The sequence below is a fragment of the Varanus komodoensis genome, unplaced genomic scaffold (genome assembly GCF_004798865.1).
Source record: "Varanus komodoensis strain SLA01 unplaced genomic scaffold, ASM479886v1 scaffold57, whole genome shotgun sequence".
Taxonomy (NCBI): domain Eukaryota; kingdom Metazoa; phylum Chordata; class Lepidosauria; order Squamata; family Varanidae; genus Varanus; species Varanus komodoensis.
In genome coordinates this window covers 1,050,007-1,187,222 of record NW_025336182.1, presented here as the reverse complement: position 1 = coordinate 1,187,222, position 137,216 = coordinate 1,050,007, and the positions used below count along the sequence as shown (strand labels likewise).

Here is a 137,216-nt window from a genome sequence, read left to right as displayed (position 1 = left end):
AGGGGCCCGGCCGGGCTGCCTGGCTGTTGCCCTGAGCCTTTCGGAGGCGAGATGGGCTCGGGAGGGGGCTCGGCTGCCCTCCTGCACCCAGCACTGGGTCCCAGCAGCGGCGTGCAATCACTGGGCGACCAGGAAGGAGATAAACAGGGTGGAAAGTCTGACTGGGCCTCTCTGTGGCCATGAGGTGCAGGGGACTTTCAGTTTGCAAAATGGGCCCTTCTTTCCCCGGCTCCCCTGCTGTTCAGGACGGGGCCGGCATGCAAGGCAGGACCCCACTGTGGCAAGCGAGTCCACGCGTGCGCCGTGGTCCGTGTTCCACAGCCTCTGCGTCAGCAGCACTCCGTGCGTCTCATCTGAAGCTGCCTGCCAGGAGAGGGAGCTGGATCTGGGCCATGAGCAGCGGCCAGGGAAGAAGATGGACTGCAAGCATATAATCAGCAGCAGGCTGCTGGACGCTCCCACTGCTGGGGTTTCCTCTCCGCAGGATGTGGAGAACCAGAGGGAAACCCGAAGGCTTAATTTTGCCTGCTGCCTCCACGCTTTTGCCCTCGAGGCATCCCGTCCAGCGGGACACACTGCTGGGCTCCCAGCCCTGGGATGGCCTCCAGGCCCGGGGAGGAAGCAGCCGAGGGGCGCCAGACCCAGACCAGCACAGAGGCTCGGAAGGAGGGCCGGGCCCACTCCCCCCGGCGCCACGTGCGCCGCCGAGCGGAGCGGACGTGGCTCGCAGGCCTGCAGCAACAAGGCCCGCTGCCCACGCCTCCCCGCTCCCGAAGCAGCCGCAGCCGAGGAGCAAGGCCTCCGCTGCACGGCAGGAGCTGGGCAGGGGGATGCGAGGGCAGGGCAGGCAGGCCAGGAGCTGCCAGTGGCGCTAAGAGGGAGGCAGGGAGGCAGCGGGCGGAACGGGCTTGCCGGAGCTCGGGCGCTGGGAGAAAGCAGCCGCCCAGGGGTGGCCCCGGCCGAACAGCGGCTCCCAGGAGGGGCCCCGCACGGCAGGCCGGGGGGGCCCCTCCCTCCCCACCACAGGCCACGAGCCAGCCTGGCAGCGGCCTTGGGCCAACGCCGCCAACGGCCCGGTGCCCTGCGCAGCGCCGGGGCAGGAGGGGGGCCCCCCCGGCATGCCGCTCGGCATCTGCCCCCTCACCTGCCCCGGCGGAGAGTCAGCCTTGAGCTCAGGCGGGCCGGTGACGCGGGGGAGGCCGGGAGCAGGTCTTGTAGGAGCTTCCAAACACGGAAAGAAGCCGAAGGGAAGTCCGGGGGAAAGGGCGGGCCGGAAGAGCACTGCGACAACTTGCAGATGAAAAGCCACACTGAATGAATCCCTATCACTGTTTCCAAACAGCTTACATTACAGGGATTTTAAATGATGTGCACAGTTGAAGAATTAATCCAGAGTTAACTCTAGTGTAATCGTCGCACACCATGAAATCGTCTTTGGCTTATGGCCGCCCTGTGGAAGTCTTCTCCCTGGCAGCCCTTTCAAGGCCGTGCCTTCCTTGATGGAGTCCACCCATCTCCTCGCCGCTCGCCCTTTTCTTCTCCTGCCTTTGGCTTCCCCCAGCACGACTGCCTTCTCCAGAGAGGCCGGCCTTCTCATTAAGTGGCCAGAGTAGGGCAGCCTCAGTGGTGTCCTCTTGGCTTTCAAAGTTCTGTCTTGATTTAATCCAGAGCCCTCTTGTTTGTCTCCCTGTCAGTCCAGGGCATTCGCAAAACTCTCCTCCAGCACCACGATTCAAAGGCATTAATTTTCTTCTCATCAGCTTTCTTCTCTGTTCAGCTTTTGCGCCCACGCACTGGGATCAGAAATATGAGTGCAGATGCTCTTGGCCTTGGTCTCCAGTGAAGCATTCTCTTTTCTACTTCCTTCCTTGCTGCCCTTCCAAGTCCCCTTTGCATTTCTGGGCTGCAACCTCCCTTTGAAGGGATGACTCTGCCAAGGCATGCAAGATCCTTGGAAACATAGAAACTGAGCGAATCCGAAGGGGGCTCTCGGGCCATCTAGTCTGACCCCTGGCATCAGTTGGCTCCACTCATGACATGCCCACCATGTGCAAGTCCAGCCGATCCTTGAACACCCGCACCAATGGGGCCTCAACCACCTCCCGTGGGAGCCCATTCCACACCCTCGGGGTCCTGACTGTGCGGAAGTGCTTCCTGGCAACCAAATGGAGCCTTGGTTCCTTGAGCTTCGCCAAGAAAGCCCCAACTAATTAAATGCGGTTAGGTGAAGTCTTGACCTGATGCTGAAAAGATAGCAAAGCAGGCACTGGGTGGGCCTCAGAGGGTAACTCATTCTAGAACTTGGCTCCTCTTGCTGCCAGTAACTTGGGGGGGGGGCACCTGGGGACGGCCGCAGAGGCCGGCTGTAGCAGAGGGATTCCAGCAGGTATCCTGGCACCAGGCAGGGTAGGGTTTCGTAGGTTAAAACAAGCTCCCTGAATTGAGCTTGGAAGCATGCAAGCAGCCAGTGCGAGCGAGCCGGCATTGTGGTTGTGGGATCCGGCCGTCTGATCCCTTTCTTAATCTGGCTGCTGCATTTTGTACAAGCTGCAGCCTCGGAATAGTCTTCAAGGGCAGCCCCATGTGGACTGCATCGCAGTGGCGCGGTTTAGAGATGACCAGAGCATGGATCACTGACAGCAGGCTGTCTCTGTCCAGATAGGCAGGAGGCCCTCGGAGCCACTGACGCCACCTGCGCCTCAAGTGACAGAGGGGCCAGGGAGCACCCCGAGCTTCGAACCCCCTCCTCCACAGGGAGCGCAACCCCATCCGGAGCAGGTTGGACTCCCCCTGGACCTTCGGGCCCTGCCACAGCGCATGCGCGGCCGCACCCGAGAGCCGTGTCTCGGGTCTCGCATGCTGCTAGTCCGCCACGAGCAGCCAGCTTGCGCTCCGGACTCCTGTGCTCTCCCTGGAGTCTCAGCTGCTTCCCAGTTTCTAAACCTCCGGAACAGCTGAGGCTGGAGGCATCCCACACCAGCCGCCGCTGCCACAGGAACACGGCACAAGCCAGCCCAGTGTCCTGGTATCCGGTCTATATTTATAATGTAAACAAGAAACCTGTGTTTACAAAACAGGAGGTTAGCGATGAGGGTTGTTGACCCGACCAAAATTTCAGCCCGACATCCAAACACAACATTATCTCTAACTGGGAGCAGATGCCAGCAGCTGTGGAGACAGCCCCCCCCCGCCCCCGCGTGGTGCCGCAGCAGCACTGCTTTGGGACTTCTTGGAGCAACCCACGGCTGACCGTGGCTTTTTGGCGAGGAAGCATCTGCCACTGAAGCCCAGCCTCTTGCAGCGGACAGGGGAGCGCACGTCCATTGCCCGGCTTCAGCCGAGATGGCCTTGTGTCGCTGCGCCACGTCCACCTCTGCCCACACGGGCAAAGCGCGTCCAGAACCCGTGCCGTGCGACTGCACTCCGGGGCGCCGCAGGAGACCGAGGACATGCCTGCCTGCCCAGACGCAGCTGGTGCGCGGCTGCCACACAGCGGGGCTGCCATGGGACGACCTGCTCCCGGGGCACTTACTCGGAGCCCTCCTCCCGGCGGCCCTTCCTCTCAGCGTTTTAGTACCAACGTCTTCCTAGCAGCTGGGACTGGTTCACCCACAACAGGAGATTCTGGCTGCTACTGGGATCAGCCGAATTCCCCTTGACCGCCCCCGGCAGGGTGACCCGACCCCGTGCTCCTAACCCTTTGGCTGGCTCCGCACCAGGGGCCCAGGCAGTCGCTCTCTCTGCCACAGAGCAATCCCAAGACTCCACGGAAGAAAAGTGCATCGGGTCAAAAGAACTTCCACCGTTGCAGAACCCTGCGATGTGGTGTCCCGAGGAGCATTCCGTGTCCTGCTTTCCAAAATCTGATGCCGAAGACTGAGCCGAAGCCCTTCTGCACACGCAGGACGTAGGCTCCCAGTGAGCGCTGGGCCCCCCACAGGTCCCGAAAGGGAGGTCAGTGCTTGCACCTGCTGTTACAGGCCCTCCGCTGAAGATGGGGTGGCTCACATGCCATCGCAGGCAGCTGCTGGGCTGGGGCCCCCACGGATTGGGGCGAGCGGCAGTACCCTCGGGCGCCTCTCCCAGAGTCGCTCCACAGATATCCTGGGGACGCCGTGGGGGCACTGACGTCTCCCCCTTCCCACCACCACGTCCGAGCAGGAGCGGTCCTTGCGAGCCACATCACGGGCCGCCACCGCTCTGCCGCAACCAAGCCGTGCCTCCGCGCCCAGCGCGCCACCCAGCGCCAACACTGCTTGGCCAAGCCATGCTCACCTCCCTGCCTGGCCTTGCAGCACCTGCCCGGGGAGGGGATGAGCTGCTCCTCCCATCCACACCCAGGAAAAGGCCCCTTCGTGCCCGGCACCGCGGCTGCCGGGCTACCACGGCACGGGCCTTGCGGGAAGGGGAGAGCCGAGCCTCATCCTGCTCCGCTTCGCTGAAGGAGCCCGCACAGCCCGGGAGGGCGCCTGAGGGTGGGAGGGCGCCGGGGGGGGCGGCCGTCACTGGCACTCCCTACGAACTGCCTGGCCAGAAAGGCAAGCTTTTCGCCTCTCCTGCCAAGCGGCTCCTGCCAAGGTGGTTTTGGCCACCTTGGGCTTGTCATGTCATCTGGGTTCAGGCAGCACACGGAATGGCTTGCAGATGACTCTGCTTGGATTAAAGAACTGCAAGACTAGAACTGTAACCATGTTATTTTAATACAAACCAAATGGCTTGGCAGGACTATTTTCGAAGCCTCAAAGTATTCCAGAAGGACACCAGGAGGTTTGGCTGTGCTCTTTCCTCTAGAACTGTCTCTGCTCGTTTTAAACATCAAGAGCGAGGCATTTTGTCCAACAAAAACCGAACCAAGGGGGCTTTGCCCCAGTCCTCTACAGGCACCTCGGTTTTTAACAGGCAGATGGAGTGTCCTGTGGCGACCCCGTCGCCGATTTGCCTGTGGCGGAGCTCCAGATGTGTCTTCTACCATCATACCCCCCATGAGGACGGAGCTTTTTCTCCTGCCTTACGCGACAAGTCACTCCTAGGACAGACGCTCTGAACAGATGACGATCCAGGGAGCCAGCGACCAGCACGAGAGAGGAGGAACCTTAAGATGCAGAAGCAGCTGCACTGGGGATAACCAAAGAATTGCGAGGGGGGAACTTGTGCTTCCTGAGGAGGATTAACAAGCATCGTGGCCAAAGAGCCAGAACTGGGGCCCTGTAAAAAAGGCACGCTGGCTTGCACAGTCCAACATTCCCAGACCCACAGAAAACAGGCTCGAAAGATGTCCAGCAGCAGAAGCGCCGGGGGCACTGCTTGGAAGGGTCGTACGCTAGGGGAATTTGTCCTGCCACCAAGTTCAGCTCAGCAAATTCCTCAGGGAAGCCTATGGGGGAGAGCCAGTGTCAGTGGCCTGTTTCTGATGCCGACCATCTTCCCCGCGTGAGAAGTACGCAGGCTCAGTGAAGCTCATCAAACATATTCACAACCTTCTGACCTTCTTCAGCAATTTCCTGGAAGGAAGAGAGGAAGTAAGATTGGTCTGACTGGGTTTATGAGGTTTAATTCTTTGCTCTTTCGGGTGTCCACCCCATGGGATAGCTTACGGTAACTGTAACCACTTAAAACACCAAAAACAATCAAACATAGAACATAGAAAACAAAAAGTGAATGCAGACGTGTTGGCTAGAACATTTCCAAAATCCATCTCTAATACTTTTATCAGCATTGCTCTGATAAAGTTACCTCCCCGCCACAAAAAAAATCACCATCTGAAAGTCATTTCCATATCCAGAACCCACCTTTAAGCTCCGCTTCAGAAAACTAATTATAAGGGAACAAATTCAGCCAGGCCCAACCCTTGCAGGGAAACAGGGAGAAAATGTATATAATTTTCAAACATGGCATTGAAGGTCCTCTCAGAGGCAGATCTTTTCCACAGGACAGTCTCAAAAAAAGTTCAATAATTGCTCAGAGAACTGTAGTTTCCTAGGTTTCTTGGAAGAAAATGAGAGAGGAAAAGGCACAAGCGGTTTCAGAATCTGTCGACAGTATCTTGATCTTGCCAACCGTGGCTCAGGCCCGCACTGGGAGCTGAGAGCAGCTTGGCTGCCCTGGCACCAGCAGCCTGACGCCAGGGGCGTCTCTTGTTTCTGCTGGTCCTCTCAGCAGCTGTCAATGCCAGGCTTGCTGCACCAGAGGAAGGGGAACCTTCCATCAACTCTGCTGAGAAACCCACCCTATCTGACTTTCCTTTAAGCTGTTTACATTTAAGTCTGCCTGATCAGCAAAACATTTAAGAACCGGAACCTTCCATTTCTAGGAGTAAAAAATTAAGGAAGCCCATTTTTATTTCACGTCACAGTGCACCCACTTCTCACTGAGCTGAACCCTAAAGCCACACGGACCCCACGCCGACGTCCTGTCTTTTGCAAACCTTGTGGGGGGCCTTCCAGGCCTAGCGAAGCTTTCCTTTTGTGCATGGGTGGGGTGGGTCTGTCTGGATGCCTAGTGCAACAACTCCCTCCATCCCTGGTCGGATGGCAACTGGGACTAGACTAATGGATAACTGACAGGGGGCTGGGGGAAACTGGGGGGCAGGCTTCCCCCACTCACGTTCACTCTGTACAAGCTGCCAGCCAGTCGTCAGGCTCCGTTCAAAGGCTGCTACCTGGAAGCCCCCCCAAGGAGTGGGGCTGGGATGCTTGTAGGAACGCCAGCTCCTCTGAACAGCCCCCTTCATTCTTCCGAGAGCTTGTTTCACGCCTTGCCGCCTTGGGAGGTATACTTGGCAGAGCAGCAGGGAAGAGATCTGGTCACACCATCCAAGCTCTCTGAGAAGCGCCCTCTCCCTGCCTGAGGGGGACTGCAACTCCGCTTCATTTCACCAAGTTCCTCCTTACTGCCTGATTACACTTCACATTTGAAAGTTCTAGGGGTGTTTTTCATTGTCGCTGCACTATTATAGCTACAGGCAGTCTGAGCCCAGAAGGTGGGATGGACGTGTCTATAAATACATAGGTAATGATACTTAACAAACCCCACCTTCGAGAAATGAAAGGTTCACCAGGCTCAGTCTCATGACCTTCCCCCTCCTTTCCACATCCTTTTTTGTGCCAAGCAGAAACTGCAGTCTGGTGAGCAGAAAGAAACGGCTGTGGGGGCGGGTTGCTTGCCCTCCCTGCAGGCTGCTGCTGTGGCAAGTCCCTGCAGACCCTCTTCCGAGGCTGCGCTCACCTGCCAGGCCTCCTTGCGCTTTTGGATCTCCTCCTGCAAGCTTTCCATTTTCTTTCGACCAGCCAACACCGCCTGGGCCAGCTGGGCATTCCCCTCTTCTTTCTCTTTTAGAGCCCTCTGCAGGAGCTTGCGCTGCTTCAGAAAGTATGGCACAACCCCACTGCGGACATCTTCCTCTGGGACTCCCCTGGGGCGCCTGCAATCGGCAAGAGGGCGCAGGTCAGGAGCGGCGGCAGAGGGGGCTCAGGCAGCGTTGCCTCAGCACGTTCTCTCGTGCTGGGAAGATGCACGTCCCCGTGCATGCAAGCGCCGCGGGAGCCCCGGTGCACAGCACGCCTCGCGGGAGGCCTGGCTGACCAGTGGCACCCCACACCGTGCGACTCTTGGCTCTGCATGGAGGGACCACGGCCCAGTCCCCGCCCTGGTGCGCACCGCACGGCCGGCACTGGTGGGGAGCACCTTCCTCCCGACAGGCTGGCAGGCTTCGGAGAAGCGCTGCGTGCCCCTGGCAGAGGCGCTGCGGGGCCGGCCGGGTCGATCCAGACAGGCAGGCCCCACACCGAGCCATTCCGTACCATGCAGGCGTCTCCCGGCCTTTTGCTCCGCCCACAAGCCTGTCCAGCGATTCAAACAACACTGTGAGATTCCCTTCTTCCTTCAGCTCTTGGATCTCCTCCTGTACGAACAGAAAAACCCATCAGTATGTGGGGAAGCATTTCCCCCTCCAACTCCAACTCCCAGGGCCTTTCGTTCCAAGAGTCTGTAAAAGCCAAGAGGCTGCAGTACTGTGGGGGTGGGTGGACTTTATGGCCCCCAGTTAAGAAGGCATAACTTTGGGGGGACTCAAGCGTGCCAACTCCTCAACCTTCTGACTTTTGCTTTGGCAGATCCGTTGCCTCCAGTACCTCCTCTGGCCCAAGCGTTTGCTCAGTCCTTGCCAGACTCCAGATTTTCTCACTTTTCAATCTGCAAACTGGGAAGTCGGCCAAGATAGCCATGTCATTTCACTGCCCAGTCAATAGAGAGAGGACCAGCAAGTTTGCGGTTAGCATCCTCCATAGTCCTGACACATATTATATTCTTAAAACAAGAGAAAATAGCTGCAGTAAGTAGAACAGGGGAGTCACACTGGAAGAGAGGTGTGGTTTGTTCCAAACAAAGTTAACAGCAGAAGCTAGTTCCGAACAGATTTGTAGATCTTGGTCTGCCACCCGACATTCTGATATAAGTTTCTAGCATTTATACTCCACCCTTAAATAAAATTCTCAGAGCAGCATACAAAATTTAAAAACACAACAGAAAAAATATGCAGAAATGTACTAAAAACCGGATTCCAAATACTGTTACGGTCTCACATCTCAACTGCCCTCACACTGACTGACTGGATAAATGTGCCTTCCAATCACGGAAAGGGGCTTGAATGTCTCAACATCCCTGGACCAACCAACCAGATGGGGCACGATCTGGATGGACCTCTAAGCAGTGCCACTCAGGACCAGTGGAAGACATAAGTGGGGTGGCGGCAATCAGAAGTGGCGACCGCTGCTGGGCTACCAAATTTAATTGATATTTAAGCGGGAAATTGCCAAGGAAGTCCAGCACAGTGAGATTAGGAAGCCTCTCTAAAATGATGAAAATGGCACAAAGGGAATTGAAAGAGGGATCAAGAGTGTTAAATCTGCTTGCAGAAAACAATAAAACAATAAGAAAGAAGTCAGAAAGAAAGCACCAAGTCCAAGAGGTCACCAGCAAGGCACTGAGGAAGCCTCAATGAAAAAGTCTTCCTTCAGAAAATGGAAACCTTGGCCAAATAAGAACAAAAGGAACACCAACCTGCTCAAAGGAAATGCAAGCAGACAATCAAAAAGCAAACAAGAATAAATTGAGGAGCCAGTGTGCGGCAGTGTTTCCAGTGCTGGGACTCGGGAAATCCAGGTTCCAATTTGCACTCAGCGGTGAATCTCACTGGTGGCTCCGGGCCCATCACACTCCGTCTAGCCTGCCTCAGAGGTTTGCTGGGAGGATAAAATGAAGCGGGGGGACTATATGTCACACGGAGATGGGTAGAGACCTGTTCTCCCTGCAGAGGAAGGCAGGACGCACTTCAACGGAGCAAAGCTCAGGGAGCCAAGGTTCCATTTGGATGCCAGAAAGCACTTCCTGACAGTCAGGACCCCGAGGGGGTGGAATGGGCTTCCCCGGGAGGTCATTGAGGCCCCATCGGTGCGGGTGTTCAAGGACAGGCTGGACGTCCACATGGTGGGCATGTCGTGAGTGGAGCCGTCTGGTGCCAGAGGTCAGACTAGATGGCCCGGGAGGCCACTTCTGACTGTTTCTATACAACTTGTCTTGGGTTCTTCACAAGAGGAAAAAGGTGGAATGTAATATAACACCAAAGCCAATAATAAAGAATTCTTTAAACATTTCAGAAGCAACAAACTATCCAAGGATTGTTGAGTGCCACTGCAGCTAAAAAGGCATTAAAGGAGAAAAAGGCATTCAGGGAGAAGCTGAATAAATTCACCTTTAAGCGAAAGGGCCACCAAAGTGGGAGAATCATAATGTAAGTGTAAAGTGATTCACAATGGGACTAAAACTCCCAGTTGCATATATATTGTAAGCCTCTCACAGAACCTTCGGTTTATGGGGCAGCATAGAAATGGAATTACATATTGTAAGCCGTCCTGAGATTTTGAATGGAATGGAATATTGTTAGCCGTCCTGAGATTTTGAATAATAGGACGGCATACCAAAGCTTTTAATAAATAAATAAAATAATAAATGAATATGGTGAGGGGAAGTGAGCCATTGGTGACTGGTGTACTAGGGGGCAGCTCAAATGCTGGCTGATACAAAAACGGCAAAGTCCATGTTGGGCATCACTAGCAGAGGAATCAAAATAAATTCAAAAAGCAAAATGTTTCTAGTACACCAGTCTTTGCTCCTGATTAGAAACTAAGATTTAGGAGAAAAAGTTATTCCATTTAGTTCAAGTAATGGATCACAAGCTTCTGAATTGCATGACAGCTTACAAAACGGTAGCGAAAGGTACTGCAACTGCGCAATTAAAACCGAGGGCACTTGACTGCATTTAATGCACAAACCAATGCCCAATGTTGCCAAGACCCATAAATGCCAGATCTCATGGCCTTATAATAAAGCCTATGTCCTCTCACTTCCTGGCAAATGGGGAAGAAATGGAGGTAGTGAGAGATTTTATTTTCTTGGGCTCCAAGATCACCGCAGACGGTGACTGCAGCCAAGAAATTAAAATTCCTTGAGAGGAAAGCTACGGCAAATCTAGACAGCATACTAAAAAGCAGAGACATCACCCTGCCAACAAAAGTGCGTATAGTCAAGGCTATGGTTTTCCCAGTTGCGATGTATGGCTGTGAAAGCTGGACCATAAGGAAGGCTGAGCGCCAAAGGATTGAGGCCTTTGAATTGTGGTGCTAGCGGCGACTCCTGCGAATCCCTTGGACCGCAAGGCGATCAAAGCGGTCAGTCCTAGAGAAGATCAACCCTGACTGCTCTTTAGAAGGCCAGATACTGAAGATGAAACTCAAATACTTTGGCCACCTAATGAGAAGGAAGGACTCCCTGGAGAAGACCCTTAGCTGGGAACAATAGATGGCAAAAGAAGAAGGGGATGGCAGAGGATGAGGTGGCAGGATGGAGTCACTGAGGCAGTTGGTGTGAGCTTGGGTGGACTCCGGGAGATGGTGGAGGACAGGAAGGCCTGGAGGAATGTTGTCCATGGGGTCGCGATGGGTTGGACGCGACTTCGCAACTAATAACAACAACAATGTGCAGAATAAGTAGCAATAGCATCTAATGGTAGTATGATTGTGAACAGATAACCTTAAAAAATGCTGGGTTTTGTAGCTGAAACTGCATTAGCGCAACACAGTTCAACTAATCCTTGACACTGACAAGCCTTTACTGGAAAGTTGCTACTATAATTAGCATACTGAGGCCTCTTAGATTTTCTTCAAGTGATTATACATGTGTGCACACTTATTTTGTACTATACAAAAATACAATTTTTGTATTGTAAACATTTTATTTTATTTTTAATATCTGATCAGGATGATTGAACTTGGTGTCCTGTACTGAGCAGGAGGTTGGACCCAATGGCCTTCTGGCCCCTTCCAACTCTACTATTCTATGATTCTGTTTTAATATGGAGCATATTTAATGTGCCGTTGCTAACTGTCCAGAGAGCTTCAGCTGTCAGGTGGTACAGAAAATGTATGAATGCCAATATCATATTGCTCTGAAACAACTCTGTAGTGCAACCACACTAGTAATACTGTCTATAGTTAGGTTCCCACATCAAAAAAATAATATTGTAGAGTTGGGCTAAAAATGATCAAAGGGCTGGAGCTGGTTTTGATTGCAATATTGGGGGCTCTTTATCTGAGAGAAATGATGAGGAAGGGGAAATGTTAGAGAAGTGTAAAATTGTGCATGGAGAAAAGCAGAAAGGAAAACACTGTTCACCTTGCCTAAGTATATTGGAATTCCAAGGAGGTCACTCCAGCGAACTCGAGCGGTGGAAGATTCAGGCCAGATCAAATGAAATGCTTCACCTTATAGCGCATACTTAAATCTATGGACTCAATTTCCACAATATGTAATGGTGGCCATCCATTTGGATAGCTTGAAAAGGGGTTCAAGGAAAGTCACAGAGGATTTAAGTTACCAATGGTTACTCGTCATGATCGCCATATCCTGCTTCTGGAAGCAGAGGCAGTGTGCCCAGCTGCTGGGGAAGATAGGCAGGAGGTGCTGCCACACGCACCGCCCGCATGTTTCCCTTGGGCAGAGCAGAATTCTAGAGGGACTCGTGGTCTGACCCAGCAGCACTCTTCCGATGCTTGCGTGTGTCCTTTTTCGGAAGTAATGTTTAAACGTGATCCATCATCTTGTTAGATCTCTCCAAAATCAGCATATAAGGCTTCTTGTGCGCTCATCATAACTCATTCAAGGAAGCTTGTGGGGGCTTTTGACATCTCTGGCGTTTCCCAACCATGTTCACAAGCAGAGTGAGGCAAGTCTGGTTTATCCCAGATAACTCTTACTCACTCAGGAAGCCCAGCATAATTTGGTAATTCTGCACTGTGTCACAGCACCACCTTGTGTTGTGCAACAGAAAGGAGAGAAGCAACCCCCTCCCCAGCAAACAGCCCTGGCAAAGCACCAGGCTAAATGCCTCATACAGAGAAACTTTAGGGAATTATATTTATAATTATATGTGTGTGTGTGTTAATATCAGATGTCCTACCATGGGCTCCCACTTTGGAGTATAAATTCGACAGGGAATATACTGCAGGGAGGACTAACTGCGAATCTGAAAAAACCAACTGCCCTTCCTCATTTCTTGAAAGGACGATTTGCCGGTTGCACTGACAAATACGAGGAATGTTCTTGGGTGTTGTCCCCTGGGCTCTTACCTGAACTGAGCTTTGCAGATGGGACACAAACTGATCGTAAACACACTTTGTGAGTTCAGGCTGTGCTTTGTAGAGCCGTTTGTAGCACTTCACGAATTGTTGGTACCTTGGGTTATAGGAAGAATGATCGTTTCGAGTACACTTTAAAAATGCCATACAGCAATCTGGGAAGTCCCTCCCAACGGCAGCCGTCGCCAGAGCAGGGGCCCACCTGAAGCCCCCCGCGCCCCCAAGTCTGTGATGCTATTATGGAGGGGAGGGAGGGGGGAGGGCGCGGACCGTAGAGGGGGCCCGTGCTGGATCCCGACGGGGGCCCAGCAAGCTCCTGCAACCGGCCTCCAGAGAAAAGCGGGAAGGTGCCGTGCAGAGCTTCCCTGGCCCCGCAGGAGGCGAGGCGAGGCGGGCTGAGCCCTTGGCCGAGCGCCGGCCGCCACGCTGCACCGGCGGGCACTGCAGAGCCAGGCGCGACGCTCGGCCGCGGGGAAAGGAAACGGACGGCGCCCTCCGGGATGCACATCGCCCCTCCCCGGCCCGTTGGACGGCCTGCAGCTGCCACCCCTCCGCGGGCTGGGGACGATGGGCCCGCAGCCACAGCCCCGCCCGCCAGCGGAGCCTCAGGTCTCGCGAGACTTCCCCGCCCCGCGCGACGCTCCCCCCCGGCCGCGCTCACCCGCCGCTCTCCAGCGTCTGCAAGAAGGTGTCCACGATGTAGTCCAAGATCTGCTCGCGGCCGAGGGTGCCTTGCGGGGCCGGGCAGGGAGGGGCCGCGGCGGCTGCGGGGCGGCTCTCCTCGGCGGCGCCCGTGCCCGGCGCTCCGCCCGCCGCCGCCGCCGCCATCTCGGCCCGCCAAACTGCGGCGGATCCACAGCTCCGCCCGCCTGCGTCCGCGCGCCGCTCCGGATTGGTGGCCTTTCCACCAATTCTGGCCGCGCGAACGCAAGGGCGGGCGTTATGCCAGGGGCCTCCTTCCATTGGCCATCTGTCCCCGTGTGGCGTCCAATGGGCAGCGCTTCTGAAGCAAAAGTCCTGGCCGCGCGCGCGCCCTTGTGCCCGGCTGCGTTCGACTCTCGAGGCGCGGCGCGGGCCGCTTGCACGGAGGCGCGTGCGGGATCACCGCTTTGTGCCTTCCGCTCTCGTCCGGAGTCATTTCGCATCGTTGCTGCTCACTGCAAGTAATGTGAAAGCACGTGCGCATCTTAAATTACCGATGAGTGAAAACCTATTTTCCCTCCTTCCTCGGATTCGAATCCAGCTTTTCTTATAATACGTTCCGCAAACAGATCGAACAAGGAAAAGTGCGCCCACCCGTGTCTGATGCCTTTGCCTGTGGGGGACCCCTCGCTCTCTCCACAGGCTTTGCCCTCGCTGTGGCGCCTGTGGCCCGCGATCTCTTTCGGGACCACCCGTGGCTTCTCGTGATCCACACAGCCAGAGGCTTTGCTGCAGTCCGCAAAGCAGAGACCGCTCTTCTTCCGAAACGCTTCGGTGTCTGCGCGTCCAGCCTGCCTTGCCTGGGGTTCTGAGTGCCCCTTCCTCTCCAGAATCCAGCTTGGATGCCCGGCGTCTCCTGCTCCAGGCAGGGGGAACCTCTTTGCTGCAGCACCGTGAGCGTCGCTTTGCTCGCGCAGGAAGTTAGTGCAATGGCTGCTGCTCTCTTTTGCCTCTCCTTTCCCGGGACCGGAAAGGATACGGCTTGTTTCCACTCTGCGGGCCCGTTTTGTTTCTATATTTGTTGGCGACCTCGCGAGGGGATCTGGGTGGATTCAGTCTGCAGGAACGAGTGCCCTCCAGAATGGCCCGGCCGGCGCAGCTGCTCGGCTCTTGTAAATGCATGGCTGAGCTCCCTTTCTGGAGTCCTTCCATCTCCGATTTGGCCTTTCCTTCTCGTGCTTCGCAGGGCTCTCAGTGCGAGGAGGACTCGGAAGTGGGTTGCCACTGATCTCCCTGCCCCGAGGGCCACAGAGTGCTTGAGCGTCCCTTCAGTTGTCGTTCTGCAAAGGATCCTCTCCCCCGCCCCCATTAGAGAGATCCATTCTCTTCTGCGGGTGTGCCCGTTCCCCCTGAAGAGGGGGTGCATCCAGCCCGGCGGGGCCCCCGCTTTGCCCGTTCCACACTGGGGTCCCTGCAAGGACCCTGGCCCGGGGAGGGAGCCTGGCCTCCTGGCAGCATGGCCCTCGCCTTCTCTCACGCTCCCAGAGCCCCTCGCCACCTTCAGGTTGAGTGTCCAAGAGCGGGAAGTAGCCATGCTTCGTTAAACTATGTATTGCCAAAACCCCATAGCTGCTTCTTTTTTGGATGTTATGCACAGATCAGTTTTACAATCACTCTTGTATTTTCTTGTTCTATGGAAGTTAACAAATGGAAAGGAGAAGTGGATTCTCCAGACCCTTTTGACATTGCAAGCGCAAGGCCTATAGGCACAAACTTCAAGTTGATACTCAAATCTTTGGTCCACTGTTGTTGAAGCTTATGTGTAATTGCTAGAAGGTTGTTGGCATTTCACACAAATCTATGCATATATATTTAGAAAATGGCAAAATTGGAAGAACTGTGGCTGCTCCGTGTCCAGGCTCTTGGCAGGTGCCATGCTGGGGACTTCCCTTCAGTCTCATGTGCTTTGGACTAACATGGGAGCCTCTGAGCAGTTATGAGCAACCCTATTCCAGAACTCCCTGTGTTGGACATTCCTACAAATGGCAGATTAGTTTGTTTCTTCACCACATCCCTCTCTGGATTTCTCAAGCAGAGCAAGATATAGCACACCTTAAGGCCTGCGATGTGCCTTCCCTTGCACCCCGCTGGCATGCCTTCATGGCAAAACAACCACAACTCAGTTTACACCAACATGGCAGAAAAGGGCATGCAGGAGTGAAATGTCATGCACAAATGCAGGGCAAAGTAGAGCAGGGCTTGGCATTGTGTGGTGTGGAGCCAGTGTGGTGTGGCGGTTAAGAGCGTGGGACCGGGGGTGCGGGGTTCTGGGTTTTGGTTGCTGTTCAGCCATGAAGCTTAGGGGGTAAACTTGGGTCGGCCACAGATGCTCAATCCACAGGTTTGTTGTGAGGATACAAAATGGAGCTGTGTAGGCCACCTTGGGTTTTTCACAATAGGAAGTAAGGTGGGATATAAATACAGTGTAATAATAATAGTGCTAAAACTAGTGGATTGTCTTCCCTGGAACCGCAGTATTCACAACACGCAGAGCGCAGGAGACCCAGCGCATGGGCTCTAAAGACTTACTCAGCCTAACGGTGTGCAAGGGTGTCCCCTTGAGGGTGGGGATCGGTCAGCTTCCCTGAGCAGGGCTCCTTGCAGCAGCCGAGTCCAAATGCTTCCAGCATTCATGGGGTGCTTGCCCAGAATCAGCGCTATGCAAGTAGTGTCCCCTCTCTCTCCCGGCAGCAGGGGGTGGCGGGGGAGACAGCTGGGTGCCAGAAGTGGCGTGTGGCATGCCTGTCCACGGCGCCCCTCTGCCACATCCTGCAGCTCCGGATGGGGAAGGTTGCTGATTGCACAGCTGGTGGACTGTGAGCATTCCTGGACTTCCCCTTGGCTTGGCTTGGCTTGGCTCATGTCGCTTTGCAGAAACTGGGCAGCCCTCTGAGTGGGATGGTGTGACGTGGTGTCCTGCAACAGCAGGGGGTGAATCCAATGGCCTTCATGGCCCCTTCCAGCTCTGCTATTCTATGATCAGGCTCAGCGCAAGAGGAAGTCCGTGGATGCTAGAGACGGATTCCGAAAGGGTTCCTCCCAACCCTCACTTGGCCTCCCCGTTGCCTTGTTCAGACACACCCCCTGCACTCTGCCTCCAAGCCAAGAGGCAGCGGAGGGTTTCAGCGAGCCGTTCACCCTTCAGGCCATTTGCCCTGCCAGCAGCTCTCTGCCAAAGCCCCCAACCGTCCTCATGAACACAGCCCCATCCTCTTTTGTACAGTATCAGCACAGTAAGAACCACCAGGTAAAGGGTCAAATAAATAATAAAAATTTAATTACACTTCAGAGACATCTTACAGTGCAAAATTGAACCTATTTTTCATGTACACAAATACATCCATACTCTGCATTGAAACAGCAGCAGGCACCAGTATCAGAGACCCCTGGGAATCCACTTCCCTTTTGACAAGATGCCGGCAGGCACATCCTCAGACCAGGGAGCTGCTGAAGCCCCCATTGGCCCTGCTTGCTCTGCACCCCCGGCTCAAAGTGAGGTGTGTGTTGATGGGAGATCAGTTCCCTGGCGTTCCTTACAGATTCTCTTTGCACTAAAGATTAGAAACAGCAATTAAGTCAGAATACCAATGCCACTTTTAAAAAGTGGATAAAGAATGGAACGAGATCTCAGCCCACTATGTAAAAATTACCAGACTTGGTTATTTGTACTTGGCATAGCATGCACATGGACAGACTTCGCCAGAACGAACACGTTACCGGTCATAAGCTGTGCTTTAACCAGCAGGAGGGACCAGCACTGTAGGTACCAGCCATCGAGAAGAGGGCTACAGTATTTTCGTACGAATCTGTGGCACATCCGATGAACTGAAGTCAGTGGTGTAACACTGGAAAACCATCGCAGCCGCTTTGGAGGAAGGGATTAATCCATCCGACCCCCACAGGGATGAGTTGCTTCACTGAAGAAACTGACCGGAGCCCACCTGCACCCAGGTACGCCCAGCAGGTCATCAGCTGCATTTGGAGCAAGAGCAGTTGCTCACCAAGACCACCCCAGTGCGTAACACAGCAAAGAATGTGTGGAGCCTGCCAACGGGGAACGTCAGTTCAGCCAAGAGCCTTTGCTTTTGATCAGGAAATACTTTTGAACACTCCATTACAAAAGCAAAAAACCAAGGAAACAATTTGGCAAAACCCAACCAAATTCTGTTATTTGCGACATATAAAATAATTGTGTGGTATGAGAATTTTGGGGTCACAGATGGGAGAGATTCCTCTGCTCTACAAAAAACCCAAACTCCCCACAACCCCCATCAGGCCTTCGTAACACGTGTGCCCATGCTGCTGAAAATGCCCCGAGCCGAGACTCTTGCCTGGCCTGCGCCACCGAACCCAAGTTCCTCCACGCAGCACCCAGCGCCCTGGGGAGGCAGCCAGGCCGGCAAGCTGGCACGGTGCAGAGCAGCCGTGCGCCCCTGCCCCGATCCACCCCAGAGCCAAGCCACCCCGCCTGATCTCCAGAGGCATGAACGCCAGTAATGCTCAGCCTGCATTGGAATGATGGGAACTGCAGTCCACACAAGGGAGTCCACCAGGCTGGGGACGGTTCAAGGCTGATCTGGGGCAGGTGAAGAGTTGGTGCAGTGTATGCCATCTCTCCCAGCTCTTTCTCCACAAGCAATACGGGAAAAGGTGGGGCCTGCTGCTCAGTTCAGCTCACTCCTACCGGGTGCCTTCTAGCTGCTCTGGACTCCAACACCGATCACCTCAGTCAGCATGGCCAATGGCAAAGAATGCAGAGGACTGCAGCCCCAAACCTCTGGAGGGCACCAGCTTGGGGAAGGCTGGCCTGGTGCTACCCCACCCTTTCAGTGAGGGGCAAGACCTCTGAATGGGCTTAGGGGAGACTCGTCTGCATCCGCCACTTCCTGTGGCCACCTCACACTAAATACGTGTCGTCCCATAGTACATACTCCTCCACTGAACCTTCTTGGAGAACAACATTCAAACATCGCAAGGCCTACAGCCTCTCTTGGTTTCTGATTATGGCACTTGAGTAAACGCTGATCCAAGTTTTTAAAAAGCATTCTGCTTGCTGCAGAGAAGAGATCCAAAGTGCAAAGAGTATCACCTGCCCAGTGCTGCTTTCAGCCCCTTTCCCCTTACGACTGGAGGGACTGAACTGGTTTCCACGATAATGCGGCCTCCTGTCCGCGCTCACAGCCGTCCAGTCTTCCATGGCTACCAGAGCACTGTGGACAACAAGGAACCCAGAATGAAGCTGCGCTGGCGAGCGGGGAAGCTGGTGCGGGAAGATGCCCCTCGCACGGCCACGGGTCCTGCCGCACCCACGCTCTGCTCTCACCGTCCCAACAGCTGAAGCGGGAGCCCAAACAGATTTCACCCGCAGGAGCACACAACTCTAAGAGGCTGCCGTCCCGGCTGGCCGCTCTGCCGTGCCGAAGGCCGCAGGTGCACACGCACCTGACCACCTGCTCCCACCAGCGCAGGAAGTAGTGCTCCTGCCCACCGACATCGTTGTCTTTCCGGTTAACAAAACAGTCACTCAGTGAATGAGACACTCATACAAAGATCAAATTAGGTATTATACAAAACATTTCAGCAAAACTGAACCCTGCCTTCCCAAGGAGATGCAAGAGGAGAATCGCCAGGTGTCTTTGTGCTTAGAAGGAAAACGAACTGGCAGGAGGAAGCAATTTTAGGGTTCTAATTTTTACACACTCCAATTTGCAAAGGCCACAGAATAAGGGGTGCCATCCTCCCTAGAGTGGATTTTAGGGCTCCCCCCAGAAGACAGAAATACACACAACACAACAATTGTGCACCACAACTGCTGCAGGCTAGAAAGGAAATTCTTTTAAAATCGCTTTTGACATATCAGAAATGGGGCAAGGGACTGGCAAGCCGGCTTCCAAGGATGAGCCAAAAGAAAACATGTATTTACACGTCTTGTCAAGGCGTCAGAGCAGCGTCTCTTAAAACAATTCCTGGCATCTGGCATGTGTGCCCCCTTTCAAATCTTCAGCTGTCAGAAGTTTCAGAGTTGGGCAGATGCATGTTTATGAACTGCTTTTTAACAAAGTGTCGGGCACTGCTGCAGTTGGCAACCTCCAACTGAGGGTCTTGCACAAAGTTACTCCCGCACTGTGGGGATTTGGCAAACTGAAAGGGAGAATCAAAATCAGTTTTGGGATTGAGGTTTGGGGAGTGGGGCCAGGCTTCCCTCACAGATGAACAGCTCGAGGGGTTTTTACAGTAGGTGCTTCTTTTGCAGAGAGTGGCAATCGATCCCCGAGGGGAGCAATGCTGGGGCCAAGAAATGCTTGCACACGGCCACCTGCACCCAATTCTCCACTAGCAGCGCTGCTTCAGAAAGTGCTTCTGCCCCCACGCTTGCTTTTTGGTGAATTTTCAACCATTGCGATGGTCCAAGAGACTCGAGAGACGTCCGTTTCTCCACTCCCCCTTTTGCTACCAGTGCCGCGAGTCCACCAGCTCTGGGCGGAGGCTTAGTTTCTTCAGCGTCTCGTACCCCACCACAATGACGATGGTAGAAGGGGTGGCCGAGATGATGCGGGCCGAGAGGCCCTTCATGAGACCCCCTGGGCCTTCCTCTGCTATCAGCTGCTTGAAAGTGAGAATAATGGAACTCTTGCCTTCCACCTGCGGGGCAAAAAGAACAGGCACTCGTGTGGGTTAACGTGGCAGGGCAAGAGTGCAAGGACAGGGAACCGGGGACAGTCTTGGATCCATACACGCTGCCTCAGAGGGTCAAACGCTCTGCTAAAGAAGCAACAGCTTCCAAGATCCAAATGCTGCACAAAGCACCGTTTAGGGTTCATTTCCTTCCCTCTCCGACAACATTTCTGTTGCATCTATGTACTGCTGAAGGTAGAGACTGCCTTTCTTGAGCAGCCAAGGCAAGCAGTACAAGCAGTAAAGGGTTATAATGTACTAACGTGTATTAACTATACACGAGCTTGTTCACGTCTTATACAAATATATCATCCCCACTGTTCGAGAAAATCCCTTAAAAATGGCCTTGTATGTGGTCTGCAACACCAGCGTGTGATTTCCAAATCAAGCTCTCCTCCTGCTCGGAGCGGAGGCCTCAGCAAGGTGGTGAATGCCAGGGGTGGCTCAGTGCCACGCCGGGCCCTGAGCCACCTGGCCAGGATGGGAGCAGCGGATTCAGGCAGGGGTCTTCCCGGCCCTGCCAGGCAGCAAACCTGGGACCTCTGGCAGCCAAAGTGGGGGCCGCAGCCCCTCCAGTGGGGCAGGAGGCCCCGCTGTCCCTGCCCAGCCCAGAGCTCCCCTCCCTCAGCACAGTGCAGCGCAACCTGGCCTTTCCCAGAGCTAGCAGTTCTTGGGAATAAAAGGAGAACATTTTCCCAGTTCTTTCGGCTGCCACGTTGTCATCACTGACCAGCACCAGCTCCAGGGAGCACGTGCCAGAGCGGTGCCAGCCACCCGTCCATTTTCAGGCACGAGGTGAGGTGAAGTCCTCTGCTGCTTGGAACCAGGCCGCGCCAAGGACCCTCTTCCCCTGTACGGGCAGCCCAGGTCTGGAAATGCTTTGCAGGGGCCCTTCTCTGTGCCGCCACTACCTGGCAGGGCATGAAGCGGGCCCTTCTCCACCGCTGCTCCCAGGCTCAGGACCACCCCCACAAGGGAGGCCGGGCCAGCTCCATTCTGCACATCTGTGTTCCGATACGTCTGGGGCCTTTAAAGGAATGTACTGTGGAGGAACTCAGTGGTGGGAGTCACTGAAGCAGTTGGTGAGAGCTTGAGTGGACGCCGGGGGACAGTGGAAGACCGGAAGGCCTGGAGGAATGCTGTCCATGGGGCCGCGATGGGTCGGACACGACTGACTTCGCGACTAACAACCACTGTGGAGGCAGGCTTCCGCCGGAGGGCCCCACTGGATCAGGCCAGGGCCCATCCAGTCCTGCGTTCTGTCTGCACAGGGGCCAGCCGACCGCCCATGGGATCCCTCAAGCAGGAGCGGAGCGCAGGTGCGCCTCCGGTCCAAAATCCCCAGCGATGGGGGCTCCTGGACGTGCCGCACGTCTCCATGAGGACTGGCAGCCATGGGAAGAAGGCCTTCCTCTGATGTGTCCTCAACCTCCCAACCGTCGGTTTCATGGGGTGCCCCACTGGGGGGGGGGGAAACCATTTCCTTCCATGGCTACCCCACTCCTCCCTCTGGTGAGGGACCCACGGCAGCTTGTGCAGGCCTCCTCCATTGCAATTAACCCTCAGCACAAGCACCCTGTGAAGACGGGTGGGCTGGGAGTGGCTGGCCCCGAATCATCCACGGGGCTTCATGGCCGAGGGAGGACTGGCACCCCCCTCGCCCAGACCCCCAGTTCCACGCTCTCCCCCTGAACTGCATGGCTTCACTGTGGCTCTCAAGCCCGCCCTTTTGAACTCACATGGATACGGTGCTGGAGGGCAGCCCTTTGCTTTGCTGTGCTGCTCGCCAGACTCTCGGCCAAAAATAATTCCTCAGCCACGGAAAGGCTTAAGGCCAAAAGCAAGGGGGCAGGGAGCCTGGGGGGCAGCGAGAGGTTCTGTGGGCATCCTGGAGTCCTTGGGCCTCAGTCCTAGGGAGGCACGATGAGTTCCCCCACAAAAGTGCCCCACACTTCTCTTCCCGAAGCCCACCGAACCTTCCAAGGCCGCTTTGCGCTCCGAATCTCGCAGGTCCCCAGTCCAGCCTCGACCGCCACACCAGGTCTCCCGATGGCCTCATGGGCACTGACTGAGCACACCCACAGCCTCACCCGCCCAACGTCTTCCTCGCCATTTCCCCCACGCTACGCAGAACGTCGCACACCAGCCACGCCTCCCCTCGCCTCCCTTCTAAGTCAAACGATCTTAACGGCTGTTGCCTTTCCTCATAGGGAGCATCACTCCACGCCACTGAGCATTTCACCGCCCTTTTTGTATTCTTTCTGATTCTACAATATCCCTTTTTAGGCCTGGTGACCAGAACTGTGTGCTGGACTCTAAGCATGGTCGCCCTGGGGACTGCATCAGGGCAGCTCGTACGACGGGCGAGAGTTGCTGAGCTGCCTGGAAACGGTGTTCGCAGTGCCGTCCGATCCAACAGGTGGTGAAACCCCCATACCTGCCGCTTCAGTCACCGCAGTTTCACTTCACAGTGCTGGACTGCGGTCCAGAAACAGCACATTCGGCTCTCCACATTCAAGGGGCTTAGGGGCACAGGACCCCCGTGAAAATGGAAAAACTGACTATCACCAGGGCCCAACCCAACCATAACTCCATGGGGATGAGGGGCACAGGTTCCCCCCACAGAACTGCAAAAAGCACGAGTAGCTCTAGCCCACCCCCACACACCTCAGCTCTTACACTGTTGACCTTACATGCACAGGATGGCTTCTCCCTGTGTGTGTGTGTGTGTGTGTTGCGAGAAACACGAGACAAGGAGAGACAAGAGGGGTGCGTGGGGATGGCTGGTACTGGAACAAAGAGCGTGGGGTCCCTAAGCAGGCGGCGGAGCCCACAGTTCTCCAGTTCTCCCCCTCGGGGGTTTCCGAGGCTGCAGTTTGCCGAACACCTGACAGCTGAGCCAGGCATTGCTGGCTGGCTGTCACGAGAAGTCCCTTAAATAACCACGGCACCATCTCAGCCAGCTTCCAGGCACACAGCAGGCAGCCATCCCAGCAAGCCCCCCAGGAGGAAGCCCCCGAGGGAGCTTTCCAACGAGCCCAACACCTTTCTCGCAACTCTGCGCAGCACGGCAGTGCTTGCTACTATCCTGCGGACACGGGAGCCCCACTGTCCATTTCAGCGGAAGATTAGCAAAGAGGTCAAAAGGGGAACGTTATCTAAAATAACCGCTCTGCGCGGCCGCCCTTGCCTCCTCCCCGCCGGCGGGGGGGGGGGGGGGGCGGGCGTGGTGCCTGCCCAGGTATCTGGTCCAGCACTGACCATGCCTGGAGGGCAGCGGGGGGTCGCTTTGGTTTACCGAGCCTCTCTTTCCCTCATGGGGCTTCCAGTCCTCTCGAGGCCGGGTCTAGAGTGCCTCCACTTGGTGTTGGGCGACCGAGACAGATTGGGGGTTCTGCTGGTGTACCGTGCACCCTTCTGCCCAACAGACTCCCTGCCTGAGCTGACGGAGATCATCTCGGACCTGGTGTAGAAGACTCCCAGGATGCTGGTCCTGGGGGACTTCAATCTCCACGCCGAGACGGTTCCGACCAGGGCGCTTCAGGACTTCACGGCCTCCATGACGGCCATGGGGCTGTCTCAACATGTCACTGGCCCGACCCATGAACGTGGACACACTCTGGACCTGGTTTTCTCGACGGGGCAGGAAGAATCTGATCTGAGGGTGAGGGGATCTGAGGGTGAGGAACTTGTGTCTGACACCCCTGTCATGGTCAGATCACTTCCTCGTGAGGCTTGAGCTTGAGAGCAGCCTTTCCCTCTGTGAGGGTGCAGACCCGATTGTGCTGGTCTGCCCCTGGAGCCGGATGGATTCCTGAAGGCCCTGGGGGATTTCCCGGTTGATAAGGCTGGTGCTCCTGTCGGTGCCTTGGTCAAACTGTGGAATGGGGAGATGACCAGGGATATTGACACGATTGCTCCTAAGCGTCCTCTCCCGCCTCGCAGAGCCAGTTCATTCCCTTGGTATACACCTGAACTACGGGCGATGAAGCGGGTTGGGAGACGTCTAGAGTGTAGGTGGAGGAAATCACGGTATGAATCTGACCGAACACACTTGGGAGCTCACTCTCGAGCCTATGCTGTGGCGGTGAGGGAAGCAAAGAAGAAATTCTTCTCCGCTTCCATTGCCTCCTCACAATGCCGTCCGGCGGAGCTCTTTCGGGCGGTACGGAGATGGTTCACCCGGGCCCCAAGAAAGATCCTGTGCCACCCTCGACGGCCCACTGTGACGACTTTGCCAAGCATTTTAAGGAGAAAATCGCTCAGATTTGTCATGAGCTGGACTCCACTAGTGACTCAGAACCTTCTGGGAAGGTGCCAATGCCGCTGTCTGGTCCAAAATTGATGGATGAATTTCAGTTGTTGCGGCCTGCTGATGTGGACAAGGTGCTTGGACAAGTACGTCCCACCACCTGTCTATTGGACCCTTGCCCTTCTTGGCTACTTAACAACGCCAAGCATGGGATAGGGACCTGGATCCTGGAGGTGGTCAACGCCTCTCTGAGGGATGGCCGGGTACCTGCCCCTTTAAAGGAGGCGGTAGTCCGACCAGTCCTAAAGAAAACATGCCTGGATCCAGAGATGGCCACCAATTATAGACCGGTGGTCAACATCCCATATTTGGGCAAGGTGTTGGAGCGGGTGGTGGCGGGACAACTCCAAGCTCTCTTGGATGAAACTGATTATCTGGACCCGTTTCAGTCCAGCTTCAGACCCGGGTACGGTACTGAATCTGCCTTGGTCGCCCTGTACGATGACCTGTGCAGGGAGAAGGACGGGGGAGTGCGTCCCTGTTGGTGCTCCTGGACCTCTCAGCGGCTTTCGATACCATTGACCATGGTATTCTTCTGGATAGGCTAGCGGGATTGGGAGTCGGAGGCACTGCTTTGCAGTGGTTCCGCTCCTATCTCAATGGCCGATTCCAGAAGGTAGTGCTGGGGGACTATGGTTCTGCACCATGGCAGTTATGCCATGGAGTTCCGCAGGGGTCCATTTTGTCCCCTTTGCTATTTAACATCTACATGAAACCGCTGGGAGAGGTCATCAGGAGGTGTGGGCTGCGGAATCATCAGTACGCTGATGATACCCAGCTCTACCTTTCATTCTCAACTAATCCAGGTGAGGCAGTGGCTGTGCTGAACCGGTGCCTGGCCGAGGTAATGGGCTGGATGAGGGCCAATAAACTGAAGCTCAATCCAGACAAGACAGAGGTCCTGTAGGTAGGTGGTTCGGGCTTCTGGGCAGGGGACCTGGACCTTGTCCTGAATGGGGTTGCACTCCCTCTTAGGGACAGGGTTCGCAGCGTGGGAGTGCTCCTCGACTCAGAGCTGTCGCTAGAAGCTCAGGTGACAGTGGTGGCGAGGAGCGCTTTCTTTCAGCTTCGGCTGATCCATCAGCTGCGCCCCTACCTGGAGTACGACTGCCTGGTGACAGTGACACACGCGTTGGTAACTTCCCGATTAGACTTCTGTAACACACTCTACGTGGGGCTGCCCTTGAAGACGGTCCGGATACTTCAATTGGTGCAGAACAGAGCTGCCAGGTTGCTGACGGGGACGGGGCGTTGTGCTCATATAACCCCAGTCCTCCATCAGCTTCACTGGCTCACCACTGAAGTCCCGGCCCAATTCATGGTGCTGGTTATTACCTATAAAGCCCTTAACGGCTTGGGACCTGGTTATCTAAAGGAGTGCCTGTGCCCATATTTGCCCTCCCGCCCCTTGAGATCGGTGGCAGAGGCCCTTCTCCGGGGACCCTCCGTGAAGGATATTAGGAGGGTGAGTACCCGGAGGAGGGCCTTCTCTGTGGTGGCGCCCCACCTATGGAATGTGCTCCCCAGAGAGGTCTGCCTGGCGCCGTTATTTGTTTTTCGGTGCCAGGCCAAGACCTTTTTATTTAAACATTATTTTAATTGTTGATTGTATTTATTGATTTTATATCTGTGCTGAGATGTCTCCGGATTTTTAAGGTAATTGTATAATTGTTTATTCGTTTTGTAAGCCGCCCCAAGGCTTTTTGCGAATGGGGCGGTATAGAAATTTTCTAAATAAATAAATGAGGAAACTCATAAGAAGGAGACAAAAGGCTGAAATCCCCCAAAGCCACAATAAGAAAGGCAGCACCAAGCCCAAGCGATTCCCAAGAGGTCAAGGAAGACCTTCAAGAGAAGGAGGCTTCCTTCAGAAAGTGGGAGCCTTGCCTCCATGAGGCAAACCTTTCAGGTCTTCAGCTCTGTCTCCACTTGTGTACAGAGCAACTTCCCTCCCATGTGCCTTCCCCCTGTGGCAATGGCCGCATCCCACTGGCTCTCCTCCTCTCTCCAGCAGTGGAGGGAAAGCCACGAGGAGTTCTGAGCCGGGAAAGGACCGCGTGGTGGGCAGAGAGGGGACACGAGCCAGGGGATCTGCCCCGGCACCTGCCGTGTCGGACGGTCACACGCAGGGCCCTTTCACTGCGCGCAACGCAGCACAGGCAAGGGGACTGTGGGCTGCTGCCGGGCGCACTGCAAATGGCTCTCGCCGGAAAGGGAGACACGGGCAGGTCAGGGAGGCTCTTACCTGCACGCGCGCCCGAATGACATCCATGGGATTAGTGAGGGTGGACGCAGTTGCGGCAGCCATTGGCCCAGATATCGCCTGCAGGAGGAGGTGCGGGCAGTCCTTGGGAGTCAGGCTGGAGAGCTGTTCTGAAAGCAAGAGGGAGAGGCCGGGGATGGGGACGGGGAGGCACGGCTGCAGCCGCTGGGGGCATGGAGCCAGGCCCTGCTGGAGGGGCATGCTGAGCAAGCACGGCCAGGAGGCGGTGCCTGCAGAAGCCCCTGGGGCCACCAGAGCACCACCCTCTGGGAACCAGCAGCAAAAGGACTGTCCCTTTGCGGCCGCGGAAGGGGGGCCACCTGCAGCAGGGCTTCGGCTGCACCTGGGCGCCTGAAGGCTTCCCGTCCGGCCCGCCAGCCTCAGGACTGCCCAGTCCCAGCACAAAAGTCCTTTCTTCGGCTGAGAAGAGGTCAGGCCCCTTCCCTGCTCGGCACTGTGAGGGGCAACTTTTGTTAGTGCTGTGCAGGCTGCCCCCCCCGCCCCCCGCCAGCCCGATCAGGCCAAGGGGGCAGGGAAAGCTGCGCGTGTCACGGAGTAGGTGTGCAGGGGAGGGGTGCAGAATGCGTGGGATTGCCGGGGAACCACGCATCTCCCCTGGAAGCTTCCCTGGGGGCGACCTGCCCTTGGAGCGAAGCGGTTCCCCAGAGGCTGAGAGCGGACAGTGGCCAGGGAAGGCTGAGCCAGGAAGCCCAGTGCTCGCTGCAGCGTCTCCTACCTGCGTAGAAGTGGTAGAAGGGCCACCAGGCGGCGCTGTTGGGAATGTAAGTGAGCAGGGAGGCCACGTAGCCCCGGTAGAAGCCTCGCAGCCCGTCGGCCTTGAAGATCTGCGCGATGATGTCTCGGGTCTGGCCGAAGACGGGGAAGCGCTTGTCCTTGTGCGCCTGCACCTGGAAGCGGCCCATGCTGCCGCCTGTCCGCTGCATCATCAGGTGCTGGGAGACCACGTCGATGGGCACCGTGATGCTCTGGGCCACGAGCGAGGCAGAGCCTCCCGCCACGACCGACTTGACCGTGTTGCTGCTGCTGTAGCGGGAGACGTACTTGCGGGTGAGCTCGTACGTGGTCACGTAGCACTGGCCCGAGATCAAGGTGAACGTGTTGACCAAGAAGCCGCGGTAGAGCCCGGCCGCCCCCTCTGCCCGCAGGATCTTGACAAAGGCGTCAAAAGTCCCGTTGTAGTGACTCTTCCCCTTCTGGACCTGCAGCCGCGTCCGGATGAGCGTGAAGGGGTACACGCTGACCCGGATCATCATGGTCATGCAGATGCCGAAGACGTAGAACTTCTTCTTGTCCAGGTGCTCCCACTCGATGATCTGGATGTTGCGCTTGTCCTCCATGGCTGAGGCTCCTGGGAAAAGACACGCAAAGGGCTTGCTCCTCTGCCAGACCATAGCTCCATCGGCCAGGTCCAGCACAGGCACTAGCGAGGAATGCTGGGAGTCATGAGCCAAAGCACCTGGAAGAACAAACACTGCGCACCCTGATATAGGGTTACCCCCCAGCAAGAAAGAAACTGCCAACGCAGTGAGATGACAGGATCACTGATAAAGCAAAGCGCAGCTTGCACTTTTGGAAGATGTACCACATGTTCTAGCCAGTGCTCTCTCAGAACTGAAGCAGGAATTCCTCCAAAATGGCATCTACCCCCATGCCATGAGCTTGGATAAAAGATACTACTGTTTTCTAAGAAATCTGCCACTTAATTAAGAGCACATCTTTAATCAACTAGGCCTCCTTTAGCCCTCCCTCAACAGCAATCAGGAGTTACGCCCAGAGACAGGGTTTGGACGCCACTCCTTGTCCTGGCCCTTGACTAGCAGAAACAGGAATTATGCCAGATAACCATGTACATCGCATGCGGATGCTCTTCTTCAAGCAGAGCCGGCCTGCACGGTTTGTCCAGTACGTCGTCACGCAAGCCATCTCAAACACATTCTAACCAAATCGGCTTTCTGCCTGGTGTTTTCCCCACACAACGGGACGTTTCGATCTCCTCTAAAGGAAGCTTGGCACAATATCCGGATCCCCCCACCTATGCTCAGCCCAGGAGCGCTATGGCTGCAGGTCCAGGGCGGGAGGAGAGCTGTGGCCCTGGGCCTCGTGATTCCAGCCCCACAGCATGACCACTACCGCAGCAGTAGCTGCCCGACACCTGGAAATGAAAGAAAGCACCGGAGAGCAGGAGGGAGGCACGTCCAGGCACGGCAAGGGGACCGGTGACCTGGGGAGCTGGCTGCACATCAGCTGGCAGCCGCCTGAGACAGGTGCTTTGCCCGGCAGCCCTGCGCTGGGCAGAGTTGGATGGGATGGCTGTGTAGGCCCCTCCCAACTCTGCTGTTCTAGGATTCTATGACATATGCAGCATTGTCCAAAACTTCTAAACCACAATTTGGAAGATCAGAACATGATTTGTGAACTCAGCCGATGACAGCACAGCTATGCCGATCCACTTGAACTAGCGTTCCCGTTAGAAAAAGACGGAGCGGGAGCACAAATTCGGGAGCCACACCATCAAGCAGGACACAGACACTGAGCGCGACATCGTATCTGCCATGCCACAACGCTCTCATGTTGTTGCAGCATTTGTTGCACCGTAAATATTCCAAAAAAAGAGGACTAGGGGCTGCTCTAAACAAAATGGCTCTCAGGCGGTTTCAGCACCACCAACAGTGCTGGCTGCACAGGACTGAATTGAGGGCAGCAGCATCGTCTGATGGCTCCACTCCCACCTGGGTGGCTGGTTCCAGAGAGGGCATTAGGTGGCCAGCGTCATGCCGCATGCTCTACAAAACATTCCCCTGGCCGCCGGGTCTCCTGCAGTACGTGGTCTGGTACGAGGTGCGAAATGAGCCATCTTCAAGCAGTCCCATCTTGGATGAAGCATTTGAGCACAGGCTAAATCATACCTTTCAATGAGAAGGATGTGGCGGCGACAAAGCAATCCTTTCCCCATTCATGTTGAGTCCTTAGTTCCTACTTTTCAGACTTCAGCACTTCCATTTCTGCAAAATAAAGAGATCAGACTATATTGCGTAGGAAGCAGTGCGAGTGAGGCGAGAAGCGAGGAGGGAGGGGAGCATGGTCACCAGCACCACCCCCAGAGTTCCAGCCCCTCTTCATCGAACCCACACCGCCTTCTCACCGACTGGCAAGAACAGAGGGGGTTCCCCTGCCCAGTCTGCCGCTTGCCCTTCCTACTGGGGCAGGGAGATGAAACCGCCTGACCAGCACGCGAGCACTTCAGCCGAAGCTTCGCCCAAGAGCGCTTCGGCGTGCCTCAGCTTTCCTCAGCCTGCGAAAGCCCAGCTACCCTGAAGTGAGGCCTCCGAGTTCCCCTCAACCTGACAAGGACACAGCCAGATTGCTTCCCTCCATCAGGAGGTGACAAAGGGTTAAAGGGGACTGGGCCAATTCAGCTTGCTCCTCCCCATGTGAAAAATGCAAGGAGGGAGTTCAGTCACTCTGACTGTCCCTAGCCAGGGGCTTCTGGACAGAGGGAATCCAGTTTCTGGGCCAAAGCAGTGGCTGCAAAAGCTCCAGCCAGTGCTGCAGCTAGGGAACCTGGTGGTGCTGGGAGATGGCTGGGCCTGCAGGGAATCCAGGGGTGGGGAACGCAATCAGGCCTCTGGACCCGAAACTGTTCCCCTTAGCAGACACAGAACCAAAGCCCTCGTATTATTTAGATTTGGGTTTACAACCCTGAGAGCGGGCAACTTGATCTGAAGTGACACGTGAGCCTTTCAGGTTCCACGAAAGCAATTCCACAGTGCAGTATTTCTAGGAGCATGTCAGCTATTCTATGCCATCCGTAACCCACAGGATCCTATCCACGGCTTAAAACACACAGAGCCACGGAGTGAAGTAGGCTTTCCAGAAAAAGTAGACCTTTTAATTTTTTTGTGGAATTATGTCCCTCCCAGGCCTTTTCATTTACTGTTTGCTCACAAGCAGCTAAACTATATATTATTCAGGACAGGTGGTTAATCTACATCATACCTTGTTTCACACGAGCTTTGGAGAAAGGCCCAAGTATGCCAGATGGGACATCCAAAAAGCTGGTTAAAAGCCTGGAAGCCAACGCTTGAGGGAGCGAAAGGGAAAACCAAAGATTTGGGAAAGATGTCTATTACCATCCCCTGTGGCATTCTGTGGCATGCGCACAGGCAGCGTGGGCCAATCCTGCATGCTCACCCAGGTGGCACATTTTGCTGGCACATTTTGACCCCATGGTCAGCTGAGAGGGGTTCAGCAAAAACAGCAAGAGAGTCCCCTCCCTCAGGTGTACAACTTAAAGAAGGGACAGAAACAGAAAGGCAGATAATACAGAGAAGGGCAACAAAAAGGACCGGGAGGCTGGAGCAGTTCTCCTGTGAGGAGTGGCTACAAAAACTGGGACTGGTCAGCTTAGAATTTTTTTTTGGACGGGGAGACATGATAGAGGTGTTTAAAATAACACACAGTATGGACATTTTCCTCCCTCTCCCATAACACTGGTGGGAGGTTCTTGACAGATAAAAGGAAGCATCTTTTCACACACCGTGCGGTTCAACTGTGGAAGTCACTGCCATGGGAAGTGGTGATGGTCCCCATGAAAAAGGGACTGGGCGGACTCGTGAGCAAGGGGGCAGCCAGTGGCTATTAGCCTGGCCGGCCGTGTGCTCCCTCCTTCAGCTGAGGTGGCGTCCCTGCACACAGCGCTTGCCCAGCGGCTTGGGCAGGCAGAGGTCTTGCACCTGTCCTGCTGGAGGGATTCTGCGGCAGCTGGTTTGCTACCACATGCACGGAGAGCTGGACTAGGTGGACCTTTGGGCCTTTCTTATGACAGCAAGAGGGAAAAAACAAAGGCACCCATTTTTACAGTTCAGGGAGACAAGGAACTGAATGGAGCAGTATCTAAATACTGCTTCTGGTGAATACCAGGTGTGAATGAAATTGAAATGCTCACTATTTTTACTAGATCACCTGTGCACAGCAACATCCAAAGTATCTCCTCCCACACCTTCCTTCCCACCCTATTCTCTCCACAGGTCAGGCTTTTCAGTGATGGCACAAACACAGGAGAACTCACTCTCTGGCCAAGTCCTTACTACAGAATGCTTTCAACCACTGAGGAAGATTTTGGAAGGGAGGGACCTTAATTGCAGAAGATCTTTGCTGGATGAGATCAAAGATAATCTTCAGTGACTGGAAGACCCTGAACTTGGAGGCGTTGGATCATCCAGTGCAAGGCAGGGGGCTAGAGGAGGTTCAGGATGATGCCCATCCTGGCCTCTGCAATCTTCTCCACCCCCGGCCTTTCCTCCTCCTCAGAGGTTGCTGCTCCACTCTTGAAGGACAGCCAGTGCAGCTTGCTCCACGCCAGCAGCAAGGGGCAGATCTCCAAGTCCCCCTTCTGAGGTCAGAGCACTGTCTCTGACCTCCAAAGGGGTATCTGAACACTCCTATGGCACTGGGACATTTGTCCCAGGACCCACAGGTGCCCTGTCCAGGCAGTGTCCATTCTGTAGCAGCAAATTCCATAGGTTAAATATAGGCTCCGTGAAGCACTTTTTTCTGTCTTTCTTGAATGTATGGCCCATCAATTCCCAAGTGTGACCCATTTTAAACCTATGAGAGAAATGGTAATCTCTAGCTGCTTTCGCCGTACTTTGCTGGTTTGTCCAGCTATCTGCATTTATTCTGTTTAGACAAAGTTCCATTTAAATAGTAAGTTTGCAGGCTTTTGGCTGTTTTCTTTTTTCATATGTTTGTATTAAAATCAGAATAAGAAATGCAATCTAATGTTTTCAAAGAGGCATGTTTCCTTTCTACATTTTTGTGGAGGGCAAGATTATAACAAGCCGCAACTCTCTCTGGACGTGCTTCTTTGGTCAATGAAGCAGGGGCTTTGTGCTCCGGAGGAGAGAAAAAGACAAAAACAGGAACTTGGGACATGCCCAGCACCAGGCAGTCTGGAGGCTGAACAGGGTCTGTTACACTCAGCACAGCTCTCAAGAGGGACAACAACTGGCTAAACAAACAAGCTGGAGAGACAGCAGGCACTTCTAATTTTAATTCCAAACTCATTTCTGCAGAGGCAAAAGGAATTTGCAATAGCTAAGTTATTTAACATTTTAAAAGTTTTTGCAGAATTTTGTAACACAAAACAGGGTCCTGGGGCTTCCTAGCTGGAACCATTCAGCTTACATACACTTAATCTCCCAGTTCACAGCAAAAAACAAAGCTATCTGTGGCAAACCAATGGACTGAAAAGGTAATTATATAGGAGATGGAGAAAAGCCTACTACTCCATTTCTTTCCCTGGGAAAAACCATTAATTATAATTCCATACAACCAAGAAGTTTGCTACAAGTTACACATCCAAATGCCACAAGGCAGAAGGACAAAGGAGGCAAGAATTTTACAGAACTTTGCCAGATGCCAAAGAGCTGTGGCCGCCGTGCATTTCTGCACACAGCAGTGTGGAAGCTGCATCTATGCTCTTGCATCTAATCCATGCACACTCACATGCAGTACAGTTCAACAGAAAGCCAGGAGGGGGAACAGGAATTATGTCATCTTGGCAGGTACTACCTAGGATCAGGGCAGCTGGCACAAAATTCTCTATCACTCTCTATCCTGCATATTTCTGACTGCATTTATAGTCAAAGCTATTCCACAGGGGCAGTCTGAACGAGAAAATGAGCAAGTGTGCCTCATGGCCAAACAAAGATTTGAACCAAGCATCCAAAACTATTTAAAAGCAGCCCAGGAACTGCTTCTCTCAGATTCACCCTAGTCCAAGCCCGGGCATCTAGAAACTCACCAATGCCTTGGAACAGCAGCCTGTGATCTGCCTGCTGGGCTTATATATATATATGCATGTAGTATACTAACCTGTGGCAGGCGGCAAAAACAGAAGGTGGACTTGACCTGAAGGTGGCCCCTAACCCCAACCCCAACCCCCTGATGGCTTGGCTGGTCAGGTGTTCTGTGGGCCTGTTCAAGTTTTAAAGTGACCTGACCTTGGGCACCATCCTATGTATGTCTAGACAGAACAAAACTCCCTTGACTTCCAGCATTCCCCAGGCAGCGGGGAATGCTGGGAGTTTTAGAAGTTCTGTTTTGCTCAAATACGCGCAGGATTGCTGCCTTCTCCTCTCTGTTCCCACCCACTAGTTTTCTCCCCCATCCACATGCGAAGCCCAGAGGTGTCTCCCTGCAGCAGGCAAGTGGCATGGGAGTCGCTGCAAACACGAGTGCGAGCTCAAGCAAGGCTGGGGAAGGTTTGCAGGGAACCCGCCCCCGTGCATCCCACCAAACCAGGCGCCCCTCCCCGGACGCACGCAGCCCTCCCGCGTGAAATGCAGGGAACCCTCGCCGTCAAGTTGCCCCTTTCGCCCCGATTCGGACTGCTAGAAAGGGCTGGACCTCCATCTGGCACCGGGAGGCAGGGGAGTGAAATGGGGAAGCCGCCGGCGCCAACACGCACGTGGGGAGCACAGGGACGGCGGGCTGAGGGCTTGGCTCGCAGGCGCTGCTTGCGGTCAGTAAGAACCCGAAGAAGTCCGCAACCCGCCAAGGCGGAGAAGCGCGGCACCGCCCGGCTCGGGGGCTTTCCGCCCCCTCGGACGACCTCCTTCCAGCGCGCGGTGGCCCGCGCAGAGCACCCGTCCGGGGCCCCGGGGCCTCCGCGCCGGGGGCTGCCCTTCCGCTCCGCGAGCCCTCTAATCCCGCAGCCCCTGCCTGCTCCGCCCCAGCCTCCCTCCCTCAGGCGGGCACCTCTGCGCGGCGGCCGGGCGCCTCTCGCTCCCTCGAGGCCCCGCGGCGCCGTTCTCGCCGCGGCCTCCGGGACTCCGACCCGGTGGGCAGGCAGCCGGCGGGCGGGCGGGCGGGCCGGGCCGGGCCGAACCTTCGGCCACCTTCGCTCCCCTCGCGGCGCTCGAGCGAAGGGGCAGCGGCACCTCCGGGCCGTGCGGCTGAGCCAATCACCGGGCGACCCTCGAGCCCCGCGCGGCCGCCTCCATCTCACCTCTTGGCAACCCGAGAGCCCGCGGCAGCTTCTCCTTGCGCTACTGCGCTTGCGTTGCTGCCAGGGTCAAAGATGGAAGACGACAGGGAAGACGCGAACGCGACGCAGAGGGCACGGAAGGCCATAGAGAACTTGCGGAAATAGAGGAGCACTTCCGGTAACGAGAGCGGCACAGACGCCAATCAGAAAGTGCCCGGGGAGGATGGGAATAACTCTAGTCTTGCTCAGGGTAGACCTAGGCAGGATCCCTACTTCCGAGCTCCTTTGGCCTTCACTGCCGGCGTTGGCGCTGCGGGCGCAGGAGGAGCCGCGGCCCGGGACGCGGAGAGGCCGCCCGGGAAGCGTGCGAAGGCGCGGGCTGCGCTTCTAGGCCTGTGCAAAGGGCAACACACCTAAAGGAGCGCCTCCTTCCATACATGCCTGCCCGCGCCCTGAGCTCTAGGTCGGAGGCCCTTCCGCAGGAGCCCTCTCTGAGAATCCGGAGAGTGGCTAGCCGAAGAAGGGCCTTCTCTGCAGTGGCACCTCAGTTATGGAATATGCTCCCCGGAGGGGTGCAGCAGGCCAACACCTTTTTATTTGCCTGGTATTTTAAGTGTTGATACTATTTTAAAGATGTGTGTCAATTCAGACAATACTGTCCTTTTATTGTATCACCATCCTGGGACTTAAGGTGAAGGACGGCGTAGAAAAGCTTTCTAATAAATAATAATACAGTGGTACCTTGGCTCACGAACTTAAACCGTTCCAGGACTCTGGTTGTGACCCAAATTGGTCGTGAGCCAAGTCTAATTTCACAAGGCGATCAAACCGGTCAGTCCTGGAGGAGACCAACCCTGACTGCTCTTTAGAAGGCCAGATCCTGAAGATGAAACTCAAATACTTTGGCCACCTAATGAGAAGGAAGGACTTCCTGGAGAAGAGCCTAATGCTGGGAACAATAGATGGCAAAAGAAGAAGGGGATGGCAGAGGATGAGGTGGCAGGATGGAGTCACTGAAGCAGTTGGTGTGAGCTTAAGTGGACTCTGGGGGATGGTGGAGGACAGGAAGGCCTGGAGGAATGTTGTCCATGGGGTCGTGATGAGTCGGACACGACTTCGCGACTGACAACAACTGCTTTTCCTACTCTTTTATTGACTATGAAGGCTACTCCATTTCTTCTGAGGGATTCTTGCCCACAGTAGTATACCTGATGGTCATCTGAATTAAATTCACCCATTCCTGTCCATTTTAGTTCATTGATTCCTAAGATGTCAATGTTCAGTCCTGTCATCTCTTGTTTAACCACGTCCAGCTTGCCTTGATTCGTGGATCTTACATCCCAGGTTCCTATGGAGTATAGATCTTTGCAGCACTGGACTCTCCTTTCACCACCAGATACATCTGCAACTGAGTGTCCTTTCGGCTTTGACCCAGTCTCTTCATTCTTTCTGGCGCTACTAGTACTAGCCCTCTGCTCTTCCCCAGTAGCATATTGGACACCTTCCGACCTGAGGGGCTCATCTTCTGGCGTCATATCTTTTTGCCTTTTGGTACTGTCCATGGGGTTTTCACGGCAAAGATACTGGAGTGGGTTGCCATTTCCTTTTCCGGTGGATCACGTTTTGTCAGAGCTCTCTGCTGGGCCCTGCACAGCATAACTCATAGCTTCCTTGAGCTACACAAACTCCTTCGCCAGGACAAGGCAGTGATCTTCCTAGGATTAAGCTCTGCTAAGTACTCTGCATGTTTCAGCCTGCAGCTGTTTATTTATGCATGCATTTTTGTATTTTATTTATTTTTAATGTCTGTAGTTTTTTCACTCCAGGAATGCCAAGAGAAAGCATGATGGAAAATTACAGCCAATGGTGGCTTTCAGATAGACACCAAAGTTTTAGAATGTGTGACTCTACACTCTGTGGGATGTGACCTCAACATGACTTTTTGCCCACAGGAAAGATGGCTGCAGCGACGCTGCCAGAAGATTGGGTCAGCTCTGGTTCTTAAAGAGGGAATGCTTGCAAGGGGGACCCGAGGGTCACCTAGCCCAACCTTCTCAGTGCCAACCTTTCCCTAAAGTAAGATTTCTCTCCCTCCACTGCATGGAAAGCTGGAAAACAAGCACTTTCCTGTTTGGTCAAATGAAAAGTTTTGTAATTTGACAAGAAGAATGAGCAACCTGAAAATGAGTTTTCAAGTCTTGGCATGAAACTTCATGGAGTAAAACAGATGTGAAAGAAACAGGCAAAGTGCATCTCTTCTCCACCACCCTTCAAAAGGTGCTGGGGAAAACCCCACATGCGAGGTTCTCCCCAACACTCCCCCCACAGGTACCTGCAAAATTTCAGAGGTGGAGCCTCAGATCAACAGGTGGTACTTGGTGGGACATGCTTGCTGGGAATGATGGAGCTGGCAGTCCAACTCATCTGGAGGCTGTGGAAGGCTGGCTTGATACCACATTGACTTGTAAAGGAATCCAGAATCACACTGGGGGGGGGGGGGCTGCCCTTTGTGGATCCAAACTGTTCCCTGGGGGAAAGGGCGTGCCCATGAAACCCAGTCCCACTGAGGCAGCGGCCTTGGGTGCCGATCCAACATTCCTTGCATTGAGGGACTTTCATCCCTACACAGCTGGTCAAGAAAAGAGCAGGATTGTTACATTTCACCTGTGCTTGTGCATGGCTCAGTTTTCGTCCGGACACAGAAATGGCTAAAACCAGTGCATGATTTTTCACACAACGACACTTTTCTTAATAAATCAGTCCACACATGCTCTTCTTTCCAGCAGTGTATCTGCACGTTCAAAATATAGAGACAGGTAAAGGGATTGCGCGTCCTAAAGAGCCATGGGCCTGAGCTGCAGCGCCAGGAGGATCGGCACAGGAGGCCTGAGCCGGAGGCCAGTCAATACGGGGGCCCCGCCGAGCAAGAACCCCACCCTTTGGCCCTAGCCCATCACCAGAGATCTCGCTTGTCCTTCCCAGAGATCCAGAGGGGAAGGCAGCTAAAACTCTGAAAATGACAGTCAAACCCTCAGAATCCTGCTGAGGATCTTCCTGGGTATGAAGCTGCAGGTGCAAAACAAAAATGCACCACAGTGTAACTGCCTTGTGGGGAAACAGGCAGAAATGGCCTCTGACGGTTGATCCTCCTGTCCAAGATGCAATAATACAGGAATTATTCACCATTTCTGGCACCGTGTGCATCACACTTTTTAATAAAAATAGTATGTATAAACACAATGAAGATTTACATCTTTTTTAAAAGGTTACAAACAACACAACGAGCAACAAAAGGCCGAAGCCACCGTGTGTGTGTGTCTGACTGCAGCACGGGGTCGGAGGCGTCCGGAGGTTTGCTCGGGAGAAAAGCTTCTCGGCTTTGCACTCGGTTGGAGAACAGGGTTCACTGCTCATGGTGTGCGCGCTTTCACGTTTTCCTCTCAAGAGCTCAAAATAGGCAGCAAGGCCTCATTCAGACTATTTTCAGCTCACTTGAAAATTGGCCTGTAATATGTCAGCTTTCGAGCTCTTCGGCTTTGCTGCCAGTGGCAGCGTCAAAATATCCCTCCACTTGCTGCAGCTAACAGGGGCTCCTGTTTGAGGAGGAAATTGTCACTTCCTATTTTTAAACCCCCATATCTGCACCTTTGAAATCTGCGTGCATCATTACAGTTAGGGGGCCGGCCCGCCCGCCCACCCACCCGCCCGCCGAGGCATGCTGCTTACCGCCTTGCCTACGGGGTTGCGGGGAGGCAGAAGCCTGTGGAGGGCAGGGAGTGGCAGGGCTGCCCTTCTTTTGGCCAGGGGTCTTCCCGTATCCCTTCCCTTCCCTCCCACGTACAGCCAGAAGCCTAGGAAATGGTGAGGTCACTCCCCAGTTGATTTGAAACACAATGCTTCGTTTTCTCAACTCAGCAGGTAAATTCTGAAGCCATAAATGAATGAGTCAATTAATTAGCCTTTGCAGCTGGGCATCACTAGGATTCCCCCCCCCCCCAAGCACACACACATGCACACAGACAGACATGCCTTTGAGAGAGACGCTGACCTTGCACCACAGTCACAAACATCACGCGTGCAAGACATCCACACACGGCGTGCACAGGGGACGTGGACGGCTGCGCATTACTCGCGATCAGCAGCGGGTCTTTGCAACTCGGGTCCGTTTCACACCTATTTAAGCGCAAGGCTACAATATTTTAAGAAGACACCCAGAAGGGTGACAAAAGGGCAAGACAAACACTTGTCGGCAGAAAAACGCACCACGCGGATACAAGCGTCCTTGAGCGGGCGCTGGCGCTGCTCCGCGAGGCGCTCGAGTGGCCCTGCCCCCCACCCGCCGCGGGGTCTGCGCAGGCCAGAGCGCACCACCGAGTTCAAAGCGGCCGGGTCCGGGCGTGTCTTCTGGGCCCGGAATGCCTGCAATTCAGATACTGCCTCCTTTGCACCACGACAGAATGACATGGATCCACGAGCGACGGACGCCGCACGCAGGCGGGCCTGCACGGCTGCAGCGCACGAGGCTGGGGCAAAACTGGGTTCCAGGGGGCCCCCCACCCCAGAGCAGGGCTGGGGGCACGGCAGCTTTGAAGGCGGAAGCGGCTGCCGCTCTGTTCGCTAGAGGTCAGCAGCAACACAAGTCGAAAGAGGAAGAACTGTCATGACACACGCTTCCGCGGAAGGGCAGCGGCTCCGCTGCAAGAGCCACCCCTCCCCGACTTTGAGGAGGCGGCAGGGGAGGCTCCTGGCCGACCGAATGGCACCTTCAGCCCAGTGCTGGCGGCAGTTCAGTCCATTGGTACAGAGCGAGAAAGTCGGCAGCCCCATCGCGGAGAAGCCTCCGTGCTGAGCAGCCAGGAGGAAGGCCCCTTCGCCACAGGGGGTGGGGTGGGGTGGGGTGAGGATACGGACAGGCCCCGGCAGGGTGGTCCTGAGAGCGCCGGACGGTGGTTGTGGCTATGTGGAGGGCTCCGTCTGGTGCCCTCCGGCAGCATGCCCCATGTGGCGCCAGATGGCCACACCGGGAAGATGCCAGTGGAAACTACTCGGCGGGCAGGGAAGCCAGTTTGCCCTGGCACTCCGGAACAGCCCCCTGCGCAGGCGCCTGGAGCAAGGCAGGGACAGGCATGCGGTGCGGAGCAAGTTCCCCCGCAAATGTCAGCCTCCGTTCAGGGACGAAAGGAAGGCTTCTAATCCCGGGTTCCGCAGCCTGGTGCCCTCCAAGGGCAGCGTCCAGGCTGGAGGAGGTCGCGTGGCGGCGAAGGCGGTGTGCGCAGGCGTGGGCCGGCCCCCGCGAGCCCCTCCCAGGCCGGAGGGATGCAGAGCAGAGGTGGGCTGTGAGGGGCACTTCAGCCCTTGCATAGTTTCTCTCCACCCCCGAGAAACCACCACACATTACGTGAACAGCAAACCTAAGAAATCTTGCCCGTGAAGCCGGAGTCCGTTTTCCTGGGCACAGAACCGCAGCGGCTCAGAGAGCAGCACAGGGACCTGCTGGGAGGGACCCTTCTGTGAAGAAGCCCTGCCGTGGGGGCTGGCGGGGGTGGGGGAGGCGCTGCCTGGGGAGGTGCAGGCGCTCGCCGCAGGATTCGGGAGGGCCTCTGGTGCCTCACGCCCAGCCCTTCTTCAGGCTGGCAGGGTGAGACACCAGACCGTGCTCCCAGCGGGGCCTCCTGCTCCGTGCCCGGTCACCCCAGGGCGGCCTGAGCAGCAGCGCTGGCCTGCTGCCCCCTTGCCTCCCGGGCCAGCCTGCCCCGCCGCCATCCTCGCTGCCCCAAATGGCCCGGCCCCGCTCCGCTCTGGTCTCCGGAAAGGGAGGCCCAAGCGGCGGCAGGCATCGCCTGGCAGGTGCCCGCAGCAGGAGGGTGGGAAGGCGAGCAGGACCTAGGAAAGCAGCCGGGCCCTTCCCTGCCCACCGTGTGCCCTGCCCAAGCCCCCAAGGCAGGCGGCTGTGGGCCGGGTTCAGCCTGCCCGTCTCCTCCACAGACATCTGCAGGGGGATGGGGGCGCCGCCACGGGCCTGCTGGGCTCTGTGCCCACCCGTGAAGGCAGTGATGAGGTGGGAGCAGAGCCACAGCAGGTGCGCACAGTCAGGATCCTTCCCTTCCGCTTATGTACAGACAAGACGCGCAGACGAACCCTGGCATCGCAGGCAGCTCTGTTTCCCGGCAGCGTCTGGGGCCGAGCCACGGCAGGGCTAGCCCAGCCTCTGGCCGGGCTGCCTCTCCAGGCATCGCTCCAGCCCAGTCCGCCTTGACCGCCTTCACAGCCGCAGCCCCCCGGAGTCACTGCCGTTCGCCAGGCCAGAGTTCAAGCGGTTGTTCTCGGCATCCGTGTCCTGGAAATCCGCATCCAGTTGGACACAGCAGGTTTTGGAGCTGCCGGCCGCCTCCGGGCAAGGACCCCGACCCCGGAAGGCGTCGCCCTGGGGCGCGCCCAGGCCACTGCTGAGGAGCGCCTTCTCCTGCCCGGAGGCTTTGCTGGCTTCGGGGGTGCTGCACCCCTGGACTTTGCTCCTCGCCTTCAGCTTGTCGTGGTAGGAGAAGAAAGCCACCGCCGCGGCCACCGCCAGGGTCACCGAGAGCAGCACCGTCACGCTGACGAACTGGACCCAGTAGGTGTGCCGCTGGCCCATCGGTGAGGCCTCCACGCCGCCGGGCGAGCGGAGCTGGAAGTGCGCCACGCGGTGCCGCCAGCCGTTCTCGCTGGCCCAGCACTCGTACGTGCCCAGCGTGTCCTTCTGCACCACGACGAGCAGGGCCTGGCCATCCTCCCGCACGGCGGCGTCCCTCCCCATCTTCTCGGGGGGGTTCCACGAGTAGCTGGCCAGGGCCGAGGCCCGGGGGCAGGGCAGCCTCACGATGGAGTTGAGCGGCGCGCTGAGAACTGCAACGAGCGAGAGCGTTGCGGGGGTGAGATGGCCCCAGGCACCAGCCGAGGCCCCCGGAGCCCCCTGGGACGGGCTTGTCCCGCTGCCCCGGGCCGGGACGCTCGCACGCATCAGACACGGCGGCAGGACTGGGGCCGCTCAGCAGGCAGGCCACTGCCTCGACTCCCTTTCGGCCCCTCTGGCACAGCTGCCAGTTTGGCCAGAGCAGGCTGGTGGCGCTTCCCCCACTCCCCCGACAGGAATCCCGGATCCTCCACCGCCTGAGGTCACTGCTGCCGGGAGGGAAGCCCCCCGCCCTCCCTGAAGTGGCCCAGCCAGAGCAGCCACTCGGCCCCCCGCCCTTTCTCTGCGTGCTCCTCTGGAGAGAGCTGTGCCCGGTTGCGCTGAAAAGGCGCTGTCCGAGCGAGGCCTTTTCTCCCCTCAGCCCCCGCATCAGCCGCCCGCCAGAGGCGTGCCCCGAACCTTTGGGCAAGCTGCCCTCCGGGTCGCTCCTGGGCCTCGACAGGACTCTGGCCTTCCCGTTGCTGCGCTGGCACCCCAAGCTGGGCTTCCCCGTGGCGATGTCCTGCAGCCAATCGCTCCTAGAAAGAGGAAGGCCGTGGGAGGCGTTGAGGACGCCCCGCTGGACTGACAGGGAGAAAATGATGCTGAAGGGGAGCTGTGTGGACACCGAGGCAGACCAACGGCAGCCGGGGGCCCAGAGCAGAGCGAGCCAGGGCTCTCCCTGGAGGCCACCGTGGCAGAGCTGAGGCTGCCCTACTCTGGACACTTCGCAGAAAGGCAGAATCCTGCTGCGGAAAGCCAAAGGCGGAAGAAGGAAAGGAAGAGCACAGATGGGACGGGGGGACTCCGCACAGGGAGCCACAGCCTGGAAGCCCCCTTGCTGCCCCGCCTGGCAGGCCTCACTGCTCCAAGCTGTGAGGGGCGCATGGATGGAGCCCTCAGGGGCCGACCCCACACACTTGTCGGCAGCGCTCTTAAATGTGGGGTGGCCTGAGGCCGCACTCCGGAAGGATGGGAAAAGCACCGGGCAGGAGGCACAGCTGCTCTGCTTCTGAAAGGGCAGTGAGGGGGTCCCAGGCAGGGGAGGGGCACCCCTATGGAAACACCTCCTCCAGCTACGCAGGGAGCAGCCACCGGAGGGACCCCAGTGCTGATGGCAGCTGCCCGGGAGCCCTCCAGGGGCCCGTTCACGCCTCAGTGCCGCCCACCCGCCCGCCTCTCCGACGTGTTGGCGCAGGGCCACGGCCTCGATCCTACAGTGCAGGGCTGTACGACCGGCCTGGGCTCTGGCCTGGCCACGGTGGCTCTGTGTGCTCCAGGGGGCCCCGCGTTGCAGCAACCCTCGGAAGGCACGCCCCGCGGAGCACCCGGCCCGGACGGCCCGGCTCAGCTCCGGCACGCTCCAGGCTGCAGCTTCGGTGGTGGAGCCGATCCCCCTCTGGACAGGCCTTCTCTTCTTTCCTTCTTCCGGCCTTCCTGTGGGGTGTCCTGGGCACCCCATGCCGCACTCTGAGGGCCGGATGCACCTCCGCCAGGCGGCGCGAGCTGCAGTCACCCCGGGGCACCCGCCCCCTCTGCCTTGCCCCGCCCCCACCCCCGAGGAGGCGCGGCTCCCGGGCGCGGCGGCCCCCTGCACTCACGTGTCCTCGGCGGCGGCGTCCCGGAGGTCCCTGCACCGGTGCCAGTCCCAGGCGCAGTAGGGGTCGCGCGCGAGCACGCACTCCGCACAGGTCGCGTACACGCTGCAGTTGGCCAGCGGGACCCGCAGGACCTCTCCGGAGCAGCCCGCGTAGAGCACCCCCTGGGAAGACGGGCGGCGTCAGCCCCACCCGGCCAGCGCCACGCGCGCGCCCTGCCAGGGAGCATGGCCTCTGGTGCAGGGGCCCTTTGGCCAGCCGCCCCTGCACCGCCTGCTGCTGTCGCCCCTCGAGTGCCCGTGGCTCCCATGAGCCCCGGCCAGGATCGGGGGCTGGGAACGCCGCTACGAATGCGCCCGTGTGCCAGTGACGGGCGCGGGGGCAGGGTGCCGCGGGGGCTGGCCGGGGAAACAGTCCCGGGGCCTGCGGGAGAGGACCACCTGCCACAAGCGGCCGGGCGCCGGATCCGTCCCGGGGGCTCCGCGTGCTCCGAGGGCGAGGCCTTCCCAGGGCACGCAGCTCGCGTGTCAGCCGTGCTCCTCTGGCCAGGAGGAGGGCCTGGCATTCCCAAGCTGAGCAGCGTTTCTGGGAGGTGGGCTTCCACGAGCGCAGATCCTGCCCGTTTTGCTCATGCTGCTGCCCCGGCACTTTCCCACGGCTTCTAATACCGAGTCTTACTGCCCCGCATTTACTATTGCCTTCGGGTTGTCTGTCAGCTGTTGGAGGGGGAATTGACTGAATCAGCCTGCAGATGTTTCCACGTAAACACTCAAGGAACCCAACGGGGACCTGTGTGCGGTTTTGACGTGCTGCATTGCCTTTGTGAGGCTGCCACCCTGGAGGGCTGCTGGAGCAGAAAGGGGGGCTTAATGAAAATAGCAATCCACCGGCGAAACTCCGGCGGCTGCAGGGGCTTCCCGGCACACGGCGCCCACCTTTTCAGGGGAGAGCAGCAGGTTCCGGACGGCTTCTGGCTTCTCAAAGAGCCGAATCTCTTCAATGATGTGGGCGCCACTGCCAACAGCCACGGCTTTGTGGAGGAGGCCCCTGTCTGTGGGAAGCGAAGTGCAGAGGGTCTGCCCCACAAGAAGGGAGGGGCAATCTAACTTCAAAGCACAAGAGGAGATGCAGGGAGGAGAGCCGGGCTTTCCTCCGCCTACTGTAACCCCTCTGCCCCATGGCGGGGAGGATGCGCCTCCGGGGACTGATTCCATGCAGGCGAGCAACCGGAGGGAAGAGGAGGCGGCCCGTTCCTCCACCGTGTGCAGGAGCGCTCCAAGCGGCTTCCGAACAGTCCCTGCATGCTCAGCGTGGGAGCCTGACGTGCGCCCAGTTGTGCTCACATGATAAATGCAGTGTCTCCAGGATGCCTTTAACAGGTCAGCTGCCCTACTGCTTAGCTGGCCGAGGGATGTGCAGCTGACCTAAGTGAACAGAGCTGGCTGGCTCGCCCTCGTTGGGCCGAGGAGCCGGGCCGGCAGGTGGCTTGCTTGGCGGGGCTTCTGGAAATGGGCCGGAACTGTACCTGTCCCCATGAACATCACGTCGTAGGGGGTCCCCGAGACACCCCGCGCTCGGTGCACCGCGATCCGGGTGTACTGCACGTCGTGCTGCACCAGCAGAGGCTGGTTGTGGACCGGCTCGACCTTCTCGTCCATCAGGAAGTGCTCCTTGACGAAGGTGAGGGCTTTGTCTGACGACGGGCCCACCGAGCACTGCAGGGAGAGGCCCGGACGTCAGAGCAGCTCAGCAGCCGCCCCAGGACGCAGTGACGACTGGCCACCGAGCTCCGGGCCGCCTGTGGACTGGCGGCGGACCTTCAGTTTTCCCAGCCGGTTCTGCCTGGGAGGCAGCATGCCCCTCACACAGGCAAAGCAGGGGAGAGACGCCCCCGTGCCAGGATCCCAGCACCGCTTTGCAAAGCCGAAAGGTGCAGGCCTGCGTGTAAAGCAGGCCCTGCCGCAGCCTCCGGAGGAGCCATGCGCAGAGGTCGGACGAGGGCCACCCCGAGCCGTTCCCCCGCCCTCGCAAAGGCACCGTCCACCATCTCCTGCTCTCGATTTTATCCTTGCAACACCCCGCCAGGCAGGACAGGTTGTCAGACAGTGACAGACGCAAAAGTCACCAGGCTGGGGAGTTAGATGAGCCACATCAGTACATGAAACGGCACGGATCGTGTCTGCCACACGCCAGCATGCTGCTTGGCTCTGGGGTTACAGTGCGCCCGCCCCTCAGTTTGACTTCTGAGGCCCAGATGACGCTGGAAGAAGGCCGAACGCCACGGCATGGCCACGGAGGCAGCTCTTCCCCAAGTCTCTCCCATCTTCCCTGTGTGAGAATGCTTGGAAGAGAGGCAGCAAAAGACCATCAGCCACATGCGCGCCCTTTGGCCGTGGCCAGCACTGAGTGACCAGGGGCCAGAAATGCTGCTGGCCACCTGAGTGTGGACTGATCACCCAGGGGTCTGCCAGAGCCCTCCCCTTCTGCCCACCCCAGGGTGGGACAGTCAGCAGCGCGGTCCCCCCTCTGCCTCCCTTCCTCCCCCCAGCAGAGCAGCTGCAGGCCATGTTCACCAGACTGGTCAAGACAGGGCCAGCTCCCCAACCAGGCCAAAAAGCGGGGATAAGGAGCTCGTGCCCCAGACGCACACAACACGCGCGCCACAGTCCAGACCCACTCCGGTTTCCCTGGGTTACTCAGTCCAGAGCAATGCTTACCCTACGCTGCCGTTCGCCACGCTAGAGACCTTCAAAAAGCACCTGGGCAGCCCTCTGAGCGGGTGGGCGAACGGGTGTCCTGCACCAGCAGCGGGAGGACCTGATGGCCTTCCTGGCCCCGCCCGGCTCTGCTCTCCTAGGATTCTATGCTTCCTAGAATCAGTTCCAGGACTGCGGCACACGCAACCCACCGCCCTCCTGGCGGCTGGCCCTGTGCTGCCGCCACAGATCCCCCGTGGGCAAGGCCGGCCACCACAGATGCCGAAGGGGCCATTCAGGCTGCCAGGCTGGGACAGGAATCCAGTTTAAAGCAACCCACACAGACGGCACCCTGTAAACAGCCATCCCGACAGGGGCAACGGGATGGCGGCATCCAGGGCTCTGGAGGCTTGGCATCTCGCTGGGGTGCACTGCGGCTCCGCCTGCGCACGAGGAAGACCACGAACCGTGCCACAACAAAGCCTGCCACGGTGCACGGGCCCCCTCGAGCCAGCTTCCGGCTGAAGAGGGAGGAAGCGGCACAAATAAACTGCAGAAATGGAAGGCAGTGGTGGCCAGGTTCAGACCTACAGAATGGAATGCCCCCCAGTAAACCAGCTTCCCTTCCGGAAAAAAGACCAAGCAATCGGGAGCTCCAGAAGAGAGAGGAGACGATTCCCACTGACCGGCCTCTTCAAGCCAACAGGCCCAATCGGCCCCTTTCTGGACTAAAACGTGCCTCGGAGCTCAGCTTTCCCTCAGGCTCTGCACTCCCCCAGGTTTGTCTGCAGCATTTAAGCCGAGAACTGCAAAAACTGGCCAAACGGTGCACAGCAGTGTGTGCACCAGCTTCCGTTAACAAAAACTAGGTAGAAAAACAAGTATGAATTTCCATGCAGCTCCTTTTAAAAACATTCACAGACTGATGCACGAACTGGGCAGAATGGACTTAAAGACTCCTGAGCCAGAAACAGGCCGATTCACCCATCCCTGCCCCAAAACTGAATGTGGAGAAGGAGCCTGTTGGAAGCCTCGCCGGTGCCCGGTGCTCCCACGGTGGCCCCGGGCGCGGTACTCACACTGCCGGGGCGGGGCTCCATGGCCGGCCCGCCGTACGTCACCCACCGGAAGCAGTCCTTGTTCAGCTCTTTGTACTTCCCGTCAAAGGCTCTGCGGATGGCGTCGAGGCTGAAGGCACACACTGCCGAGCTCCTGCGACTGCCTGCCTGCCTGCGAAGCGAGGGGGCACGGCGTTGAGCCCGAGGACTGAAAGAGCCGCTCTCCCTGCCCTCCGCTTCGCTCACCGCGGGACCAAGGGCCAAGCCCCTCCCCACTCTGAGGGATCCCCATTGCTGCCTTGGGGGGGGTCACCCTTAAAGGGGGCCTACAAATAATGTAAAGCAAAAACAAGTGAATTACCACTGAGAAGCAAAGACACCGTAGAAAATTGTGCCCCCGCCTGGCTGTGGGAGGGCAAAAACGTGTCGAATGACAGCGTAAGGAAACTGCCCCTGCTGCGTGCAGGAGAGCTGAGCTTTCAGGAACGTGGTCCATTTCCTCTGCAGCACCTTGTCTCCCCCAACGTCATTCTAGGGAAGGTGGAAAAGCAGAGCATCATGCGCAGGCCAGGACAGAGCGGCCTCCTCCGCTGCTTCCCCTCTCCGCAGGGGTGGCGAGCCCGGCCCTCCGAGGCGGGGGGGGGGGGGGGGGGCCCCCCTTTCCCCCCGGGGGGGGTGCCCCCCCCCCCCCCCCCCCCCCCCCCCCCCCCCCGGGGGGGGGGGCGGCCGGGGGCCCCGGGGGGGGGGGGGGGGGGGGGGCTCAGCCCTTTCACCCTGGAGCTGCTGCTCACACTGCCCCCCCCACGCACGCTCGCTTCCAGGAGGGAAGTTCCAAGTGGGGAGCACTGCCGAGGGAGGGGTGGCGGGAGAGGGAGCAACTGGGAGTGGCAGTGGCTGGGAATCGGCAGGCCTGGACTGGCGCCTCTTAGTAGTTTCTTTGTGACAACCTGTGCCGCTTTTGTTCATCCCTCGTGAACAAACCCAGCCCCGCCTGAGTGGGAACAGCCTCCCACTGACACGCTGTGCAGCTGCTGGCGCTGGGCACACCGAGCGACGCTGAGTCTGCCGGCACCCCTGGGCATGACACCAGCCGTGGGGCACCCCGTGGTCCCTTTCCTCCGAGGGGAGGGGATCCAGCAGCCACCCCTGTCCTCCCAGGATTCAAATGGCTCAGGAAGCAAAATTCTGGGCTGGCAGGAGATGCTGCACCCGCGGATGCAATTAACTTACATCTGAATTAAGTGAGCTAAAAAGCAGACGCTCCCAGGTCTTGGAGCTGCGGCGGCGATGGGCAGACTCACCCCTTTAATGATTGTCACAGATTAATCCAGTTAATGTCATGGCCTGGTTTTTATTTTACTCTTTCCTGTGAGTCCTTTGCCTGTTTTCGCATACGTGGGAGCGGCCTGGGTGCATTTCAGGCTGAAGGGGGAGAGCAACAACTGTTCTCGGCAATGAGGACTCAGGGTGGGGGCACGTTTTTGTGGGCAGGTTCCATGGCGTCGCTCGTGGCTGAACTCCACCTCTCCTCAAGGAACTTGCAGAGGCCGCTGGGCAAAAAAGCTGCTCCGCTAGAGCCACCCCCACCTCGCAGCAGTGAACTCTCCAAATTTATTTCAGACTCTCACTAATCCGCCCCGAAACGCTCCCCTGAGAAGATGCAAGGTTCTGGTCAGGAGAAAGGCGGGGCAGGCCAGCTGCAACGCTCGTGCTCATGCTGCAAACTCTGGTCCCCTGCAGGTGGGCTGACCCTGGCCCTACTTTTATTTTATATGACGTTGTGCTTGCTTGTTTTATGATTTAATTAATTTTGTATCTTATTGGATTGTACACTTGATTTTATGCTTGGCTTTATTGTCATCAAGTGATATTGTTATTGGTTTTATCTTGGAATTGTTTAAATCTATTTTGGCATTGTATGTTATGTTTTAAACTTTTAATGTGTTCTAAACCATCTTCAGAGTCATTTGACTAAAGGAACGGTATAATGATGCCTTAAATCAATACATGAGCAGTAGAAGCTGCTCCAGGGCCAAACTCAGGCGGACCCAGGTTAAATGCACCTTTGGCTTTGGAGACGCCTCACCTTGCAGACACGAGCCACCCTGGAGACGGTCAATTTCTCAAAGAAGTCAAACTCCTTTGCTGTTTCCTCGAAGAAGAAATAGACCTTTTCATCATCCGGCGGGGTTGGGATGTTGAAAGAAGCCACAAATGATGCATCAGCTGCGAAGGAGATGTGGAGAGAGGCCAGGCCAGGCATGAGATCCCCTTTGCCCCTCAGTTCATGGCCCAGGGGACGGCAATTCCCAAGGGAAGCCTGGTTGCCTAGGAGATGCTTCTTCTCTGGGTACCAGCCAATTAACATATTAGTTGTCTGGGTGACCAGGCCCTGAGGGATGCCGGGAGACACTGGCTTCCAGTGGGGTGGCGGAGACACCTCCCTGCCCAAAGAGTGCCCCCGCCCTGCCCTCACCGTGCAGCCAGGAGAGGAAGCTGTCAGTCTTCAGGGAGGTCCTGCTTCCCAAGGTCCGGGAGATGATGGGCTCGTTCCCCTGGAAGTTGTTCATGGTGCCTGTGTAAAGTTCGCCATCTGCAGTGGGAAGACAGGACGGGCGATCGTGTCACATGGTCCAACCCCACTTGTCCGGAGCGCTGGAGCCCTGGCATGCCATGGCTGCGGCCTGGCCTCCACCCTGGAAGGCCAAGTGGTTCCCAGCGTGGCTTTGGCGATGGTTTCCTTCCCCAGGGCCTGGCCTCTTCCCCAGGGCCTCCATGCATTCCTTCTCCGAGTGGGAATGGCTGTGACGGGAAGGCACAAACTGGGCAGCCGCAATGCATTTTGGGCCACTGGCCAGGCTGGCGAGAACAAGGAGAGCAGGACCAGCAGCCAGCGCATCGGGAGGGAGCCGGGTTTCGGGAGATCAGATTAAATCGCTGATAACACACTGCAGGAGCATAGCTTATTTATTTATTTAAAGTATGTATCAATAAGCTGCCTTTTAAGGAAAACCCTTCCAAGGCGGTGCCGTAAACATGAAGTGACAAAACATGAATAAACAGCAATAAAATAAATCTTAAAAATTACAACCGGACAACCACAGCAGCACCAAACTCAGTCCTGACCTACAGGACGAGGTAAACGGGTAGGTTTAGGCCGATGGGGCCCGGCAGAACAGAGTTCCACAAGGGGAGCCGCTGCCAAAGGGCCCTGCTGCTCGTGCCTGCCAGGTGGGAATTCAGAGTCCATCTCGGTGCGCAGACCGGTTGAAACTGGTGTGTGGTTTTCCAGAGAATCTTTAAGCAAGAGCACATGCCTCCCTGGCTCCCAAACAGGCAGAGAGCACGGCTCCAGAGCGGGGCGTGTGTGTGGGTCCGGCTGTGATCCCGTCCTCACAAGGGCCCCTTCTTTCCTTCTGAGGAATGCTGCGCACCTTCCTGCTCGTCCCGGCCGTTCAAGCACCGGCATGCCAGACCGCCCCCCGCCTGCCCCCCGCCGGCCGTCCAGGCCTTTCCAGGAGTGACTCACCCACAAAGGTCACGGTGTTCTGGTGCTGAGGGTCAAAGGGACAGAGCCCCTTCCCCGGCAGGAGGACCGGCTGCCCGTGCGCGTCGGCCACCAGGGCGAACTTCTCCAGGTCCTGGCGAGACGAGAAAGGGGAGGACAAGCGCTGTCTGGCGTGCCCCACTCAGCACGGGCTGCGGAGGAAGGCAGCCAGGGCCCCCCCCCCCCGGCGTCTTGGTCGGTTGGTTTGTTTTCTATACCAGCCAACATCCGAACCCAAAGGGGTTGTTGTTCTGGGGAGGAGACTGAGAGCAGCGGGAGGGGAATAATGCAAGCTGCTTTGAGTTCGCTGTATGGAACAAGTGGGATGTACTTCTAATAAATAGTAAATATTATAATAACGTGAAGAAAAGTCCTCAGGCCTGCGCAACAGCAGGCCCTGCTAGACTAGAGGGCACCAAAACGACGGTAAAGTTGGTGCCAGGCAGGCCTCAGTGGGGAGCGTGCTCCGCAACTGGGGGGCCACCACCGGAGAGGCCCTTCCATCAAGGAGCTGCTGCCACGACATGGCGGCGGCAGCAGGCTGGAGGCAAGGCCCAGGACTTGATGGCAGCGCCAACACTGGAGCTGAGGCTCGGGGGAGGCGTGCCATCCGGCACTGCGGTCCCAATCCACGCGAGGCTTCGCCGGTGAAACCCCACCCTGCCTCGCTTGGAGTGCCTCGGGTGGGTGCGGGCTGTTTCCCAGAACAGCACTGCTCCTGTGCGGGCGGCATGTGAGGGGAGGGGAAGGAATGCCGGTTCCAAAGGACGCCTGCCGCCCCGGCATCGCTTCAAGAGCAGCGCTCCCAGCAGCGTGTAAGAAAATCACCGGAGCCTCTTCTGAGAAGGTGCCTTCCATCCACAAATCTGCCTACGAAACAGTCTTTCAAAACAGGCACCTGCTCGGCCGGGACGGCCGTTTTGGCAAAGGGTCGTTTAATCCAGGGCAAGGAGCCTCCTTCTGCCTGAGCGCAAACGCCCTGGGGAGGAGCTCGTGGGGGCCGTGCTCTGTTGGGGGCCGGCCAAAGCAGGGGCGGGGTCGAGATTCGGAAGGTGCTCCAACCTCCGGGGACCGGCCTCTGGGGGAGGGGGCGGGAACCGCGCAGTCTGGCCTCGTCCCGGAGGGGGAGGAAGGCCCTTCCCCTGCCCCGCCGGGCGCTCACCACGTAGGCGCAGGTGGGGCTGAAGGCGTATGTCCCGCAGGTGTAGAGATGCGTCTCGTTCAGCTGGACCAGGATGCGGATGAAGTTGAAGCACTCCGACTGCGGAGAAGAAAGTGGTGGACAGGGGGCTCAGCCGACATCCAGGCTTGCTTCCGGGGTACCTGCGGGTGCCGGCTCCACTGTGCTGAGCGCCCGTCCAAGCAGCTCTGGCGCTGGCCTGCGAGGCCCTGGGGGGACGCTGGGGGGGCCTCTTGGCCAGCGAATCTCCCTAGGCACCGGCCTCAAGGCACAGAGGCGCTGCAGCCGGCCGCACGCTCAATGGCAGCTAACCGTGTGAATGAGGGAAAGGGTCCCTCCCCAGCCCCCAGACGGGTGAAGAAGGCACAGCTGAAGCTACCTCTGGGCAGCCCCACAGGCCCCCAGGACAGCGGGAGGGGGGACATGCCTGGCCAGTGGGACGAAGGTTGGGCGGGCGCTGCACGAGGGCCCGGATCTGCTTGCGCGGGTGCAGTCAGGCCTCTCCATCCCGGAACAAAGCGCCCCATTTGGAAGAGCAGCATCGACCAGGCTCTTGCCGGTCAGGCGCACCAGGAAACTCACTGCCTCGCGAGGCTTCCCAGATTTGGGCAATGCTCTCTGAAGAGGAGCTCAGCATGGGAAGGATGCCCCCGCCCCGATCCCACGCATCCTCCAGCGAGGCGAGCCCCTGAGGCCGCCTCGTAAGGTGTGGGCTGCCAGCCACCCCAGCCCAGGACAGCACCGCCTGGCTCCCGAGTCCCGAGGCCCTCTTCCCTTGATGCGCAGGACCAGCAGCGGGGCCCCTGCGGGCAGGGCAGGGCCGGCCCTCCACCCGCCCAAGCCCCCCAGTCTGCCCCCGGGAGCGGCTGCAGACCAGGCCGAGCCACGCGGCCCCGGCCGGCGCGGGCCCCTCCAAGCGCCAGCACGTCCCGGGCCGGCAGGCCTCGCGACACCAGCCGGGCACTGCAGCTGCAAGCCAAGCCCTGGCTCTCTGGGCTCACTCTGGCGGGCGTCTCAGGCCGTGCCCTGGCTGGCTTTGAACTGCACTGCATCTTCCCAGGGAAGGAGAGCAGGGCTCCCTCGCACTGCCCACGGGTACCTCGTTGCTGTTCTTCTTGAAGGCACACTCCTCCTTCTTCCTGGACACGGGGCTCCACGGAATCTGGGCGGGGAAGAGGAAGGCGGACACTGTCAGAGGAGGGGCAGGGCCAAGCAGCGGGAACCGGCCACGGAAGGGAGAGAGTGGATGGGAGCCCAGAATGGCCTCTCTCATGCCTCTGTTCTGAGAAGGCCCCGCTTGGCCTGGTCGTGGCACAATGCGCAGCGCATAGCTGCAGCGACAAACCGGCTGCTTGCGGGCACCTCCCCCTCCCGCTCCCACTCCAAAAGCTGCCCTCCTGTCTCGATCCAGCCAGAACGCGCCAGCACACCTGCCACAGCCGGCCTGGGGGTGCTCAGGGCAATCCACAGTCCATCCCAGCTCATCTTACAGTCCACAGTCCAACCCAGGCCTCAGTGGGAGGCCTCCATTTTGCAAGCAGTTTTGTGGCTCTCCTTGGAGAGCGGGAGAGCTCCGCGCTGCTTCCCGCTCGGCGCCGACTGGCAACGCAAACGCTCCGGCTGAGCTGGCCCGGGGCCAGGTGCTTCCTCTCAGGTGCCGGTGCGGGGAATCCAGCTGGGCCCACGCTGAGCAAGGCGCCGGCGTCAGCCGGACCGAGCCACGGGGTGCCCTGCCCGGGCCTCCCATCCAGGTGCCGGCAAGCGGTGCGGGGGAGGGGCGCGAGTGCGGGTCTCCCAGCAAGGAAGGAAGGGCTGAGGGAGGCCCAGAGGGATCGCGCCATGTGCTGGGGCTGAAACCTGGTGGGCTCACCGAGGGGAAGCGCGTTCCTGGCCACCCCACCCTAAGGCAGCGAGCGGTCGCAGGCAGCGTGTGGCCCAGGCCGCACTCCTGAGGGGCAAGAGGGCTGCAGAGGCCCCGGCGGGGCCCCTTGGCGGCCGTTTCCAAGGGGTCGGGAGGGCTTGGGCAGAGCGGGCTGGGATTGCTTTCGTCCAGGGGTGGCAGCTCATGCCATTCTGGTGCCACGTTCCGGGCCTTGCACCTGCAGCCGAGTTGCCCACGGGCGCCAGCTCGCTGCAACGTTCGCTTGGAAACCGGGGGCTTGTGCCGCTCCCCATCCCAGGCTCGCCAGCAGCCTCTGCAGGCCGTGCAGGATCCTGGGGGCAGAGCGACGCACCCACGCAAATCGCCTTGCCTCCGAAGGAGGCCCTCTGCCTGCACACATTCCTAGAATGGGTAGGGCGGCTGCGCCCTCACTCCAGGGCAACTGCACACGTGCGCAGGCAAACTGCCCTTCTGACACGTTTCGCCTGCCATCACCGCCACTGGCTATGCAGGCAGTAATCCTTGCGGACGGTGGCGTTTGAGTCACGCCATTCCCCGTGTGGTTAGATGGCCATTAAATATCCTTCGGCGTAGAAATTTTGCAAAAGCAGCACTGAGGCTGCCTCCAACACACCCCCGCCGCTGCAGGGGTCTTGCCTGGTGGCAGGAGCAGGTCGGGCGCAGGCTTCCGGACGTGCAGCGCAACAGCACCGGGGGCTCCGGGAAAGCCCTGGATGGAGGGCAGGCGCTGCGGATACACGCGCCTGGTTGTCGTTGGTGAAATGCCGGTCAGTGTGAAACTGCAAGCTAAAGCTTCGCTACAGGTCCGTTCACGTTTTATGGCTGTGAGGGTTCCTTCCTCCCATCACTGACCCCAAGACCTCTGAGAATTGCAACTTAATGGAAGTGCTAAGAATCTTCCATTTGAGGTCCCTGGGAAGCCATTTGAACAAGCAGAAGATGTGCGCCACTCAGGGCCGTCAACCATTGGGTGGTATACAAACCATGATGGTGATGGTGATGAAGATTGAGGAGGAGATTATAAAGGTAATCACAGTAATGCCATGGTATCACCTATGATCCAGGAATATTGCTCCGAAATTGTGTGTGTGGAGCAAGAGGCGCATGGGGAGGTGGCGGTGTGTGTGTGTGTGGGGGGGGGGGGATTAGCATTTTGGGCTAGTGAAAGCTCATCTCTGCTGACTGCAAAGAGCTTCCTGCAACAGGCCGTCCTTTAAAAAGGAACCGTTTCTTTAAAAAGTGAAGCAAAGCATTTTTCAGTTTCATGCTGGAAGTGCTCTTTGCTGCCATCTGGCTCTGCTGAGTAGATGATCGGGGGTCCAGGAGTGGGGGGCATGGAGTGGTCACTGGCACCCAGGCCTGTGTCAGAGCATGCAAGATCACCTGCCCCACCTTAGCATTCCCCAACACGATGTCTCCCTAGATACTGGGGAGGGCTGCGCGCTAAACGCGGAAGAATGTGCAGCACCCTGGAGAAACACAAGCACCATTTTTGACAAGCAGCCCAACCTCGCCCCCAAACCAAAGGGGGAAAGGGGCAGGCCGCCCTGCTCTCCTCCTCAGGCTCCCCGACGGCTCTCGGCACTCCCAGAGGCCCCGGCTGCCGGCACCCCACTCACCTCACCCTTCAGCTTGACCGACCGCGTGCTGCTGATGTCGAAGGCAAGGACTGCATCTCTGGCGCCCACGTAGAGGGTTGCCCCATCTTCGCCGAGGAGAAGGGTGTCATAGTTCAGAACCCCTTCCTTGCTGAATGGGGTGAGGATCCGGCTGGAGTCCCCTGAGGAGGAAAGGTCAGAAGGAAGCCGAGCCGAGCCGGAAAGGGGAAGGACCCCAGCCGCTAACCAGGACCACATGTTCCAGCATGGCCGCAGTGCGTGGGCTCCCACAGTCCCCCCTCCAGGTGCTCCGCGGCAGCCGCAGCACAGCATTTCTGGAGGGCACCCGCTTGAGGAGGGCCAGCCCCGGCACAGGAGGCCCCGGCTGAGGGTTCGGGCTGCTAGGGTGGTATATCCATGTACATAAGAAATAAATAAAGGGGCTGCGTTGGGCTAGGGGCTGGAAGACGCCATTCAGGCGAGCGCAAGCAGGAATGGGGAGGGGCTCAGGGCTGCAGAGTCGCTCTGCCTGGCCCCCACAGCACCCCCAACCTGCAGGCTGAATCCGGATATCCGCTTGCTGTACCTCTGCACATGTGTGCGCGCACACGCAAATGCTTTGCTTTCGCCACATGTTCATCCAGTCACATTCGCTCAGTGCATTTTAAGGCGGGAAGGAAAGAGCTGCCGCTGCCGTTGTCGTCATCATCAATTGCCTTCCAAGTGTGTCTACTGTTTGCGGAGGACCTGGCTTAGGCCCAATGCACAAGCAGCCCGGTGCCCCGAGCACACCCACACATGCCACCAGCCTGGAGGCGGTGCTGCCGGCACCTGCCGAGGCCAGGGACTCCCCGGGGCCACCCTTGGGGCCTCCAGCATGCTGTCCCTCGCTGGTGCTGCCAAGAAGAGGCTGCAGGCCAAATCAGGCAGAGTGAGGGGGCTGCCTCCCAGCCAGGCCCGGCAGTAGAGGGGTGAACGGACAGCTGGAGGAAGCCCCTGGAGTGGGCGGGTGGTCTCCCCGCTGGGCACGAGGGCAACACCCACCGGCTGCTGAGCACCGAGGTGGGGAGTGATTGGGGGGTGGGGCAAAGCATCTCACAAGCAGGAAGGGAAGTCAGGAGGGTGGAAAGAAAATTAGATCACCCAAAATGTTCCAGAGACTTAATAGTCTGTCAGAGAAGGAAATGCAGCTTGATGAAAACGCCTGGCTTGCAAACTAGGCAGCCCCTTTCGAAGTGGCATGTCCTGGGAAGCATCAATTTCCTGTAATCAGCAGGAAATCTGCAGGGCATTCAGCCGGAACACTTGTCTGCTTCCTGCTATCCATCCCTCACTCCGTTCCCCTCTGAGCAGAAACATGCCTTCACCGAAAGCGTATGCATATGCTACTGTATTTATCCATTTCATATCGAAAGCATTTCTACATGGTTCTTGGTCAGAGGCTCTCAAGGCAGTGCACACGACAAACACTTGGAAACACCACAACCCACGGAACTTCAAAATACACCAAAAGCTAAAAAGCAACACCATTGGGAACGGAAGCAACTCATTAATCAACCCAGGAAGCAAAGCCAAGGGGCGACTCCGCTGCTCACCAACCCCGGGAAGCAAGTGCCAGAGTTGGGGCACTGCCGGAGAAACAGCCCTGGCCCTTGTTCCCATGGACGGGAGGGACACACAGCAGGACCTGAGGTGACGCTGGGGACCGAGACGGGACAGACGCAGAACTCCTGCCACAGGGGCCTCACACAGCGCCCCCACCCCAGCCGCCTCAGGTCTCAGGGGACCTTGGTATGTGGCCCCCCATATCAATGGGCCCTGAAGAGCCCAGGAGCAGCTGTTGCCTGCCTGGTAGTGAGGGCTGCCCCTCCTGCCCGCTCCCCACCTAGAGCCACACGGGGCAAGCCGCTCCTCCACGGCTGACCAGGGGAGCCAGCACAGCCCGGGGGGAGGAGGTGCCCTGCAGTGACCCTGCGGCCCCCGGTGCCCCCACCTGGCCGGCCGGCATGCAGGCGACCCGTGGGAGCGCGCCACGAGGGGCAGCGGCAGCAGAGCTGGGCTTCCAGGCACAGGGCGGAGGCAAAGCACGTGCCCAGCTCCGATGCTGAACAGCGTGCCCAGCGGCCGGAGGGCGCAGAGGCGCCAAGCCAGGCGCAAGCATCACCTGCAGGAGCTTCCAGGGCGGCAAGAGGCTGCATGGCAACGCCCCTCGACAGCACCCGCAAATCTGCTCCCGGCTGTCCTCCGTAACCCTACAGAGCGGCATCAGAGGCGCCCTCCACACCCACTTTCTTTTGCGTCTCTCCTTTCTCTTTGATTGCCAGCTTGCCGGGACAAGGGCCCTTCCTGGTGTTCGTTGCATAAGGCTTAGGAAAATTGAGCAGTGTTTGCACGAGCGAGCGAGCGAGCGAAGACAGGAAGGAAGCTTTGAAGGGTGTTCAAAGATAGGCTGGACATGCACATGGCGGGCACGTGGTGAGCGGGGCTGGCTGGAGCCGGGGGTCAGGCTAGACGGCCCGGGAGGCCCCTTCTGATGCGCGCTGTTTCTAAGCTGCGAATGGTTGTGGCCTTGCAGTGCTCCCCGGCCATTTTTAAGGCCAGACAGACAGACCAGCGGCCTCCTCAGTCCTGCATTTTGTGGCCACCTGGATGCCAGGGGGAAGCCACCAAGCAGGGGGCCAGAGCAGCCGCACCCTCCCAAGGCCCAGCCCTGGCAGCCCGTTCGCCCTGTGGCTGGCGGGGATGGGCATCTGCGGAGGGGCTTCCCCCCCAGTAGGGGGGGGGGGGGGGGGGGCTTTGAAGGCATCCTGGGTGGCGCCCAGAGCCCTGCTGTGCCGGTGCCTCAGCCTGTGAGCAGTTGCACACGCTCCGTGTGTGAAGGGCCCCAGCAGCGAGGCCTGTGGTGTGCCGGACGGCTGGGACCGGGGCTAGGCAGAGGCTGGCTGGGACAGGCCTGCAGCTGAAGCTTGCCCTCTGGCTGCCAGCGCACTGCGGGGCTGGCGTGCCCCATCCACTGAGGCGCCAGCTCCATGAGGTGGATGCTGCTGCAGAAATCTGTCTGTTGAGCAGAAACGTTTGCCTGGTCTCTGTTTGTCGTTTGTCGTTCCCCTCCTCTGCGGAAAGGGTGGTTTGGTCGAGGAAGTAGCGAGACGCAGTGCGGAGAAGACCTGGCGCCCCAAGCAGTCTGGTCGAGAGGGCTAAGCACCGTCTGGAGGGGAAGTGGTGGCCCTGGGGGGAAGCCACAGGTTCCTTCAGCTGAAGGGAACAAGCCGCCGGGGGTTTCTGCATGGCAGGGTGCAGCACACTGGAAGGCAAGACGAGGAGCGGGGGGCAGGGGGGGGGCTGTCTGGGCTTCCTCCAGGCAGCCTGGTCTTCCTCTGCCTGCCTGCCCCATCAATGCACTCCCCGCCTGGAGCAGAGGTGGGCCCCCTGCCCGGCCCTCGCACGCATTCACCCTGAAGGCTGCTCTGCCCGGCCCTCCCTGGCAATGAGATGCTCGGCCCAAGCCACAGCTGGCCAGGGCCCAGCTGTTGCCACTGGATCGGACCCTCCATCAGACCCTCTAAAAAGCCCAGCCCACTTGGGCGGTGCCCCCCCCCCACACACACACCTGCTGCTCTCTCGGTGGTCACTTTTTCCAGGACCACCTTTTTGGCCTCCTTGGTGAGGGCAGTTCTGGTGCTCCACTGAGTTGCGAGTGTTTTCACCAGGGGCCAAAATGGCGCTGGCTGGAGCACGGCCTCACCGCGGTGGGCCTCGCTTTGGCACACCTCCACCTGCCCCAGCTCCTCCAGGACAGGCCCTGCCGCTGCCTGCGCGTGTGGCTTGGGCTGCCCATCTCCTCCGGAGGGCTGGGGAGGAGCCAGGTGTGGCGAGGTGGAGCGGGGACCGGGGGGGGGGGGGATCAGAGGAAAGAAGGGACCCGAGAAGGGTCGATTGCTAAGGAAGGCACTCCAAGGAGGTGGACTGGGGAGGCACGCCCTCCCTGCGGAGCTGACCTGGTCCTGCGCGCAGCCAGAGGTCGGTGACTTTCTTTGGCCATTTCTCTCTGGCTCTGCTCTGCGCTGCAGACCTGCACCACCCTGAATGGTCGCGCCATGCATTTTATTTTGGAAACCTGCACGCTCGCACAGCTTCCAGGTCTATTTTTAAGCAACCTGAAATAGTGGGGGGCTCTGCCCTTCTCCCACAACCGCAGCACCAAGCCTTGCGCCACTGCCCTGGGCTTCTGTGGGGGAGGCAAGAGTGTTGGATCGCGTGAAGCTCGGGTCTCCCAGCTTGCCAAGGGCCTCTGCGGTGAAGGGACAGCTTCGGGAGGACCCTCCCCGCCCCACTATGCTTCTCGGCCCACCTGGCATCAGGTGAGGGAGTGATCCCAGGGTGCTATGGAAACCGCAGCACAGAAATCCATATTTTGTGTGTTCTGTTTTTCACGTGGATGCTTTTTGTAACCGTGTGTGCGCCCACTGGTGAAGACGCATTGGTTCACCTTTCCGAACCGTACATTTTCTTTCTTGCACAATGTTCAAATGTGCTTGTGCTGTTGGAAGCTCAGGGGTGCAAACCTGGAAACGTGCATTTCTCCCACTGCTGAATGTGTTTGGGTTCTGGGAGGATGAATCGGGGGACCTCCCATTAAAATGCAAACCTGACAGGTTTCTCATCCTTCCTTCCTACCACTGCCCCTCCGAAGCACAAATGACGGAAGGGAGGCATGGGAGGCAGCTCCTGCTGGAGGGGCAGCTGCTGTTTGCTTTCTCTGTGACAACACAGATGCCAGAATAATTACTGCTGGAAGATGCCGCTTTGACCTGGCAGACTCGGTTCGGGGTTGACAGAAAGGGCACCACCAATGCTCACAGGCACGAGCGCCGTGTTCAGCCAGGGATGAGAGCGCTCGCAGAGCAACCCCGACACCACACCCTTTCGTGCCAAAGTGCAGAAGACAAGGAGCAGAGAGGAAGGCTGCTCTGCCCACAGGGGCCGCTCATGCATGAGCGTGCAGCCTTCCCCAGGCAGGCTGGGGATGATAGGAGCTACCGCTTGGGAAATGCTGCCGTGCGGCTGCAACAGCAAGAGGCTGAGCTGCACAGCAGCAACTTGCTCTCTGCCATGCGTCGCCGACCTGTGCCTGCCGTCAGCCACCCTGCAGCCGGATGGGTGGGCGCACAGGGTGCCGCTCTCGGCGGCCGTGCCCGGAGCAGGGGGCGCTGTGCGTGCTCAGCCTTCTTGGCCCCTGCGCTTGGCGACTGTGAGCAGGGCTGCAGCGCACGCAGGCAGGTGGGGCACTGCTTTGTGGGTCTCCTAGATGTGCACAGACACCCCCTGGGCAGGCAGGCGCGATCCTCTGCAGATTCTCGGCCACCCCAGCAGCACTCTCACGCACACCCCATGTGCGCGCATCCCTTGTAACAGGCCAAGCACACGCGGACCGGGTTTCTGCTGAGCGTTCCTGCTGTCTCCTGGCCACATGGCTGGGTTTGGGCCACGAGTGCCGGCCGGGTTCAGGGCACTGGATCCAAAGCATTCAGGTCCCTGTCAGGCCAGCGCCAGAGGAGTGGAGCCATGGCAGGACGGGGCGACTCCAGTGGGGACCTGGAGGAATCTGCCGGTCTGGGCGCTGCTCCCGGGAGCTGGCTAGATACCCCTGGGAAGGGAGAGCTTTGCCCCTGCATGTCCTGCATTTGCGTGACACCAGACTCCTGCCACGGCCTGCTCCATGGGCTCCTCTGACTCTGCGACCCACAGCAGGGAACTCTCCGCATTGGGCCCCTGCGTCTTCTGAATGCAGACTGCTTCACACAGGGTGACTTATCCAGGCGCAAGGGCCACCCTGACAGCCCCGGGCTTGTGCGAGGGGTTCCTGGATCCACAGCCGGGATCGGGCTGCCAGGACATCTGAGCCTGGAAGGCTGATTGTTCCTCAGGGACCTCCAAGAGCATCAAAACCCGATTGTGGCTCTCCACCCACTTGCCGGAGCTGCCATCAGGGGCAGCCCCTTTGCCAGGGCCCAAACACCTGGAGCGCCCGTCCTGGGTCACCTGCTTTCACACAGAGCCGTGTCCCCAGAAATGGACACAGGTGCCTTCATGGTCTCAAAGTGGCAGAAGAGGATGGAGCAAAAGGGACACCCGCGAGGTGGTTCCCTTCACTCTGGCCCACTCTGTCGCCTTCCCAGGCAGGCGGGCAGAAAGCACCCTAACCCTCGGAGTTCCCCCGAGCTGGGCAGTCATAAGCCCCCTTTCGAGGGACTTGTGGATGTGCGAACATGGTGGTGGGCACGGAGAATTGCCTGGTCGGCACTCCGTGGGATTACCGGGGGGGCCATCCCGCCACCCTCTCCTTTAGAGCAGCTGCTTCTCCCACTTCCCCCTTTCCTGGTGCTTTTTCATTGACAGCAGCTGACTGCGAACAAAGTCGCTTCGACACGGGCAGCCTCGCCTCGCCCACCCCTGCGCTGCTGCCTGGTTGCTCCCCGGGAAGCCAAAGCGGAGCGGCACCTCGAACAGGACCCTCCACTCACGCAGCCCGTCTCCAAGCACCCGCTGCAGCAGCGGGTCCACAGGCTAGAGCCCGGGGCCCTTCCTCGGCCCAGACCTCGCTTGGGTCCCCCCCGCCCCACTGTGCCTAACTCGCTGGTCACCTACCTCTCTGGAAGGTTATCCTTGGCACCGGGTCCGTGGCCAGAGTGACAGCCAGCATCAGGAGGCGCCCAGTGAGGTGGGAGGCCCAGGCCGGCCTCATGGCTGCGCGGCGGCGGGGGCGGGCTGTGCGGGTTCCGACGGCCAGGAGCGCGCTTGGGGCGACAGCTGCCAGACAAGGGGGCAAAGGAAAGGGACGTCACTGAGGAGACAGCGCCTGTGGCAACCTGGTAAGACTGCTCGCCTGCAACGGAAGTGGGCTGGCAAACGGGAAGATCCAGCTTCACATGGAGGGCACCTCCATGCTGCTGCCCCACTTCTGCTTGCGGTCACACAGACGAAGCAGGAAGGAAAAGGCGGACTTGGGCCCTCCATGTTCACACCGTGTGGAAAGCGGAAGGCGGAGCGAGGCACCGGCGAGAGCTGCCCCGGCCACGGCTCCGGAAAGATGCGCGGCTGGCGGCAGCGGGACATCACTGGCCAAGATCCCGCGAGGACGGTCACGGCCCCCCACGGTCGGCACTGCCAGCAACTCCCTGCTTGAAAGGGAGCGGCCTCCGCTCAGGCACCAGGGACCACGTGGGTCCACGCACCTTGGGAAACGACTACCAGTGCACCAGCCTGGCCCGTCTTTTCCCAGCTGTCACCTTGCCTGGATGTTGTTGTGCTTTTGTAAAGGTATCTGTTTTATCATTTGTCGTAAAGTGCTTCTGGATTTTTTAAAAAAGGAACTCATATGTAAGACAATGAAACATTACATGAAACATAAGACAATCAGCAGGGAGGATTTGGTGGTTGGGGGCAGTTAAAGTGAGGGGGCACCACCATCCTCAAGCAGCAGCCCCCCCCCCCGATGCTCTGCGCTCAACACAGACGCACATGCCATTTGCTGTGTGAACTGACCGTTGCTTGCGGGGGGGCTCCCCAGGGTGGGCTTGATGCCCAGAGTCCCGGAGACCATTCCGAAGCATTCCACGGAGCCCCCCATGCAGCAGGCAGCCCAGGCACTGGCAGGGCCCAGGGCAACCCTGCACAGCACCCAGACTGCTCCGCTCCACGGCAGGCGGGAGCAGCAACTTGCCCGGCAACTCTTGCTTGGCACCTGCCACAGTCATTAAAGCTACTCAAATTGAGTTAATTGACAGCAAGGAATTACATGCAGCTCAGCCTTGGCCCTGCAGCTCATTATATTTTGCCTGTGCAGCTGCGAGTCACACGCCCAGCCTTTATGCACAAACTCATCTTAAAAGGCCTCGGAATGGCCCTGGAATGGCCCTAAACTGACCCGGGCCTGCAAACTCCGGTGGTGGCAGCAACGGAGGACCAAAATGGACGGGGGGCAGGAGCGTGAGCGGGCTGCAGTTTGCTCGCAGGGACAGTCCCTGATCTTGGCTGGGTCTGTAAAGGGTTAGGTCCCCACTAGCCTGCGGGAGCAGGTCAAACCCAGGATCCAGCCCCCTGAGCCTGCTAGAGACCCCATCAAGCCCAACTCCCCGTCCTGCTGCTCCAACGGCACGCATGGACTTGCAGCCAGGACTTCGCCGGAAATGTGCAGGCATTTCACACATTCAGGTAACAGGTGGACAAACCGTTCTGTTTATGGTTTGCTCTCCTTCATACTTGATGTTTCCTTCAACCTGTGTAACAGCTCTCCTTTTTCTGTGTAATGGTTTCTGAAAAACAACAGCTCCCTGCATGCAAATGGAAGTAACACTGGTTGCAAGAAATGCAAATTAACCTCCCCCCACCCCTTGACAAGCTAAACCAGCTGTCCTGCTCCCTCATTTGGGTGTTGCGTGTTACCGAGAGGAGAGGCCGCTGGGTGACAAGGGGCTGACAGATGGATGACAGGCTGATCAGGGCCAGCCAGAGGCAAGTCATTCCGCTTCCTGGCTGGCTGCAGCCTGCCTGCCAAGCACATTCACATGACTTGGGGCAGGCAGAGATCAGGCCAGCAGGCGTGGAGGAACAGAAACAGAAACTGCCCGTATCAGGATTCCTTTCCGGACTGGGGGCTGAACTCACCCCGCCTCACTTCCAAAGTGGCACTGGCATGAATGGCCTTCCCGACGCCATTTGCTGCCTCCGAGTGCTGCACGGGGCACTATGCACGTGAGGATCGCCACGGCCTGGGATCACAGCCTGGAAGGGGCGCGAAAGGCAGCGAGGCTGATGCGCACCCCCCACGGCCGACGCAGGGCGCATGCAGAGCCGCCGAGCAGAGGCCGTCCAGCCAATGCGCAAACAAGTTCCCCCTTTCCAGGGCAGGCGTGCTGCTAGGAATTCGACCTCGTGCTTGCGCATCTCTGTCCCGAGCTGCATTCTTGGATGTGGGTGTCAACAGAACATGGCAAATAAACGCAGGTGGTTAAGTACTGCATGCACCCTTATCTGTGGTGCATTCGAGCTGGAAGTGCGATTTGTGGTTTAACTTCCACGAGAAGCTAGCACGCGGCTCAGTGCCACGCACCCGCTGCTGCAGAACCCGGTCCAGTTCCTCGGGGGGACACGGGATGCTTGGCACACGCAGCTGAAGGGGGAGCACCTGCCGGACACCCTGACCCGCTGCTCGTCTCCCGGCTGCCTCCCCCTCTTAGGCGCCCAGTCAATTTAGCTAGTCACAACCAGCTGCCAGGCTGCCCCGGGGCCGCCGGATCTAGAAGTTGCAGGGGGCAGGACAGAGAAGTCAAGCAGGTCTGCCCCCATGTGGATGGAGTGCGGACTGGAGGGACCTCTGGTCTGATCCAGCGGGGCTTTTCTTACATTCTTGGAAACCACAGAGAAACTCCAAAGAAAGACCAACAATGGACCTGGGAAGCTTCAAAGGATCTGCATGGGAACTGTCTTCCGAAATACCTTGGGAAACCCCAAAGAACTCACAAAAAAAGGAAATCCACACAAAAAGGCAGGTGGACAAAAGGGGGTCCTCACGTGCAGCCCCTTCTGCGGCTGCCGCACCCTCAGAGGAGCCTGGGAGCAGCCTCCCAGTGACTGGCGGTCCTTCCACAATCCACACTCCCTGGGCAAACCCAAGGTGGCAGCCAGAGGTCCCCCCCTTCCCCATCGCACCATCGGTGTTATTGGCTCAGGCAGCAGCGAAGGCACACAGAAAGGCACTCTCTCTCCAGGACCACCTCTCCCCTGTGGGGCTCCCCACCCCCAGGAGCCACCTGAGGCCTCCAAGGACTCCTGGCCCTGCAGCCACAGCAGGGCCAGTTCTGGGTTCCCCAGGGTGGTCTTAGACCACGGAGAAGATTCCTACAGACCCTCTCCAGGTTAATGAGCCAGCTGGGTGCAACTGTGCTGATGCTCACCAAAATCCCGAGGGAGCACCAAGCCCAGGCTGAGGCAGGACAAACATGTGAGGGGCAGCCAGCGCTTGGGGTCGTGTGGGCTCAGCTGCCCTGTGAATAATCTGTTATCTTCCATGCGGTCCAAGCCTGGAGGGAGGCCGTTCTTTTTGTCCAGAGCTGTAAGTGCAGAAGGTGGGCCCTCCAGCCGGCTCCCTCCAGCAGACCACTGGCCACGTCGCAAGGACTGTTCTGAGAGAGCTGCATGCGGCACGCCGGCTGCTGGCCCAGCTGCTTTGCCGGGGCTTGGCTTTCCTCCCCCAAGGCTGGGCATGGCGGTGCGAGCCACCCAGTGCCACTCTGTGTGCGGAGGAGGGGCTGGGGGTGCCACTTCTGCCAGCTGCTCCAAGCCCAGAGCGCTGGGGGTCCGTGCCCAGCAGCTGCAAGGTGTGAGTGTGGGGAGAGGCTGCTGGAGAAAGAGTCCTGAAGAAAAGGGCTGGGGGCACAACGGGGCGGGCGTGCACTGTGCCCTGGACACGCCAGAGGACCCTCACTCCAAGGCTGCTGCCCCCATTCCACAACATCGCAGCGGACCTTCGCTCAAAGCAAGGAAGTGCAGAGCCACAGGGCCACCTGGCCAGTCTGTACCTCAATCAAAGGCCGATAAACTGAAGCTCAATCCAGACAAGATGGAGGTCCTGTTGGTGGGCGGCTCGGACCTTGGGATGGAGGACTTGGCCTTGTCCTAAATGGGGTTGCACTCCCTCTGAGGGACAAGGTCCGCAGCTTAGGAGTACTCCTCGACCCGGAGCTGTCTCTGGAAGCCCAGGTGACGGCGGTGGCGAGGAGCGCCTTCCTTCAGCTTCAGCTGATCCATCAGCTGCGTCCCTTCCTAGAGAATGACTGCCTGGCGACTGTGACACACGCACTGGTAACTTCCCGATTAGATTTCTGCAACGCACTCTACGTGGGGCTACCCTTGAAGACGGTCCGGATACTTCAATTGGTGCAAAACAGAGCTGCCAGGTTGCTGACGGGGACTGGGCGTTGTTCTCATATAACCCCAGTTCTCCGTCAGCTCCACTGGCTCCCGATTGAAGTCCAGGCCCGATTCAAGGTGTTGGTTATGACCTATAAAGCCCTAAACGGCTTGGAACCTGGATACTTAAAGGAACGCTTGCTCCCATATATGCCCTCCCGCCCCTTGAGGTCAGCAGCAGATGCCCTTCTCCGGGAACCATCTGTGAATGACATCAGGAGGGTGAGTACCCGGAGGAGGGCTTTCTCAGCGGTGGCGCCCCATTTATGAAATGCGCTCTCCAGAGAGGTCCGCCTGGCGCCGTCGTTATTTGTTTTTCAGCGCCAGGCTAAGACCTTTTTATTTAAAACTTATTTTAATTGTTAATTTATTTAACTAGGGTTTTTTTTTTCTTTAAATTTTTAGCCGAGAATGCACCGAGGTTTTATTGAGGTTTTATGGCACTGGGGTTTTATTGTATTGGGGTTTTACTACATGGTAAATTTTTTGATGTTGTGAGCCGCCCCGAGGCTTATTGCGATGGGGCGGCATAGAAATGTTTTAAATAAATAAATACCTCATTTGGCAACCCCGGATGGTCCAGGCTGAAGCAGCTTGCCGTGGGGGCAGATGGCTGCTCAACTTCCCAGTGTTTCTGGCCATCTGTTTTGTCATAACAAAATGACTCAACAGCCAACAGAAAATGTGAAACTTCTGAGGGGTGTCCAGCAGTAGGTGGGGTGGCAGACGCGCCTGCAGCTGGCCCTTCCAAATGACACTGATCAGAGAGGACCCAATCCGAATTCAAAGGGGAGGGAAAATGAGCCTCCTACACGCGAGAAGACGATGACCCCGAAGCAAATCCACACTGTCTCTTCTGACGGCCCTTGTCAGGCCCTGGAAGCAAGTCCTCAGAAGACCTCAGTGACCAGGCAGAAAGGGAAGGGCGCTCTCTCAGGCTTCCTGGTTCCAGATCGTTCAGGGCTTTGCACTGCAGTGCTAAAATCTTAAACCAAGCCCTGCAGCGAGAGGGTAGTGAGGGCAGCTCCTGCCTGCAGCCGAGCCGCTGCATCTTGCGCTCACACCGGCTTCCGAGGCGGCCTTTGGGCAGCCCCCCGCAGCGTGGGGCTGAGTTATCCCTGCCCAGGAAAGGCCGCGGGGGCTGAACCAGGTGGAGGTGGTCAAAGGCACCTGGAGCAGTTGCAATCTCTTGGGGCAACAGCGACAGCAAGAGACCCGGGGGCCACCCCAGGCTACGAGGGGCACTGCAAACCACCTGGAACGGGCGCTGAGTCAAACCCCAGAAAACACACATGGGGCTTTCATTCGCCAGGATTCAGCTTCAGTGCAAGGGCCTCATCGAGCCCACCCCCAAGTGTGGAGGATCACAGGATCACAGGCAAGGATCACAGGGAGGCAGAGCTGCGCACCAGCAGCGTCCCGGTGGCCACAGCTTCAAATCCTGCCAGCAACACTTCCAGTGGACGCGAGCAGGCACGACGAGGGACAAGGGAACTTGCTGCAGAGCGCCATGGCTCCGTGGCCAGGGATCTGTGGAACCGGCACCCAGTGCTGCTCCTTGACACCCAGTGGATGGAACACAAGGCCTCCCAGGCTGTGCCAGCAGAGCCCATCCAGGAAAATGCCGTGGACGATGGGATCGAAGCCCCATGAGAGGGAAAGCAGGATGACCAGGGACACATTTCCCCAAGAAAGCACATCCACCAGGGTGGCTGAGGCCGAGTCAGCCCCATGTCTGGGGTAAAGCCCAAGCCTGAGGGGGCTTGCATAACTTTCAACTGGGCGGCAATTATGGGATGCCACTGGGTCCAGAGCGGGTTCTGCTGTTGCGGTTTTGCTGCCTCCTCAAGGATACTGGGAAGCACCTCTCAGGCAAAATGCATTTCCTGCTTCCTGGACCACAAGGAGCAGCGCCACAAGCTCAGAGGCAGCCTTTGCAGGGGCCAAGGGCCAGGGGCCCATTCCCGGGAAAGCCTGAGCAGCTCCAGAGCATGTCTGGCATCCTCCCTTTGAGTCCTGTGTCATTTGCACGCGAGCCGACATCCAGCCCATTTCTTCATACAGCCCCATCAACCTGCCCTGTGCTTTACAGAACAGAAAAATGACTGTTCCCTGCCCCAAGGAGCTTCCCATCTAAATTTGGCATGGACAAGACAAGAAAGGAGAAGCAGGGAGGGGAAGGGGCCGGGGAACGAGGCGGACACACGGAGTGCACATGCCAGCTGAGCCTCAGCTCCAAAGAGAGCCGTGGCTGCGTCCTGCCTGCAGGAAGCCCCCCTCTTCCAGGAAGCTCGTGGTTTGCTGTGCGTTCGGAGCCATTCACACACAGGTGCGCGCACGATTCCTTCAGCGAGCACACCAGGTGGGAGGAGGCAGACGTGCGTTCTCAAATGCTCCAGGACATGTGGCAGGGAGGGCCCCCCACACACGTATGCGCGCAGGCCCTGCCTGCCACCCCCAGATGCACGTACGTCCCTCCCACCAGTGGCACGCTTCTGTAGCAAAGGACAGGGTCTCCTGAGCACGCCCGGCCGGATCCTGCACTCATGCCTGCTGCCCGTCCTCATGGTGACCGATGCCAAAGCCCAGGGGAAGCCAGGACTCTCCCCCTGCACTCCGGACACGTGGCTCCTCCGCGCCTAGCCGTGTTTCCCGCCCTGCTACTTGGCAGCAAAGCCAGAACCCTCCTTCGCCTAATGCAGCACAAAAGCTATTTCAGGCCAGGTCACCAACGGCTGCAGCAGTCCTGCTCTGCTGTGCTTCTGGAATGGGGGGCATGCAAAAGACCCCCACCACACTCGTTCTCCAGCCCTCAGCAAGACGCATGAGCAGAGGCTGCCTGAGCCCGATTTGCAGGCTCTGCACAGGTCGCCCCCTCACCTGGGCCAAGAGGTGGGAGCAGATCTTGACCATCCAGTCGGTGCCCCCACCCTGTGCTCCTACTCCTGGCAAAGGGGAGAGCCAGCCTCAGCGGAGCCTGCCCCAAGGCACGCCTCCCAGCAGCACCCACCGCCACTGCGCAGAGCACGCGGTAAGGCCCGAGCGAGGGGGCTGCAACCCCCCCTGTGCGGCGCGAGGGGGGGCCTGCCGCAACGCCTGTCCCCATGGCCACGCGCTCACTGCTCTCAGCCTCCACGCTGGACTCATAGCCACCCAGGCGCAGCCCCGCAAGCGGCAACCGGGGCCTCAACGTCAGCAGTGCGCACGGAGGGGCGTTACCTTTCCAGGAGGACACGGAGGCCGCCTGAGTCCCGCCAGGGCATGCTTAGTGGTGGCAGCAACCTGACTCTTCCCAGGGTTTTCGAGGAGGGTGGTTGGAGCGAGCAGCTCCCCAGCGCCGCTTGGGCGGAGGAGACATGGGGAAGCTCCCTCGGCCACACTCCTGACGGGCCCCGCAAGTCGAGGAGGCTTCCTGGCTCTGGGAACCTTGACTTTGTCTTCCTGCAAATGGTTTCCGCCTCCAAGGCTGGCACCCTGGTTCTCACTGGAGGCGGCCCAGAGCAGAGCGTTCTCCCTGGAGAGAGCACTTGCTGCGTCAGGCGGGAGAGGGCACCCACCCTCGCTCTCCTGCTCTCGCCTGGTGAGGCAACGCCGCCGCAGCAAGTCTCAACGCATCTGCGGCCTTGCCCTCGGCAGGTCTCGTTCGTGCGGCAGGGAGCGTGCGGCAGTGGATTGCAAAGCTCCTGAGGCAGCTGAGGCCGCAGGAGCGGTGGGTTTGGGCGTGGGGGCCCAATGGGGGAAGGCCGCAAACCAGCACCTGGTCTCATCACATCCCCGCCTTGGAGGGCTTCTGCAGCTGCCCAGAATCAGAAACAGGCCCTGTCTGGAATGGCTGCAAACCTGGTCTGGTTGGCCGACCTTCTTTTGGCCTTGGCTTTGCTCTCCTGCCCGGCCCGGCCCGGCCCGAAACCGAGCAGGAGCGCGTCCCCTGGCAGAGGGAGGGAGCCCCGCTTGGCTTCTGTGCTGCACCGCTGCAGAAGACGCAGGCTGTGGGCAGAGGACAGGGGTTGCCAGCCCGGTGGACTGACGTCCCCAGGTGAGGGCGACACAGCGGGATTCTACTTTCATTAGCAAAGGCCCCAGACAGGCTCCCCACTGTGCCCATTCTACTGTTAGTTTTCCTGACGGGGAGGGGCAGGCGTGTTAGACTGTTTCAAAGAAGGCAAAAGCAGCGTCACAACCAAGTACCTCTTCTCCCCGACCCGACCCACCGGAGCGCTGGGAATTACCTCATAAACTCTGTGGCGCTGACAGCTTTGCTGAGGCAGGGCAAGGCCGGTGCCACACCGGAAAAGTACCAAGCAGGGGTCAGAGTCACAGTTTTGTCTGTAAGGCAGAAAGAAGCACGTCTCTTTTGTAATCTCTGCCAAGGAAGGGATTTTTCCCTTTTGCTGCAATTTTCCTATGTGGTGTAAAATGCGACAATTAAAAAGAAAGTTTTTTAAAAGTAGCTTCCAAAACTCTGCGATGGGGAGATTTCCGCGAAATCTCCAAGGTGAACCGCTGGGTAGCAAGAGGCATCAAACGGCCAGAGTCGCCGCCTGGGGCCTCTCTTGGGCGCCCAGAACAGGCCTTCCCCCTCGCTCTGAAGCCTCCCACGGCCGCAGGGCTCCCCGTGGCCTTCCACGGGGCCTCCTCCCCTTCTCCACCTCACGTGTTGCTGCAGAGGCCTTAGAAGCCACCTCTCTGCTAATCGAGTTCCCAAAATGGGGGCTTTCGGCACCGCTCCCCTCCAAGATGTCAAAGGAAACCAGCATTACGTGGGCAAAAGCAAGCCAGTGGTTTGCCCCAGGCTTGTGAGATCCGGGATCAGACCCCTCTCAGCAGAGAAGCTGCAGCCAACTGAGGCCAGTCACTTACCCACCCTCTGCCTCACCTGCCCCACAGGGCTGTTGTGGGGCTAGAATGGAGAAGCAATGGCGGAGGGAATCGAGGCAACCTCGCCAACCTCCGGGCAGCCTGCGGGGCCAGGGCAGCGTGTTCCCAGCCCTGCTCACCACCCCCCCGCCTCCCTGCCAATGCCCGCGCCTCTTGCCCCCGCCTGCCCTCCGGGCACCCCCGCCACAGCAGCCCCGTCGCTGCCTCCGGCCGCCTGCGCCTCTCAGCTCGCCTGCGACGCCAGCGGGACAGCTCGGCGGGGCAGTCGGGGGGAGGGGCTGCAGGGTCCCGGTCTCCCCTCCTGGCCCCGGGGGCAGGAGGTGCACAGGCCTCCCTCCAGCCTGCGCAGCGCTGGGCCTCGGGCTGAAACCTCCTAGCCTCGGCACGGCGGTTAGTAGATGAACGGGGGGGTGGGGGGGCCACGCTACGCCCGGGGCCCCGGGGCGGGCACCCCAAGGCCTCCGCAGGGCAGGGGCCCCGAGCGTCCAGGCAGAGGCGCGGCGAGCAGAGGGCCAAGCCTGGCGCGCCCCGCAGACGTCCAGCGTGCGGAGCAGGAGGGGGGGGCGGCGGGACCGAGTCCCCGAGTTGCCAAAACGGCCGCCAAACTCACGCAGACAGGCAGCGAAGCCTCTCTGCGCCCCCACCCCCGCCGCCGCCGAGCCCGGCCGCTCCGTCGTGCTTCTCTGGATCGGTCCCTTGCCGTCCCGCGGGGCTCGCTCGCAGGCGCGTGTGCACGGGGCGGAGGCAGCAGCCGTGCCCCCTGAGCCAAGAGCACCCTGGCCAAGGCGCGCGGCACGGGCCGGCAGCAGCCGCTCCCAAATGATGCCTGCTTGGCCGGGCCCTGGGTGCTGCAACCCCCGGCCCCCGAGGCCCGGGCGGGGCGAGGCATGGCCGCCGGGGGAGGAGGCTCAGTGGGATTTCCCGCCGCCCCTCCCCACTTTTGATTCCACACCTTGTTTGGGACCTTTCCAGCAGCAGAACCAGCCCAACCATATTGCAAGGAGCGGGACTGCGTCTGAAAGCAAGTGCTGCCCCATTCAGCCAGGCCAGCCCCACGAAGCCCGCACCGTCCACCAGGGAGGGGGTCGCCACTTCTGCCCAGTGCTAGTGGTTTGGCATAAGCCTGAATGGGTTCCACTGTCTAGGTTTGGAGAAGATACACCACTGTGGCTTGAACAAGCCACGTTCTCAGGGTGGTTCCTGGGCCAAGCTAAAGCCACTCAGAGTTGGATTTGCACAGTCACGTGGGAGTTTTAAGCTTGCCCAGGGGTCAGGCAGAGACGCCTCAAAACAAGGGAAGGGCCCCTTGTCCTGAAGTGTGGTCTCCCCAGCCTTTGCCTTGTCACACTGGGACAGGATGCGTCATCTCAGGCACATCACGGGCCCTGGGCAAGCAAGCCGTGCTCCGCGGCTTGCCCTGCGCTGCGGCTTGCGGGGCTGCACAAAGCTGCCCAGCCCGGTGCTCCTGCCGGGGCCACAAAGGCCCCTTGGCTGTGCCCCACGCCTGCTGCTGGGAGAGTGGGATATGCCTGGGAGCAGCTTCCGGCTGGACTCGTGGGCCTTCCCTGGAGCGTGGCTCTGTGGACGGCCCCATTCGGCAGCTGCGCTGCTGGTCTGGGCCTCAGCCTGGGCAGGGATGCCCGGAGAGGGAAGGCCTAGCCGCAGAATGGAGAGAAGGCTGCTGGATCCGCCGCACCAGCACTGCCTTTCAGGTCCCCGCCCTGGCGTGCCACTGCTCCTCCAAGCGCTGCGGGGAGGGGGAGGGGGAGCCTGCAACCCCAGCCGTGCCCCTCACCCTTTGCTCCGAATCAGACCCTGAGGCCTTGCGAAAAAGAGGTGCCATGACGCAGCACGGGAGCCAGACTCACTTCCTGGCCGTGGGGTCTCCGAGGGCAGTCGCAGGTCCATGTGCCTCTGTGTGGGTGCAGGGTCTGGCAGGGGATGGGGGCTGCAGGACCGGGAGCTGGCAACAGGCCAGGCACCTGGGGGGGGGGGGGGGGAGGGCCAGGAAGGTGCGGAGGAAGCCATTCCTTCCGAGACTGGACAGCTGGGTGTGCTTGGAGCTGCGTTCCTGCCCGGAGCAAGGAGTTGGACTCCACGGCCTCAACAGCCCCATCCAGCTCTGGGATTCTCTGACATTAGCAAAAGCAGGAAAAGACACCCCCACGTCTCTTTCCCGCAAGGCGAAAGATGGATCACACAAAGGCCAAGGCGGCTGCAGCCTGGCAGTTTCAGGCACAGCCTTCTGGTTCGCAAGATGAAGGTGCTTAATAGTGTTTGGCGGGAGGAGAGACTCAGGTAATTTTCTCCTTGCTTTGAGGTGTTTCCCTCCTCCCCCTGCCCCCCATCCATCAGGCCTGTTCCTCAAGCTGCCAGGTGCTTGCTCACTTCTCAGGGACAGGCGAAAGGGCGCACGCCCCCACCCAAGGAAGACCTCCCAGGGAAGGCCATGGCTCGGGGGGGCGGGGGGAGAGCTCCCCAGGGAACCGTGTGCGCTTCCCATGGCACCGGCGGGCTCTCCTCACCAGGCCGGCGTACAATCTGCTCTCTGTGCCGCCCCTCCTGTGCATATCGGCCCAGTTCTGGTCACAATGCAAATCTCTTGGGGTTGGCCACACACTGGAAGGATTTTGTCACAAACCTCTATTCAGGCTTTTTTTCTGACTTCCCTCCCTTTCAAAAAGGTGGAAGTCTCTCAGTGCCCTCCAGGGCTGATACGCTCCTGTTTGCAGCCAGCTGATAAGCAGACTAAAGCACAAGGAGAGGAAAGGTGAGGTGAACAGGGAAGAAAGGCAGGCACTGCGACCCACGACTCCCGGGCCCGACGGGCCCCCCGCCCCGCAGTGTGGGGCCTCCAGATCTGCTGGGCTGCTACTTGCATCCTTGCAGCCTGTGGGGCTGCCCTGGGGGCACCAGACTGCCCAGAGGCTGCCCGTGGAGTCCCGCACCCCTGCTGAGCCAGCCCCTCCTCTCAGGCCTCTCTCTAGCTGGGCCACACGGGGGCTCCTGCGAAGGAGCCCTCCCCTGGCAGGCAACCCCAAACACAGGCATCTCAGGCAACAGGAGGAGCCCGGCTGGAGCCGCTCTCCCCCCTGCTCTGCACGGGGGATCGGTCGCTTGTGATCCCCGTCATGGGCCACCCACTTCCACGGACGGCCACACCACCTGGCGGAATGCATTCGGAGGCAGGCCCCCAGTGTGGATCTCTGGCCGCTCCCTCGGGGACTGTGCAAGGAGGAGGATGCGATGAGGTGCTTTGTGGCTTCCCCAGGACATGGCCCCGCTGGAGGAGCCCTCGGTGGCCCCTGGAGACCACGTCGAGAAGGGTCCATCCCAGACCGCCGGGAGGAGCCTGGGCACGGGGCAGCCATGACGCCTTCCCACCATGGCCAGGGAGCGCCTGCTCTATGAGGAAGGCTGCGCGTCCTCCAGCTCCCAAGAGCAGCAGTGGCTCCAGAGCCCAGAAGACCCCCTGTGAGGAGAGGGCTGCTCGGGAGCAGGCACACTTCAGAGGAGCGCTTGCCCCAGAATCCTCTGGGGCTGCAGTGGATTCCTGGGTGGGACATGGGGGACTCCCAGGCGGGTAAGGCCTGGTCCAAAGCTGGCTCCTCCCGGGACTGATAGCTGGTGCCCAGGACTCTGCTCCGAAGCAGGGGGACATGTTCTGATGGCCTTCCTGTCCCCGTCCAACTCGACTATTCCATGATTTTAAGATCTCAAAGAATTCTAGGAATTCTAAGTTGTGCTTACGGTGGAATTAGCCGAATCCTGAACTGCTTCAGAAAGATTTGGGAGAAGCACAAATCAAAGTGGGTCTCTTCCGAAGCAGGCCAAATCTGAACCCCAACTCTCCCAAAGTTCTGTCAGCAAAGCAGAGGGCCAGGCGGTGCCCCTGCAAAACGGATCTTCGCCTCCTCAGGTTCTCCACGCAAGGAAGACTCTGGTGAAGGGAGGGAGAGGACGTGGCGCACAGCAATGCGGCTGCTCTGCCAGGTCCTCACTGCAGAGGGCAGGGGACTGGCTGATGCCAGGGCGCCAAGGAACGGGTGGCAAAGGGATTCCCCTCGGGGCACGGTGCTCATTCCCCCTCCTAGGAGCCGGAAATGAGCAGGAGCCGCCGGTGAGAGGCAGCAGGGGGTAGTGCTGGATGCTGGCCGGAAAAATGCCGGATGCCCGGTCCTTCCGCTTCAGCCACACTTTGTGGATAACAACGCCATCAGTCCGCCCTCTACTCCTGCCCTGTTCGACTTTCTATTACCGTGGCACAAACTGAGCAGAATAAAAGAACCTTAAGCTTCTCTTGATTCATCATAACTTGCCTAAACCTATCCTGAAACTTTGCAGGTTATATAGGAGCAGAGCGAGTCAGAAGGGGGCTCCCAGACCATCTAGTCTGACCCCCGGCTCCAGCCGGCTCCGCTCACGACATGCCCACCATGTGCGTGTCCAGCCTATCGTTGAACACCCGCACCGATGGGGCCTCAGCCACCTCCCAGGGGAGCCCATTCCACACCCTCGGGGTCCTGACTGTCAGGAAGTGCTTCCTGCATCAAAATGGAACCTGGGTTCCCTGAGCTTTGCTCTGTTGGAGCGCATCCTGCCTTCCTCTGCAGGAGAGAACAGGTCTCTACCCATCTCCATGTGACACCCCCTCACGTACCTGTATGTCGCCAACAGATCCCCTCTGAGTCTCCTCTTCTCCAGGCTGAAGAGACCCAGTTCCCTCAGTCTCGCCTCATACGGCATCCCTGGCAAACTGGCCACCGACCTTGTGGCCCTACGCTGCACTGACTCCAACCTGGCTATATCCCTCTTGTAATGAGGGGCCCAAAACTGAACACAATACTCCAGTTGCAGGCGCACCAGAGTCATGTAGAGTGGTAGTAATACCTCTCTCGATCTACAAGCCACACTTCTGGCTATGCAACCAAGGGTGGCGTTCACCCTCTTGACCACCGCATCACACGGCTGCCTCATGTTCAGCCTGCAGTCAACCAGCACCCCGAGGTCCCTTTCACAAGTGCTGCTCTCCAGCCACTTGTCCCCTCACCTGTACTTATGACACCCATTCCTGTGCCCCAAGTGCAAGGCGGGGAGACTCTGCTCATCACCCGTCGCCATCCTGATGATTTCCCACTAATAGTTACCTGCCTAGACACACATCTGTGCCATTCACAGATTGTCAAAAGAAGTCGCACAGGTTGGGAGCAAATCATGTCTGCACTCCCGGATTACTAGACCCCCTTTCCACAGAAACGACTGCTTGCATCTTCCCATACTTGTGCAGGTTCCCCCCTTTTCATGTTTTGTTCTTAGCAAGGCCCACCTCTACCTTGTATTCCATTTTCATTAGGGATTGCCCCCCAAGAATACACAGAGAGAAGTACTTTCTATTTTGCACACTGGTAGAAGCTGTTCCGGTAGAACCGTCCCACTGCTGATATCTATTCAAATGAAACGTGGCCAGTATAACATTGACAGATCAGTTTTCAATGATTATCAAACTTTAAAGGCTTCTTAAGCTTCCGAGCCCCCTGCACCCGTTCTGGTTTGAAATGTGGCAAATTTCATTCCCTTTCACAGGCTACAACACCTGTGAGTTTCATCCCATTCTGTGGAGCAGCAAAAAAGCCAGTCCTTGGTTGATTTTCAGAGAAGGGGTACCGAGCCAGAGCGTCAAATTTTGGATTTCTAGCAGGCCCTCAGGTCCAGCTGAGCAACCCCGCATCGGTCCATGGCTATCAGGCTGTTTTCCTAATTGCTGAATTGGGTCTGAACCAAAATTGTGGCTTGCGGTTTTGGGGGCTGCCTAGCGAGGCAGTGTAGCTTCTCTCTCACACCCAGAGCTGCAGTTCCCGGGGTTGCTGAGAGGAAGGCATGTATTAATTGGCTCAGCGCTCGTTCCATTTGAGTCCCACATTGCCATTAAAAGCTCTGAGGGTTTGTGGCTGCTGGCTCCACTCTCCGAAATGCCTGGTCCTTGACAGCTGCCCAGCCCCACCCCAGGCCGGCAAGAGTGAATTCCGCACCAGAGATGAGTGCCCAAACTCGGCCAGAGCTCAGCCTGGACATGCGCCCTCGGAAGACCCCTTGTCCCCGAGCAAGCCCGGGATGCACTTTGGCCCCTGCCAGACATGAAAGGGAAGGCGGGCATCGCTCTCCAGACAGGCCAGGCTTGTGCTCGGGCATCATCCTTGCCCCAGAAATCAAACAGTGGCGCGTTCAAGCCGCCTCCACTGTCTGCGAACAAGCACGAGAAGCACAGCTGGCCTGCCTCGGTGCCATCTGAGTCGCGGCGGGTTCCTCCGGCTGCCCCCCCCCGTGGGCTGGCCCAGCCCGTTCCCCATGGAGCATGGCTGGCCTGGGACTGCCTGCCAGATAAATCCCAGATTCCGGGCTGCAGCTGCAGCTCTTCCATGCCCAGCATGGAGGGGAACCGGCACAAGCGCTCACCCGACCGGCCACACCGAGGGTGCCCGGCTGCCCTTTCGCGCCACTTCTCCAGTGCGCACACGAAGGGGCTGGAAAGGGCACACAGGGACTGAAGGAGGGTGCCGCATCCGCAGGCACGGTGCTCCGTGCGCAGCCCGAAAGCGAAGGAGCACCCAGCGGGGATCCCTGACGCAGCAGAAGAGAAGAGCTCCAGAAGCAGCCCTCCTCAAAGGAAGGCATCTCCTCCTGGCCGTCAGCAAAGCCGGGCCTCGCCTGTGTCCCTGGTTAGAGGCAGGCCAGCACCACAACCCTCACCACAACTCTGGCAGCAGCCCAGCCTCGCCAAAGCTCTCCGCCTTCCCGTGCAGAGGCCTCATCCAGGATGTGAACTGTTGAGCACATTGTCTGGGCAGGGAACGCTCGGGGGGGGGGGGGGGGGGGGGCGGAGGCGCAGGACAGTGTCCCAGAGCTCGGACAGAAGCTTCCTTGTGGTGGCGCAGGCAAACTAGGCTAGCCCCGGCTGCCCTTCGCAGGCTGCTGCGCGCCCTTGGCCAGGAAACGGGGCCACACAGAGCTCCGCACTGCTTGCCATTGTTCTGGGCTGGGCTGGTGCCACAGAAAGGCCCTGGCGGGGGGGGGGGGGGGCTGCTTCCCTTGGCCAGCAGCTCAGTGCTTTCGTTCTGTGCATTTTTAGCATTCTGAGGACATTCCTGCCAGGGCCGCCTCACGAGGGAACAGCTTGACGGTGGCTGCAGAGCAGCCCCGAAGCGCGCGAACTCCAGAGCGCCAACTCCAGCCTCGGCTGTGGGCCGCCGACCCGGCCCGGCCCGGCCCAGCCCGGCCCCCGTCTCTTGCCTTTGCTGGCTGTCAGCACGCAGGCATGAGCTGGGCAGGACTCTGCCTCCGTGCTGGGAGAGCCTTCCCGCGAGATTCCCACAGGCGGGCGGCAGCTTAATTCCCGCTGCCACAGGCACGGAAGCCAAGCCAAGGAGAGCCGCCCGCCCCGTCCTTGCCACGAGGCCCTGAGGCGGCTGGGGGCATGGCACCTGAGCCTTGCACCTGGAGCAGTAGGAGCTTCAGACCTGTTGGAGGGCAACCGACGGCGTGCGCAGAGCCTTGGCCACTGGACGCAGGCCACGTATGGGCTCCCTGTGCGGCTGTCACAATCCCCGTCGCTGGTGCGAGAAGGCCGGCCTCCTTTGCAGGCAGCGACTCCCGTCCCCGCCCCACCGAACAAGAGGAGACGGGCGAGGAGACCGGGTCTGCAGAAGCCCCTCACCAGGACCGCTTCAGCCGCCCATGAAACTACCTCTGCTGCGTTGGAAGCCTCAGGGCAGCTGCCGCAGCCACTCCGACAGCTGCTGGGTCTCCAGCCCCCCGGGCAAAATCCATCCTCCCCTGCAAGAGGCGCTGCCTGAGGGCGAGCAGGCAGGGCAGTGAAGGGCTTCCTGCAGGCACCAGCAAGCAGCGGCCCCCACAGTCACCCGGAGGCCTCACCTCCAGCGTCCCGGGCACCGGCCACTCCCCGAAGTAGCCCAAGGCCTGAGTGCGGAGAGTGCGGCAGACGGCGAAGACGGGAAGGTTGGGGGCTCCGGCACTCGCACCACCCCAAGGAAGGCCTGCCTGAGGGGCTCCGTGTGCCCCCCTCCCCCAACCGACGGGGACTTCTAATTGACTCCCATTCCACAGCCCTCCCCATGACGCCCTGCAGATGAGCCCGAGGGCCCACCAGCTGCTTCGGCAGCAGCGCAGCTCGGCCTCCCCGAGGCCCCCAGAGGAGCTGCCTCCCCAACAGAAGGGATGGGGGCCTTGGGCACGTCCAGTGCAGAGGTGCCAGGGGCTCATCCCGCATGCCCTGGCGGCCAGCCATGAGCCCACACAGACAGATGTGACTGGCCCAGGGGCCACGCTCTGGGGAGCTGGATGCTTCCTGCAAAGGGACTGGTGCTCGCAGAGGGAAGAAGAGCCGCTGGCCAAGTCTCCCTGCCGCGCTTCCTGTTCTGCTTCTGGCCAGCTCCAGGAGCCCCCGCCTCACCAGCACAGACCTGGCACTCTCCTCCTCCACCTTTGTTTGCCCCCCCCCCCAAATTCTAGCTCCGACTGCACAAGGATGAAACTGACCGCCGACTGCCACCTCCATGGGAACCCATCCCGACTCCCACGCGGCGAGACTGCTTCAGGGAAACCGCCTGGTGCTTCATCTTACACTGATCCAAACTTAACGTAACGTGGGGGGAACCTCCCTGTGCACAAAACACGTGCATCTCAATTTTTCCTCATCAGATCTTTGCAAATGAGCAAGCGTGGAAGCAGCTCGTTGATCGACAGAGCTCCAGTGAGCACAGGAAGCCCTCGAGTGCCGTGATTCCTTGCTGCGTTGCTGTTTCTGAAAGCTCTCCTGGCTAGGAAACCCGTCAGAACAAAAAAGGTACGCTTTTGTCCTCTGTCTGCTGTGGACGCTTCCGTGAAACCAGACACACACATCCTCACTCACACACCTCCCAGGATTCATCCCAACGGCCAGCTCCAAGGAGGGGGACTTTACCTGGAGCCTCTCCGTCCGTCGTCTTGGCCCGATCATACCGGAGGCATGGCACCGGAACCCCCAGCTCAGGTCCAGCCACTGGCGGTGCCGGCGGTGCTACGCAGCCAGCCTGCTCTTCACAGCCATGCTAGGAAACCCCCTTGCACGGCCGTGTCACAACAGCCTGCTAGTGCTGCTCGGTGAACATCCCGGCGTTGCCATAGCGACGGCTTACCTCCAGCAGTGGTCCAGACTCCTGCTCCGGAGTCTCCGGCATCAGCCGCGCCGAAAGGACCCGACAGCACTCCCCACTCCCAGTCCCTAATGTGGGGGCTGGGTCGGAGCACGCGGGGCCGCACGCGTTCCCACAAAGGACTCGCTGGGCGGCTGCGGGGAGGCAGGAGCACCGGTTCCCCACCCTCCCTCCGGAGCCTGCCGCCTGCCCGGGGCTTCCATGCAGCCGCCGACAAGGCATGGGCGCTTCCGCTGAGCCATGCCAGCCCGGCCCTCTCGGAACAATGGACAGAGGCCGCCTCCAGCCCGGCTTCGGCGGGCCCTGCAAAGAGGAGGAGTGGAGCGGAGCGGAGCGAGCAGGTCCCCTCTGCTGCCAGCCGCAAATCCGGGGCCGATACGGAGAGCCAGGCGGCAGGCAGCTCGGGCCCGGCCCGAGCCAGCATTTGTGCAGGAGTGGGCCCATTGCTTCCCCCGGGGGGGGGGGGGCCGAGTTGGGACCGTCCCGTCCGTGCGCAAGGGAAGTTTTTGCTCGTGCGTGGGCGTTTTGCTTGCATTGTTTTCAGCCTGCCCCTTCTGCACCTGTGGCAGCTTCCAAATCCATACAACTGAGCAAAGCACAATCGAGCTGGAGTTCAAGTTGTATAATTCGGCACAATGGCCACACAGTGACCGCAACGAGAACGGCAGACTCACACATACCCCATAGATGGAGGCAGGGCACCCTATTTCGTGCAATTTACCAGGTTGTGTGCCTTCCCCGTTCTGGACGCAGCTCAGCAACTGGTCCTCAGGTAATCTTTGGGTTCTCTGACCCCTGCTCCAGCCACCCTGTCCTGGTCATGCACCATGGTAAACCACGAAACCACAACTTAATTGACCACCGAGCTGCCATGCTTATGCACGGATAGGGCCCGGGTCTTGCTTTCTTCTTTAAAGCAGGGGACAGACAAATCTGTCGAGCTGGATTTCTTTCAGTTCTCAAGTTTAAATTCTGTCTTTTTTCTACACTAGTTTGCACTTGTTTTAAAAAGTCCATACAAACGATACATCTTTCTGTTTACATTGTTTGATCGGAACAACTCATTGCAGAAGTGCAAATACTGAACAGCTGTGTTTCAGTTTGTCTATTCATTTGGGAAGTGTGAATTATAGATTTGTTAGATTTATAGTCTACTTTTTCTTACAACAAACTCAAAGAGCTTGCATCATTCTCCTCCTGCTGCTCTCAGTCTTATCCCCACAACAACCCTGTGAGGTAGGCTGGACTGAGAGTCTGTGGCTGGGCCTAAATCACCCAGCTACCTTCCTGGTCGAGCAGGACTAGAACTGGATCGCCCTAATGCGCTCTAGGTGGGGCTGCCCTTGAAGATGGTCTGGATACTTCAATTGGTACAAAATAGAGCTGCCAGGCTGCTGACGGGGACTGGGCGTTGTTCTCATATAACCCCAGTCCTCCGTCAGCTCCACTGGCTCCCCACTGAAGTCCGGGCCCCATTCAAGGTGTTGGTTATCACCTACAGAGCCCTGAACGGCTTAGGCCCTGGTTACCTAAAGGAGCGCCTACGTCCATATATGCTCGCCCGCCCCTTGAGATCAGTGGGAGAGGCCCTTCTCTGGGAGCCCTCCGTGAAGGACATTCGGAGGGTGAGTACTCGGAGGAGGGCCTTCTCCGCAGTGGCGCCCAACCTATGGAATGCGCTCCCAGAGAGGTCTGCCTGGCGCCATCGTTATTTGCTTTTCAGCGCCAGGCCAAGGCCTTTTTATTTAAACACTATTTTAATTGTTAATGGTTTATTTGACTGGGCTGGATCCACCATTCTATTTTATTTTTTGTATTTATTTATGTATGACTTTTTTGTATTTTATATGCAATTTTAATGATTGTAAGCCGCCCCGAGGCTCATGCGATGGGGTGGCATATACATTGTTTAAATAAGTAAATAAATAAATCACGCTGCTTTGCACTAAACTGGGACCCAAACACGCCTTGCCCTGTCCACGGGTCCCCTGTGGGACTGCAGGGAGGGGCGCGTGTCCGTCCGGCTGCAGCGTTCCATGTGGGAGGGACGCAGGTGACAGGACTGCCTGTCCCTCACACATGAAACACCACAAGGGTACCGGGGTTGCAGCCCCCCTTTCCTGACATGCCGGGCGGCTGTGCGTGGAAGAGCATTCAGTGTGCGTGGAAGTGCATTCATGCCACCTGCATGTCAGAACTAGACCAGCACCCAAGTAACAGAGGCACGGCTGCCACCCCAGCCCACCCCATCCCAGCCCACCCCACCACGAAGGTATTTATGGTGCTGCAGATCCTTCTGCAAGCTGCTTGTGGGGGGAAGCTCTCCACAATCTGCCAGCAGGGTCATGTGCGCCTGGACCGACTCCCCGGCTTCCTCGCGAGCAACCTGGGCCATGCACGGGCGGTTGCACCCAGGACGGGTTGTCCTGTCGTGCAGACTCGGGGGAACAGCCCCATCTTGGCCCCGCAGCCCCAGCAGCAATCTTTGCCAGACTTGCCACGGGGCTCCTGGGCCACTGCCAGCAGCCACCCCCCAGAGCGTCCCAGCAACCCGTGGGGGCCGTGGCACTGGCTTCCCCCTCCCCACCAGGACCGAAGCCGTTTGGGCTCACCACAGCCTTCTCCCGGTCCCCTTCTGTGCCCGCACAGCCAGTTCTCCCAGTCCCCCTTGGCAGTCACTGGGCAGCCCCTGCAGTGCCCGAGCGGCACCTTGGAGGGGCTGCCAGGGCTAGCAGAATATTTGGGGAAGGGAGATTTCCACAAAAAATCCAAGCCAACCCTTTTTTTGGACAAAGTGAACTGCCTCTGTGCAGCTGTGGGGATGTGGGGCCTCCGCTGGGGCAGCGCCTGGGGAGGGGCTACGTCCCGGCTGGGCTGCGACGTTGCCCAGAGGAGGCTCCGAATTCGCTCCCCCCCTTCCCTTTGGTTGCTCTTGACAGCTGTTGGAAGATGAGCTTCCAAGCAAAGCCAAAGCCAGACGGGAGGCTTGTATGGAAAAGGGCTTGTGGGGGGATTTAATCCTTCGTGCAAAGATCTCCGTGTTCTTTCTTTCTCTCTCTCTCCAAGTAGTCCACAAACAGGTGCATTTTTTCATACCTTCCAGAGCCTCTCGGTGCTTGTGCAGTGCAGACGTGCGTCCACAGCTTTTTTCTTGGGAGGGGGCATTTTGGCAGGGACTTGGGAGCCCTTTAACAGGGGAGCTGGGCAGGTAAAGGCCGGCTTCCGAGTGGCTTTCTAATCACTGGGATGGACGTGATTGTGGCGACCAGGGGTGCCGAAGCAGCTTTGCAGCAGAGCGGCCCGTCGTGCCTGTCCCTTTGTGTAGGCACATGGGTGCACATGCGTGGGCACACTGCAGGGCGGCCTGATGCCTGGCTGGGAGCACCTGCGTGGCTGCAGCCCTGCCCGGGGGCCCGGGGGCCCCCTCCATGGAGCCCGCTGGCGCCTGCTTCCGGCACGGAGACTCGGCACGGGAGACCCTCCGAGCTTTCCAGCCGGCTGAAACGCAGTCCTTAGGTTCCGCTGGGCAATGGAAACGGTCTGGCAAAGGTCTGCTTCCGTGTGCGCTGGTGGAACAGGCATCCCGCCCCAGAAGCGGAGAGCAACCTGGCCCCGGCTTCCTCTTGCCAGCCCCACCACCTGCCCCTTCGCGAGCCAGAGCAAGGAAGGCCGATGCTCCAGCAGATAACCCCGGCACTTCACCGGTGGCATGAGCTGGAATTACAAAAGCGGTACAGCAGATTCCTTGCAAGGGGAAAACTAGTACCTCAGGGTGAAGGCTAAGGCATGACCCCTCAGCCCAATACCCTAGCAGTTCTCTGTGTGCAGGGACAGATATCCTTTCAGGGGAGAGGGGACTGTTATTTATGATGCTGCTCTTTCATTTCTAACCTGCCCACAGCGGAAGCTTTCTGGGAACCCAGCTCTCCCTCGAGGCGCCTGCATGTAAACACTTCTTTCAGACACTCAACTCCGCTAGCACATTCACCAGCTGATTAGTTAATCATGTGACCGATCAGCTGGGAAGCGAGCGGGCAAGCCGATTAAGGCCTCAAGGGGAAGGAAGGCACCCCAAAAGCCCGTGCCCAGTGCCCCCTGGAGAGCGCCCTTCCTTCTGGCCTGCCCCACTTCAGGCTGCACAAACCCGCCCGCCTGCTTCCCATCAAATGACTTGCAGGCACAGACAGCCAGCCTCTCACCACAGAGGTTTGGCTCGGGTCTCTCCCTTCCTTCTCTGGGCAGCTCCGGGCCGCTCCTGGGCCCGCTCCGGGCCTCCTTTCCTCGGACATCCTCTGCGCTGACTCAGCGCCGCTGTGCTTGAGCCCGGACAGTCCTCTCTGGGTGATCCGCAGAACCCACAGGGGGCAGCCAAGGACCCTGAGGCTGAGCCGCAGGGCCGGCCTGCTCTTGCTGTGACCCTCAGGCAGGCAAGTGGGGGGGCAGCTTGGTTCAAAGGGTTCCCAGCGCTTAGCCCCAAAAACACTGGCTCATCCCCAAGCCCATTTTCGGAGGAGGGGCTGACTGCAAGAGTGAAGAGAAAGAAGGAAGGGCATGTGCAGAATGTCTCTTCCCCGCAGGAGAGCGAGCACAGGGCCGGAGAGCTGGCTGATCTTGTTTTGAGACTCCCAAGCTGAAATTCAGATGGAGCGAAGGGGCGGCACCCGACAGAAAGCGGCTGAGCTGGACTTGGGCGCAAGGCGGCCCCGTCCATGTTTCTCAGCGAAGCAGGAGGACCCTTGTTGGTGACGCTGACGCCGCCGTGCCAAAGGCCTGACTCTGCCCGTGCAGCTCAGCCACAAGTTCCTTCTGCAGCTGTTTCGCGAGTCCCTCGTCTCTGTTATTGCCCTGGGGGGCAACACAGGCAGCCAGCTGCAGGAGGGTCCCGAGGGTCATGCCTGCTCCGCACGCAGCTCCCGAGGCTGTGGAGGCCTGGCAAAGCCAGGAGGTGCTTGGCCACGTCCGCTCTGCCACGCGTGCCTGGCCACCGTCCCTCGTGGCCTTTGCTGCCAAGAGGGAGCGGGTGTCTTGCCAGGCAGCCCTTTGCCGGGTGCCGCCGGCCACTTTCAAGGAGACGCAATTCGGTCTCGCCGGAAAAGGCCTCGCGTGGACTTGGGAGGCTGGCCGCTGCTCTCCCTTCCCCGGGCGAGATGCTTGCGCACTCAAGCGGTGCTCCAGGCATCCGGCACAAGCGGCGCCCCCTTCCGGATTGCACCGGCAGCCGTTCTTTGTGCCACTGTGTGTAACCCAGGAGGAGGTGGCTGGCTGCACACCCGTCGCTGCATGAGCAGTGCAAACTCCTCTCGGTTTGGCTCAGCTTGCTTCTAAGAAGGGGCCAAGCACAAGAGGAAGCCCACAAATGCCGGCAAGGCTGTTTATTAGGCTTTACTATGCTAGGAAAAGTGGGAGGCAGAAGAAGACCAACCATGAGATGGCTGGGCCCCATCTGGAGCGCTCCGTCCAGCTCAGGGCACCAAAGTCTAAAGAAGATGCATGGAAGCTGAAGAGCGTTCGCGGGGGGTGGGGGTGGGGCAACGAGGATGATCCAGGGAGAGATGGGAAGAACGGGGCCAGTTTAGCCTTGAGAAGAGAAGGGGGGGGGGGCGGGGGGGAGACAGGATAGCACTGTGCAAGCCCTTGAAGGGTTGTCACAAAGAGCAAGGCCAGGAGCTCTTCTCCATCATCCCTGAGTGCAGGACACAGGATGACGGGCTCAAGCGACAGATTCGGACAATAAAGAGCGTCCTGACTGTAGGAGCAGTACAGCAATGAAGCCACTGACCTGGGGTGGGGTGGGGGGCTCTCCCACCTTGGAGGCATTCAGGATGCAACTGGACAGCCATCCGAGAGTGGGGGTTGACTCGGGGTCCTGCGCTGAGCAGGGGGTTGCTCTCAGAGGCCCTCTGGCCCCTTCCAGCTTTTCTATTCTAGGATTCTGTAAATTCTACAAAGGAAGCGGCAGCCTTGAGCTTGCAAGCGCTGAGCAGAGCTGTCAAGGACAAGACTTTCCGGAGGGAACCATTTTGTAGGGTCACCATAAGTCAGCGTCAGCTTGACAGCATGGAACAAGAGCAAACGCTAGGGCACCTTCTGGGTTTATGTTTTGCCTCGCAAGCTGCCCAGAGAGCTTCACTAATGAGTTGCAGAGAAAGGTAATACATAAACGGTTGTGTGTGCATTATGCTCCCTGAATCAGCAGGAAGTGCGCAACATGAAGGAAGTCTGCCATAGGCCCTGCTCTGTGGGCTTCTGAGCCAGGCACACGGGTGCCTCGCTAGCAAGAGGGAGGCACAGAAACAGAGCGAGTCAGAAGGGGCCTCCCGGGCCATCTAGTCTGACCCCTGGCACCAGCCGGCTCCGCTCACGACATGCCCACCATGTGCACGTCCAGCCTATCCTTGAACACCCGCACCGATGGGGCCTCAACTATCTCTTGTGGAAGCCCATTCGGGGTCCTAACTCTCAGGAAGTGCTTCCTGGCATCTAAATGCAACCTGGGTTCCCTGAGCTTTGCTCCGTTGGAGAGGAACAGGGGAGAACAGGTCTCTCCCCACCTCCGTGTGACACCCCCTCACATACCTGTATGTCGCCAACACATCCCCTCTGAGTCTCCTCTTCTCCAGGCTGAAGAGACCCAGTTCCCTCAGTCTCGCCTCATACCCCATTCCCTGCAAACTGGCCACCGACCTTGTGGCCCTTCGCTGCACTGACTCCAACCTGGCTATATCCTTTCTGTAATGAGGGGCCCAAAACTAAGCACAATACTCCAGTTGCGGGTGCACCAGAGTTGTATAGAGTGGTAGTAATACGTCTCTTGAACTAGAAGCCACACTTCTGGCTCTGCAACCAAGGGTGGCATTCACCCTCTTGAGCACTGGATCACACTGCTGACTCATGTTTAGCCTGCAGTCAACCAGCAACCCGAGGTCCCTTTCACAAGTGCTGCTCTCCAGCCACTTGCCCCCTAACCTGTACTTATGACACCCATTCCTATGCCCCAAGTGCAAGACCTTGCACTTTTCCACATTGAATGCCATCCTGTTGTCTCCGGCCCACTTCCATAGTCTGTCCAGATCCTTTTGGATCTGGAGTACCTGCTCCTCAGTTGTGGCCACTGCTCCAGTTTTAGTGTTGTCTGTGAATTTGATCAGCAGACTGTTCACCCCTTCTTCCATGTCATTGATGAAAAGATTAAACAGGATCGGCTCCAGGACAGAGCCCTGGGGGACCCCGCTTGCCACTGGCTGCCATACCAATGGTTCTCCACTAATGGTTACTTTCTGCTTTCGGTCAGTCAACCATGCCCTAATTGGGACCATTGATGCCACCCTCCAGTCCTCTGGAACTTCACCCGTTCTCCACAAAGCCTCAAAAATGAAGGCCAGAGGGTGTGAGAGAACCCCTGCCAACTCTCTAAGTACTCTCGGGTGTAACCCGTCAGGGCCTGGCGCCTTTGTAATGTCCAATGCCCTGAGGAGCCCCTTGACTTCAGGGGGGGTGACTCTAATCTGTGCCCCTAAGTCCCCAGCCTCATCTAATCTCCTATGTGGATATCCCCCGTCCTGCTTTGGGGAGAACACAGAGGCAAAATAGTCATTTAGCATCTGTGCCTGTTCCCTCCCATCAGTCACTGGATCCCCTTCCTCCTTATTTAGTGGTCTCGCCACTTGTCTCCCCTTCCTCTTCCCCTTGGAAGAGAGACCCCTTGCTTTCCTCTTCTAAAGCTATCCAGATGGGTGGCCATCCGTAAATCTTGTGGCAGCAGATTCCACAGTGCGGTGCTGCGCTGTGCGAAGAAGCCCTTCCTTTTGTCTGTCCCGAATCTCTTCCCAGTTGGCTTCACGGGATGTAGGTTGGAGTGCAGTTTCTCCTGGTAGAGGGCACCGATGGGATGGCCCTTTGGGTTCTGGTATTTAGGGATTCTCCGCACTTTGGGTTCTAGCATTTAGGGATTCCCTCCGTCTTGAGTCCCCACAACCTGCCTCCACTCATGCTGGTTTTAAGGAAGACGGCAGCAGCGGCACAGAGGGGCACCAGGTGTCCAGCATGGCCCTCTGCTGTGCCCTGAGCAGCCGCCTGAGCTGCAGCGATTGGCCAGTGAAACTCTTCGCGGCCTGGAGAGAGGCCACACGATCACCTGTGAATGGATGCAGGTCAGTGCGAGACAAGCTTTCAGAACTGCTCGCTGCAAGATGCTGGGACAATTGCTCCGTTGGCTAACAATGATGCAGTGGCCCATCGGCCACCCACATCGAGAGACACGCTGCCTCCAAAGACCAAGTGCTGGTGGATTAGCATGGGAGAGGCTGCTTCACGTCCCAGAGGTTGCCATCTGGCTGGAAAGGGAAGCAGCCCAGAGGAGCCCTTGGCCTGATCCAGCAAAGCCGTTCTACAGTGCTTCACAGCCATGATGGATCCCTGTGTTCAGAGACAGTATACTGGGGTGAGGAGCCTCTGGCTCAGGGGAGGCCTGGGTGCAGCCCCGGGAGGCTCCCCCTCTGACACACAAACTTCTTCCGCTGTCTCCACTCAGTGATCAGAAATGAGAGGGCATTTAGCAGCTGTTAAACCTGACGCATAATCCGAGCCCTGCTTTACTGGCCTTAGGAGAGCTTGTGCAGAACTCTGGCTTAGTGGGACCGGGGGCCATAAAGAGCAGGGACATTGGACAGAAAACTGGAGAACAGCTCAGAGCAGGCTGAGCAGCGTACAGGAGGGCCCCCTCGAAGGCCTGTGCCGTGGCAGGAGGCTGCCATCACGTTCTCACCGACAGCTGGACGATGTCGCATTGTCTAGCGCGTGGAAGGCCCGTTGCACCAGAATGTCAGAGAGGGGAGCAGCCGGGGGCTTGCTGTGATGGATGTGCTGTTCCCCGGCGGGTGAAGTCACTCGGACTGGTCTGATCGCAACTCCAGTGCCAGGGCAGCTTCGGGCGATGGCAGCTTGGCTGCTGCCTTCACAGGTCTGCAGCATTCCTTTTGGCTCGCAGATCCAAAGATGGTGGGCAGGAGTTGGGGGCAGAGACAGCCGCCTCCAGTATGATTAAATGGGCCGGGGGAACTGATGCTGCAGCTGAAGGAGCTGAGGGGGGCAGCGCTCCTGCTGAAAAGGGGCAATGAGGGCAGCAACAAGCAAACACTGCACTGGCCAAGACCTTTACTGAAGAAAGTTCTTCTTGACCTGGGGCTGGGCTGTCTAACGACAAGCCAGGTTCAAATGACCCAGTGGCCCAGGCGGCTAAGAAGGGGGTGGTGTTGCAGCTCCAGGCCCATTTCAGTGGGGCTTTTAATGGGGATGTAGGGCAGGGACTACTTTGGTAGGCTGCTTGCAGGCTGGCCAGCCCAGAGAACTGGCAGGAGAAGCCCATCAGCATGCTCGCCATTCTCCCAAGGACTGGCAGGCGCCCTTCAGCCCCACTGGCCCCGTGCCCTCCGCTGCTCGCTGGCACGGCACCCGTGGGGGCTCTTTGCCACAGTGCCCATCCTTTCTGTCGGACTGCGTCCGGAAGGCGGTGCTTGTCCCCATGGCAGTCAGCCTTGGCCTCCCACAGTGAGCCAGCGTCTTCCCCAGCACTTAATATCGACACGAAACCACTGGGAGCGCTGAAGGATGGTGCCACCCACATGCTGGCCACGCCACTCCCAAGGCCCCTTGTCACCGTGCGCCAAGGAAGCCCCAAGCGGGGTGCAGGGTTGGTACAGGGCTGGTTCCGGATGAAGCAGAGGCTGAGCTCAGGCAGAAGTGCCGTTCTCAGAGAAACTCTGCCTGGAGCACCCGAGTTCAGCCCCTTCTGGAAGGCGCTTGGCTCCCCAGAAGGAGCGGGGCTGCGGCTGGGCGTGCTCCTTGGTCCTCCGCGGTCCCTGGCCTTCAGCTGGCAGCCCTGGCTGGGCATGTGTTTGCCCAGCCAGCAGATGGAGGGACAGACTGAATGCCCTGCCTTTTCAGCAAAACTGATGCTCATGGCAGCTATGGCAGAATGCTGGTTAAAAACAAACCCTTAATTCAACTTAACATAAAAGCATTATCCACAAAAGCCAAACAGACTGTAACAATTAAAAAGCCGGTACTCAACCAGTGAAAACCCCTTCAGCAGCAGGGCCACTCAGATGCCACCAATGTTTTTAATATCTGATCAGTGTTCAGGTAGTTGAAGAAAGAAGTTTCTGGGGGTCCAAATGCCATCCAAGCCTCCCCACCTGCTGTCTCAGCTGCAAACTGGTCTAGGAAAGAGCTTTTGCCGAGCCCCAGAAATGAAGGCAGAGATGGCACCTCTGGCCGATAACGGGAGCCACGGAGCCCTGGCTGCTGGGAAGAGGCTGTGCTGAGGCTCCCTCGGGGGCTCTTTGGCCCCCCACCCACAGAGCCTCTCTGTGCAGCCCTCTGCCCTGGCCCTGGCCCTGCCCCTGCCCACTGCGCTGGCATCCCAGCCCAGTCGGCAGCTCTGGCAGGGGAGGAGGGACAGCCCCACAAGCGGCCAGGCGACTTTTAAAGGTACAAGCACGGGGTTGGCTGCCTCTGCCACCAGCGCTCCTTATGCGGGCTGCCCCCCCCCCCGGCTTGCCCCCCCAGGCAAATTAGCTCCAGGGGAAACATCACCAGCTCCTCTGTGGGGGGCTGGAGGAGCATGCCACCATGCCCCACAGTGCCCTAATTCGAGTGGGCCCGCTTCCCACGGTGCTCTCCGAGGCTTAACATGCTTTGCTCTCCTACGCTAAGGAGCTTGTGCTTCAAGCCCCTTTGCACCAGCAAAATCTGCAAATGTTTCTAAGACTCCGAAAGTTTCGTGACAAAGGCTGGCCTGCCAAGCAGACTTACGTATTTGTTCACTGTGCTGCATAAAACGCGCAACGCTTTCCAGCACCGCTGGCCAGTTTTGCAGCTGCACTTCTTTGCAGGAGATTCAGGAAGCCCTCGCTAGATATGAACAGCCTTGCAAGGCGCGTGCAGGAGGTACGGATCGGAGCTGCCTTGCCAGAGGTGCCCTCTACACCCCAGTGCACAACAAGGCCAAGCAGCGGCCCTTCTGCTCCAGGAAGCAACTGGGGAGCGGGCGCAGGCCGTTCTATCTGTGCCAGTGAAACAAGCCTCGGGCAGGTCCCCAGACGCCTCGCTTCAGCCCTCAGCTGTCATCATACGTCATCAGTGCTCCTCCAGATGCTACGCTGGGCAGCCCAGCCCCAAAATTGTAAGCCGCCTAGGAAGGCCTCGGCAATTATGGGCAGCCTGTAGGTACATGTCAGTTAATAAATAAATGAAATGTGCAAGGTGTGTCCCCACACCGGGCAAGGGTGGGCACTTCCCCACGCCCAGCTGGCCAACGGAGGTCGCCTACGCGGGTCTCTCCTGCTCCAGCCCGGCTTGCGTGCTGCTCCGCGGCGGCGGCGGAGCACCTGGAGCGGGCTCACACGCTCCCCACGACCTGTTGCTCCGGTGTGAGAGCCCAGGCTGACTGCCGCAGGCGCGCGTGTTTGACTAACAAGCCGCCTCAGAACCCGTGGGCTGGGTCGGAACTGTTGCGCTTACCAAGGCTGCGCGTGCCGCCCGGGTCCAGGCGACCACCTCAGCATGGAGTTGGGCACTGTGCTGCTTGGGGAGGGCACCAAATGCCCCCCGTTGCTCTTGCCAAGCTTGCCCGGGTGCTCCCAGAGCCAGGTGGTGTGTGGGGCCGGCTGCAGCTGGCTTACCGCCCACCCCACGGCGACGGCGCCATTTTGGTTCACTACAGCCTCTGGTTCCTTCACCCCATTTTCCCTCAGCAATCACCAAGCCTGGATTGACGGCCGGTTTCCATGACCCCCATTTTGGCAGTCGCTTCCCAGGGCCGGCGCTGCGCCTTGGAGGGGCTGCCAACAGGTGGCAGACGTTTCAAAATCATGTTCATGTACGCAAGGTTAGCAAAAAGTAAGCCTTCCATTCTTTGCTTATTGTTTATTATTTAGGCACCAAAAGGCAGGCTGTTGAGGGCAAGCAAAGGCACAGGGGATCTGGGCCCAAGAAAACCCTGGTCGGCATCTCTTAGCTCAGAGAAAACGCTGGCGGCAAGAGCCCGGATTCAGAAGGCAGAACCCTCCGAAAGCCAAGCAAGGCAAGGTAACTTACAGCATGCAAATGCATGTCTTCTGGGGCGGCGACGAACCTCCCGCCCCCAGTCCTTCAATTCCTCAGCAGAGCCCCTTCTGACCTCCGTGAGCAGCCGTCTCGCAACTGCCCTCCTCCCGCCAGGCGTGCCCGTGGGTCGCTGGTGAACCTGCCCTGCAGACGCACTTGCCTGGCCTGGCCTGGCCCTCCCCACACGTGTGCGTGAGCTGCTTTCTCTGCCCCCATTTCTCCAGGGCCCCACATCTTTGGTGCAAGTGGCCCTGCAACAACTCTGTGCAGAGCGATGGGCGCTGTAGCAGATCGAGGGGTTCTCATTCTTTAGGGTTTCTGAGGCTACAGGAGGCGGGTCGACTCACGTGGCAGTCTGCTCGTGGGCTGCTCCTCAGTCCTCGTGGCCACGGCGGGCATGCCTGCCCTGCGCAGCTCTCAGAGCAGCCTTGCGGAGGAGGGCCGGCGCTGTGGGAGCCCTCTCTGGCCTTCGCAGCCCTCTGGGCTCCCGCTTTCCTGACCTACCGCCCGGGGAGCACTGGCGCTCCTGCGATCTCCGGCCGGGCGCCGTCAGTGCCACCTCCGGCTCCCCCGCTGGCCGCTTGGAGGGACTGGCAAGGCCTCTCGCAACTTCCTCAGCAAGGCAAACGCTCCAGAACTTCACAGAGCCAGCCGGAGGCTCGCTGCAGATCACATAATCCTGGGACTCGTCACGCACTCGAGCACCACACGTGATCCCCTTCCAAGGCTGCCCAGCCCAGGCGCAGGCCTGTGGGGAGGGCTGGGATGCAGGGGCCTTTCCCCCGAGGAAGCACAAAGCTCGCCTGTGAGTTCAGTTCCTCTGAGCACGGCAGTCGTGAGGAAGAAGGGCAAGCTGCAGCTCTTCGGAGGTGCTTTCCGGGCCATGCAAGGCATGGACAGTGGCATCACATGACCCTCATGTCGCCAGACCTCTCATCGGGATGGCGGCCAGTGGCAAGCGGGGTCCCCCAGGGCTCTGTCCTGGGGCAGATCCTGTTTAATCTTTTCATTAACGACATGGAAGAAGGGGTGAGCAGTCTGCTGATCAAATTCACAGACGACACTAAAACTGGAGCAGTGGCCACAACTGAGGAGCAGGTACTCCAGATCCAAAAGGATCTGGACAGACTATGGAAGTGGGCAGGAGACAACAGGATGGCGTTCAATCTGGATAAGTGCAAGGTCTTGCACTTGGGGCATAGGAATAGGTGTCATAAGTACAGGTTAGGGGACAAGTGGCTGGAGAGCAGCGCTTGTGAAAGGGACCTCGGGGTGCTGGTCGACTGCAGGCTAAACATGATTCAGCCATGTGATGCGGTGGTCAAGAGGGCGAACGCCACCCTTGGTTGCATAGCCGGAAGTGTGGCTTCTAGATTAAGAGAGGTATTGCTACCACTTTATACGACTCTGGTGCACCCACAATTGGAGTATTGTGCTCAGTTTTGGGCCTCTCATTACAGAAAGGATATAGCCAGGTTGGAGTCAGTGCAGTGTAGGGCCACAAGGTTGGTGGCCGGTTTGCAGGGGATGCCCTATGAGGTGGGACTGAGGGAACTGAGTCTCTTCAGCCTGGAGAAGAGGAGACTCAGAGGGGATATGTTGGCGACAGGCAGGTATGTGAGGGGGTGTCACACGGAGGTGGGGAGGGACCTGTTCTCCCCTGCAGAGGAAGGCAGGATGCGCTCCAACGGAGCAAAGCTCAGGGAACCCAGGTTCCGTTTGGATGCCAGGAAGCACTTCCTGACAGTCAGGACCCCGAGGGTGTGGAATGGGCTTCCAGGGAGGTGGCTGAGGCCCCATCGGTGCGGGTGTGCAAGGACAGGCTGGACGTCCACATGGTGGGCATGTTGTGAGCGGAGCCGGCTGGTGCCGGAGGTCAGAGCAGATGGCCCGGGAGGGCCCTTCTGACTCGCTCTGTTTCTATGTTTCTATGTGACATGCCCCCCCCCCCCCCCGCGGGGTAGCTCGCAGGTGCCACGCCGGCTGGGCGAATGCTCAGCTGCGCCTGATCCGGGACAGGCAGGCTCGAGTTGGCTGTGCGGCCCCAGGAGTGGTTTCAAGCCTGGGATCCAGCTCTCCTGGGGCCTGCGCTGCCTCGCAGGGCAGACGGGCTGGCGGGGAGGTAGGCCTGCTCCCTGCGCCCCCTTGGATGGGCGGTGGAGGCTGTGCTGGTGCTGCCTTCCCGGCCAGAGGCGCCCGCAACTTCTGCTGGTTGCCGCGCATAGTGCGCCCGTGCGTGGGCGCTCCCGAAGGCTTCACGCTCCAGGCCGGGGTGGCGCTCATGGTGGGTAGAGGGAGGCCATGCTGCAGGCAGCCACCCGGCCTGGGACCCCCAAACTCTGGGAGGGCCCTGCCCCACTGCGCTTGCTGAGGTAAAGGTGCCCCCCGCAGCTTGCTCCTCAAGGTTCATTCCTTGAGATAAGAGGCCCCCCAGCCATGCACCCTTTGCAGGCGGAGCCCCTTTTAGGGGAGAGACTCCCCAGAGGTGCCCCCAGGGAGGGCACGTGCAAGTCCCCAGGCTCCTCAGGGGCCTGAGGGCTGCTTCCCTGCCACGCCCTGTTGGCGGGCCAGCCAGGTCCCCCGAAGTCTGGCTGTGGTGGACCACCGAGAGAGGGCGCCTTGCCCAGGCTTTCCAGAACCGGAGCTGGGGGAGGATGCGGGACTAATGGATGCCATCTTACCCGAAGGGCCGGGTGGAATCCCTCGCTGCCACCAGCAGCGTCTGGGTGATCTGCCGCAGGGAGGGCTCCTACCGGGGCAAAAGAACGTGCAGTGAAATCTCTGCAGCGCTTCATAGGATTTGCTACCTATTTCGCAAAATTTCTACCGCGTCTCTCGGAGGTTTGCGAGCCTTTGAGGTGACTTCTGGACAAGGATGCAGTTTGGCATTGGCTTCCTAAGCATGATAAGGCAGTGCAGGAAATCAGATGTTTGGTCACGGATACACCTGTCCTTAAATACTATGACGTTACAAAACCGGGAACTATTCAAAGTGATGCAAGCAAAAATGGACTCGGGTGTTGCCTGCTGCAAGCTGGACAGCCTGTCGCTCTTGCTTCAAGGGCACGGACCCCTACAGAGCAAAACTACGCACAAAGAGAGAAGGAATGGCTGAGTATTGTGTTCGCCTGCCAGCGCCTTCACCACTAGCTTTATGGTCGTGACAAGATCACGGCAGAAACTGACCGTAAGCCTCCGGTATCTATCTTCAAGGAACCGCTTTTGTGGGCAGCTAAGCGCTTACGGAGCATGTTGCTCACATTGCAGAACTATTGTCTCAATGTGGTTTATAAACGGGACCTGAAATGGACATCAGTGACGCTCTTAGCAGAGCGACTGCAGCAGGTGGCACATTTGAATGTACACAACACACTGTGTGCAATGTCCAGCAGGACCGGGATGCCCTGTCACAGATGAATCATTCGGACTATTTAAACGTCACAGACCAGCGACTGCCTCAGATAAAACAGCACACAGGAATTGACGAGAGTTTGCAGGTACTTAAATCTGTTGTTCGGACTGGCTGGCCAGATTCAAAAGAAGAGGTGCCATTAATTGTGAGAGAACACTGGACTTTCAGAGACAAAATCGGCATTCAGGATGGCATACTATATAAGGGGCCACGAGTCATCATTCCTAAATCTTTGAGGTTGGAGATGTTGGAACGCATTCATGCCAGTCACATTGGCGGACAAGCATGCTATAGGCAGGCACGAGATACCCTTTACTGGCCCAACATGCAGAAGGGGATTAGAGACTTTGTTAGTCGTTGCTCAGCATGCAATGAGTATGCACAAGCACAACAGAAAGAACCCGTGATGTCACATGTGCTGCCCACCCGGCCTTGGCAAATTGTACATATGGATTTACTGAATTATGCGGGGCAAGATGTTTTATTAATTGTTGATCACTATTCTGACCTTTGGGAAATTGAGCTCCTTCTTGACCTGTCTGCTGAAACTACAATGAGGTGCTGGAAAGTACAATTTGCACCTCATGGCCTACCAGATGGGGTAATCTCGGATAATGGACCCCAATTTGCATGAGAGCAATTCAGAAGGTTTTCTACAGATTGGGGATTTGTGCATGTTGCCTCATCCCCGTGGCACCCACAAGCTAACGGCAAAGCAGAATCAGCTGTAAAGATAGTGAAGAACCTTTTCAAGAAGTCCAAGTATGATGGTAGTGACCCATGGAAGGCTGTTCTACGTTGGAGGAACACCCCGACCGAAGGCATGGACAGCAGTCCTGCACAGCGTTTGATGTCAAGGAGACTGAAGACGTCATTGCCTGTGGCCAACAAACTGCTCGAACCTTGTGTGGTTACAGGTGTTCTGGAGAAATGGAGGAAACAAATCTCCAAACTGACATATGACGTGTCTGCCAAAGACTTACCAGAACTAAGCACTGGAGAGCCAATCCGTATGAAGCCACTTCCTGGCGACAGGACTGGTCGCTGGAGACTGGGTACCTGTGTTCAGAGGGTTGCCCCTCGCTCTTATGTTGTGGATGTGGATGGCAGTCTCTACGGTCGCAATCGAGTGGATCTGCGAGTGGCAGAACAACCCACCTCACAAGCTTATGAGAGTCCTGCACATGATTCTCCGGAGGTGTTCATTGCCCCTAGTCCTGCTCGACCAAGTAAGCAATATAGAGACAAGGCTACTGTCATATCTGAAGGAAACAATGAGGATGATATAATGCAACCGCACATACCAGTAAGTTCTTCTGTACCAAACACACCAGTCAGGAAACAGGACAGTCTCTTATCACCACCTTCTGGAACTAAACAGCCTTCACCAGGCAAAATCCCTGTGGCCTTGCAAAGCGGCCGAGTTTCAAGACCTCCAGATAGACTTAATCTGCAGCCTGTTTACTAATAGTACAGTGTGTTATGTTTAAGATTGTTTGGGACCTGTTTTGAGTCTACTGGTTTACACACTGTTGAATCATATGTAGAAGAGGGGAGATGTTATGGAGTTACTATAACTACCAATGGCAATATCGCCTTGCTCTTATACTTCCTGCTCCTGTTCGGTACCTTTGACCTGGATGCAATAACACAGTGCTTCAGGACTCCTCGGGCTAACAGCTTGCAGTGTTGTCCTTTCTGTTCATGCAGCACTCGCTGCTTGGGGAGCCGCCCTCTTCCCTGGCCAGAAGCGGCCCGCTCCCCCCTGCGTTCCCCTGCTCTGCTCCGCCATGGGGACGCGGCTCCCCCAGCAGCTCAGGGCGCAGGCGAAGCGCCCGGCCTGGCCACGACCCCCTGCCCAAGGCCTGGAGGGCCCTGCTGGGAGGGGCCCGGCTCTCTGCCAGGGCCTTCCTCCCACAGCGCCGTTCCTGCGACAAAGCCGGGCTGGCCTAGGGAAGGCCTGCTGCACGCCTTGCATGGCTAAAATTGGGCACGCGGCCCCACAAGTTGAGCTGGAGGGGGGCCCACCAGCTCGGCGGCCTTAAAGGGAGGTTAGCACAGCTCCGTAAGGGGACCGCCGGCTGTGGCCCCTGGCTACTCCGTGCTCGCTCCGCATCAGAGGAAGGAAACCACTTGTTCCAGCTGCCAGAATGCGGCAGGGAACACGGCCTCCCCCACCACCCGGGGCTTCCGGTTGGGTGGCGGGATCAGGGTGGCTGGAGGCATGTAGCCCCCTTGAGCGGTTGCATGCCCTTTGTACGCCAGGGTTAGTTCAGAAAGGAGGCACCGCATGCTTCCAGGGTCGGATCCATAGGCAGCCCTGCGCGAACTGAAGGCGCAGCCTCCTTCCTGCGCCCCTCCCCAGTGAGCCCCCCACCTGTGACGTTCTCGCAGCATTAAAACAGGCCTGGCCTGCCTCGATGCCATCAGGAGGCGAGAGGCCATCGGCTGAGCCCAGCTGGCAGCCTGGGCAGGAGTCAAAGAAAGACAGGAGGCGAGTTTGGTAGACCTCTCGGAAGTGTATTGGTTTAGGAAATACAGAAATGGTGCTACTGCCGCTTATCAGCAAAGCAGGACTTGGCAGACCCACCCAGTGGCGTCCGAAGCTGGCAGGACAAGAGGCATTCGCTGAAGAACGGTTCCAGGCAGGTGGCCTTCGCCAGGACGGGTGCGGCGGTGGCGCATCGCTCTCAGGGGCAAGTGCTGGGACGGCTCCTTCAACTCCTTTGCTCCTGCTGCACTTGGGTGCAACCCTCGCAGGCAGCAGCTGACGCTTGGAGGCAGTTCCGGGGCAAGCTGCGGCCTCTTTGGGGAGCCTGATCAGCCTCACAAAAGACCTGCTCCTGCAGGAGGCAAAGACTGCCGGAAAGGGGCCCTCGGTTCTCAGCCTGAGCTAGCGGCTTCGCCCTGGGCGGGCACGCGGGTGGCCTTGCATTGGTCGGGGGCATCTGGTGCCCCCCTTTTCCCTGCCATCTGAGGACTCTCCACCCAAGGGCACTGGGCCGCCTACTACAATGCCCTTCGTCTGCTCTGCATCGCACGGCGCCCTGCTGATTCAGATGAGCTGCCCATTAGCACAGCATCGTGATGCGCACTTGTGCTCCAACACAGGCTGTTCCACCGCCCGAGGGGGAGAGCGGTTTGTATGGTGGAATGAGGTGTGGGTCTTGGGGGGGGGCAGGTGAAGTTCTGCCAGCCCTTGCAGGGAGAAAAGCACCACCAGTGCAGGCAAGAAACCGTGGTGGCCGGCAGCCAGGTACGTCTGTAGCGTGGTGCTTTCCGTGTGGACCACCCGCCGCGTTAAGGTAATAGAGCAAGTTCAGTGGCCGCTGGGCACAGCATGAGGTGCACCGCTCTGAAGGCTGCCAGCGGTCCCTAAGGAAAGGGCGGCAAGGCGCATGCAAAGGGAGAGCCCCCCAGTGCCGCGCTCGGGAGCCTGAAGGCAGCCGAACAGCTGTCGTGCCCCTGGCTGTGTGGGGCGCCTTCCACAGAGGGGCTGCCTGCCCCCGTGCCACCTTCCCCTCTCGCCTGCGTGCCCCAACTCCGAGGCACCTGCCGGCGCGTCCCACCACACGTCTGCTCACGCCTCGTGTCCTCCAAGAGCCACCAGAGCGCCACGCTGCGCCCAGAGTGCCAGGCCGGCATCATCCGGATCCGTTCTGTGGGCACAGCCGGGGGGGGGGGGGCGCAAGCACGCGCAGCTGCAGCTCAAGCAAAGCACAGCAGGGAGTGTTTTGGGGGTGGGGAGGGACAGCCACCAAGCCCCCCACCTTTTCTTGCAAAGCAGGATATGAAATGCGAGCTTCCAGAGTAAGGGGTTGTCCTTTTCTAAGCCAAGCGTTCCTGGAAGCAAAAGTCGGGAGGGTCGTGTTCTCATGGATACAAAACATTTGGATCAGCTGATCAGGAGCGGGCAGCTGGTCGCCGTCTCGCATGAATTCAGACATGACTCAGACTACCGACAATACTAAATAGGGGGCATTTCTTAGCTTTGATTTCAAATCAAAATTAGTTAAAATCTAAGTGTAATTTTAAAAATGCTGAAAATGTAAACAAGGCTGCACTCTGAACTGACCACATTTCTGTGAGAATCAAGCCGTTTCACCTCGGCTGTGCCTTTGCACATGGGGGTGGTGCTGCTCAAAACCAGGAGTGTGTCACAGGTGCAAATCTATCTTTACCAAATCCCACAGGGAAATATTAAGTGCAAAAAATTCAGCATTTGCCCCAAAATAACAGGGCCTTAATTCTGAGAGATGCCTTTCTTTTACAAACAGGAAGCTTTGGGATTAAGAGCGTACACACACACATAGCCCGATCTCAAGAAATATTAAACAACAATATTCTTAATTCTCCATTTGGCAACAATAACTCGACTTCTTTGGCTTGGTTCCTTTTTCTTCTTTTTTGTAATAGAAAACAATTCTTTTTCTTGAAAATACCCCTGAAGCATCATTTAGTGTGTGTGTGCGCATATATATAAAATAAAGTATAAATTCTTGCTGTAGAAAATAACTCTTTATAAATGTTTCTTCCTTCCCCCTGCGCGTGTGGAGAGGAAGGTGCTTCATAGGCAGGCAGTGAGCATCTCGGGAGCACCGGAGGCTTACATGATGCTGCAGTTCTGAGGCCCCTGCAGGGAGAGAAGGAGGCACAGAGGTCGTTCCCACGGATCCGTTGGAGTGCGGTCAAAGCGCTGAGTCGCAAGTGGCCACCCAGCCGTGCGGGAGTGGATGGCGCAGCGCTGGGGGGGGGCCTTCGTGGCCCATTGGGTGCACAGAGGAGACCGCGGGGGGAGCTGAGAAGTGTCGGGAAAGGGGTGCCTGGAGCAGCGGAAGCGAGGAGGGCGCGCTCCTCTCTCGCTCGTGCTGAAGTTCGGGCAACCCCCTGCAAGCAGCTTGGTGTGAGATTCAGAGGAGAAACCCCCTGCAGACCCACTCCCACAGCTGCCGCTCTTGCAAAGGGGGGGGGGGGGGGCGAAACGGTCCGGGAAGCGTTCAGAACCCGGGTCCGGGTCCAAAGGGGTCCTCCGTCACTGGAGAGGATGAAGGGGCCTTTGTTGAGGTGGAACCCCAGCTGGGGACGGGTGTGGCCTTGTGCTCCAGGCTCAGGCTCAGTTGAGTTCAGAGGAGACCCACTGAGTGGGCTGCTCCTCACCCGGTTAACCCGGGCTCCAACCCATCGTGCCCCACCACCAAGGGGCGCCCACCCGGCTCCTTCCCCGGCTGGGCTCAGTCCTGCCACAGGCCCTCCCTGTGCGTCTGCCGGGCATTCAGGCCTCGCCTGGCCCGGTTGCGTGTTGCCAGGCAAGGCCAGAGCAGCCAGCTGGGTCGCAGGCAACCTCGTCCACCCTGAAGGCCTGTCCCAGATCCCGCAGCAGCCCGTTCCTTTGATCTCCTGTGGCCCTCCCAGCGCTGGTGGGCTTGAACCCTCGTCGGCTCCAGTCACGGACATGGGAGTGGCAGTCCGGCAGCCTCAGGGAGGCCCCCGGCGTGGGAGCGCGGGATGCCGGCAGTGCTGCTGAGGAGGCACCATGGCGAGAGGCAGGACGGCAGCACCGGAGGCTCGCTCCGGCCGCGAGCCCACCTGGCAGCAGTGCCCACCCTCAGCAAGCCCCAAGCTCTGACCTGCTGGCGCGGGCTGGAGTTGCCCAGGATGTAGGAGCGGGGCAGCAGGCTCTCCCCAATGGTGGTGCCGCCGGTGCGGTAGCTGCGCGTGATGGTGAGGCTGGAGGAGGAGGAGCCGGAAGACACCGCGCCGGTCGCTGCATTGGTGCCGCCGGCCGACTTCTCCGCCGGCTGCCCACAAGTGCCGCACAGGACGGTGCGGGAGCGCAGGTTGTACTCGCCGGGGTCGCCAGAGGCGGAGCAGTGGCTCTGCGGGAGAGAGCGGCGAGGAGGTCAGGGGCCACCCTGGCGCACGGGGCCTGGGCCTGCACGCCTCCTGCCAGCGCTGGGGGACTCCAGCAGCACCCCGGAAGGGCATCCCTCAAGGCAGGAAGGAGGTGAGGAGCCTTCCCGACAGCTTTAGTGGTGGAACTGCAGCGGCTAGGAAGAGTTCAGAAGCAAGGGGTGTGACGACAAGCTGAAGCAGAAGAGAATCGTCCTGAGGGAAGGGGAAATGAGGAGGAAACTCCCTGGAAAAGGGTGGCAGGTGGAGCGGAAGAACGAGGAGACCCCCTGCCCCAGGGGAAGCAGAGGAGCGACGCAAGCACTCCGTTACTCGAGGATACGACTGGAAGGCAGCCTGGCGGGGAAGGACTAACACTAATACGGAGCGGTCCTGGACAAGCGCCTGGAGGTCAGGCAAGTATTAGCAATGACACCAAGACCCTCAAGACCAAGACAAGAAGAATGCTGGTTGTGGGAGGGGAGCGCACGCGTGCCAGGAAGACCCACGGGGTCCAGGTGTGCCACCTCCCTGGGGCACAGATGCACCTGAGAGGTTGCCCAGGCTCATACAGCCCACTGACACAGCTCCCTTCCTTTTTTCTTTTGTTCAACAAGCTGAAGGTTTGTGGCAACCCCGTGTCGAGCAAGTCTCAGTGCCATCTTTCCAATAGCATCTGCCTGCTTTGTGCTTCTGTGTCACATTTTGGTAAATTCTCACAGTATTTCATTTTTTTCATTATTATATTTGCTACGGTGGTCTGTGATCTTGATCTTCCTATTGCAGATGGTTTTGGGGCACCACAGACTGCACCCATACAAGACACCGAGCTTCATCAACGGTGTGCGCACCACCAGCTGGCCGTTCTCCCGGCTCTCTTCCTCTCCTCAGGCCTCCCTGTTCCCTGAGATACAGCAGCACTGAAACTAGGCCAGTTAATAACTCCACAACGTTGAAATTAGGCCAATTAACAGCACTACACTCTTCAAGGGTAAGGAAGAGTTGCATGTCTCTCACTTTAAATCAAAAGCTAGAAATTACTGAGCTTAGTGGGGAAGGTGTGTCGAAAGCCAAGGTAGGCTGAAAGCCTGGCCCTTGCCCTGAACAGCCAGCCACACTGAAGCAAAGGAAAAGCTCTTGAAGGAAATTAAAAGTGTTGCTCCAGGGAATACGTGCATTGTAAGACAGAGAAACTGCCTCATTGCTGATCTGGAGAACATCTGAGTGTTCTCGGTAGAAGAGCAAGCCAACCACAACATTCCCTTAAACCAAAGCCTAATCCAGAGCAAGGTCCCCATTCTCCTCAATTCTGTGGCGGCTGAGAGAGCGAGGAAGCTGCAGAAGAAAAGCCTGAAGCTAGCAGAGGCTGGTTCATGCGAGCTCAAGGAAGACGCAATCTCTGTAACACACGAGTGTAAGGTGGAGCGGCAGCTTCCCAGGAGCTCCAGCTGGCCACACCAAAACCATAGGTTTTCAATGTAGACTGGAAATGGAGATTCCTTTTATTGGAAGAAGACGCCATCCAGGTAGCGAGGGACAGGCTGGCTCTCTTGCGAGGGGCTAATGGGGACTTCAGGTTGGAGCCAGTGCTCATTTACCTTTCCAAAAAGCCTAGGGCCCTTTGTGCTAAAATCTTTATCATGCAAAGATTGTCTAAATGGGACGACAAAGCCTGGGTGGCAGCACATCTGTTTGCAACATGGTTGACTGAAGCCGTCAAGCCCACCGCTCAGGAAGAAAGGCTGAGGAAACTGCTGCTCCTCAGCAAGGCTCCTGGTCACCCAAGAGCTCTGGCGGAGATGTGCGGGAGAATGATGTGGCTGCTTCCATGGTTGCTACCACTGCCTCCGTTCCGCAGACCGTGGCCAAGGAGTAATCTAGATTTTCAAGCCCTATTACTTGGGAATGCTAGTTCCTAAGGCTCTGGCTGCCACAGACAGCGATTCCTCTGACACATCCGGGCAAAGTAAATTGAAAACCTTCTGGAAAGGATTCATCATTCCATGTGCCATTAATGGGAGAAGGCCAAAATATCAACATTAACCAGAGGTTGATTTCAACCCTCATGGATGGCTTGGAGGGGCTCAAGACCTCAGTGGAGGAAGGAACGGCAGATGTGGTGGACACAGGAAGAGGCCTAAGATTAGAAGCAGAGCCGGAGTTGCGATGGTCTCGTGATAAAATTTCAGTGGATGAGGAGTTCCTTCTTATGGGCGGGCAAAGAAAGTGGTTTCTTGAGATGGAATGTACTTCTGGTGAAGGTGCTGTGAAGATTGTTGAAATGTCAACAAAAGGTTTACAGTATTACATAAGCTTAGCTGTTGCAGCAGCGTTTGAGAGGACGGCGCCCAAGGCCAAAAGAAGCCCTGCAGTGGTCAAACGGCGACCAAACAGCACCGCACGCCACAGGGAGATCTTTTGTGAAAGGAAGTCAACTGATGCAGTAAACATTGTGGGTGTCTTACTTTAAGTAGTCGCTGAAGCTCCCCAGCCTTCAGCATCTACCACCCGGTCAGTTGGCAGCCAGCAGCATCGAGCCAGACTCTGCACCAGCAGAAGGATTTTGATTTGCTCAAGGCTCAGATGATGGCTAGCATTTTTTAGCAATAAAGCATCTTTCCATTCAGGCATCTCCATTGTTTCTGAGGCAAAATGCTCTTGCCCACTTGATAGTCTACAGTGCAGAATAAGCATAACTTTTGCATGTTTTATATGTTATATGGAAAACAAAAACTGTGTGACTTGCTTTATCATGACCGTCACTTTATTGTGGCTACTTGGAACCAAACCCTCAATATCTCCGAGGCATGCTGCGCATTTTGTATTGTTTTCAAATATGCTGCTGTGAACCTCCCAGAGAGCTTTGGCTGTTGGGCAGCATAGAAATTAATTTGTGCATTAGACCTGCATTGTAAGGTTTGGTTGGTGTGCCTGGGAGCCCCACTTCAGCCGCTCTCCCACCAAAACGGGAGCCAGGCGCATGCCCTGCCTGCCCAGGCAAGCAGCGCCCGGCGCACCTCGGCAGGTCTGCTCCACTCCAGCCTTGGCGTGCAGGGAGCGGCCTCGACCAGGCGCGGAAGGTCAGGCAGGCCAGAGGGGGCTCTTCCCCGCCCCCAGCCGGGCCAGGAAGCGAGCCGAGCCGAGATCAAGTCCAGGAGCACTCAGGACCACGAGCGACTCCTTTGCCCAGGGGGCATCATTCTTCATGCAAAGTCCACAATGGCTGCAAGTCGCGTGTGCAGAGACAGGATGCGGCTCGCACACCAGGTGTGCGCAGGTGGGCCTTGCGGGCCAGCTTGGACTCACTCCCTGCTGGACACTCGAGGTGAGGAGCCTTGGGCCGGGGGCTGTGCTGAGGAAGCCTGACAGCTTCCCATCCCCACACTGGATCCGCCCCCCCCCCCCCCCCCCTGGCCCCCCCCCCCCCCCCCACTGTTGGTCTCCACTGGAGGACCATGGGCCGGGCCCGGCCAGCCCAGCCCAGCCCGGCAGCAGCTTCCGGAGAGAACCTCGGGGGGACGCCAAACCCTCGCTGCTCCCTGGGCCAAGACATGGGCTGCAAAACTCACATGGTGGTGACGGTGGTGGAGCCCGTCTTCATCGTCATCCTCTTCATCGTCATCATTGATAATCACCGAGCGCACCAGCTTCCTCATGGCCACTTCCTGCAAGAGCAAGGGGGGAGGGAGAGGCAGCGTTGCCCGGGGCCGGTGCTTGCCTGCGGCGGAGTGGTGCGCGAGTGGCCGCTGGGCAGAGCGGGCAGTGGAGAAGGGGGGGCAAGAGGCTCCGGGCCCCGGCCCCAGCACCCTGAGCACGGGGCGTGTGGGGCCCTGCACCAGTAAGCGCAACCCAGGATGGGGTGCCCGTGGCACAGCCTGCACCTCCTCCCATCAGCTCAGTGCAAGCAGCCCCCGTGGGAGTCGCCACCCCTGCACAGAGAGGAGCGCTAGGATTTCTCAGGGCATCCGGCCCTCCTCCGCCCTGCTCCGCACTCCCATCCGCAGTGATTTGCACGCCCCTTCGAGGCCCTGCACACCGAGGCGTAATTCCATGAAACACGCAGAGTTGAGCTGTGGTTTGTCTAGCGGGTGGGAAAACGCCCCAGTGGGTCCAAATTCCTTCCGCCCCACCCACTTTGCTTGGCTCCGCTCACCCACCTGCCCTGACACCCCTTGTTGGAGTAAGGACAGGCGGAGCGCCTCCCGAGTCTGCACCGGTTGCTCTCTTGGACGGAGGAGGGAACACCGGACGAGGGACCGGATGCCAGGCAGACCCGAAGCTCTGCCGGCGGGTGCGCCCCCCCTCTCCCACGCTGCTCTGAGAAGGGCCCCCGCTGCCACCAGGCTTACCTCTCCGGTGGAGGTGAGGAGGGCGGTGCGCAGGCTGTCTCCGGATCCCCAGGAGCTCTGGTTCTTCCACACCATGTCGGTGGGAGGGTTGTGGGCCACACCGGCACCCGCGGCCCAGATCTTGGGGGAGGAAGGAGCAGGTCAGGACGTCCTGCAGCAGCTCTGCTCACACCTGGGGAGCCCAAGGCGGGGACTGCTCTCCAGGCACCTGCCTGAGTTCACTGCGCTTGCTCTGTCACCCGCCCCTTGCCCCATCCCAGGAAAATCAAGCTTCCGAGCGCCTCACCGTGACCAGCTGGCCAGCCTTCAAGGTGAACTTGGGGGGGAACCTGTAGCAGAGCGGGGGCTCATCTCCATTCTGGCGCTTGATCTGCCAGTTGCCCAGGGACTGGTCCTGCAAGGAGATGGGCGGAGAGTGTTGCAGGTCCCGAGGAGAGGCTCCATGCCGCGAAGCCCTCGGAAAGGGACGCTTTAACTGGGCCGCTGCGCTGAGCGGCCTTATGGATTTCCCCCGGTGTGGATGTTGGCCGCTCCTCTGAGGTACCAGCTCAAGCTCTGCCGTGGCAGCAGCTGCAAGAGCAGCCCCACATGGCCGGTCGGCTGGCCCTTCCCTCCGGCGGGAGGCAACCCTTTGCCCGGCCTCAGTTCCCGGCCTTCGCACAGCCCAGTGAGGAGTCCTGCCAGCGGCTGCGGAGAGGCAGGGGCGAGCAGTGCCCCCCGGCCCCGCCGGAGCACCCACCTCGTTAGACTTGTTCCTGAGGCGGACGAACTTCCCCTCCAGGTCGACCTCCTCCACGGCCACGCGTCCGCTGGTCCTGGCGTGGTGCGAGAAGCTGGTGCGGCTCTCCCCGTCCTCCAGCTTCCTCTTCTTCGCCGAGCCTTGCCCAGACGTGTGGGAGACCCGAGTTCGGGTACCGCTCTTTTGAGAGGAGGGGCTGGGCGAGAGACGCAGCCTGCAGGCAAGGGAGAAAGAGGTGCAGTCTGGAGGGAGGGAGGGAGGGAGGGGGCGGGTGGGGGCAGCCCCGGCCCCTCCGGAGTGGCATCGCCACGTGCCGCCTTTGTGCCCGGCCTGCTCTCGCTCGCTCGCCCAGCCTGGCTCCCCCTTGCAGCTCCTGCTGCAGTTTGGCCTGCGAACCCAGCTGACCGCTGCGGGCACAGGCCCACCCAGTGCTTTTCAGAACCGAACACGCACCTCCAGAGTGGCGGCCCTTATCCAGCGACCGCCCCCACCAGCCATCAGCCCGCCCTCTGCAGCGAGCTCAGTTTTCGGGGGCCAAAGCCCCCCGAATTTCTCCAGGCGCTCCCTCACATAACCCCTGCCCCCCCCCCCCCCCCCCCCCCCCCCCCCCCCCCCCCGAGCAGCTTCCGGTAGGCATTGATCTCCATGTCCAGGGCCAGCTTGATGTCGAGCAGCTCCTGGTACTCATCCAGCTGCTGCTGCATGCGGGCCCGCATGTCGGCCATTTCCCGCTCCTTGTCTGCCAGGATGCGGCGGCTGGTCTCGCGCTCCCGGGCAAGGGCGTCCTCCAGGTCGCGCAGCTTCGCCTCCTTGGCAGAGAGCTGGGAAGGAAGCAGGACAGGGCTGGCGGCTGGTTCACAGCGGGGGGAGCACTGGGCTCTGGACAGAGGCGGGAGCTGCCCTGAGACGGTGCCCGCGGCAGTTCCCTCCGCAACAGCGACTGAGATGCCTGCAGAAATGACTGGGCTCTCGCAGGGCGGCCCCTCCCTCGGACACTTTAGACCAAGGAGCTAGAACAAAAGTGCTTCCCTAAGATGCCTTAGAATTAAGTGGGCAGCATTTAAGTGCACTGCAGAGCACGATGTGCTTATTTTGCTGAAGGCACCAGCTTTATTTATTGGAATAGAAAGGAAAAGGAACCTGAGAGAGAGAGAGCTGCATGCAAACTGGAAGGTGATGGCTGCCTGCCCCCTCCCCGCTTCCCAGCACCTCACCTGCTTCTGCAGCTGGCTCACTTGGGCTGACAGGCCATCGATGCGGATGCGGGTCTCATGCAGCTCCTCATGGGCCGCCCCTGCCATGTTGCTGTTCCTTTCGGCCGACTGCTTGGCGTTTTCCAACTGAAAAGGGAGGTTCCCGCAGTGAGACACAGAAGGAAGTGTGCAGACCGGGCGCTTGAGAAGCAGTGCTGACCGCTGCCGTGCCCCAGAACCCGCAGAGGCTGCACAAGATGCTGCTGGGGGGGGGGGGGGGCTTGGCTGTCTCCCCCTGGGAGAAAGGCCATTTCCCCTGCTGCTCCCGGCACTAACCAGCTTCCCAGGGCACCCTCTGCAGCAGATGCGCCTGGGACACCTGGGCAGTGCCGGCCTCAGTCCCCTGCCAGCTCTTCTGCTGGCAGAAACCCCTGTGGGCTAAAAGAAGCAGGAGGGCATGGCACGGCTGCCTTCATTTCCCAGCATGCTCCTCTGCTCCCCAGCTCTGCCCCTTGGCCTGGAACTCCCACACCGGCCTCCCCCAGCCTGGTGCCCTGCAGACTACAACTCCCATGGCTGAAAGATGTTAAAAGGCCACAGCAGGTCCTTGCGGGGGGGGGGGTGCTCTTCTGTGGCCCGCGTTGCCGTGCAGCAGGCGTGGCCATGTGTGCTGGAGAGCGACCCTGGCTGCCACTGCCCAGAACCAGCAGCTGCAGCCAGCCGCACCGCCCCGTGCCCAGCACTCAGCGACCCACGTGGCTCAAAGCCACGTTCCACTAGAAACAAGAGGAAGCACATGAAAGCAGCTCAGCCTCTGCCGCCCTGCAGAGCAGAAGAGTCCCGGGCGCATTCATTCTGCGTTCATCCTCTTCCCGCAGCCCTGCCCTGCCCTGCCCTGCCCAGCCCCTGGGAGGGGGCCCACCTTGGCGCTGTACGTCTTCTCCAGCTCGTCCTTGTACAGCTTGACCTGGGCTTCATGCTGGCTCCGCAGGTCCTGCAGGGCGTCCGCCAGCTTGCTCTCGAACTCGCGCTGGCGGCCGTTGTCAATCTCGACCAGGCGGGTCTCGTGGCGCCGTTTGGTCTCGCGAAGCTCCTGCAGGCGAGGAAGGGGCAACCGCTGAGCTGAAGATTTCGGGGGGGGGGGCAACCTCCGAATTCCACCCGCAGATGCACCTTGCAAAATTAAGACCAGCTGCACCCACACACCTCCTTACCTTGGACTGTGTCGCTGTGTGTTGGCAGCGACAGGTAAGAGCCCTGCTACAACACACATACCCCCCCACACCGACACCTCAGAGCGCAGGCAGACACACTGGCACGCCAACCTGCGCCTGCCAAGCCCGCTCCTCGCCGGCCAGCTTTCTCTCTCCACGGCTCACAGCCCCACGGCGTGGAGAGCGCCCCCGCTCCCAGAGCAGGAAGGGGGCCGCCTGCCCGCTCACCTCGCTGTAGATGTTCTTCTGGAACTCCAGCTCCTCCTTCAGGGTCTGCAGCCTGTTCTCGGCGTCCACCCGCCGCAGCATCTCGTCCTGAAGTTGCTTCTTGATCTCGGCCAAGGCAGCTTCCAGCTGGGGAAGGAAGCGGTGGGAAGAGACAGGGAGACCCTTGGTCACTGTGAGGGACGGCAGGCAGGAAGGAGGCTCGCATGGCCCACGCGGCGGCTTCATGACCACCAGCCAAACGCGCAGGACGTACTCGGGGGTGCTGAGGCACAGTTCCCACCCAGCCGGGGCTGACGGGCCAGCAGGTGCTCCGAGTCCTCGACTGACACAACTCGCCGGGGCTGCGCGCCGGCGGGGTCCCCAGATGCGGCCCGAAAAGGGTCCTGTGGACACTGGGGAATGGCTGCTGCCAGTCTGTGTCGAGAAGCCAGGCGGAATGGACCCATCTGGGCTGGACCCAGTGCAAGGCACATCCATGTGTTTCTGATCTGCAGGAAGCACACAGGGCACAGTCCTTCTGGGGCCCTTCCAGACTGCAAGGCCAAGCACGGCCTTGGCTCGCTTGGAGACTTTCCCGTCTTTGCTCATTATCTACGGGAAGCACCGAGGCCCGGCTGTGAACAACACACCCCACAGCGAGACCCCACCAGGCACCACGCACATATTCGCAACATGTGGAATCACACACTCTGCGCATAGTGTGGGTTCTACTGCCATCTGGTGGCCCAGGATAAAGAGTTGCCAAAAACCTTCCTCTTTGTGGGCAGGATTAGAACATCATAGAATATTAGGGTTGGAAGGGGCCGAGGAGGCCATCAAGTCCAGCCCCCTGCCAGCGTGGGATGCCAGTCCACCATCCCACTCAGATAACCACCTAGTCGCTTCTCGAATGTCTCTGCCCCACTGCTCTCGGCAGCTGGTTCCACGGTCGTGCCACTCCGACAGTTGGGAAATTCTTTCTGGTGTCTAGTCTAAATCTGGTTTCTAACTTAAGTCCATTATTCCATGTCCTGCATTCTGGAATGAACACGAAGAGAACTTGTTCCTCCTCTTTGTGACAGCCTTTGAGGTACTTACAAAGTACTATCATGTCTGCCTTTGGTCTTCCCTGGCTGAGGCTGAACACGCCCAGTTGTTCCCCTCCATCCTCTAGGGCTTTGCCTCCAGTCCCTGGATCATCTTCCCTGTTGCTCTCTGTACCCTTTCTAGCTTTTCTGCATTTTTTAAACTTGGGTGCCCAAAGGGTTACAGAACTGAACACAGCACTCCAGGTGAGGCATGGCTAGTGCTGAGCGGGGGGGAACGAGCCCTAAGATGTTCTGGCAGTGACAGCATTTGCCCTTCTTGCAGCTGCATCACGCTGTTGGCTCATATTCAGCTTGTGCTCTACTGCAACCCCAAGGTCCTTCCTATCTCAGCATTGCTGAGCAAAGTGTTTCCCATCATATGATACATTTGGCTCCTTTTTCCTGGGTGCAGAACTTGTCGTTGGTCCCCATGGAATTTCATTCTGTCGTTCTGACCAGCATTCTAAGCTACTGTATCTCTGTCTTCCAGGGTATTTGCTATTCTGCTCAGCTTTGTGTCATCTTCAAATTTAATTATCATTCCTTGTTAATATGTTTTATGTATTGTAAGCCACCTAGGAAGGCCTATAAATACATATACAAATAAGTTCCTTGTAATTCCTCATCTAAATCAATAAAAATGTTGAAGAGTACTGCTCCAAGCAGAGAACCCTGGTGCGCTCCACCTGCCACAGCACCCCAGTTTCGGAATGTGCCATTGATGAGCACTCCCTCACTCCAATCTTGCAGCCAATTGTGGATGCAACTAATGGTCGCATGATCTAGTCCACTTTTTTGCTGGTTTGGTGAGCAGGGTGTTGTGGGGCATTTTGCCGAAGGCTTTGCTGAAGTCTAGACAGATTAAGTCCCCCACTTCCTGGTGAGCACTGGGCCAATGCTGGGTACCCTCACCAGGAACCCAGACCCACAGCCCCAAAGAGGGAGCTGAGCCCAGGGGACCCCGTGATCCCCTTGCCCTTCCCGAGCAGCACCCCACCAACTCACCATGCTGAGCGTGGCTGCCGAGGCCAGTGGGGTGCATCCCTGGGGTGGTCAGCCAATGGGGAGCCACAGGCTGGCTCAGCTCCCTTGGTTCTTGGCAGCCCCTGGTGCAAGCAGCCACAGACAGCCGGCCTGAACAGGCAGCTGCATCAGAGATGACCCAGAAGCAAGAGATTTCCCAGCCAGTGCAAAGGAACAGGGCCCCTACCTTGGCCACCTGACCCCGCAGCTCACGCAGTTCATTTTCCAGGTTGCGCTTCTCCCCCAAGGCAGTGGTGAGGGCTGCTTCCTTGGAGTTCAGCAAGGCCTCGACGTCCTTCAGGCGGCCCTGGGCATTCGCCAGATCTGCTTCTTTCTTGGCATTCCTGAAACAGAGACAAAGGTGCAGCCATGAGCCTAGACTGCAGAGACCTTCCTCTCCAAGGCCTGATGCCTCAGAGCTAAGCACTTCTTCCGCGTGTTACAGCATCTCGCATTACGTGCAAAGGTGAAATGACTGCCCGGTCTCCCCACGGGGACTTCTGAGCGATCAGAGCGAGCACTGGCCCCGCCCAGCATCCATTTCGAGCGTTCGTTGGCCCAAGTCCCAGAAAGGCATGAGGCAACAGCAACACCCCCCTCCTCCGTCTGCCCTCAATAAATGGCCTCCAGAGGTAAGACTGCCTTGGAATGGAGAGGCTTGATTAAGCCTCCAGGCTCATGGCAATTGGGGCCATGCCCCTCTGCCAGTAAGTTGCCCCTTTTGAAGACCATCTAAACCTGCAGTCCTCATAGCTCGTGCCAACAAAAGCAGAGGGTTCTGTGCTGTGAAGTGCTCCTCCCAAACCTGTGGCCCAATCATTTTGTGGGGTGAACAAAATCCACACCTCACACCATTTCCTGAGCTCTCTGAGGTCCCTACCTGGTTTTTTCAGAAATGGAGGAAACTGGAGGCGTGAGAGGTGGTGCGAGCGCAACCCGGTGGGTGCAGCCCTTCCTCCAGTGCCCCAGACTCCCTCGGAGGAGGTGGCCAAGGCAGCCCCTGCGGAGCCTCGGGGCTCCCCGCTCTGGCACGGGCGCAGGGCCCCGCAAAATTCACGGGCAGGCAGCCCCAGTAATGCGCCAGCACGTCTGCCCGTGCGCCCCGGCACACGCGGTCACAGAGTCCACACGCCGGCCTGAGGAACGCGCGGAACCCAGCGAGAGCGAGCCCGCACCCTCAGAAGGCTGCCCACGTTCTTCGCCAGTCCAACAGCGGCTCCCTCCCTTGCTCTGCCTTGGAGAATTTATCCCGGCAGATTTGAACCCTGGCCAGGAATGGCCACTGACCTGGTGGCACAAGCCCAGCTGCTCCCGGAACGCTCGCCTTTTGGCCCATCCGATCGGCTCCCATGTAACTGGGGGCTCAGGGCCAGGTGGGGGGATTTGCCTGGAACCCACCCACTCCAGAGCTCCGGGTTCCGGCTGGCAACCGTTCTGAGGTCTTTTCCAGCCCAGAAATCCAGGATCCTTTTCACTGAAGAGGCTCCCGGATGGACTCGGCCACGGATGCTTTTGAACTCAGCCCCCTTTCTCCGACCATGGAGCAGCACCCAGCACGGCTCCTTCCATGCCAGCTGCGAAGGGGGATGGGACTCCAAGTGCAGCGGCCCCGCTCCGAGGGTGGGGCTCTGTCTCAACCTTTCAAGCGGGACTCGAGGATCCCACCGCCCCCGATGCTGTGCAGGCTGCGAGCTGTTCTGCCCAAGATCGAAGGACTGGCAAGCCTGAAGGAGTCGGCCCTGCCCCAGTCAGGCAGAGGGCCCTTCTCTGTGGATGCCGACCCGTCATCGGAAAGGGCAGAAAAGCGGCGGCTGACTCTGGGTCCCTCGTAGCCAGAAGGCCAGTGCAGGCGAGGCCTGCGGGCCACTCTCCCCCAGCCTGGTCCCTGCCAGCGGTTTGGGTTGCCACTGGGCCCAACACCGGGGCGCACGGCCAGGGAGCAGGACGGAAGCTCAAGACTAACAGGCAAATGGCCAAGTATCAGTTAATCAGGCTGAATGAGTTCAAATCTCCGGGCCCAGCAAACTCCATCCTTGAGCAGCGGGCAGGAGGACTCCCAAAACCACTGTCCATTACCTCTGAGAAATCACGGAGGACGGGGAAGTGCCAGAGGACTGGGGAAGGGCTCATGCTGTCCCCGCACTCAAGAAAGGAAAAGAAGAAACACCTGGGAACCTCAGACCAGTCAGTCTGGCATCAGTCCCTGGGGAAATTCTGGAGACGATGAAGCAGTCAGTCTGCAAGCACCTTGAGAGCAGTGCGGGGGTTGCTAGAAGCCGACATGGATTCCTCAAGAACAAATCAGGCCAGACTAATCTGAGTTCTTCTCACTGGAAAACTTCCCTGATAGACTACAGAAATGTGGTGGGTACAATTTATCTTGACTTAAACAAAGCTTTTGACCAAGTGCCCATGACCTCCTGGTTAGTTAAGCTAGGCTAGATGGAACAATTATGGTGGATCCGCAGTTGGCTACAGAACTGGATTCAAACTGGGGAAGAAGAACAAGCAGGGCCCTGCAGGACTCAGGCCCCGGCCAAGGGCTCTTCTGCACTGTTTTAAGGACTTGGATGAGGAAATGCAGGGAGCGACGACACACGGCTGGGTGGGGTGGCTCATACTCTGGACGGCAGAAAGAAGATTCAGCACGATCTTGATAGGTTGGAGCCTGGGCTGAAAGCAACAGGATGAAAATCAGAAGGGACAAATGCCACGTTCTGCCCCCAGGAAAAAGAAAATGCATCATTACAAGGTGGGGAACACTTGGCTCGTCAGTCCTGCAAGTGAAAAGGATCTTGGAATTGTTGTAGGTCACAAGCTGAATAGGACGCAACAATGAGATATGGTTGCAGAAAGGGCAAACGCTCTCTTAGGCTGCATTGGAAGAAGCATCACTTCCAGATTCCACGAAGTACTAGCTCCCCTTTACTCAGCACTGGTTAGGCCTCATCTGGGTACTATGTCCAGGTCTGGACAGCAGAGCTTAAGAAAGATGCAAGCAAGCTAGAAGTGTTTAGAAAAAGGAGGAGGATTTGGAGATTGGAAACAAAGCCCTTTTGAGGAGAGATGGAAAGAACTGGGCATGTTTAGTCTTGCAAAGGAAAGGCTGAGTGGAGACGGGACAGCATTCCTCAAGTACTGGGAAGGCTGTCCCAAAGAGGCAGGCCAGAGTCTCTTCTCCATCATCCCAGAGTGCAAGACGTGGAATAACGGGCTCAAATTACAAGAAGCCAGATTCTACCAGATTTTTTAGGAAAAATTCCTGCCTGTTTGAGCAATATGACAGTGGAACTAGTGACTGAAGGAGGGAGGTTGTGGGCTCTCCCATGCTGGAGGCCCACAAGAGGCAGCTGGACGGCCATCTGAAACCGGGGGGCTGCACCCGATGGCCCTCCAGAGCCTTCCAGCACTACGGATCTATGATTCTTCGTGGGCAGCCGTGCAAGGCGATCTGCGCTCCTCGGGGAAGGCCTTTGCTGCCGCGAACACAGCCAGGGCAGAAAGTGCCACGTCATGCCCGCATCCCCCAGGGGGCACCGAGGAGGGGAGCGCAGCAGCGCAGCAGAGCAAGGAGCAGGAGATGCACCCAGGCAAAAAGAACCACTGCTCCACAGACCAAGGAAAACTGGGCCTCAGGAAGGTATTTTTAGTTTGCTTTTGTTTCAGGAGGTACGTAGAGGGAGAAAGCTATAAATAGGGTTGAGCAAAGAAAATCTGAATGTTTTTTCATCTGCTGCAATCCAAGTTTCCATTCCTTGGTCACATTCTTTCCCCTCTTTCTTCCTCCCTTCTGCACCAGGACAGATGCAGCCGGGAAACAAAAATGCAGCTGCTTCAAAACACACACACACAAGCGGCACCCATGAAACAGATGACGGGAGCAAGTGGTGAGATCCTGGCCGTTGTCGACAGAAGCAGCCGGGGCAGCTGGACAATGGCAGCCTGGAGGGCCACCTGTGGCAGGAGCACTCTGGGCCACGCGGAGTTCGGACAGCACCGCTAGCGCCAAGGAGCCCGGAGGAAGCTCATCTAGGCTGCTGGGCAGATGGGCAGCTTGGGACGTGGTGCCCCTGGGCACACGCAGAGTGGTCCTCTCTGGCTCGAGGAGCTCAGCTAAGCCCCATGAATCTAAGCAGCTGCCTTGCACAGAATTAGACCACCAGCCCTTTCCGCCTAGCACGGCTGACCTCACAGGGGCTCAGCCTGGGACTCTGGGCATGCAGAATGCGAGCTGCGCACATCCTCCCAGCTGAGTTAAGGCAGAGCAGAGAGTTTCGGCAGAGCAGAGAGTTTCGCTCCTGCAGCGGGAAGCCGCCCCCCGCCCAGCGGATCCCTCGGCCATCTAGCGCAGCCCTCCTTGCAGCCCCGTCAGGACGGGGGCTTTCCAGCTCAGGGGACTGGAGGCGTGGCGAGTGAGCCAGGGAAATTTCTGCATGCAAAGCAGGGGTCCCACCGCACAGCTTCTCCAAAGTGATCTTCCAGCAGGCCAGTGGCTCCTGAAAGGGCCCTGCAGAGCGGTAGCTCCCCCAACACCCCCCCCGCCGTGGAAATCTTTAAGGTAAAATACCTGAAATGCGCTCCTCTAACCTATGAACTGTTGCAATAAAGAGGTCGCTCTTTTCCCCGAGGGCACATGAGAAGCATTTCCTCAAATTCCAGTTAGCAAGGAACAAAGATCGAAGACACCTTGCTTGGGTGGAGCGGGGAATCAACCCACTCGGCAATCCCGAAGGACTCGCTCGCCAACGGAACAGCAAGGCAGAAGCGATGCCGTATGCTACCGAAGCAGCTGCCTTAAATCCCCCATAACAAATGCCACCAGGAAGCCCGAGGGGCTGCACAAACGCACGCCATTCGGCGGGGAGACACCGCAGCAGCCCAGCACCATCCTGCCTGCACGTCTGACGAGGTGCCCAGCTCTTCTCCTGGGGAGGCTCTGGAAAGCCTGGCCGGTGTTTACAGTGGAAACCAGCCTGGGGCTGGAACCCTCCGGTGCCGCCCCCCCTTCCCAAGCCATTTCGCAACATCTAATGCACGGACTCCGCTTTTTAGTGGGGAGGTGAGTGCATAGTTCATTCCAGGAAGGGGGAAACAAAATCTGACTTGTTGACCCACAGACCCTTCAAATGGAAAGGGGACTACTGGGGGTGGAGGGGGAGGGAGCCACAAACCACAGGAACACAGCAGTTCCCAATTTGCACGCACATGCTGGACAATGCCGTGTCTGTAAGAACAGCGCTTTTATCCGTATATGGCGCTCTGTCTTACAAGCAAGGGCACGTCTTACACACGACTAAAACGCATTCAGATATGAAGCACGGGCAGCTCTGCTCGCACTGAGCTGCTTTCCTACATCCGCTTTTCTTCCTGCTCTGTGGAATATCATACCAGCAAAAGATCCATGTCTAGGGCAAAGAATACACAGACAGTTACACCAGAGACTTTCTGGGCTTGCCTTTAAAAGGCAGAAACAAGAAGAAAGCCGACTCAGGAAACCGAAAATCTCCTCAGGCCCAGTTATCAGTGGAAGAAATCCAAGACGCATGTGCAGGCAAGCCTGCACCCAGCGTGGTGGTGCACTCTCCCCTAATGCAGGACTCGGGCTTTGCCCAGACAGAGCCATTCAGGCCGCAGTGTGCCAGGCCAGATGTGTTCCTGGACTGCGGGGCAGTGCTCCTTTCCCTTGCAGCAACTGCAAATCGCTCCTCAGCTTTGAATGGGGTCTGGAATGTGCATCCATCTGCCTGCCATCTTGCAAAGTGTCTTCCACGCAACCGGGAACCCTATCCTCTGCCCACCCCGCCGCTCTGTTCCTTTGAAAGCATTGCTGGTTCCGAGCACATCTGGCAGCAATCCTTTGGTCTGCCTGCAGGGGGCAGCGTGGGACTCCCCACTGGATCCGTGAAGGGTGGCAGACGGAACATGGCTGCCATTTGCCGGCGCATCACAGCACTTCTTGGGAGAACGGGCAGGGGCCCTGCTTTGGGCTTGGGAGAGTTCCTCTTCTGCCTAGGTCTGTGAAGCCAGTCCAGAATTGGCCTTCCAAGTTAAACACAGTGGGCACAGGCGGCCTCTCCCCAGCAGGGGAGCTTTTCTCTCCCGGATGGAGATCAGAGGCGGGCATCTGCCATTCTGTCTCCTCCACTTCCGTGCCAGAGGGAAGAGGTGGGATAAATCTGTAATAAATAACTACAAAACTCGAAGACCTCCTGGCCAGTTTCCGACAAGTTTGTTACACTTTTCTTCAAGAAAAAGGCCAGATCGCGGAAGCAAAACAGTTACCAAAAGCATTGAAAAGAGCCCTAAAATCCGGGCTTGGGGATGCAACCCCCCAGGGGCCAATGCTGCCACCGCCTCTGGAGGGCCTGCGCACGAGAGCAGGAAGGGGCGACCGCAAGGAACCAAGAGGAGTGCCGGAGGTGCCGCTCTGGCCCACCCGCCTCTGAGTCATCCATTGTTCCTGACATCGGGACATCCCGCCAAACCACCAGGGATGTGGCAGATGGGAGAGAAACGTGCACCAGGCCAGCTGCTTGTGGTTCGGAGCCAGATGGACAGGATTCAAGGCTCACTGTCCAGCCCGCTCCAGGCGAGAAAGGGATCTGGCCGCCAACCCTGCGCAGGGTTCCCTTTCCCAACGCCTGGGCACAGCACAGGTGTCCGGCGGGGCTTTTCAGGTAGCCCTGGTGCCTTCAGGAATGCAAGGAAGCAGCCATGGAGCCTCCCGCAGGAGATAGGCAAGCAGAGGAGGATGCTCTGGCCTTGGGAGAAAATTAAGGGGGCAGGAGACCTCAATACAGAAGGTGCATTCCCCCACACCCCAAGGAAAACACGAAGCACTTCTCTGCTCATGCACAGGATCTCATCTGAAAAGGCAGCCCTGTGCTCAGAGGTTCTGGCACAAAGGAAATCCGAACTAAAATACTTTCTTGAGGGCAAAAGGTGCCAATGTTTTAAAAAACTGTTTTGGCAGCTTTGGGCCACTGATGTCTTCACTGAAATGCCACAGAACCCTACCTGCATTTTGCCAGTGTGAGGAGGCGTTTGGGTTGCCCTCAAACCTGAAATGGGGCAAGGAAGGCCTCAGAAACCGACACACTATTTGCAGGCTATTATTCGCACACCACTTAGGGAGCTCCTGCACAGAAATCCACAATGTGGCCTGTCCTGCAATGTAAGACAATAACTCGGGATTTCAAGGCTTGCAAAGTAACCAGACTGCGAAAGGCAACCTGCCAGGGCTTCCCCACTGCTTGCCACCCTTTCCAGTAAAAAGGTATCCCCCATCCCCAGCGCATTTCGAAGGAAGCCGTGATGGCGAAGGTAAGAACGAGAAGGTTCCTTTCTAACAGGGAATGAAAACCAGACACTAGCAGGATCCCTGGGCGTCATACCGAATCCATCTATACGTGGCCACCTAAAACGCCCGTGTTTTTTCTACGGATGGTTGCACTTTGAAAAACGCACGCACACCCCCCCCCATGCAGAGTGTAAAACAAATCACAGGCCCCCTGGATCGGCAAATAGTCCCCTGGGTCTGACTGCAACGACAAAGCCCGCGACCCAGTGCGCGCGCAACTGACTCCAGCTTATCGAAAGCAGAAAGCGCAGGGCTGAGCACCGCACGGGGGGGTGGGGTGGGGGGGAGAACGATCCAGGGCTGGAGCGCTGCTCTGCCTCCACCCACCGCCGCGCCCACGTGCATTCCAGCTCTCTCTGCCGGGTTGACTCATGCAGCTGCCCGCCCGTCTGCAAAAGGAGGCCGGCCGGGGCATCTGCTGCTATTTGGGCCAACAGAGGCCTAGCAACAGCCGCAGACGGGCAGGGAGCACCGGATTCAGCCAGGGACACGGGTCTGCACGGCTTTCTGGCACCGGCTCAATGACGCTTTGGGAAGAAGTGAGTCAGACTGTGCAGCTCCCTCCGCTGCCAGGCTGCCACTTTGCAGGCGTCTAGGCCATGGGCAATCTGGAAAGAAGTTTCGGGTGACTTTTGACAGAGCAGAAACTCCCAGAACGCCAGTCTGGTGACAAGACTTCCTATGTGCGTGCGCCCACAGGGGTGCACACTTCCCTCCCCCAGTTAAGGGTGAAAGCAAGAAGGGAAAAATTGAGGCCAACCCTCCTGGTAGACACTGCTGGTGCAAACACACGCATGTGCCACCGAGAGCAGCAGTTCCAGGGGAGGCTGCGAACAGCCTCATCAGCCGAGGAAAGCCGCTTTGAGACCAGGGCCTCCTGCACTGGCGACCTGCGCATCCTTCACGTGTGGAACAGTGCGGAGCCCGGGTTTCTGCACTGCGCTGAGGCCATCGCCGTTTCTGGAGCGAAAGTCTTCAGAAAAGCCACAAGGGGAAGTGGCAAGCCACCCCGGCCTGGCAGCACAAACCATTTCCACCTCACACCCACGGTTCTCTTGTTCGTAGGAAAAGAGGGTCGGTTAACCCCCCACTGGAGTCCTGACCCTGCCAGGGGCACAAACCCAGCACTTCGGAGGCTGCCCGAAGCTGCAGGGAGCACCCGCGACCGAGTAAATGTAGGGGAGCGGGGGAGGACAGATGGCGCACGGGCCCCAAGGGGAGTGAGCCCAAGGACTCCACCCCGGCATGGCTTGCACAGGCTCCGGGAGCACCCGAGGCCCACCTTCCCGGGAGAAGCAGGGGAGCAGCCTCCTCCACTGAGCTGCAGAGCCCCGGCCCAGCTCCCCCTTGCTCCTGGCCCATCTGGGTCAGAGGCCTCTGCAGGCTCCAGCCTTCCCCACCTCCACGAGGGAGGCGCTCTCAGGAAGGCTTGGAGGTGTCCCACGGGATGAATGGCGCACTCTGTTCCCCGCCAGCGGTGCCGGTCACGAGGCAGCGAGTGACGATCAGCAGACCGGGTGGTGTGCACCGCGGGGCCAGGGGGCCTCAGGCCCTGCACACGCCTTTTCCTACTGCTAGCAAGGGAGCCGTTTACTTTCAAATCCCGCACACCCTTGCCAAAAGCGAGCGGAAGTGACTGCCGCCCCGTTTGCCAGCCAGCCCACAATTCACATGGCCCGCGGCCTGTGCACACATGCCCGGCCTTCTGCCAGCACCGCCCCATCTGAGCATCGTGGCCTCGGCTGCTTTAGGAACATTCCCAATGCCCGGGCTCGGCTCCAGGATATCCTGGACTGGGCTTCCTACTTGGTAAGAGTCCCTGTGTAACCCTCGGGCCCGCCGCTCACACATCTGGGCAGCAGCCAGCTGCCTCTCCCTGCAGAGCAAGACCCAAACGGTTCCTGGCGGGGATTCCTGCCTGCAGCCGCCTGGGGGTTTGCAAGCACAAGAGGCCCGTCCTCACTCAAGGAGCAAGGGCCTGTCTGCTCCCCCGAGCGGCCTCCCAGGGAAGCTTTGATCATGCCGTCGCCGCGCCTCGAGGAGGAGCACCAGAAGTGCTTCTTCTGGCCACAAGAAGCGCACCCAGCAAGGAAAGGGGGCCAGGGCCAACTGGCACAACAGGGTGGCCTATCCTGGGTTGACTTCCCTCTGCGGACCCTGCAACCCCCCAGCAGGGACCCACATACCCCACCACCGCTTGCAGGGTCGGCACGCCCAGCAGTCCCCCGGGGACAATTAGGCCGCAGCAGGCCGCGTGTCACGCAAACGAGGGCCATGCATGCGAGGGCAGTGCCGGGCACCTTCCCCACAGAAGCATCGAGGAGAGGCGGGGGTTTCGAAGCAAACCAGCAGGTGCCCCAAGGCGCAGGCACGGCGGCTTGGCCGGCAGAACCCGGTGCCTGCCGCACCCACCTCCTGCCAAGCCCCCCACGCCAGTATTTAAAAGCCACAAGGCACCTTGTGTCAGTATTTAAAAGCCACAAGGCACCTTGGGAGACCTGGCAATGGATTACATAAACAAAAGAAGCCGGTGGGGCACGATGGCGGCAGGGCCTCCCTGCCCCCCACCCTGGCATCTGATCAGAGGTAGGCTGCCTCTGAACTCAGAGGCTCGCAGAAGCATCAGAGAGCGCTGGAAGGGGCCAGCACCTGGCTCGACGTAGAGCCCCATTTATTTATTCACTCCTGTTTATAAGCTGCCTACAATGGCTGAGGCCTTCCTAGGCGGCTTACCACGCATACAAGTCAGACGTCCCCGACAGTGGCTTTGTCCAGCCCGCTTGACAAAACCAAATGAAACACGCAAGAAAGCTTCCTGCAAAAGCTGAGTCTCCAAGCAAGGTGTGTGAACAAGAGCTCCAAGCTGCTGATCTGCGTACACAGATGCACCAGCGACACAACGCAGAGCCGTAATGCGGCACCTCCACTTTGACGGCCCTCGAGCAGTGGCCGTGGGAGGACCTCTCCGCCCGAGCCACTCAGAGCAGACAAAGGTGGGCCGGAGCCCAGCCTGTGAGCAGCAGTGGAAGGGAAGCTGTTGCCTTGCACACACCAAAGCCCCGGCCCAGGACTTGTCCCCTCGAGCAAAAAATCTCAGCATGGCAAAGACTTCCCAGAGGCTGAGGGGCGGTCTTTGCACCAAAGGCCCTCAGCCTGGGCAAAGACGGTGCACTTGTCCTGCCTGTCCTCCAAGACAAGAGCAGTGCAGGGACAACATGGCAGGCTCCTGGTAAAATGCCATGTCTGAGGAGAGCAACTGCAGACGAAAGGCTCCTCTGGAAGCAACAGTCGGCCTCCCAAGCCTCTCAGCTCACAGGCTGCAATTGCTCCTCCACCATTCCAGGCAGGAATGTGCGATCTATCCTGACAGCAGCTGAAATCTATTTGCATCCATGATAATGAGAGGGACTGTCAGGTTTCTGTTTGAACAGATCAGCTGCAACTGGCCCAGGCACAACAAAAGCCAACTCTCATTATTTTGGCTTGCAAATGAAAAAGGAAAAAAAAAAAAAGCTCAGGAGAATTATTTACGCAGGAGGCAAGGAGGGGGCCGATTTTGTTTTGCAAAATGTGCAGGAGAAGCTGGGAGCATTTTGCAAGTTGAGGCAGAGCAGAAGAAAGAGGCCCTGGAGAAGCTGTGTCTGGCAGCTGCCCAGTGAGGAGGCTCCGCACGCCCCTTGAGACAACTGACTCATACCCGGGAGGAAGAGAGCTGCCGGCTAACTGCCGTGAGCTCAGGGGAACTGGCACCAAAGGCCCCCTGGTCCCCCTTGCAGGACCTCTCCCTGGCCAGAAACAGGGAAACCAGCATGTCTGGAATGGAAACGTGACTTTCCAAAGGCACGGAGGAGCCCATCTTCCCAGACAGCCATCAGCCACCACCGCCTAACGGGGCATTTAGAGCAAGGCCGCGCCCTGGTCGCCCAGGTGAGCTGGACGGACCCCCACCAGCAGCACCCAGGAGGGCACCAGGGTGTGGAAGGCAGGCGTTTCATGCTCAGCAGCCACTTCCCCCATGCCGTGCTCGGGGCAGTTCCAGGGGTCTGTGTGGCCCCCACCGGGGGCGGGAGCAGGCTTGTCCCTGGGCTCGGCTTGATCCAGCAAAATCCTGCTTTCCGAACACAGACATAAGCAGTGCATGGCTTGGCTTTGTTATTCCTCTCCCACTGTTGCAAAGCACAGGCGTCTGGAAAGGGCATTCTGCACATGCTTAAAGGCCGCAGGATGGAACTGCAACATGGTGCCATCCTCTCACAAGGAGCCCTTCAAGCGGCTCCCTTCAAAAACATTCCAACGCTCAGAAAGACACAAAGCCCAAGTACTGGACAACACAGACCCCTTTCTCCCCAGCTGAGAAAGGCCGCCGTGTCCCCTTCTTCCCCCGCCCCACACCCAGCAGAGGGCAATTCCTTTCGCCCACGCGTGCCGCAGTCTGTGGCTGGCACCGCACCACAGCGAGCGCCTCTCGCCCCAAGAGGGTGGAACCGGGGGCAGGAATTCGGGCCCCACCTTCTGCTAGAGTCTGCAAGCAATGCACGCTTGCCTCTGGCTGGCACGAAGCGGCAGCACGTGCCCAGGAGGCGGCTAGCCGGGACACACTCCCCACACCAGTCGCCGCCTCTTCCCTGGGCCAGCCTACGCGCGAGTCACTGCTTGGCTCCAGGCCTCTGCCACGCCAGAAGGGGCCTCCCCGGGAGCACTTTTCCTTTGCCGGACCCCTTCCGCCTCTTCTCACAGACCGAGCTCTCACGCTGGCCGATCCCAAGGCTAGCCAACTGTGAAGAATGCTTCTGGCGGATTCATCCTCCGCTTCCCTGCCAGTCAAATCAATTCCATTAATATTTTCAATTAACTTTTCCATTACCAACAGTTATAGATGCTGTTCAGTTAGCAAAGGGAGGGGGCCGCCCCTGCGTTCAGGCGGCACCTGGCCCGGCACGGCCATTTTTAACATTCCCCCTCACTCCTGCGCGCGCCCTCCGCCCAGCTAACGCCTCCCTCGGTCATTACAGCGGGATCCCGTCGCGCGGGCAGACAGCGATTAACCAACTGTCCACTCAACAGGCAGCCTTTCCTAGGCCCACCAATCAGCATCAAGCCTGCAGCGCTCGGCGCCGCTGCACCTATCAGCACGCCCCGAGAGTCAGGTGAAGCCTTTGATTGGTCGCCCGCGGGAGCTGGGCGCGGCTCGGCCGCGAGCGTTCCAAGAGGGCACGGGCAGCCGCGCGGGGGGCGCCCTTCGAGGCCCCGGCGGGCCCTCTAGCAGCGCCGAGGCGGCCCCTTCCGCCCACGTGGCCCGCGATGTCTCGCGTTGCTGCCTGGCAACACGCCGCCCGGGAATGTTTCCGGCGCGCATTTGGCGGTAGGGCGGCTCCGTTCAAGGCCGACGTGGCCTTTTCTCGCCGGCGCAAGCCCTCGCTTGGGTTCGGGGCTGCAGGAGGCGCGTGGGCAGCCCAGGCGTTGGCCTCCCTTCACGAGCAGCCACGGGGAGCACGTTGCCAGACCGCGGCCCATTCTAGCACCCACTTGAACTCCCATCCTAACGAAAGACGCAACAACTCGACCCCCCCCCCCATGACTTCAGGAAACGCACGCGGACCCCCTGAAGGGGAGCAAAGCTCCCCCTTTCTCTGTCTCCTTCCAGGAGCTCTGTGAGGGTCTGGATCCCCGGAGGACCAATCACTAGGGAGAGGGGCCAACCTCACGGGGGCGGGGGGGGGTCCAGGCTGGGGTTGGGCTGGACTGGTTCCAGAGCTGACCCCCTGCCACTTCAGGTCTGCCAAGGCGTCAGGAGGAGTCGTGGAGCCTCCAGCTGCCCGGACGAACTGGAGAAGGGCCAGCTGCTCACCCACAGTGCTTCTGGCGGCCTGCCAGACAGCCAGCCTTGTGGAGGCAGGGGCAGCAGTGCCGCTGCAAGGCTGTTTGGCCCAGGGCGCCCCCCTTCGGGAAGGTGGACAGATTTGGTGCATGAGGCACAGGCGGCATAATGCGGGGAGCAAACATGAGGTCTGGCTGCAGAGGCAGTGCCTGCAGAAGTCTGTGTTAGCCAGACATCCGAGCAAGCTAAACCTGATCTCAGACTCCCCCAGCCAGATGGGTCTTCTCCAAAGCAAAATAAAACATAACTCTCCCGAAAGAGCTGTGTCTGCTCAGACGGGACGCTTACTGAATGAAGGTGTAAGACCGCAGCAGGAAGGGAAATGTTCCCGGAGTGGATCCCCAGGCTCTTGGAGAGCTGAGAGGTGACCCTTCTGACCCCGGAGAGGAGAGGGCAAGGAGGGTAGATACCGACACACTGCTGCCTCACCACAAGGGTGGCAACCTCTGTTTAATCAAGGTGTGCCACTCGCTCCCAGGACTGCACAGCTTGAGCAAAAGTGAGGGGGAGTGCAGGCACACGTGCATCCTGGGATCAAAAAGCAAAGGAGGGTGCACTGATTAAGTTTGAGGTCACTGCCCTTTTCTGGATAAAAATAAGGGTAGTGCCCAAAAAGCCAAATCTTGTAAGACTGACTAGAACCATGCGAGTCCTCAAAAGCACTTGCTGGAAGCCTCACTTCCTGGGAAGAAACCACCGGAGCCCTGCACAACGAGGACAGCAACCCCTGGGGCCTCCCAGGCAGCCCACCCTTGCTTGCGGGACGCACAGCCATTACAGCTCTGGTGAGAACAGGCTGTTCCAGGGGTGGGAAAGCCAGGAGGAGGGTCCCGTCAGCCCGGGAGCACCGCCCCGCCAGAGCAGTGGAGGAAATCTCCCAGCAGGAGCAGAGCTGCCAGCCACTTGACAGGCTCCAGCTGTCCCTCTTTCCTAGCTCCCACCACTGTTTCTGGAACTTTCTGGAGAGAGCCTGTTTTTCCAGCTACCTACTCTGGACCAGTCGCTGCCATGATTTTGCCCTTGGGGGTAGCTGTTTTTCAAAGCATGCGGAGAGCGCGCCAAGCCCGCCTGCAGTGAATCACAGCCTCTCCGCCATCGCAGAAGGCCTGGACTGCAGCTTGGCTGGGGCGGTGACTCATGAGCAGGCACCCAGGGCCAAACCGCTGAGTGGGACTATCCCAGCCCGCCAGAGCAACATCCCCAACCAGCTTAGAAGGTGCCTGGAGGGGGAGGGTGGGAACAAGCCCCCCCCCCCACACACACACGTGCGCCACTGTTTCTGCCACTGCCTCGAGCTGCTCCCTTCCTGGCCGGCCGGCCCCACAACATTGCCTGGTGAGGTACAGGGACAACAGCAGGGCAAGCAGTTCTGCTCCCTTGTGCCTTTCTGCAACCGGGCTGGAGGGGGGCAGGTTGGAAACCCAGCTTGCCCAACTGTCTGACTCAAACTGAGTCTCTCAAGATGTTTCCAGTGGTGCAGCTCCAAGTGGCAGCAAGCCGGGCTGCTTGCAAGCATGGCTGTGCAGCTGCTCCATCTTTACCTTGTGAGCATTACAAATAGAAACTGGAAGAAGCACTGGGAGAACATGGGAGGACTGCAAGTGGAAGATGCAGTCATGCAGGAAGCCGCACCTGGAAGCAGCCTCATTCGAGACCACCCAATGGGACTGTTACTAAAACAGGTGTGCGCCAGGAACTGTAAGCTACTGTGAAAACAGACTAAGGGCTGCTTACCTTGTTGCACATTTACTGGGGAAAACACTTTTAGAAACACTGCCCTGTGAGGAGAGACCGAGAGAACCGGGCATGCTCAGCCTTGAGAAGAGAAGGCTGAGGGGGGACATGGTATCCCTCTGTAAGCACCTCAAAGGCTGCCACAAAGAGGAAGGTCAAGATCTCCTCTTGCTGATGCCAGAGTGCAGGACACAGAATAATCAGCTCAAGTTGCCGCAACGCAGATTCAGGCTGGACATCAGGAAGAGCTTCCTCACTGTCAGAGCAACACGACAGAGGAACCAGCTGCCCGGAGAGGTGGGGGTCTCTCCCACACTGGAGGCATTCAAGGAGAAACCAGGCAGCCATCTGAGTGGGGTGGTCTAACTGCAACAGCAGGGGTTTAACTCGATGGCCTCCATGACTCCTTCCTGCTCCTACCTTTCTGTGATTCTATGTTGGCTGTAACACCTTGATCAACCAGCTGGCTCCATTCCCCCACAAGAGCAAGCCATGAGCAGCTGAGGGGTTCTTGCGCCTTCACTCTGAGGTAAACTGCACTTTGCTCTCATTTGGTTTTGGTATTCAACTTCCCTGAAGGAACACGCATGGAACATGCAAAAGCAAGAGGGCCCAGGAAGTGGCCTTTCACCAGGAACCCACCCACTCCAGAGCAACCTTTCCCAGCCCAGAAATTAGAGACCCTTTTCTCTGAAGAGGCCTCCGGATGAGCTTGGCCATGGCTGCTTTTGTACCATGCGCCGGGCCTTTCCCGTGGAACTGAGAAACCAACGAGGCAAGTGAACACGTATCAAGGGCCACAGGGCCCGTGTGGTGCGGGGGCGAGGGGGGACGTGGCATCACATGTTCTAGTCCCCACTTGGCCAAGAAGCTCCATGGGTGACTCTGGGTCACTCACTCCCAGTCTGGCCTACCTCACAGGGTTGTTGTGAGGATAAAGTGCCGATGAGGAGGACTACAGAAGCCTCCTGGGGAAAAGGTGGGATATAAATGTACTGTATCAGCAGCACATGGCCAGTCTCCCGTCGTCGTTTCTCATCGCACAGCACTTCCACACCAGCTTTCTGAAGGTCTGCAGGGGGTGTGATGTGGGGAGGGAGTGGAGCCCGTTAGGCCCAGCGGGGCTCCCTGTAACAATGGCGATGCACATGTCGTGCCCAGTATGGAAAGCCATGTGCCCCAGTTGCTGGGAGCATGGAATGAGAGTGCCCGGCTGCGCTGCTCTGCCCACCTGCCCTTTGGCTGGATCCGGCAGGGCTCCCTTACTCTCTTATTTACTCAAGCGTCCGTGCTGGTTCGCCGCAAGCGGGACAACCGACTTCAGGCTGCAAGCCAAGCAGAGCTTCCATCTACATAGGCAGCACACCGGCCTCCCAGGAGCCGGGCACAAACCGGGGGGTGGGGGCGGCGGCGCTCCTGGGAAGAGAAAGCTGGGCGAGATGGGCCCATGCAACCAGATCGCTAAGCACAGAGTATGGAGCGCAGAGCTGGGTTTGCTGCCCACTGAGTCCCCAAGAGGCTCCGGGGGCCAAGAGCCCCCCTACCGTGGCTGCAACCCAGCCAAGGGATTCCCATGGCTTCCTGCCTTTGCACCCTTCACCTTCTGGGCTGGCTGCCCGGATCTGCCCACACGAGCACTTGGCAGGGCCGTCCCCAACCTGATGCCCTCCCAATGCTTGACGAGCACCTGGATCCCCTGCCCGCTGCCCGTGGCGACTGGAGCGACTGGGAGCTGCGTCCCAACATGGAGAGGACACCAGCTGGAGGACGGCAGTCCTTGCGTGTGCCTGGCAAATGCCTCGAAGAGACGCCTCTGCAACCCTCCAGCTGCATCCAGCTCTGTAGTGCCAGGGCCGTCCACGGCTCCAGCGGATGTCCCCGCTGCCATGCGCCGGGCTGCCTGGGAGTGCTTCCCGTCTCCGCTGCTGCCCTGCGCCATCTCGGCACACTCCTGCAAGGGGAAGAGGCCAGCACGGTGGTCCTCGCAGGGTGGTCCGGGAGAGCTTGCGAGTGCTGCCGCTGCTCTGCGCCTCAGAGGGCCGCTTGGTGGTTGACCCCGGCACAGGAGAACAGCCGAGGCCACAAGGGGGCGCGGACTGAGGAACCACACTGGTCTGCTGCCAAGTCACACGGTGTTCTTGGAAATGCCATTTACCATTTTGAAGAGAAAACACGTTCCTAATTCTCGTGGCCACAGTGGCACATGTGCTGGAAAACGCTCCAACACACGCCATCAGAAACACAGCCCGCCCCAGCTTTTGGAGGCTCTCGGCCAAGAGGCCCATCAGGGCCCTCCTCCCGCGGGGAGCCCACCCTCTTGCCACACTCGCTCGCTGCTCCGGCTCCCTGCCCTGGCCCCCTTTCTGCCCACTTCCTCCAACCCCAAGCAGTTGCCCCACAGTCCCATTTAAAATGCGGCTGTCCAAGGCCGGGGGCAGCGAAGCAGCTGCGCAACAGAGATAGCTGCTTCAGCGGAGCTGGCCAAGTCTGAACAGCTGAGATACGGGTGCGGGGGGAATCGCTCTCCCCGCAAGCGGCTTCCAGCAAACGCCAGCATGCCCTCCGCTGCCCCCGTCTGTGAGGTCCAGAACTCCTCCTGCATCTTCGCAGAACTTCTGCACAGGCTGACAGACGCTCTCATCCGGACGGGGACCCCGGGCAGCGTGAGTGACTGGGCGGGCTGGCGCAGCCCAGCTCTTGCACTCAAAAGTCTCACTGCCGAGCGCTGGAGCGGGAGGAACAGAAGGCAGACCCAGGAATATAGCAATGGCAGAGAGCTCTGTTGGGGGGGGGGGGTGCCCAGTGAGCAGCACAACCTTCCCCAGCTTGGTGCCCTCAGGCACGTGGGCCTGTTGGCCATGGCAACCAGCGACGCTGGAAGTCACCGTCCAGCAGGTCCGAACCATTGCTTCAACGATCACAAAGCGCTGCTGAATAGAACTGATACAGGCAGGGCAGAGCTCCGTGCCAACGAGGGCAACGCCATTCCCGCCCCCAGGCATGGGCTCTGGCCAACTTCGCCACCTCTGGCATGTCAGGATCAACAACCAGTTCCCAGTCAGTTTCGGAGTCAATGAACTGCTCCTTGCTCGCTCGCAGCCCTGTTTGCGGTTCCACAACATTTGTCGCCTCTCCTGGCAACGGCCACCTCTGAGCTGTTGCACAAGGCAGGAAAACAGGTAGTTTGGAATGGCGTTTGCGTCTCGCCTGGCAGGAGGGCGGAAGACGCAACGGCCCCCGGGGAGGACGGCCCGCGGGGTTCTTGGCAGCCCGCACACACGTGCCCAGCCTCCCAGCAACTCCCTTGCAGGGGCGGCACAGCCCACTTGCTTGTGGGGCAGAGAGGCACCAGGGCCGGGGAGCCGCCACCCACGCGCCGGACGGGGCTGCAGGCATTTGCCGCACGCGCCCACGGCAGCACTGCGTGTGCAGAGTGGAGCGGAGCTCGGCCTCTCCCGTTGCCACAGTTGGGATTGCAATTCTCCAGATTGCTGCCACCATCGCGAGGCCTGAGGCAGCACGTGCTCTTTTTCCATGCACACACGTGAGAGCTCTTTTGGCAAGGGGCATGTACATGACATGCGCGAGCCCGCCGAGCCACTCCTCAGACTTGCTTTGTGAATGATCTTGTGGGGAAATGGCACTTCGCCTGCACAGGCCTGGGAATCTTACCCTCAGGCCTGTAAGAGGGGCCAGCATCTCGCAGATGAGCAGCTGGGCTGCAGTGAAGATCAGCCCGGGTAAGGCGGCAGCCCTAAACACCCCAGAATAAACCGGGCAGACATGCATGGGAGGAGCGAGCTGCCAGTCTGTGTGCGGCTGGGCTGAGAGAGGGCTGGACTTGGAATATGACGGGGTGGCCAGACTTGCTCAAGAGAAGAGCGACATGCAGTAAATGTCCGGTGTTTAAGAGCTGCAAGTGGGTGCCCGCAGGCAGTGAGTGGAGAGCCACGAGCCGCAAAATAAACTCCGGGGCCACACGCCACCCGTAGAATATTGCATAAATGTAGAGGGCTCGCGATGTAATATAAGTACACCACCGAACCATCCGGGGCAGATCCATGCTGGAACAGCTGCATGTCACACCCTCATTCATAAGGCGGCTTGCTTCTAGGGAGGGTGCTTTGCAAAGCGCTGGCATAGGGAGCAGGGGGCGAATGGCTGCTGCTCTCGTGGTGCAGCCCTTTCAAGATTAAGCTGCTGTCACAGGCCTGGAGAGGAGCAGTTACACAGCAGTGTAGTTTTTAAACAGCTCAGCCACATGGCACAGGGACCTGGGATCCAAATGCAGCTGCTCATATTACTATCGAGATGAGCACAAAGTTATCTAAGGAGGGATCTGCAAAGGGGCATGCAGGTTAAATATAAAACTCAGGGCTGCGTTCACAGGCATCTTTAAAATGCGTTATTTCAGAACATTCCGAATTATGGACACAACAACCAAGAGCGTATGGCCGTGGGACCACAACCGTGGGGACGGCTCCATGGCACTCATGACTTCCAGGACCAGGAGCCAGGAACATGCTCGGGCTGTGCAAGTCTGATCCCGCAGCACCACCCTGGCCTTAGCCGGCCAGGGGCTGCAGGAAGCCAACAGCCCTCCCTACTCTCGCCCCCTCCCATCTGGAATTTGGTGGCACACTGCGCGGAACAGTCACTAGCCCGCTGGGTTTCCCCAAGGGGGATCCCATCCCTCAGCTCCTCACCCTAGCAGGAAAAGACACCCCCGCTCCTGCAGGGCGAAGTCAAGACCCGGCAGCAGCTGACCTAACGCCATGTCTCACCCACACTCCCCTGCACCTCTTGGAGACCAGCTGGGGGTGCGGTGCGGTGGGGCTGCCTGCATGTGCCCCCTCACATCACGCAAAGCAGGAGGCAGCCCCTACAGAGAGGAGCTCGCCTTGCCTGAACTCGGGACTCCAATGGCGGCCACAAGCGTGCTCAGCCCTCCCCTCCCGCAGCTTTGCCAGTATGAGCTCCCTCCCTCTTGCTCGTGCCCAAGAACAGGGCCGGGGTGGGGGGGCTCTCCCTGTGCAAAGGCGTAATCTGGCCACAGCATGTAATGTGTTCCAGCTGCCGACACGAGGGGGGGGCGGGGGGGAGAAGAGTCCTCTCACTTCACCGCCACGCCCAAGGGAAGCCATACACTAACCTGGGGTGCTCCCAGATGAGGCTTCTATTGTGCAATCGCCCTGCCTCGTTCATGGAATTTTACTAGGGGATCCATTTGGAGCGCTGCTGAGTTTTCCCAGCACTTTCCCCATCCTTTTTCTGGCCAGGGGAAAAAAAACCTTTAAAGGTCAAGGAAACACTCTCAAAAGCCATGTTGTGCCAGCACGAAAAGCAAGCATGGAAGTGAAGCGCAGCTACAACGGAAGGCTCTCCGTTCCGTCCAAAGCTGAAAGCCACGCAGAAAGGCACTGGACCCGGACGGCATCCAGGAAGCCGCCTCTGCTTCAAACCTGGCTGTAACCGAGATAACAAAAATAAGTCCCTGAAGACCGAAAAAGCCCCTGCGAGTGTACAGATCTAATGACCCCGCCATTCCCTCTGAACAAAAGGGACCCGTCCCTCTGCTGACAGTCCGAGCCAACCGCCACGCCATCGCTCCTTCCAGCTCGGAGCAACTGGATTGCTCCAAAGCCGCCAGTTCTGGTTGACACGTCCCTGGGACCCCAAAATCAACGGCGGCACGCGAGGTCGAGGTCGAGGCCGCTGCTCGGGGCCAGCCGCCCAGTGGCAGCCCGTGCAGGGACGCGGCCCTCGAGCCTCAGGGTGTTCGGGAGGGGGGGGACAAGCCCGGGGTGCGTCCTGGCCAACGCGGTGGACCGCCTCGCCGCCGGGCCCACGTCCCACGGAGCTGCTTTTCCGCCCGGTCACGGGACGAGCCACACTTCTGACAGCTGCCGGCGGCACCCCCGCGGAAACGGGCAAGCACGGAAAGCGACGGACCGGGCGCGGGCGCAGACTGGAGCCCTCCTGCCCAGCTGGGCCGCCGCCCTTCCCCTCCCGCCACGCCGGCCGGTCCCGAGGCTGGCCGGAGCCTCCGGGCAGCAGCCGCGGGCCGGCGGCGCCCCGCAGGCCCGCCTCCCGCCCGGAGGCCCGCGTGGCCGCCTCGCCCGCAAGCCCGCCCGCCCCGCAGGCCGCGCGCCCCGCAGGCGCCTACCTGGCCTTGAGCTCCTTGAACTCCTCGCGGACTTTGCTGAGCTCGAGCTGGAGGCGCGCGCGCTCCTTGGCCACCGAGTCGAGCGTCTTGCGGGCGTCGGCCAGCTCCGCCTCGTAGGCCGCCTTGATGCCCGTGACCTCGCGGCTCACCTCCTCCTCGGACTCGGTGATGCGCAGCCGCAGGCCCGCGTTCTCCGACTCCAGCGAGCGCACCTTGTCGATGTAGACGGCCAGGCGGTCGTTGAGCTCCTGCAGGTCCTCCTTCTCCTGCAGCCGCGTTATGCGGGCCGGCGAGAGCGGCGTGGCGCCGCCGCCACTCCGGGTGCTGCGCTTCTGGCCGGGGGTCTCCATGGCGCGGCGCGGCGGCGCTGCGGCGGCTCCTGGGAACGGTCGGGGCGCGCGCTGGCTCGTCTTGCTCGGCTGGCGGGCTGCCTCGCTCCTTCCCTCTGTCCCTGCTCCTGCCTGGCGGTCTGACTCAGCGGGGCCTTGGACCGCGGCTCAAATAGCGCCGGGAAGAGGCGGCGGCGGGGCGGGATCGAGCCCGCGCGCCCGGCCCTCTGGGGCGGCGTTAAAGGCGCAGGGCGCTCCGTTGCGCCGGCCTCGACGCGCTGCGGGTGCCGGCCGTGGCAGCTCCCGCTCCCGCGCCCCGCTCCGCAGCCCAGGCTGGGCAGCGCAGCCTTTGCGGGGCAGCCTGGAACGGCCGCCCTTCCTTCCATCAGCTTTGCGCGACAGAGGCGCTTCCAGCGGCAGCTCCCACCTTCGCCAGGCAGCGCGGTGGCGGGGTGATTCCAGGTCACGTCAAAGGGACGGCATCGACAGTGGCTGGGCAACTCGCAGTCCACACATGCTCAGGAGAACGCACACGCGCCGTTCAGCTGCCGCAGAACTGATCCGAGCACTTCTGCAACGCAGCGGCGCCGGCTTTCGGCCGCTTCCACGCAAGCCTCGCGCTGCGCTTGCCCAGATCCCGTCAAAGCCCCTTCCGTTTGTTACCATCGCCATACAGCTGATCGCCTTTTCGTCGTCGTTTGTGCCCGGCTTTCTGTCCAGAAGATGCCACGCACACATCGGATGGAAACCGGCAGAAAACGAAGGTGCTGGAACGCAACGGAGAAAAAGACCCCGAAAGGAATAAGCGCAGCGCCCAGCCCGGCAGCGAGCAGCAGCAATGCAGGTCTTCACCTACGGGCAGAAGCACGGAGGAGGCGGAGCCGTCCCAGCCTCCCACCGCAAGGGAGGAATCCCGAGCCGGGAAGCAGTCCCAGCCCGGCCTCCTCGCTCGCCCCGCCAAGGGAGCCCAGTGGCAGTGCACCGACGGGAGACCCCCAAATGGGCAGCAAGGGTTCCTTCCGGCTGGCCGGGTCCCAGCTGCTTTGGCTGCTGCTTGCAGGCTGCCAGCCAGCGGAGCTGCGGCGACGGGCTCAAGCGGTCTGGGCCGGCGCCGCTTCAGGCGAGGCGAGCCCTGCCTCCTGGCGTCACCTGCAGACCGTGTCACAGCCCGGCCCCACGGTGGCCCGCAATGCCCAGCGCCGCTCATCTGGGCAGCCGGGAACGTGACCCCTGCCATGGGAGGAGGGCACCACGAACAGCCCCAGGCCTACCCGGAGGCCTAGCAGGACCCGCCCTTGTGGCACCACCCCTCCTCCTCACCCCCCTGCCCTCCCTCCAGACCGCCAGGGGCGCCGTGGCAGCCCCACCGGGAGTGGGAACGAGAGCAAGGCAGCCTCCCGCCCAGCTTGGTGGGGGAAATGTTGGCCGCCACTTGGGCCACAGCAACAGCTACAGCCACAGCCACAGCCTCTCCGGCGAGCTGCTCTCCAGCCCTCCAGCCTGCCCATGGCTTCCATGCCACCTGGGCTTGGTCAACATCGAAACACAGAAACAAAGTGAGCCAGAAGGACCTCCCGGGCCATCGAGTCTGACCCCGGACACAAGCCGGCTCTGCTCACGCAATCCCCAACTGGTTGTCCAACCTTCCCTTGAACACCCTCACTGATGGGGCCTCCTCCACCTCCCATGGAAGCCCATCCCATATCCCAGGGGTCCTAACCACCAGGAAGTACTTTCTGCCATCCAACCTGAGCTTTGCCCCACTGGAACATGTGCTTCCCTTTTCCACAGGGGAGAGCCGGTCCCAGCCTTCCTCCACATGACATCCCTTCACATACCTGTAAGATCACATACCTCCAAGATCCCCTCGGAGCCTCCTCTCCTCCAGGCCGAGGAGACCCAGTTCCCTCAGTCTCTCCTCGCGCATCATCCCTCCCAACCCGGCGACCCTTCCTGTGACCCTGTGCTGGCCCGCTGCCAGCTTGTCTCACAGGACTCCAACACGCTTTGCCACAGGGCCTGACAAACCGGCACCGTGAGCCGTGGCCACGAGCTGGGGTGGCTTACAGACAATCTGCCACGCAGCAGACGGGGCTCAGAGGATGCAGCAGGCACTCACACACCCAGCCAGGGGCTCAGCACTGCTGGGTGAATCCAGCCGGTGTGTTTGTGTGAACCCAGTGACCAGGGCACTCGATCCTGACACTGCTCTCCCATGAAAAGCTGCTTTCTGTTGGGAACATGGGCACTTTCCATATTTACTAACTTTCCTTGCGACTTTTTCCCCTAAACAAAACCAAAAAGCCCTATGTTCCCTTCAGGAAAATTCACGCCTGTCCCGAGTCTCCGAGGCCGGTAGTTCGGAGAACCAAAGGGGTGGCCCCTGTGCCAGGAGAAGTGGGGGCCACCACCCTTGCTTTGCTTGCACCTACAGCACAGACCTGTGGGCCCCCCCACCACCATTCAAGCCCCAGGCCAAAGCCCCCTGGAAGACAGCACTGAAGGAATGCCTGCTTTCAATCCCGGAAACAACAAAAGTTCTCCGAGTGGCTCACACAAGGCAGAAAGAAAAAATACCCAACAAAGCACAGGGAAACATGTATAAAATAAATGAAAATAGTCACAAAATGTAAGCTTCCTAGGATAAAAGTACAGCATTTGCTTGGTCCTAAAAAGATAACTGTGCAGGTGCCAATGGGCCACCTTGGGGTGGGAATTCTATAAACGGAAGGATGCCACAACGACAGGGAGGGGCCTCCTAGGGCCTGAACAGGTGCGGGGAGATGTGTTTTTAAACATGGCCAGTGTAGAGGCCCCAATCCATATATGGAGCCTGACTTAGGAGTAAGGAGACTTCAACCCTCTTCCTGATGCCACAGTTTGGGACTGCAACAAGGGGCAAACATTAGAGACCCTTGTACATGCACACACGCCCGTGTGTCACCGAGCCCCATCCTTTTCCTGAGTGGGGAGTGCAGAAGCAAAGCAGGTGCAAACCCCTGGGGCCAAGGACCCAGCCCTGCAACCGGAGCCCCTTGTGGGGAGGCCGGGCCCGCAGGCAGCCGCTCTGGAGGGCAAGGCCAAGCGCTGGCAGCCTGAAAGGAGCCGTGCCCATTCGGCGAGATTAGAGCAGCCCTCCCGGCGCTTGGGCTACAACGCCCATTAGGGGAGTTGCGGAGTAGAGAGAAATTAGGCAGGATCACACCTGGGCGTCTTCCCCGCTTTTCTTTGCTTTATTCTGTTTCAAAAGCCAAAGGTCGCCATTATTGCCAGGGTGCTGGTTAAAGTCCAAAGAAGTGTGGGCTCAGTGCCCGGCAGCGAGTCGCCTTGGGGAGAAGCCACCCTTGGAATGGGGGCAGGGCGGGGGGGCAGAGCATGCTGGAGGGCTGAGTGCTCCACGGGTCCTCCCTGTGCCAGTTGCTGGGGGAGGGGGCCGCTGCTCTGTTATGCCCATGCAGGCGGTAAGAACTGCGGCTTTCTGCCAGGGCCGAGGGCCAGTCCTGTGCCCTTGGCCAAGAGCCAGCAGCACCCTCCCCCAGAGTGGCACCCAGGCAGGCAAAGAGGGTGCTCACTCCTGTTGCACCCCCCAGGGCCCTTCTCCTGCCACCAGCCCCCCTCCCCCCACCAAACCAGCTCTAAATATCTGCAGTTCTCAGGGATCTGCTCTCAAAGTTATGGCATAAGGTGCAGATACAATCGAGATATGCTAAAGACTACAAAATGTGGGGCTTTTTAAAAGATTTAACAGCATTTGATCAGGTGATGCTTAAATCAGATGAGAAAATGATTAAAAGACTATATAATTTTTTACTCGATAAGAGAATGGAAGATGAACAAGTTAGGGAAACTATGATAACGTGGGCACAAAACTTTGGATATAATATTGAATTAGAAAAATGGCAAAAGGTGTGGGAGAGAAATATTAAGGTAACATTAGCAATTTCGTATAAAGAAAACCTGCATAAAATGTTTTATAGATGGTATCTGTCACCAAATAGATTAGCTAAGATGTTTTCAAATATGTCAAATGGATGTTGGAAATGTAAATATAAATTGGGTACTTTCTATCATATGTGGTGGACTTGCGATATTTTGAAAAATATTGGATTAAAATACATAAATGGCTTGAGGAAATGTTACAAAAATCCTTAGCTTTTAAACCTGAAGTCTTCTTATTAGGCATTATACCTGTTGATATTAGTAAACAAAAAATGTATTTGATTTTACATGTAATTACTGTGGCGAGGACTGCATTTGCTCAACACTGGAAAAGTGAAGAAACACCCACCGACGAACTGATCCTAAAAAA

At 58.7% G+C, this 137,216-nt stretch overlaps 4 protein-coding genes across 7 annotated transcripts; all 4 read right to left on the bottom strand.

The window, feature by feature from the left end:
- Positions 1–4,682: 4,682 nt before the first annotated feature.
- On the bottom strand, positions 4,683–13,517 carry PMF1 (polyamine modulated factor 1). Its single transcript, XM_044449046.1, has 5 exons — positions 13,351–13,517; positions 12,681–12,786; positions 7,800–7,900; positions 7,225–7,420; positions 4,683–5,501 (listed from the first exon to the last, which is right to left on the bottom strand). Exons 1-5 carry the CDS (start codon positions 13,515–13,517, stop codon positions 5,448–5,450), a joined length of 624 nt encoding a protein of 207 aa, XP_044304981.1. The 3' UTR covers positions 4,683–5,447.
- A 3,129-nt stretch (positions 13,518–16,646) lies between these two features.
- SLC25A44 (solute carrier family 25 member 44) lies at positions 16,647–34,745 on the bottom strand. Of its 4 annotated transcripts, none has more exons than XM_044449244.1 (5): positions 34,674–34,745; positions 29,569–29,664; positions 27,378–28,010; positions 26,624–26,751; positions 16,647–20,033 (listed from the first exon to the last, which is right to left on the bottom strand). In XM_044449244.1, exons 3-5 carry the CDS (start codon positions 27,997–27,999, stop codon positions 19,842–19,844), a joined length of 942 nt encoding a protein of 313 aa, XP_044305179.1. In that variant the 5' UTR covers positions 28,000–28,010; positions 29,569–29,664; positions 34,674–34,745; the 3' UTR covers positions 16,647–19,841. The 4 variants fall into 4 exon arrangements, with proteins under 4 accessions (XP_044305179.1, XP_044305181.1, XP_044305180.1 ...); XM_044449246.1 differs by lacking the exon at positions 34,674–34,745 and adding an exon at positions 34,424–34,526; XM_044449245.1 differs by lacking the exon at positions 34,674–34,745 and adding an exon at positions 30,659–31,130.
- A 3,092-nt stretch (positions 34,746–37,837) lies between these two features.
- SEMA4A (semaphorin 4A) lies at positions 37,838–92,739 on the bottom strand. Its single transcript, XM_044449305.1, has 16 exons — positions 92,674–92,739; positions 70,364–70,460; positions 61,812–61,973; positions 55,185–55,345; positions 52,762–52,824; positions 51,645–51,743; positions 50,465–50,576; positions 49,412–49,528; positions 49,022–49,161; positions 47,297–47,466; positions 46,957–47,107; positions 44,707–44,896; positions 44,117–44,232; positions 43,185–43,345; positions 42,004–42,122; positions 37,838–41,537 (listed from the first exon to the last, which is right to left on the bottom strand). The coding sequence occupies exons 3-16, from the start codon at positions 61,906–61,908 to the stop codon at positions 40,915–40,917; spliced, it is 2,319 nt and encodes a 772-aa protein (XP_044305240.1). The 5' UTR covers positions 61,909–61,973; positions 70,364–70,460; positions 92,674–92,739; the 3' UTR covers positions 37,838–40,914.
- A 7,498-nt stretch (positions 92,740–100,237) lies between these two features.
- On the bottom strand, positions 100,238–133,055 carry LMNA (lamin A/C). Its single transcript, XM_044449116.1, has 12 exons — positions 132,579–133,055; positions 111,628–111,784; positions 109,351–109,476; positions 108,831–109,001; positions 107,930–108,055; positions 107,318–107,536; positions 106,716–106,931; positions 106,263–106,370; positions 105,977–106,096; positions 105,197–105,292; positions 101,366–101,614; positions 100,238–100,371 (listed from the first exon to the last, which is right to left on the bottom strand). The coding sequence occupies exons 1-12, from the start codon at positions 132,926–132,928 to the stop codon at positions 100,345–100,347; spliced, it is 1,965 nt and encodes a 654-aa protein (XP_044305051.1). The 5' UTR covers positions 132,929–133,055; the 3' UTR covers positions 100,238–100,344.
- Positions 133,056–137,216: the final 4,161 nt, after the last annotated feature.

Coding starts and splice junctions, on each gene's coding strand:
- PMF1 (XM_044449046.1), bottom strand. CDS start 13,517: ATGGCGGCGGCGGCGGCGGGCGGAGCGCCGGGCACGGGCGCCGCCGAG. Junction 7,901..12,680: donor ATCTGCAAAGCTCAGTTCAG/GTAAGAGCCCAG, acceptor CTGTTCGTACAG/GAGGAGATCCAAGAGCTGAA. Junction 5,502..7,224: donor AGCGCAAGGAGGCCTGGCAG/GTGAGCGCAGCC, acceptor TCTTCCTTCCAG/GAAATTGCTGAAGAAGGTCA.
- SLC25A44 (XM_044449244.1), bottom strand. CDS start 27,999: ATGGAGGACAAGCGCAACATCCAGATCATCGAGTGGGAGCACCTGGAC. Junction 26,752..27,377: donor CTTCTACCACTTCTACGCAG/GTAGGAGACGCT, acceptor TCTTGCTTTCAG/AACAGCTCTCCAGCCTGACT. Junction 20,034..26,623: donor TCATTCGGGCGCGCGTGCAG/GTAAGAGCCTCC, acceptor TTTGCCCCGCAG/GTGGAAGGCAAGAGTTCCAT.
- LMNA (XM_044449116.1), bottom strand. CDS start 132,928: ATGGAGACCCCCGGCCAGAAGCGCAGCACCCGGAGTGGCGGCGGCGCC. Junction 109,002..109,350: donor AGAAGAACATCTACAGCGAG/GTGAGCGGGCAG, acceptor CCTCGCCTGCAG/GAGCTTCGCGAGACCAAACG. Junction 100,372..101,365: donor ACTCCAGCCCGCGCCAGCAG/GTCAGAGCTTGG, acceptor CTCTCCCTGCAG/GGGCCTCAGAACTGCAGCAT.
- SEMA4A (XM_044449305.1), bottom strand. CDS start 61,908: ATGAGGCCGGCCTGGGCCTCCCACCTCACTGGGCGCCTCCTGATGCTG. Junction 47,108..47,296: donor GGTGTCTTTGCTTCTCAGTG/GTAATTCACTTG, acceptor CTCGCTTCGCAG/GCAGGCAGGCAGTCGCAGGA. Junction 41,538..42,003: donor GGAGGGCAGCTTGCCCAAAG/GTTCGGGGCACG, acceptor CGCTCGTTGCAG/TTCTCAGCGCGCCGCTCAAC.